We start from the raw sequence: 115,452 nt of genomic DNA, 5'->3' as shown, positions 1-115,452 counted from the left end.
AAAAAATTAATCTTGCAGTTGTATACAACCTCCAATATCATGTGAGTATTTTTGGATAACCCTAACAGAATAGAAATGAAATACAGTTTTATAGACCCAAATACTTCTGAATAGATGATTCACTTCTCAGCAAAAATCCTAGCTCTAGCTCTAATCCATCCATTATTTCATTATTCAGTATTACTCAAAGTTGCCATGGACCCTATATCACTGCAAGAGAGCAATATCACTAGGAGTCAATGCCTACCTGAGAATTTTTGGACAAGCTATTTCCAAGTGAAGAGAAACAGCAGAAAGAGTTACAGAAATCTCCGCCATGCTCAGAGGAAAAGGCTCAACTAGAGGCAAAATTAAAGCTAACTCTTAAGACTTCCAACAAGTACAGAGCACAGACATAATAATAACAATAATAATAAAATCTCTTGTCAAAAGTGGAAAGTAAGACTAAAAGTTCTAAGTTTCTTTAGAAATTATAACAGTCCTGAAAGCAGAAGACTATGCAAAAAAAAAAAAAACCCAAACCCAAAAAAACCCCAGCCCCAAAACCAAACAAAAAACCCCAACCCAAACAGGAAAGAGGACTTTCCAAGTTAACACGAAGATGCTCATGAACACACAAAAACATAACAGTCCCTACAGAGCCCAAATATGGAGACCTTAAGTTAAAAGCAACAAGAAGCATAAAGAAGCTCATGAGAAAGGTTACTAATGTGCTGAAAACACCAAAATATGGTCAAATACTCAGTAAGGCAAAAAATCCTCCCTCAGCCAGTACTAAACTGTAGAGACAACTAACTATTAACATGCTTATGAAGTTAAAGAACAGTTTTAATTACAGATTTTTGTCAAATCTCTCAGGCGACGTATTTCAATTTTGTTGCCTAGTTGTGTAATCATAACTTTAATTAATATTCTTTAGATGACTTCTTGTTAAACAAGAAATTGAATCACCACAAGTGAGAGCAGCTCTAAATGATACTATTAACTGTGCAGCAATTATGATAATAGGCATTGCAGCGCATGTATCAACACTGTAAATCTTCCCAAAGTTTGGGAAACAAAAGGAATGAAATAGAGTTGTTTGTGGTCACACCATCAGACACATGACAGTCATTTGGATTCTAGAAGGTAGGAGAGGGGAGAGAGCCTGGCTTGCATTCAGATCTGAGGGGGTTTTGTTGTTGTTTTTTAAAATTTTGGTTAAAATGCAAAAGTAAAATACTACACAAGTGAGATCAGATACTGCCAGTTTTTCTAGCCCCACACAACACTGAAGTTGAGCTGGACTACTCCATACAAAGCTAAATATAATTAGGCCTACTTCAAAGCCATCACTTTTCTGTCACCATTATTTTACTTCCAGTCTCAGATCAATGGTGCTGCAGGCAACAGGTGCTATATATACACACACAGAGAACCAGCAGTGAAATCAGTCATCAAAATCATGCTTTGTTAAAAAAAAAAAAAATTAAAAAAATCTCTGCCCATCATCAAAGGTACAGCTTCATCAAAACTGGTAACACACTGATTTTCACTGTAACCCACCCCCAAAATCAACACATGCAAAAGTCACATTAGTTTCAGTAGATTCCTTAAAGCAACGGAAACAATGTTTTAGAGCTTACCATTTCTATCTGTGTGCTCTTTAGAGTACTGTGAAGAGGACACTGAAGTTGTTCAAGTTACAGTGTAACCATCCTAGCAAAAGTAAGGGTCCGACAAAAGAAACAGCATTGAGTTAACATGTAACAAACATTTGTAAGCCTACTATGTTTTATGTCTATCTATCAAAAAACGAATGTCCAATAGTGACATGTGAAGACTATAAATCTTTCAAATTTTGCACAACCACAAACCAGTGAAAACTTGGTAACAGCAACACATCCACAGAGCATGCCAGACTCTGCTTGTGTCCAGTTTAAAACAAGCCCTTTGATCACTGAAGTTTACCTATGTAAAAAACCAACCTCTTATAGTGTCAACTGCTGATGCTTGGCACAGAAATCCTCAAAGAATGAAGATTCTGTGACAAGCAGCACAGAAGAAACGCAGAATAAATAAAATGCTTTTAGGTTTTATTTGCATGCTGCTTTGACTGAAATGGTTCAACCAGAATGCATTTTTTTAAAAAAAATACGTAAAAAACATTTTAATGTATAAAACACACACACACACACTTCATTACACACGCAGATCCTTCCCTTTTCAAAACTCCATATTTTCCTCCCTCTCAGTGGTCGGGTTCTCCCCTGACCCTGCTTGCTTGCACCCATGAAGCTCACTTCTCACCATGTGGCACAGCAACCAGAGTGAGACTATGAAAGCAGAGGCTCCCTTGCAAAGTCACTTCCTCCATCTGCTGGCACTGCAGTTAAGCCACCTGACTTCCTCCTGGTGCCGTCATTCTTAGAGCAAAAAAGGGATTTTGATTAGTTGAATATAAACCTGGATTTCACTGATAGATAGGGATAAATCAAAACCAGAATCTTCTTAAGCAAGACTTAATACTTTAACTTTTCTATTTAAACTACATCTGTAATTTTATCCATGAAAGTAAGCGTTCGAGTGGGATTCTACTTATACACAGGTATCTTATCTGCCCGTACACCCAACTCTGCTACAGCAAGGCCTCTGCCACAGCATTTTAATCTGATTTTCATGGTTTTCCTGCCTTTCTGTCCTGGTTTCAGTTGGGATAGAGCTAATTGTTTTGTTTTCTCCTTCCTTCTTAGTAGCTAGAATAGTGTTGTGTTTTGGATTCAATATGGGATTTGGTATGAGAAGAACGCTGATAACACACTGATGTTTTCAGTTGTTGCTAAGAGATCAAGGACTTGTCAACTTCCCATGTCCTGCTTCTGTGCAGGTGAACAAGAAGCTGGGAGGGAGCACAGCCAGAGAACCGGACCCAAACTGGCCAATGGAATATTCCATATTATGTAATGTCATGTTCAGTGTATATATATATAAGGGTGGATTAGGAAGCTCCACTCAGGTTTTGGGGATGGTGGTTTCAGGATCCTCTCTTCTCTGGGATCACTAGCTGGAAATGGGCTGGGCATTGGTCAGTGGGTGGTGAGCAATCACATTGTGCATTACTCGTGTATCTTCTATTATTCCTATTATTATTGACATTATTATTTTATTTCAATTATTGTTTTTATTTCAACCTACGAGTTTCCTTACCCCTCCAACTCTGTCTCCCATTCCCCGGGGCAGGGGAGGGTGAGCAAGCAGCTGTGTGGTGTTTGGCTGCTAGCCAGGTTTAAACCACAACACTTTCTTATCCTGCTTTGTTTCTTCTCAGTTGCCACCTGGGCCAATTTTCTCCATAGTGTTCGTTCAGGTATTTAAACAAATACTCATTAAAGATTTTGAAAAACACTTAGACACTTAACTCATATTGACAAATATCTGCCCCCTACTTTACTGTAACTATAGTATCAGAATAACTAGGACATATAGGGGCTTTCAATGCAGTTTTTACTGCAAAAAATGGTGTGCTCTTACGAGTGCTGTAGACTATGCTAGCTTTGTGTCACATCTATTTTCCAAGTCCTTGGTATCAGACATGAATACACATTTTGTGTGAGGCTATATTCACTTCTTTTGAGTTACTAGTTTGTATACATTATCTGAATTCCTTTCTGCATTAGTGATTGTGTATAACAGATTATTCGATATGTTAAAAAAAAAATCTTCTGCTCGCTCATGAAAAACACAGCAGCTATTATAAAAGTAATTCTTTTCCAAACCTCCTTCAATTAAACAGAATATTTGGGGGGAAAAAAAAAAAAACAAAACCAAACATCAGAAAGACATAGGAAAACAAAGTAAGACTTCACTGAAGAAAGTCTCAGGGAAACATAACAGCGTGTATTCAGAATGTCATAGAATAGTTTGGGTTGGAAGGGACCTTCAAGATCATGTAGTAATTATGATACAGGGGAGATAAAAACTGCTAAGAAAAAAGAAAAATCTGACAGACTGTGTGCCCAGAATGAAGAGTTTTAGAGAATTATCTGACCAGAAGGGAGTCCGGCAGGCAAAGGTATTTCAGCAGCCCTGAGCAGAAAGCCCCAGCCAACAGAACTGATGGTGTTCAGAAGGGAAGCTTTCTGAAGGAAGCAGAAAAGGTCTGCACAGCTGTGGTTTACCTGAAGATAGTCAGACCTATAAATAGAAGATACTAAATAAACAGTTGAAACCCAAGTTCTTTTTTGAGTGCTGAGTGGTTATTTTGAGGGTTTTTTCTGGTAGTTTGTTTTCTTGTGTTTGTTTTTTTTAAATAAAAACCCCAGAATTTAATCCCATTTACAGTAACTGCTTGTTTAATTTTAAGTTTCCATCTTTCTACACAACGCACCCATTAAAAGAAAACCTCAGGAAAGATCTTAGAACTATCAACTGGAAATTTATCCCTAAACTTTTATTCAAGTACACCTTGACAAAAAAAGGTTGAAACTACTAATGAATCTGTGTGGTCAGTCACACACCACAAAGTGTGTTATCACAGAACTAGGTCCAGAATAAGCTTGCACAAAAACATCTCACAGTTCAAGACGAGACCTGACCATAAATTAGCACCTATTCAGCTTCTTGCCTAAGGCTTCTGATGGGACTATATCCCAGGGCAGCTTGGATGGCTGGCTCGAGAAAGGGTGGCAGCCAACATTTTCTGACCCTTAGTCCCATACTTTAAAAGATGGCCCTCCTCCTGCTACACCAAATACAATGATACTCTACAAAAAACAGACACCACAGATACCACTACAAAAAAATGTGGGTGAACAATTAAATTCACAGAAAGATGCAGCACAGCCTGAAAAGGCTAGTACCCATGGTACTTGCATCCCAATCCTAAATTTTATCTTACTCCTTTACAAGGGGGAAACAAAACCACCACCCACCAGCCCTCTCCAAAACTAATTTTTTGCTTCAACTCCTTATAGTTTTTAAGTGCACCACTTTTCCAGAGCTCGTTGGTGACTCTCTGGCACTGGTCACACAATTTCTGTCCCCAATTCTAAGCTGAGCGCTGGAATCAGGGGTAGCTGCACTCCACAGCATACAAGGGGAAGGGAGCAAGGCAGATCAGAGGCTAAATCCTGCTCCTGGTTGGCTCCTTTTTTCTTCTTTTTAAAAAAGTTCTTTAAGAGTTAAGTTTATGCCATGCTCCCTCATATTGAGCTGTCAGTGAGGAGAGCTAATGGTAAAAATGTCTTCAGGATCACCGCTTCTTTCATTTATGCAAGAAAAAAAATAGTTAAAACACAAACAGTATTTTTAGAAGTTAGTTCCTAAACTTATATTTATATACCTGAGTATAAATGAGATTATTTTGAAAAAGTTCTTGGAACTTCCACTTACTTAAACAGGATACACTGGTGCTTTGAGTATTAAAGTCTGCTCCTCTGAATACAATGGATTTCCCAGGTAAAGGAAAAAAAATCCTTAAAAACCCCCACATTTCAATTAGTCTGCCTAGTTTACAAGTGTGTAAATCCACAGCACAAGTGCAAAGAAACAAGTAGTGATTCCTTCCTTTAAAGTATATTCCCTGAAAATAGCATAAAAATATGAAATCTTATATAAAGTCGGGTAGGAATTCAGGAAAAATAAGGCATGTTTATACTTTCCTCCTATTCTGGCCATCTGATTGAAAAAAAATGTAGTAAAGGCAACTTTCAGCTGCCCAGGTATATTTGCTCGCATTCTGTACCAATAATCAGCTTTCCAGGTATCAATGTATTTTCTGTAAACAGGGTTTTTAGAATAGAAATCTATACTTCACCTGTAGCTTTAAGTTGTTCCTTGGGCATCCAGTGGCACTGTTCAATTATACAGCTAGTCACTAGCTAGTTACAAGCTAGTTCAAGAACAGCTCAACTCTCCTGCAATGTCTACAGCTAAACGTGAATAAAATATTGAGATGCCCTACCGTGAGCCTTTTATTTTTCTAAATCAAAAGCATACTATTTCATACTTAAAAGCGCTCAGTTGATTCTAAAAGTAATACTAAAGCCGGTTCTCCTTTGTATGGCACCTTTTAAATACCTTCAGAAGACTGGATTGCCACACCCTCTCCCAAAGTGCATCAAGTCATCTGGGTACCCTGTGCAAGCCCCACATACACACACTAACACCAGCCAAAAAGAACCTCTAACAGCATTTAATCAAACCTTATTATAATAGTAGGATTGACCTTTTTCAAAATTGATGACACACATTTTCTTACTGTTTCATTGCAGATATAACTTACCAGGAAAAGACTCGGCAACAATGATGGATCTGTAAGAATCTTCAAGAGTAAGTCACAATGATTACCACAAATGCTGATTTTATAACTGCCAGAAAATTTTGAGAGCCTCCATTTTAACAACTTCGTATTTTATGTTCTAAACTGTATGAGATTTTTTTCTATTCCACTTTACCATAGTAAACTAAAATATTTCAAAATTAGTAAGTTCTTCTAACATTTACTTTTTGTTCTTACACGCAGAAGTAAAAGGCATCGATTGGCTCATGTCTTGTGGTTTAGAAACTGAAAAATAATTCTATTGGCTTACTAAATTTGGCATCACAGTGATGTACTTATTATGCAAGTTGGTTTTACCAAAATGTTTAGTGTTTCTTAAATTATGTGTGTACACTGCAGATTACACAACTGTACACTTCAGCTGACTTGTTTCTTATAAAAAAGTTGAAGCAAACATAGATCATCCCTTTCAAATAAAACATGGGAATTTTCTTTTAAAGACCATCTAAAAAGAAAACCACTGGCATCAGAACAGTCTAGCTCTAACAACGACATAGCAAAAGACTTTCAACTAGTCATGCATCCAATACCTGCTATTCTCCCACTTTTGTTACTGAAAATTAACATCAAGGATGCTGAACCATAAACCTCTACTGGGAAACTTTTAATGTCAAAGACATTGTTCTTAACCATCTCAAACACCTTTTTGTTTTGTTCCACTGTGCACCTCATCAGGTTAAGATCTGCACCCAAATTGCTTGTTCCTCACAACAAGGTATTTGGTTCACCTACACCCAATCAACACAAAAGTTTCTGTGGAACATTTATCACACTAATTGCTGGACAAGGATTTTTATTTTTTTGTGGTCACGGACCACATTGGTATTCCCATGTAATAAGACAAACAACAAGAAATGAACCTTAAGCAGTGGTGTTTGGTACAATACACAGAGGCCAAGAGCAGATGCAAGAAATATGGAGGATAATCTCCAAATTTAAATTTATTTGTGGATAGCGCTTAGCTTCTTAAGAGCTATAGGTGTAAAATATCCAAACAGATTAAGTGATATTATTGCTTTCTAAAATTGCACACTGATACCGTATGGCTATACCTTTTTCTTGAGCAAATCCTTAGGCTTTTCGTGACACAAACCTCTATAGTAAAGGAGGGAATGGAAGGTTCGTCCAGAGCAGTTTTGCAAGACTACTATACATATATATAATTGACTGCTGCAGTCTATTACTATAGCTGAGCTTAAATTTCACTGTGATAAAAATCTTGCTTAGCTCACAGTGCAATGCGAAAGCTATAGAGCTGCCCATCACTTCCTATTTAGCTACATGGAGCAAAGAATTCTGAATTACTTAAAGCAGCAAGATTGTAATTTGTCTGTACACCCTATGTGTGGCACTATGTCACAACTGCCATACGTGAATGGATTGTTAATTTATTTTTTTACGTAAATACAAATCTAAGTAAAAAAGACTGATGATCACATTTTTACTTTATCTTTTTCAGTGTCATTTTACAAATTTTTAGCAGAACAGCTGTGTTTGTACCTGCACTTCATGAGGTAATAGTGATTATGCCACAGTGTGTAAAAGTGTGACCATTAGTACTTACCAGAAAACACATTGTTCAGATTATAGCATGAAGTGATATTAAGTCATCTTTAGAGTCAATCTTAGTGCATGAGGCACTAAGTTTTTCTTTTGATTTTTGTGAGCAAAATTTTGTGTATTTCTAAAAGACCTATTACACATACATTATTTGCAGTTCAAAATGACTCTTGTTTACAACACATACAGCAATGAAAACTATATCCACAACTGGCAACGTGCTGTTTTAGTGAAACAAGAAAGAACTTACCTGTTCGAAAAAGAACACTTGACATATGCCACTCACAAACTACTTCTGCATCCGTGTCTACTGGAGTTTCCACCACCACCCATCCCTCTAACTAGAGCATCCTCACAAAGCTAGTAACTAAAAGATATACAAGGTTAACATCAGTTTAGCTTTCTTTCTACCACCTATAATTTTAGGATTCACATTTTCAGCTTAATATTCACATCCTTAGACAATCCAAGAGCTCAGACAGACCTGCAGCATGAAGTCTCACTCTAGCTTTATAGGTGAAAATGAGATGTATCATCCAGAGTTAGTATCACAGCTCTGATTCTGAACATACATATAAGTAGAGAAAATGTATTACTGGAATTAGGGAAAGAAAACTGCTTAGAAGTCTAATTAAAGAGAAATTTTAGACTATTACTTAGAAAGCATTACATTGTCTGTACAGGCTAGAACCTGCTGTTTTCCTTAACAGAAGTAGGGGAAAAAAACCTAGAAATTAAGAGTGGATTCTCAATCATAGTAACAATTAACATTGTGAATGCTGCCAAATTTAAAATGAAGAAAGAATAAGTGTTGTCTGAAAACCAAGGACTGATATCAGCAAATTTAGAGGAAAACCAGCTCATATCACTAGCTCAACAAGAGAGGCCAGCCTAGGATACCAGTTTATACTTCATTACCAGAGATGCTCACAACATCTGAAAAAAATAGTATAGATATCTAAATATAAGTATCACTGCTTGATTACAAAAACCCAAAGAATTTTAAAAATAATACATAGTTGTGTAGTTGGTAAATGTTTCAAGGACAGATAGGTTAAGGATAGGTAAAAGATGAGTAGCCCTTCCAAACCTTCTCCCTCAAATTCTCCCGTCTATTGAGAGAATATAGAAACACGAGTATGAAATATTCCAAGATCATCTTACTCCTTGGGTGCACACACGAGTACAGGAGGCCACAGCACAGATTCTTCTCCCCTATGGCAAGCACCAAAACAATTCTGTAGAATAAACAGCAGAGTGATTATCTAACCACATCTGTTAACGAATTACAGGCATCTCAGCAGTGGAGATGCACTGCTGTCACTGCACGGATAAAACGCTTAAAAGCCGGTGTCCTGAAACAAAACCATCATTACATTAGTCACCAAGTACTCGCCATGCCGATGGGTGCTTCAACTGTAGCGTCAGTGAAGAAGAGGTTATCACTGGATAGGAAGGCCGTCACAGCAGAGTTGAGCTATAGCTCCAGAATCTTTATGGATTTGAGCTACTTTTGATTGAGCCATCATGGTCCCCTGGCTCAAATCACTTCTGACTCCCAAAAGACTGGGAATTCAGATTATTTAGCTGCTTGGTGCAGAGATGCATTCTGAAAATTGTTTAGCTGTACATTTTTTTTGAGAGGTATTAATACAATTTTGAAAAAGTGTCGTTCGTATCTAGGCACCTTCATAGACGCATCAACATCGGTTTGCCGTTTCACAGGACTGAGTTTACACATCAAAACTGAACAACTTGATTTATTTAAAATTCACCTCAAAATGCATTGTGTTTAGTTTCTTTTTTTAAAATGAACATTCAAAGCATCAAAATATTACTAATTTAAAAAGAACCTTTGTTAAGAATAAGATAATTTACATACTGTAGGTTGTGGCTGTGAGGGGAGAGGAACAACCAATGGTAGATTAGGCACAGTACTAAGGCCAACATGCCAGAAAACAACACAGCTCTATGCACAACTTTTAAATGATCTGGACAAAATAAAACGATGGGGCGGGAAAATAAAACCAACCGCTTACTTGAGGGTGTTTGTGTAAAACAAAAAAAAGTGTTAGTAAGTTTTCTATCTAGACCTAACTCATTCACGTATTTAAAGAACTCTATCTTCTTCCAAATAACAAAAAACGTTTCTAAACCAAGGCAGATTATTATTTGGAACTGGCATAGTAAAATAAAGGATCACAGTATACAGAGCTTAAAATCCTGTACCAGGAAAGAGCAACAAGTGGTTTACAAGGGGATCATTTAAGTATATTATCTAATTTTTAAAAACAGAGATATAAAATATCAGTTGCATAGGGATTTAAACATAAGGCCAAGCAGGAGATTAAAGTAAAATAGAGATCATAAGAAGGGCACTATGGTGTCAAAACATAGTATTTCCATTTGAATTAATGTCTAATTCAAAAATCACAGTATTTTGCTAGTACTACAAACAGTGAATGTCAAACTGTCCCATTAATCTTGAACTGAAAACTGACATTAGAACTTCTAAACAGTAAAAAACTAAAGCTCATTGTCTAAACCTGATCAGTGTATTAGCACAATAGTGCTTGGTACGTACCTGATTTATATACTCTACCTTCTGTAAATAATATAAAGGTTATTTCTTGTTAATAAGTGTGAGATCACAATATTACTGCATGCCATCAGTGGTTTGCAGGCTTACTTGATATTTAATTATTCAGTCTTTAAAAGTGTAAGATCCCACCCTGCAGAATCTTCACCCATTGAACACAGAACACTGTCATTAATAAAATACAATAGAAGTTCCACCACTAACAACTAACATATAAGCCAGGATTGTAGGTCTAAACCCAGTACAGTTCATTATTATTAACTCACAGCAATTTTTGTTAGGAAGGTAACCTGTAGACTTCCAGATAATCTTGCGTGTATTAAATATAAACAAGTATGTAACTAACGGTCGTCTCTTGGCATTTCAAGTAGATTATTCAATTGTGAAAGTATTTCCGCAAAATCAATTTTAAGTTGTTAAAATGAAGTTCAAATATTAATTTCTGTATCTACATGTAGCTTAATTAACCTAAAATTGTAAGGAATAGTAGTGTAAGGAAAAAAAATTCTCCAGATGAATTAGGTGTTAAGGTACACTAACTGGGAATACCTGAACCAATGTTGTAACTGAAAAAGTGCATAAACATAGTAATACTACAAATGTGTTAACTACAGAACAAAAGGTTTTCTGAAAGCTAAGCGATACTATTTTACATGTTATTTACAGGTTGCAATTTTTCCAGAGACCACAGAGCCAATTTATGATCTTAAAATTCCTCTGATCTATTCAAAGTGTCCTTTGGCTTCCATCGTACTCAGTCAAGAACCTATTCACACACCAGTGAATCAGGTACTGTACGGACGAACAACACTGCCATTGTGGTTCTGTAATTCTTCAAAATTCACTCCTTTCTGTTCTTTGAAGAAAAAGCAGTATTTTCATTTCACGCTTTTTGTAGGTGTTTCAGATTCTGTAGACTGTCTCCCATCAGTCCATGCCTCTCGCGTGCTCTTCAGTGCTAGCGTTTTCTGCTGGTCGACTACAACGTAATCAACTCTTTCATCTGCCACGCTGCTGCCTGAACCACTGCTCTTTTTCTGGGCAAGGCAAGGGAGAGTGGAAAAAAAAAAAGTGAAAATAAATTAACAACAAAAAGTAAGTAGCTGTCACAGACAGATCTACAACAAGCACAGGTTTCTCTGAAAGGCCCAGCATAGGTGCTCCGATTGACCATTTGACAAGCTAGTTAAGATGATCTTGCTGGAGGCTCCCTCTTTCCCAGCAAGTATTTGTGAAGAAATTTTAAACTCTTGATGGCAGAAGTGCAAGAGTTGAAGATATGCTTACCTTACGAGGTGGGGTAGATTTTCCTGAATCTAGGTCCAGATCTAAATACTCTACTTGTTTATCTCCTTTAGGTTTTACCACAGGGCTGCTTCCTCCGTCAAGACTGTTGCTTCCAAATAAATTCTGAAAATATAATATAAATAACTTCAGCTACAAATGTACATGTTAATGGTCCACGCTATCAAATACACTTCATTATAAACTGCCAAAATATTAAACGTTAAAGAACTGTCTGAGAGCTCTTACAGTCAGTTAAACCATGCAAATTTCATTATATTGTATAACAATATTGTATAACCAACCCCCCAAACGTAAGGTTGCCACCAAGCCTTCCACCTAATGTCCCTTTTGTATCATGAGATAAGAATGGAGTGTGCTTTGCTCTTTTAAATGGTTACATCTCAAATTTAGCATTACTTAAGTACAAACTTTTTTATTTCCTTAAATTGCTCTTAAATACCTTACAAGAATTTCAGCCTTACAATAATGTCAAAACTTCAAATGAAACTTTCACATTTCATTCAAAAGCCATCATGATTAAGCTGAAAATCAAAAAGTATTATTCAATTGATAAGACCAAAAGATTAAAACTTTGGAAAATTTGTGTAGGGCTGCCTGAACTGAAGTTGCATTATATATACCTAAATTTCAATTAGCCCAGACTTTTACAACCTCACCTCCTCTGTCCTCTCCCAGCCTGATCCCTCCCTCTTAACAGGTGTTATAGGAACAGTACAATAGAAGGACTCTTCTCTAAAAGATAAAGAAAAAAAAGGAAGACAGAGGGCAGCAGTCAGCAAAAAATGAAGAGGAAGGCAGAAGGAAAGACAGAAGGGTAAGGCTGACAGCAACTTGAAAGAAAAAGCAGAATATTGCTGGTTTTATTAAATTAAACAGAAGTATGACATGTCCAAACAAGATGCTTCAAAGCTGATGACAGAAAAAGATGAAAAAGTATGGACTTCCTTCTAAGATGCAGTTGGAACAAATAAAAATTTCCAAAACATCCATGTAATTGGCACATTTTAAAACAAAGGCCTTCAGATATCTGGAAATGTTCAGGTTCTCTAGGAAATAAAATATTTTATGGGTTAAAGCTTCATGGGCTGGGCTTTTTAAATTGAAGTTATCCATTATATCTGTATCGTCCAACTCATTAAGTGATAACAAGGACAAACACAAACAACGCAGACAAAGTTCATTTTTGTTGCCCAAATTCTCTAAACAAATTTCTCCATATTTAACATACAAAAATCAGGTTCTGTATCAATGTTTCCAGCATAAATAAAAAGCTGTTACTCTTTAAACAGAAAATAATTGTTATTTCAAACAAACTAGACAGGCAGAACATATGCATTAGAAAACAGAAACTTTAAATATATGAAAGTGAAAGGAAATCTGTAGAACAACCTTAAAGAATGAACGGTGCAAGCAAACAGAAGATATTAATGACAGGCTGTCTGAGCTGTGATATTAATTATACCATCTTGGCACTGAAGTTAAGTCCCTGAAATGTCATTGTAAGAATCAACAGAAATCCCCAATTTCAACTTCAATTCTGCTGTGGGGAGGACTGTGGGCATAGGCGATTCTAAACCTTTGTGTAAAATGGGATGTTTCTTGCATCTGTAAAATGGGACATCACCGATTACTTACCAATGCCTCTTGCAAGAGAGGAGCTAAGTTTTTAGGTCATCAGCTCCTCACTGCTGAAGCACCCTTGACCTGGGAAGCGTGCCTGTGCTGCTGGCAGGTCAGAGCATGGGCCAGGATGCTCTGCGGGCTCCTGAGCTTGCACCCAGCCCGAGCTGCCGCAGAGAAGTTGGCGGGAGGGGCTTGCTCAGGGGGGACATAAGAGGCAGCATCCAGAGGCAGCAATGGTGAGCTGGAGGGGAGAGAGGCTAGAGGAGGTCGGGGAGAGTATCCAGAGCAGCAGGGGACGGGGAAGCAAGCAGCACTGCGAGAGGACGGGAGCCCAGGGCATAGTGAAATGGGCTAGCACATGCCATATAAAGAAGGCAGACAAACGAACAGAACAAAAAGGGTGCTAGACAGGCCCTCCCCAAAGGTCTTTCATCATGCTTTAAAGATGAAAAATGGTGCCGTACTCCCTACTAAGACGGGAAAATGTGGTGAATGCATTGAACCATACTGAAAAGCTGAGCTCAAGATACAGGTTTTCCTCCAGTGCTTCAGGGATATTCTGGACCACATTTCAGTTTAGGCCTAGGTCTACTGCTACTCTCTTACTTTAAAATACTATTATTGGTTCTTCTTCTCTCTCTCCTTCCCCCCAAACCAAACAAAAAATGGAGCATGCACCATTAACTGTTCCTAACTATCTCTTCATCTACTGCACTGCAAGCTGAATCTCTGAAACTTTAGTATCTGAGAAAATTCTCCCCCAAAGAGGAAAAAATACAGATACTCAATACACAAAGACTGCTTCTACCCTCTTCTTTGAAAAAAGTCTAATAAAAGTACACATAGCTCAGTTTTTATAGAATGTAAACAACAAATATAAATCCTTTTTTTCCCCTGTTCCCTCCAAATTTCTTAGAAGACATCCTTTTCATAAAGGTTTTTAAGCATGTCTCAGAGGTCCTAAGACAGTTGATTTCCCTTGATGTCATAATATTGAACTGGTGCATAACCCAGGACAAGCAACTACAAAGAAGAGGCAGTTTCTAGGGAAGAAGAAAAAAGGCACGTATTGAACTGTTCTGTACAATAGATACGGATACTAACAATTCTCTTTATGTACGATTATGCTCTTAACTTCGGCAGTGAAATCTTACCAAAATTACAGTTTTTCTATGGAGATTTTTATTATTATTTTGATCTAGAATTATAAAGGGAGTGATGTTGAGTGGAAGGATCTGTGTTTGCATGATTTAAAAGTAAGGACTGCACAGGAAGAGAGTAGTTAAGATGTAGATTTTACATACTGGGTCTTCAGTGGACTGATTTGGATTCATGGATACATAATTCTCTTCACTGTCGTGCGAGTCACTGCTGGAAGTTGTGCTATGAACTGAATCCGGTCTGGGAGACATGGGAAACCTGGAGGAGCTAATTACCAGGAATTATTTTACAAACAATACATCTCGAATATCTTAAACCTCCTGGTAAACAACAAAAATAAGCATATTAGAGCTGAAATTTTCACGGAAGTTTACTAGAGTGTCACATTTTTTGGTTATACACAGTCTCTTATATTTAATATTACAAAATAACAATTCATATGGACACATTTTGTTTCAATGCACAGGAGCATACATACGTGCACACACACATATACACATTCACTTCCAAAGGAAACCTCAATTTGTATTACACAGGCTAAAAATATAGTACAGATGTACACACATTTACTAACACTCTAGTCAACAAAATCAATTAAACCAAATGAGGAAAAGCTAAGAAACTTACTCTCGTGCAAAGCTTCTGGTGATAGGAGATCTCACTGGGGCTTGTAATTCTTCCCATTCAGGCAGAGGTTTTATTTCTAGTGGAGCTGGTTTTGCTATATAAGAAACAGACAATTTTAAAGCACAGAACATTCCTAAACAAATTTAATAGCTTTTCAAAGTCTAAATACCAAAAAAATACTGGTTTTAAAATTACAAATACTAGTTAGGAAAAGATGACACTGTTCAGTTATCGAAAGTCATGATGTAGTAACTTATATTTTTAATCTTTCCAGGTACTGAAAAGGAACATCAATTAGAAAAAAACCCCCACAATTTAAGAATTTTGCAATATATACTTGTATGTAGTAATTCTGTTTTGAAAAGAGACTCTGAAAATGGCAAGCATCATGTTCTGTCTTTACTCTTCCACAATGACTTGTTGAACTGACAAGCCCAGGACAGGGTTGATAGACTGTTTCAGCAGAGCCAACTCTGGGTACTTTTCTTGGCTCAGGGACAATTATTATTATGCAAACTCTGCCCTCACTGCATACATGCGCCCTTACTGATGAGGTTTCACTGCTCAAAGTGTGGGCAGAATCTGCAGCTAAGACTAAGTTTGCAAAAGTGAGAGATGAGCTAACACCCAGCTTCAATTCCAAGCGCTGCTCGGCTTGCTTCAGTGCTTACCAACAGACAAGCAGAGTAGCAGCGTGTCTGTGCCATTAATGACAGCTAACGTTGTTCTAGAAAAGGTGCCATTTTTAAATTCCATTTTCAGAACAGAATCACAAATAGCATATTAGTGAGAAACACATTATCCCTCCACCCCAGCTTGTAATAGTTCACCCCTCCTAAACGTTAGGAAAAAAAAAGTATAAAAGGACTTGTGAAAAAAAAAAAAAATCACATAGTCAAACTGCTGAATATCAACTTCACCCTCCCTAAAACTGATTTTAGAAAATAAAATGCAATGTCATTATCACAACACCCCTTCCTCTCCTCATCTTCCCCATCAGTTTGCTGCCTATTAGCAGATTTTCCAAGATCAAATGTCAGGCATGTAGCACTAGTTCATGTGGAGTAAGAACTGTCATAAGTGACCACATGAGGAACTGACAGAAATCAGTTGCTTAATCAGTGTAGTTGTCTCACAAGAAAAAAGCAGAACTGTATTCATTATACTTCCATTATATTCACTCTTCAGATTGAGTTTACTGAAAAGTCAGCTATCATATATTGAACATAAAGACTCCTGATTCAGATGTTCTGGGTAAGTATGTCTTTAGTATCCCAGTTTTCTCCTTTTCTCTGTTAAGAAGCCATAATTACACACTCTAAGCATATCAAGCCTACTCCACTAATTCTGCCACTTTAACTCATAAAAAGCTGTCACCACAGACTCAGAAGAGGAACTACAACTCATCTGTCTCAAGATATAAGGCATCATATGAGATAAGAGTGGCAGAACCAAACTTGACATAGGCAAGATGATACTAAAGCATGAGTGACAAAAATGATCAGCTTGGCTCAAGTCCTCTGTAAAGGCCTGAGACTACCTGGCAGGTATAAATGGTGGGCAAGGTACTGCTCCAGCAGAAATAGAGTCAGGACTTTGTCCAAAGCCCACTGAGAACAGCAGAAATATTTCACCCAGTTGCAATGGGCTTTAACAACCAAAGGTAATGATCAATGACGCTTCTGTAAGATTTTTAACATTGTAATCTCCTCTGCTTCTTGTGACTGTATAAGGCATGAACTCAGCACCTTCAACAAAGCCCATCAGACTAATTGCAATGCTCATTAAGATGCATAAATAAATCTCTATACTAGTAAATGATCATAGGATCAATATTTTGCTTTATTTCAGTGTTGCCAACAGCAGGAGATCCAAGTAAACAAAAGTTACTTCAACGAACTTACAGGTAAGTCATATATACTGGCTTCTAAATAAATAGACAAAAGTAAATCCAAAGTATGAACAGCTACAACTTAAGAGATCAGAACACCCATGTAAATGTCAAGGAAATGTTTCCATGAGCTGTTCAAGCCAGAAGGACCTTAATTCCTCATATAGGAAACTTTTCGCTTGGCAAGGAAAACACATCCATGATCTTAGATTATAATAGAAGACTATACAAGAGTTACAGTTATTCTAGAATAACAGTTGTCTTAATTTTGTTTTACTTATTTTTATAAAGCTCCATATACATACAGTGCTAAAGTACATACCCTTTCTTCTTGTAGTAAAGTCACCTATGGTTTGTGAATCAGTTCGCTCTAAACCATGTGGTTTAGGTCTTAAAATTTTAGGACTTTGACCTAATTGGTAAAAAGAAGACTCTCTTAATAATATTCTATTTGTAACTGGAAAATGGAATTTTGTAAATAAACAGCACAACCCCCTGCAGAAAGGTTAACGCCACAAGCATAAGCAAGCTGCTGAAGGAGAGTTTTACAGTCTAGCTAGGTCTCACACTAAGGGCTTAAGCACCAAACCAGAAACAAAGAAAACACTGCATGCAAGTAATTTGTTGAAGGCAAGCATAAAAGGTGTACAAAAAGGCTAAAAAGTGAATCAACAAATATTGTAACTGATCATTACTATTAACTGGTTTCAAATTGCATTACATAAAAAAATTCCATATTTGAGGAATAGCTAGTTTCAGATGCAAGTTAAGAAATTAAATCCTCTTTAGTCACAATATTATTCTGCAAATAGCGATACTCTTGGGACGTCTCCTACCCACCGTGCATCTCCCACTTGAGAAGCCCCAAGAATCTTTTTCCACACTGTATTTGTTAAACTTGTTCCCCAGAGGTCTTTAACTGTCTGTACCAAAACCACCTCTGACCTTGCAGACACAGGGGGACTTTCTTTCCAAGCTCCCAGCCTGCATACTGTCCCCCTCCATGACACAACCCAACCTTCAACACAAATGACCCTGTCATAAAATCACCTCCTCTAAGCCTTTTTAAAATCGTATATACCTATATACAAGCGCAGTAGATGCACTAATCATTCCCCAATATGTTATGCTATCATGCTATTAGCATAACATTCCCCTATGTTATGCTATCACACAACATTAACACTCTAGATGAATCTGGTAACAAGGTGGAGAGTACAAACTAAGAGAACAGTAGAGTCAATAAGCTCCCTACAGGCAATAATATAACCCCTCTCCCAAAAAGGAAGTCCTTGGCCAACTTGACCAAACTCGAGTGTTTCAGGTCACACCATCTATTTTAAATAAATATGATCAATAATGCATAACAACCCTAACCTTTCATGAAAGTCTATCTGACAAAGTGTTAATATTAGAAAAGGCGAGTGCCTTCAAGCGGTACACCAAGAAGCCATATGAGAGGTAGATCTTTACAATAAGCCAAATAAAAAGCTTAAGTCTGATTATGTTAGAAAGTTGCCCTACAGCACAAAATGGAACAGGTCTGGTACAGACTCACATGTAGGCTGGTACTACCAGCAACGAGTGAGAATGCTTTGTGAGAAATAAACTTGGCAACAAACACCAGAAGTTTGCAAATCTCTACCCCAAGGGTTTTGCATATGAAGTGCTCTATTACTGTTATCACTGAAGTATTGGGAATAATCAAGTAACAACAAGAAAGGTAAACAGAAAGGGTTTTTTTACTGTATCTTAACTTCTACACAGTGCTTCTGAGATACCATGCAGGTTCCTTAAAAAGAAAAGGTACATGAAATTATTTTCACACAGACAGTTCTTTTCACTCTTTCAAAAATCAGATGCTCCCTTAAATGGCTCAAAGGGCCAATGAAAAGGCCAAGCAGTTGGGCAATGGTGACCAAAGACCCAGACTGTAAAGTGGTACAGAAAGCATTTCTGTAAAGTATGCTGTTGACTGGAGCTAAGTCAAAAGCACGACCCAACATGTTGGCATAGCTCATTCTGAGCTGATTCAATATTAAGTACCTTGCCTACAACTCTATGATAAAAGCTTGCCTATATAAAAAGACCAAGATCTTAAAATCAATTGAACAAATGTAGAAGTTAAAATTAAAACACCTTTTATTAAGAACAACTTGATGCTTCATATAACTACCTCATCATATTAATTTTGTGTTCCACAGTTTTATAATCTGATTTAAAAGACATCTGTCCCAATACAACTCAATTTAAAATGCCGATCAACGCATTGACGTACAAGCACAGATAGAAAGTACGGTGAGAAATCTATCAGACGTAATAGGATTAATGAAATTATTTAACCAGTGTGTACTTTAAAACCTCTCTGCTCTTACAGCCAAACATAGGCTGAAGTGCCTGAAGCCCATAATACAGAAGATAAGCGCAAGGAACTCAGGGCTATGATTCATTATTTCTACTCCTGTTAATGATGCTACGTGGTCTTGCGCAGCTAACCTTCCTGAACTATGATTATCCCCATTTGAAAAATGTGGATATTATGTAACTGCCTGCCTCATACTTAATTTAGCACTTATAAACCATTCTGACACTTTCAGAGAAGCTATATAAATAAGGACAGTTCCCTACAATTTCTCTTCTGTATCAGACAAGAACATACAAAATGTTCCAGCATAAAATAAACTCACTGAGCTTTCATTTCTTCCTGCTGAATGACTGTTCAACCTAAATAAATTTGGTGGCAAAACAGCCAGCCACCGACCAGCCAGGATAATGCAATTCCTCTAGTTTAATATGTCACAGAGAATTAAAATGTTTGTACAGGGTTTATTTTTTCTGCCCTAAAAAACAAAAGGCCTAATCTCTGTTGAGGGGCTTATTCTGTGCAACAGAAAAGACCCTGACACCAGGCAAAGGAGAAGGAGAGGGGGGATCACAATCACAAAACTGAGGTTACTTATTTGTGTCTGTAGTGCAGAATTCCTCCAGCCTGTTTTTGCCCATTTAAGAAGATAAAGTAACACGAGCTAGGGCACAGAAAGTCCTTAATAATATCCCTCACTCCCTCAAGAGACATAATTTTAATAAATCCATCTGAAATTTCAGAAGTGCCATTCTTTATCTAAAAATTGACAGTTGTCACCATCTTAAGCCAAATCTGTGAAGAGAACTACATATTTTTTAGAACTTTACAACTTGAGTATTGTGACTGAAATTCCTGAGTAACCTCACTAATTTTCTCCAAGAGCACGTCCTAGTACTTCTGAGAAGCAGCAACCTGAATACAATGCAGAGAAGGAAGTGCCTCACACCTGTACAGCAGACTGGCCTCCAACATCTGTTCTATTCAGAAATAATCACTAAATGCAAGTGTCACAGGGTGTGAAGCTCAGTGAAGGTGGAAGGACAGTAGCAGGTCTCTACGGAAAGCCTGGCTCCATACAGCATTCCAATGTCAGCAGTACTGAGGAACACACTTCATGTGGTTTAGGCTCACAGGCCCAAATTTCATAGAACCACAGATTGGTTTGGGTTGGAAGGGACCCTAAAGACCATCTAGTCCCATGCCCTCTCCCATGGGCAGGGACACCTTCCACTAGACCAGGTTGCTCAAAGCCCTGTCCAACCTGGCCTTGAACCCTTCCAGGGAGGGGGCAGCCACAGCTTCTCTGGGCAACCTGTGCCAGGGCCTCACCGTCGTCACAGGAAAGAGTTTCTTCCTTATATCTCATCTAAATCTGCCCAAGCCATTACCCCTTGTCCTATCACTACACGCCCTGATAAAGAGTCCCTCCCCATCTTTCCTGTAGCCCCTTTCAGTACTGGAAGGCCACTCTAAGGTCTCTCTGGAGCCTTCTCTTCTCCAGGCTGAACACCCCCAACTCTCTCAGCCTGTCCTCACAGGGGAGGTGCTCCAACCCCCTGATCATCTTTGTGGCCTCCTCTGGACCCACTCAAGCAGGTCCGTGTCCTTCTGATGTTGGTGCTCCCAGAGCTGGACACAGCACTGCAGGGGGGGGTCTCACAAGAGCGGTGTAGAGGGGGAGAATCCCCTCCCTCAACCTGCTGCTCACACTTCTCTTGATGCAGCCCAGGACATGGTTGGCTTTCTGGTCTGTGAGCACACATTGCTGGCTCACAGTCAGTTTTCCATCCGCTAATACCCCCAAGTCCTTCTCCTCAGGGCTGCTCTCAATCCACTCTTTGCCCAGCCTGTATTTGTGCTTGGGATTGCCCCGACCCATGGGCAGGACCTTGCACGTGGCCTTGTTGAACTCCATGAGGTTTGCACGGGCCCACCTCTCGCGCCTGTCCAGGTCCCTCTGGATGGCACATCCCTTCCCTCCAGCAGGTCGACCGCACCACACAGCTTGGTGTCGTCGGCAAATTTGCTGAGGGTGCACTCGACAAAATTAGCTTATCTAGTGTTTAGGCACTCAGATAAGACAACACTTTTAACTTACAGGCCTATTCTTGGAAAGATAAATCTGGGTAAAAAAATATAGGGTTTATATATATATTTTTGAACTCTAAAGGAAGTAAGTTGTGTTGCAACACTACTGGATGCAAACCTACAAGGGAAAAAAACCCCAAATAAGTTATGGCAAGTGAAACCAACCAAACAAGAAGTGAAAATTAGATGTTTTCACTGTTCAGTCAAGTCACCACCTGTGAAATGCAAAGTGTTACAGCCAGGAGAGAGAAGCTCATCTTCTGCACGTTCTATCAGACAAATACTGTGCAAGAGCACTCTGAGCTGAAAAAATCACTAATGAAGTCTATTTTTCTAACAAATGGATGCTTGTAAAAACTGCCAAGCAGAACAAGTGATTATGGATCTAGCATTAGAGTGCACTCAAACGGCATGAATTCTGCTCCTGGCATTTCGGTGTGTGTCAATGCTGCCTTTGTCTGAGAAGACATCAGGAGAAGAGTCCATTTCACATGTTTGCTTTTGTTTCAAATAATGGTTTAAAGTGAAAAACCTTTTGGTTTTTCCATCGGCTAATGTATTCTTCTCTTTTTGTTTTCCATAAAACACTTGGAACATAATATTGGGGGGAAAAAGGGGGTCCCACTGCAGCAAATTCCTGCATCAGTGTAGGTGGGTCCTAACATTTTTGGCTTTGAGGATGTAAGCTACTCACTGAAGAGCCTCATTTGTTTTCAGGCTATCGCCTTGAAGCTCTAAGCACTAAACAAGATTTCTGTTAAGAACACTTCTTTTCTGACTGGCTGCTTGCTCCATGGCTTGCTGGCAAGGGATTTTACGTCAGGAAATTGCAAACATCCTCACGAAAGAGGCCAACGCTCTATTTAAATACCAGTTATTTAGGGCTTAAAATTTTAAGGTAAATCCACTAACGTGACATAAAATTTAAGAAATCCGTGATCTTTTAATGCCGTTTCCTGGCCAACAGGACTAATCCTCATGAGATGAGGAGATCAGCCGTAGGAATGCTAGAGCAGTGCTTTACTTAGAATAGGAGGGGGAGAGCAAAAGGCAGAAACAGCCACATAAGTGCCCTGCATCCACAAAAGTACTTTCAGAGAAACATAACAACAGTTTCTTGTTTCCATTTAAAAATACGCATCTTTCCACCTTTTCTCTGCAATTAAAGGAAACTGAAATTCGCACTGAGGTCCAAGAATTCCAGTGCTCAGAACCACTGTAAATTTTCCCTTAAAAAACAAGGCTGAAGCTCACAGTCTTACTCCCACAGGGTTTATTATTTGGTTTTCAATTCTGCAGAATAACCTCCCCCTTTCCTCATCCTCCTCTTCCTCACCCCAGTGAACTCTGATTCCCGAGTATACGGTCTTCAGCACAGAGCTCTACAAATATCCTGAATTTGCTTTTTCATCTCTGTTTTTATTAAGACTATTTCCTGCCAAGGTACTTCTAATTAGAAACATGTATTTAGTTATACAACATTCACATCCATTTCCATACTAGTATCCAGCAACAAATAGGAATATCAATTGTGTGCTTAGTTCTGGTCAGTGATACCACATGGATGGGGATAACTAGTCTCTTTAGGACAGTAAAAACAAGCTGAAATCAACTTATTATTTCAATATTAAGAAATATAAAAAGCAGTCATCTAAAGAGAGGCTCTCCAGTTTTCTTAGCCATCTTTATCTTCTCAAAGTAACTTCTCTCAGAGCACTGGTTCTTAGAATGCTCCAGAAATTAAGAATGAATTGGAAAAAAAATCTGATTATAAAGAAGTCCAACTGCATCTGACAGCTAAAGTTCACTGGTATTTATAAAATATTTGCCAAATGCCATAAAAACTATTCAGAGAATACCAAAGCTATTAATCATCCAAATACTACTTGACTGCTCTAATTTGCAAGTAACTCTACATGTCTGTATTTAAAAACCCCCCAAAGCACAATGAACTAAAAGCATTCAATAACTAAGACAGTGTTTTAAGACCAAAGTACAATGTTCTGGTGTGTTTATTGATTAGTAGTTTAAAGCTGCAGTAAGATTCATTAAGTCCAAGGGATACTACTTGAGATCACTTCCCCTTTTTTTTTTTTTTAAAAACAAAGCACAAAAAACTAACAGTCTAACTTGTTCAGTGGAAAAATCAAGCCTATCATTAAGTCTATAAAAAAAGTCAATGCAATAGCAATACGTATATCAAAAACTGTTTCCTTAAAAAGGCATTAAGCACACAGTAAAGAAAAGAAAAGTTGTATGGAGGGAATTAAAAATAGAGTATTATTACCTGGGTTGTCATCTTCCTGCTTTCCCTAGCATCTTTGATGTTCAACACTACCATCTCTACTGCTAGTATCAGAGCCAGTCTTGCAGTTTGTCTTTGGAAAACTCAGATGTTAAATTTTTTTAAAACCATTACGTTCAGTAGACCATAGCTTCCTTTGCAGCTGTGATACAGCCATCCAAATGAAATCTTTTACTTGAAGTTATTTGTTGTTTCAAGTTTTGTAAGGCAAATCACAGCTGCAAGTTAAGGACTGGTGTCTCGGAAAAAAGAGCTATATAAATTTCATTTAAAGCTAGTAAGTAAAAACTAGCCTTGTAGAAGTAATTTAGTACAGCCATGGAGGAAGTGTAATTTTCAGCTAAATAAAAGTCTTTGGAGCTTGTGGGGAAAAAAAGAAGGAAAAAACCCCAATAAATTTGTATTCAGCCTGCTTTAGGAACTCTGAAGAAGCACCAAAACATCCCCCAAAATCTTATTTTTTTTTTAATTCCTATATGGAATGAACAGGAGATGTAACTTCTGACAGTAAATGGAAGGATTAAACGCATTGATTTCTTAAAAGTAAAATGAACAGTACTTCTGCTCAGAAAAGTCATCATGAAAATTACAGTTTCCTTTCAGTTAAGTTCTTGTTGCTGATTAAAATCACCATTCACAATTTTTCAATGCCTACTTGTCCTAAAGCCTGAGAAAATGAGTGATTCTTTATTTAAGAATATGCAAGACAATCATGACAGTGTAGAACACTGCAGTGTTGCCAACTTCTAATTATTATTATTTTAAAATAAATGTCAGCTCCTGTTGTCACAAATGCCTTAACTGTTTCTCTGAAGTTTTATTTCAGGATCATGTGGTGCTCCTGCTATATCAGGATGTGCAATATGCTCACATTGTCCAACTCAGACGCTCAAACACGTAAATATTTAACAAGGGAACCGTTCACTAGGCTATTTATAACTAACTTCATGATTAATGAGGGTTCTTAATTTCCTTAACAACCACCTATTTTGCTTGGGATTTTTATAGCATCATACTACACTACAACAACGAGTGATTATGCCGGTCATCCAGAGCATCACAGTGGGTCCTATGGGGGCCAGAATGTGGCAGATGCTTCCTGCCACATGAAAGCTCTGTACACAATTACCTCTTCAAAGCAGGCCTATGCTCTTAAATAAAGAAAATTGGAATTTTCTATAAAGTTCATCTGTTTGGGAGATGCTCATGAGTAGTCATGGCAAAGATACAGCCATATTTTTATAAGCAATCCACATATTTGCAGCTTAACCACACAAATTATGTCTTGTAACATCTTAAATGAGAAAAATCCATGAGAAAAAACCACCAGATAAAATTTTTAACATTTTTAAAACAATCACAAGTCCCAACTCTATGAGAATTTTTTTCCTCTCCCTTGGTTTCTTTTGTTTGTTTGTTTTGTTGTTTTCAACGTGCAACTGGGTATTTTGTTGGCATGAAAAGAAATGGGTGCATCACCCGCTGTCTCTAAATCCTAGTTTACCACTTGCTGGGCTGAAAATTACCAGGGCCAAGCAGCAGTCTCTTTTAAAGGCAATCGTATGGACTCAACTTGCATGAAGCATCTCAGACTAAATGTGGATATACTTTTGTTGAAAGAGAAGTCTTCTGTAAAAAACATAAAGGTGAAAATGCACTACACTAGCTATTGGTTATTTTTGTCATTAGCAAAATAATCTGTGCAATCCAACCCAAAACTAGGACTGAAAATCTTGTTTAAAATTGTCTTGAATGCAATTAACTTCTAACAGTATTCGGGCAAATACAATTGCTATTCAAGACAAACAGAGCCAAGTCCAGTACCATGTTGCAGGCTGAGAATCCCAAGTTTTTTACTGTCTCTGTCAGCATTCTCCTTAGTGATCCTGAGTGCATTGTACTATCACAGCTCCCATGACCCTGGACTAGGATCTGTGCTAAACTGAACACTCTCGTAAAGTGTTTTTAAGTACTATGGACCCAGAACATTACCAAAAATGGTAGTGTTACACTGTATTTATATGAATGAGATTTAACTTTTTCATTCTATCATGGTTGTGAATTGTTAATTCAGACATATTCCCACGGTTCATATATTTCTTTTCAGAACCTTGAAAAACCTACTTTGGTACAGAGACATGCTGCCCCTCAGAAAAGAGAAGTTACCAAGTTACAGTATGTAGGGCATCAAACCAAGAGTTTGAAGAAATAAATTCCTCCATCACCAATTCCATCATTGACTTAGCTGTTTGATTCAGATATTGAAAAACTATGTTTTGTCACTCGAGATGGCAAGCACACATTTCTTACGAGCTTCAAACTTTACAGCTGAGATGTACACACACACTCTAAATGTTACACAGCTATAAGGAGTCCTTCTAGCGAGCTCCTAAATGAGTGCTTTAAAACCCCATAAATCTTACTTTGGAGTTGTTTGGTCTCAAAAGTCTTCCTTCCTATCCCTGGAAATAAATCATGGGGCAGTAGGGGGTCATTATCATGCGCAGAGGCTCAGACACCCCTCATCTCTCAAATGCTGCTGCCTGACCTATAAAAACCAGTTCACACCCTACCCCTTTTATTTTCAACAATGCACTTGCCTTGATCTGACTTACATCACGTTTGTACTGAAGATTAAGATCGTCTAGACTCACAGACCTCTGTCAGGCCTTAAAACATTCTTGTGGACTGCCAGCACAGCCACCCTGGACCTGCCTTGCTACAGAGCAGTTCCCTGTGGAGCAGCAAAATGTTCACTAGAGTCCTGCAAGCTGTCAACAGGATGGAGATCACAGGATCCATTGCCTCGTATCACAACCCTTTTCAGATATTTTGAAGAGCCCCAGGGAAAGCACGAAGTGGAACAGAAGAGAACTTGGCAGTTCTTTGCTGCCTTAGCTGTCTAGGGAGTCTTTGCTTCACTGCATTTGGGCACCTTTAATTCTACCACTCCTTCTTGGATAAATAGTATTTTGAGGAAGGAACATGCGACCATCAAAACAAATGTCACCTAATCGCTCTGTGGCAGAACCAGTCACAGTCTTCGAACAATTCGGGGAATAAGACCCAACTGCATGGATGAATGCAATATTTCTTCTGCTTGAAGCCTTTTGCTAGCAACAATGCTTCTAATTTAGCATCACAGCTACATGCAACTGTGGCAAGCTAAAGCAGCCAAAAAGCAGAAACAAAATCAATATAGATAATGGTTCTTTATAATCAAAGAAATAGCACCCTGAAAAATTAAAAAACAGATTATTTTTGTCATTCAATTACAGGTGAATGCAGAAAAGCACCTGGGCAAATGCTCTCCATTTTGTCCCAAGCAATATATCACTTACCTTTTGGTATGCTTCTCTAAAGAAATAGTAAAGCACTTTGATTCAAGTTATTGGGGCAGGAAGCCAACACCATGTTTTGATATTACTTTCAAGACTTCCAGAAAGTACTGGAAGCTCCCCGCACTTAAAGAAGCAGCTGTGAGCTAGAAAAATGAAACTACATGAAAATGTAGTGTAATCTCAAGGCTATATATTTACTTTTTTTAAAAAAAGTAGTTATTTTTTAACCCGTTTTCTAGAACGAAGCTCTTCTAGAAACCAGTGGAAGACAGACACAGTGTATCTCACAGCTCACCATGGCTCCTGGCCCAGGCTACTCCTTCAGGCAGGAAGACTGAAGAGCCTCAGGCTCTCACAGCAGGGCTGCGCAAATACCCTCCTCGGAAGAACATACACATACTTTAGTGAATTTTAGACCTATTTATTACCTACATTTAGTTTACCCATGTTATTGATTTTTCGTAACTCAGTCCTCTGTCACAGTTGCTACTTTTACGCATTCTATTCTTAAAAATTTGGAGGATTTTAACAATTTAGTAAGTTAACCGAACATCAGGTGCTTATATCAGAGCTGTGAAGACACAGACATTACAGTCACTGCTGCTGACAGACAGATTGCCAGATCCTTGCTGCCTGACACATTATTCTTCAAAGACAGCAGAATCAGAAGTAACTTGAGTATGTGCTTCATCTCAGGTTTACAAAACAGAAACAGCAGAGGGGAGAGCAGGCTATATGCAACAGAACGGCCACTGCCATCACCGAGCCCTCCATCTTCCACCCTTGTCAAACTATACTGCCTGTAAGCAGTAAGCCCTTAAACCAAAGAAAAATAGAGAAGATGCTAAGCGTACAGATTTGACAACAAAAGGCAGTGCATTCTTTATGGGCTAGTTTCACTGCATTATTTGTCAAATGCATTTTTAGCACTGAACATAACAAACTTGCCTGGCCCACACAGAAATTACCGAGCTAGAGCTAATGCTCACGTGAAAGGGGATGGTGATATTTCTCATAACAAGGATAGCTACCAAAAAGAAATTGTTACATGGAGGCAGTGCAAACACTATTGTTGCAGCCATCTGTAACCAATAAAAAAAGATAGAGCTGCTTCTTCAGAGAGAAGATGAGATGGGCACTCATATAACTGAAGGCCTTATCACCAACACGTCTGATCTCTGCAATAATACCATCTTTTAGAGAAGCAGCAGTGGTTTTCAACAGAAATTCTTGAACCAATGGCACACTAAAAAACCCACAACATTTAAAATAGTAATAACCAGAAGGTAACTATTTTATGTACCATTTCCTCCCTTTCTGTGTCTGTCAAATTTTATTGAACATACTGCCCAAACTGATACTTCCTATGCGCTAATTTGTAGCAGACCATTGTAGTACATTTATATTAGCAGAAATAACCTGATAATAGAAGTTGCTACAAGAACTTGAAAGCTCAAAAGGCAACATAGCAGAATATAAAGCACACACTTGTTTTAGTTAGGTAAGAGTCCGCTAAAGCAAGAGTTCTATCATATCTTAATTCAAAAACAACTGCAGTTTTGTTTTCCCAAAGGTATTTCTGGAAGGAGCTATTTGCATCGAGAGCTCAACTACTGAAATGGGAATATATTACCATCCTGATGTGTCATCGTATCTGCTCTTCACAACAATGGAAGACTCGCAGCAGTGCGCTTGATAAACTTTGTGAAGATCTTGAGCTACCAAGAATAGTAATGATTCTGATTTATCACTGAGGGCTTTATCTTAGTAACACACACACACTGGCTCACTCAAATGTTTTTTTGAACCATAAGCATTTACTATACAATATTTACTTTTGGGGACAGTTTTACTTCATAATTACTTTATCTTCTAAATTATATTAAATAATCATATTCTTTTACAGCTCCTAAAAGTCTACAAACAAAAAATACAGCCAGTCAATCTACACTCATTAAGAGGCATGCCAGTACATCTAAAAATCCTTTTCCTGATATTAGCTAGGTCTTTCTAGCTGTAAAGCATTTGAAGACAAGAGCAAAGCAGGAGTCTTACATGTCATTTCTAGAAGGCAAAACACTAATTCAGTCACAAGAGGAGATGCAAGAGCAACAATGCTGCCCCAGCAGACATCTGTGTGACTGATTTGCACTGCCAACAGCAAAAGTGAGAAGCTTTTCAACATCAAAACTTACTACTTTTGAAGGTCAAACACTTTATCAGTAAAATACACAAACTGGCCAGTCAGGGAAAATATTTTAAAGCAGTTCAGTGCTTATTTTGAGAATATTTTCCAGTATCAGCTTTCATCAATCTGTTACTGTCCAGTATTTCTTAAGAACTAAACAAAACTACTGTCTAGTAACACAGAAACAACTAGACATAGCAGAGAGCCAAGGTCTTGAAAAAGGCCATGCCTCGTTTTCTGAAGATGGACAGCCAGAATGAGACATGGTACTTCCCATTTCACACTGAGATCATCTAGATCAAAATGATATTATCTACTTCGCTTAATTACAGGCTGTTTTCACTTAGGGTAAAAATACTAATTTAAAGGTTTAGTTAGCAAATATTTTGGATCATCTGAATATTTGACATCGAGTTTTCCCCAGAATGAAGTCAGCCATTCTCAATGTAAACAAGTAATTTTTCAAGCACATAGTTTAAAAATAGCAATTACTCGAATACAAAATAGTGCAGACATTTCACCTAACATTCTTTAGTTCCCACTTCTACAAGAAAGTTAGTTATTTTGTCTAAAAAACTGCATAGTAGGGAAGTAAGTTCCTTAAGTATTTACCTCTATTTCTGATAGGCTGGCTGACAAAACATTTTAGATTAACTGGAAAATCTAAGCTATTTATTAGTGATTCTCTATACAAGTACCTCTTATAGACACCACAACAGTAGCATCTTCTTTGTTTCTTAAGAACACCGGTCACCCAAATAATCCTTATTTTAAGGAAGAATAAACCCAGTACACACCAGATTCAAGAGATTCATTTTTTCTGGATAGCTTTGAAGGGGCCCTCTAGAATTTCAGGGTTTTTTTTCAATTTTGTCCTCGAAGTTGTTGCAGTTTCCTCAGACTCCTAAAACAGACATCTTCCTCACATTCAGCAGTTTAAAATGTTTCCACATAAAGCTAGTTTTCCTTTTGCTTTATGACTGTTTATTCTACCACATATAAAGGTAAGGAAATTTTCACCTACTACAGTTTATACAAATTTCCATATAAGCATGGCACCCAGCTCCTGTGATAAAACAAACGTATCTTAAGAGCTGGCTTGAATTAGCAGTTTCCTCCTTCCATTTGGATCCCAAGGAAAATATATATGGTAGTTTCACAGCCCACATGTTAAACATCTTCCCATGACTGCCCCATGTGGCTCCTAACACTTAAGTATTAAGCAGCTCAAACATCAAATGGTTTTCATCGTTTTTACAGACTGAAATGAGGACTTAATGTTACCTACTTAGTAGTAAACACTGTTTCTTCTATCTAATTCTTCCTTCATTTGAACACATTTGTAAGCATTATTCTGTGTAGGAATTTGTAAGACCATTGTATACTTTTGGGAAGGACTAAAAAGCAGCACAATATACAACTCATTCTTGTAACAATTCATTTTCTCTAACAATGTTTATATCAAAAGTAAATACCTAAAATAGTTAAATAAGTTATTTTTAACTTTTATTTCATCCAATGAAAATGTGTACTGCTCCTCTACCAAGCACTGTTATGGCTATGAATTTGTATTCTCTCCAATGCCTTGTGTGCACTCTCTCCATCACAAGTCTGCTAGTTGCCTTCTATGTATAAGGATTCAAACTCACACTTCTGACTGTTAGCAATTCTGTGTCATTTTTTTCATGAATAACTACAGCAATAAAATTTAAACCTGTGCTTGTATTTGGCATTGTTATTGTGATGTTTTAATACGGTTAAAAATAATCCCAGGATTCCTTTTTGCTATCACTATCTCATAGGATAGTAAAATATTTTGTTAGAATTTCTAAAAATATAATTTTCCACTAATCAGAAGTTGGGAGAGCTAAGTTATTTTCTTAAATGGTAAAAATCAACTTCTATTGGACATTTTCCTCACCTTTTCTGTCTGGTTTGAGGTTCCGATCCACTGGCGGTGGCTCACATTCTGCAACAGGTACTGACCGTCTGGGAGGGGTCTTTGGACTGGACCTGAAACCCATGTGAGCAGGAGGAGGGACTTGCTTTCCAAATAATGGAAAATCAAACGTGCCTGGTGTCATTGGTACATAGTTTGTTTCCTGGATGGGTTCAGTGAAGCTGCTGGAATGCTGTCGTGGAGGAGAGTTGGGATTCATTGGGACATAATTTTCATCTAGTTCTTCACTTGAAACACTTCCCACTGTCAACATGCTTCTGTTTTTCTAGAATTAACATATATTTCCTTTAACAAAATAAGTTATGCAATCAGCTGTGAATCATATGAGTTTTTTTAACCTAATCTACTCAGATTAATATATTCTACTGAAAGAGAAAAATCACAAACACTGTACAGCTTGCTTTTTTACATGGGAACAAAGCATTCAAGCACAGTCACTGTCGTCTCTCATCAGATCAAGTCATACTTACAAAGTGGTTATGGAAGCCCTCCAATGAATTAGATCTGTCATTCGGAAACGTTCGTGGAATATCATAACAGTCTTGAGAACTAATTTCTAAAGAAACAAGAAGAGAAAGCAGCTATTTATCATCCCTGCTCCTGTCACTTGGCACCAAGCATCCAGAGTCTGTTGTTATTTATGTCTGCTTCTGAGAGCATACAAACACACCTCCCTGAAGCTGTGGCCCATAGATTTTATCTATATACTTGAGAGGACTATGTTCACAAACAAACTTAGCACTCATCAGTCACAACCTGAGGCTCTTATAGTGGCAGTTTTCCATGGTAAGAAAAAGAAATTTTTCCTTTTAAAGAGGCAGCAAAGTCTTCCTTTCAAATAGGCAGGTGTAAGAGTTTAGTGTAAGAGTGGGTTTTGAGATACGGGGCCCTCATGAAAAACCTATTCTAAAATAAACAAACAGCTGATGTAATTTAGAGTCTGGAGAAAGGTCTTCTGACTGAACACCCTTCCCTTGGGAAGTGCTGATTCAGCAGGATTCAATCTGTTGCTCTCAGCTCCCCAGTGCGATCTCTGGGGGCCTTCAGTTTGAACAAACTGCTACAGAACCAAAGAGCTCTCCATTTTTAGGGTCCTGGCTCTTGGTAGTCTGCAGTAAGAAGGTCCTCAGCTTCACGGATGCTTCTCTGGTGGACAGGGGTGTTTGTGAGACATCTGGCTCCCGTGACCCATGTCCTGCTCACCCATGCAGGCGACAGGCGTGCCCCCTCCTCCTGATGCCAAGACAGAAACTGCGGGCAAACTCTGGGTTTTATCCCCGCCTTGCCCTGAAAAAAAGCTCCGTAGTTTTTTTTGAGATTTCCACCTCAGAGGAAAAAAACCACTCCTGATATTAAACACCAAATTAAAACAGTATTTTCAGAAAGGCTACTTTTCCTGAGGCTGACAATCTCAGCTTTAGTGAAGGAGTACTCACTTATAAACTTAGCAAAATGAGAGAAGATAAGCAAAGTGAAGCAAACAAGAGTCTTGCAGAGCGTTACTTCATAATTTTAAAACACTAACAACCACCAATATTATTATGCTTAGCCTACAAAATGAAGGACAAACAGGGTAATATTATCTGAGCGCCTGTATGATCACACTCATTCTGTATATTGCCTCCCTTAAAAGTCCTGTTTCCATTCCCTTCCTTATTTCAGCCTCCCATCCTGTACCTAGCCCAACTCAAATAATTCTCTTTTAAAATCCTCTCTAACATTAGCATCAACTCTAACCAGTTTAAAATTTCACTTTAAACATAACACTGTAATGCCCGCCTGTCTCAGGATCCTGAAAAAAAAAAATGAAACTCTTAGCCCAAGAATGGTTAACAAGATTAGAACAACTGTTCTCTGTAACAATAAATATCAGCTTCTCAATCTCTACCTTGCGCTGCATTTCTTGATTTTAAATCTGAGAGAATAAGAACAGGAACAAAAAAACAGGCAGAAAAAACCCCAAGAAACACCAAATTCTTTGAGTAAAAGTAGCTCCACCAGATTTGCTAGGACTTGAAATAGACCCAAGCTGCTAAAGGAAAAAACAGTAAAAAAAATGCACTAGCACATCTGGAATACCAACATTTAGGTGACTATAAGGACAACTTTAATTTTACTTAAAAACTGCAGTATGCGTATCTATCATAAGGAGAGAAATAAAGGCTGGGGCAACAACGACCAGATCAGGGGTGACCTCAAAGCTCTGGGTATACACCAAGTCCCAATGACCTTCATGAAACACTTTCCAGCTTCTGCAGATTTGGACCACTATACGCTAAACATTACTTTGGTTGTTTGGACAGACTGGTAATGACAGTATTGAACTGTCATTTTTTTATATATATAAAAAATAAGCTATGTGAGCTTATTAGCAAAAAAACAGATGATTAGTTCTTCCCTGATGTTTTCTAAAGACGAGTAACTATCAATATTTTTAGCTAAGACTGAATGCTACAGTGCAATATGCATCCCTTATCGATGTTCTGTGCTTTGCTGTTTCAATGGTTTCCTTTAACAATCTTCACTTTTTCCTTTCTTACGTATTTTACGCATTGTGACCAGCCTGCTTTATGAAGGCCTACACGCTTGTTTTTAAAGGCTAGAAACGCCCCTCATATCATTCAGTCCATTCGTATCATTCATATCACATCATTCATCACAAGATTACATCATTCAACACAAAAGTTCTCGAAGAGCAGGATAAAACATGGAATACTAACCTTTACGAAAGATATTCAAATCTACAGTTGAAATGGTATTACTGCGTGAGGGTGGCATTCCTGCTGTAGGGATGCAATAACTAGTATCAGTGTCTGAAGCAGTGCGACTAATGCTACATGTTTCCACAGGTGATCGATCTGCAGCATGGTGAGGTTTCGGTGGACGAGGAGGAGGAATATCTGGAATAGTCTCCAGTTTTGAAGTCTGAGACAACGTTCCCTCTGGAAAAGTTCGTGGAATCTGGTAAGTACCTCCAGGTGTGGGGGGAATGTCATAGCTAATAGAGATGTGTCTCATCTGTGCGTCTAATGAAGATACTGCTGATGGGGTATTGAAAACATGTTGCTCTCCTTCTGCATCAGTCCCAGATGGAGATGCTGCCTTCGGTAAAACATCCTGCGAGTAACTCCGAGGCAAGTTATAAAGGCTGCAGTCTGCCAGTGTCAGTCCAGTACGAGAAGGCGGAGAGTCATAGACACCTTGCTGCTGAAAAAAGCCATTCACAGCATGCTTGCTCGCTGATGGAGCAGGATTTTTGTGGGAGGGCACGTTATCATTGCAGTCTGTTTCAGAAGAGCTGGATTTTGCCGAGTCAGCATGAGATCTACACATAAGATGATAAGATTGAAATGTTGATGAACATATACACAAGCATTACAAATAATAAACAAAATATTTAAAATGTAAACAACTAAAAAGTCTACCAGTCTCTTCCAATTTTTTTTTTTTTTAAATGAAATGCAGGAACTCAATTATTAAACAAATGGTAGTACATAAGAAATATCCTAAGTAACTACATACATACAAATCCATGCATGTCAAACAGATAACACAAAGGGGGAGCTTCAGCAGCAGCTAAACAACAAGTTGATGTTTCACAAAGCAAGTGATTTCCACCACATTGACTTGGAGCAGAGTTTGTTTGGGGACTGGAAATATTTTTATTTTTTTTTAAACCCATGCTGCAAACCAACAGCACTTTAACAGCACTGTTAAAGGTAAAAATAATACACTCAATCCTTGGGTTTACAAGTACTTGCTAGTTCTAATCAGTATGAAAAAAACATTAGAGGAAAAAAATGTGACTGATTGTAACACCCTTAAGTGCATGCCTAAAGTTATCTACTGACCATATAAAACTGGTTTGAAATACATAAGGAGAAAGAAATAACAGATAAGAACAGAAATAGGAGGAAGATAGCATGCTCTCTGGGGGAAAAAAAAAAAAAATCCATAGGATGTATCTGCAACAGAGTGCTTTTGTCTTGAATGCAAGTTAAGGCAGCGTTGTTAGATAAAACTGCACAGTATTTTAACTTTGATTTCTTTGGAACTTCCATCTTTTCTGAGAATAGCACTCATTAATACTAGTACTAACTGGTACCAGTAAACTTACATGAAAAGTAAACACATTGCAACCTTTTTTTTTTTTTTTGGGGGGGTAAGCCTCCCCAGTTACCTTGCTCCAGGCAGAGAAATTCTGTTATCAGTCTGACTCCTTGCTTACATGAAAGTCAAGACAGTGGCAAAATACTAACACAGGTGGAGTTAATGCCATCCACTCTTTGATCAATCATTCCATGATATCTCCTCTTACCACAGTACCATACCATTGTGTTAATTTATACATATGTATGTAAATATTTCAGCATGCATGTGTATCAATGAATAGCTGCTATACTACTCTTACTAATCTCTATTAAGCAACTGGATCATGCAGTTTACAAAACTTCTGAGGAATAAAATACATAAAAATCAACAGCATGACTACCACAAGAAGCATTTTAAGAGGCTTTCTACATCAAAGTGATCACAACCAGAAGTTATTGTTCAAATTTCAACTTGTCACTTAGATCACACAAAACTTTCTTTCTTAAGGGACAGCTGGATTTATCTCCTGGGGTTCTGGTAACCTGAGGAGAAAGGAATCCAGTTTAGCTATTCACTTAGGTTTCCTCCGCAGTCATTGGTGAAAGAGACTGTGTGAAACACAATCTGTTCTTCTTAGATATCCATCTAAACCCGATGAATCACTCCCGAAGTGCCTCTCTGCCAGCTATCAAGGGAACTGATGTGATTAGCTTAGACTGGACATCTGCAGTCAAGAAAAATGTTATTCACCTATCCAACTTGTTTTTGTTCTGTTCAATAGCAGAGATACAATCTTCCATCTGTCCGAGCAGCTTATGAGAGTTCTCCAGCCTTAATTATATCACCTTATTCTATTAGCTTGTTCTTAGTTTTTCTGGTGTGAGTTTTTTTCATTAGAAAAACTATATTAGCTCTGGCTAGTATTTTAAACGTAGATTTAAGTTCTGTCTCACTGGTTGGAATTGGTTTCTAGGTGACTCTGAACATTAACCTGCATTTAGTTTAATAGACCCAAAAAAAGAGAAGATAATGTTCTCATTAAGTATTTACCCTTGGCACAACCAAGGAAGTGAAACTTCCTATATTCCTTACGATGCTGACCATCAAAAATGTATCTCTTGTTTGCTAAGTTTACTTCCTTTGCCTCAGAGCTTCAGAAACCACTGGAAGTTTAACACACTCGCAAAAAACAAAGCACGCAGAACTGAAGGAACGACATGAGGTTACAGTGCATGTTAAATTGTGAACATACTGTGTGACTAGTAACACTCGAGCTTAGCCCCTGTTGCAGCCCTTGCTCTTTACTTGAAGGATTCATTTAGTTCCTCACTTTCTAAACGCACTCTTCTAGTCCTGTGGTATTCATTCAGATCAAGGTCCCAGCAAGTGTCACGTGTATTTTACATGAGCAAGTATGGCAAGGATTGTGATCTGTATTTTATATGCTATAAAAATAAAGTGGGCAGTCTAGAGAAGCTGGACGCTTATAATCAACTGTGGAACCAAAATTATTAGTTCCAATTCACTAGGATATACTTTAAAATGAAAAAAAGCTACAGAAATAAAATATAAACACTACATTTATCTTACAAAAACATGCAAGAGTATAGAACCAAAGCTCAAAATGCAACAACAGCACATGTACGATGCCAGTGCTTAACGATTACCCATCATATGCAAGCAACAAATGCTATCATTTTTAAATTTAGGAGTTTTTCCTGGGTCTAACTGAATGCTGTTTCCTCTTTCTTGACCACAAGCGCTTGTGAAAACAGAAAACCTTCAAAAACCATGACATAAGGCAGCCAGGCCTGTCATTTGCTCAGCTGATGGCAACAACTTACATTTCTTGTTATAAGAGGGCATTTCTGATTTACTTCACGTTTTTAAAAGCAATCTTTTGGAATCAACTTCCTAGTCTATTGAAATAGATTTCAAAATATGAATGGGTTATAACCAGTCTGATTTTGTAAGACCAAAAGTTTGAAGACAGTCTGAAACACAGGCCAAGAAAGCAGTTTATGCCAAAACGAAGACAGGGAATTCAGCCTCTGAAGTTTAACTAGTTTTCAAAAGTCAGTATCAACCACTGATCATGATAAGAACAACATGTACAATTTTCAAAATCTACAAGGCATAGCTGATTCATGTTACCTCAAGGAAATTTAGGTTAGGACTAGCGTTCAGGAACAGACTTTACTCCCTCCTTTTTTTTTTTAAAAAAAAAAAAAAAAAAAAAAGGATTTCAGATGCAGGATGCTTGATGACTTCTACACTTAAAAGTTACCTGAAAATTTTTTTTCCCCCATGCACTTCAGAACAGCTCAACAAAAAAAATCAGTTGGCTTAAGTATTTCATTAACAATGGATTAAGGTAAGTATTAATGGCTTTTTACACCTCGGTTTAAAATAATGGCAAAGTTGGATATAACACAATGAAAACTCCTCACTATTTATAAACAGAGGATGACTGTGACATGAATGCAGTGTTATCACATGTGGGCATCACATATCTGCAAATTACGCTAAGTGGCCAAACTATTCCTTACTCAGTGCTAGGACTGGACACATCTTTCCACATTTCAAGAAGAGATAACTGTACAGCCTGCTAATCTACAGAGACCGGACATTAAAATGCACAGAGAAGAGGTTGGGATATTGAGGCAGAGGGAGCCCAATAAAAAGCCTGCCTCCACATACTAAAAACTACTTGCTGACAGAGACCCAGAAAAAAGTTTTTAAATCATTTTAGTTGAAGGGTAATCACGCCAATTTTGAATATGCTGTATTCGGTCTGGCCTGACCACTCATCCTTTTGAGCTGATTCTTTTTCCAGCTTCAGGAATCGATATGACTGATTAACAGAATACTGTGAACAAAGTAGCAGCAAAACTGCTCTTGTGTGCCAGCAATCTGGGACAGAAAAAGCAAGCCTAGTAAAAATGTGGATAGGTAAATAAATAAATAATAAACCAGCTTTACTTCCAGAAAATGGAAGTCAAAATTACATAGTTTTTCTGTTAAAACTCACAGAACACCATGCAAGACGCATCTCAAACAAACAGTATTTTCAGGCAAGTTAATGACTCTGTGATTAATTTCTCACACATGTTCCAAGAATGGCTACTGTTCACTCACTGCAGTGGAATCTTTTTACTTTCAAAATCTTCTAATAGCAGGTATTCCTGCCCTTCTTCTGAGAGAAAGGGTGACCCTTGGCTGGTTCATAAACATAGAAAAGATGAGGAAGACAGCATTTAGTATTTCAATATCCCTACTGAATGAGCCAGAACAATAAGGGGTTTGGAAACAGTCTTGGGTTGCATTTTCTTATTTAGGAGTCAAATATGAACATTAAATTCTTACTAAACGCTACAGATGAACAATGCTCTTTCTCAAGTCAACAGTGATCAGAGCATGAAACTATTAGACAAAATACAGCTCAATAATTACAGCTCGAAGTGCTGCATCCAAGATATTCTCAAACAGTATGTGGTGCGTTGCATGACACCATAATGAAGCATTTCAAAATTATTTGTTAGTCTTGAAACACCACAGTTCTTAAAAATTTCGAAGAGGCACCTGGGATACTTCCTCTGTGTTTCACAGTTACCCGCCTCACCTGGCAAAGAACCCCAAATCCTTAAAATAAAATTCAGTAGTTCCCAGATTATCTATAAAGCACCATGCAAAATTAAAACAGAAAATGTTCCCTCTGCATATTGGCAACTTTAAAGTCTAAAGGGAAAACATCATAGAAACAAACCATTCAAGTAACAATACCTGCCGATTTAATTACATCGATTAAGCTTTGCACTTTACACTAAGGAAAAAGATTGCATGGAATACACAGGTAAATTGTTCCAAGTCTGGATATTAATAGGAAATTAATGCAGCCATTTAATTTTTTCTTCACCTGTAAGGATGTGGATTGGGGTAGTGCATGGAGTGCCCTCTAATTGATCATCTTATTAACATGCTACACGGAGACACAAAGCTCTAATTCCGCAGGAAAAGGTCTATATCCTTTACACTCGGGCCCAAATCCAGCAGAATACCTACTGCACCAGACATGTAACATAAGCAGTCCTTTTAGGTGGAACTAGAGCTCCAGCATAACTATTATTCTGAATTTTCATTATTACAGTCTTCTTAATAAAAGGCGATAGCTATTTAGTGAATTTAAATATAATACTCTAAGCCCATATAATTTCCAAGAATCACAATGCCAATGTTTCACTGTCTTCAAATACTCCTATAAAAATGTCATTCATTTAAACATTCTCTACACTCCCAAAGATTTTGCTGAGTTCTTTCTCAGTTCCCTCATCATTTTATCTCCACTGGACCTTCTGCCTTGCCTACCACCCAAATACCTTCTCTCCTGTGTCACCAGTGTCTTCCTCAAGAAATTCTGCAGGCTATTCATAGACTCTGTACCTTGATGCATTTCATGCCCCCTTTTATGGTCTCCTCAGACTTTACTCCCTTTACTTAACCCACACATCACACAATGGTGGAAGTCAGGTCAGAAAGTCATTATATCTCAGTCTCAACCGTGATCACTAGTAAAAACAGGATTCATATGGTGGTGTTAGACCCTGTGTCCACCCCTCGCAGAGGCCAACAGGCACTCACATTTCTGATGAGCCACAATGCTGAAAAGAGAAGTCAAGATTTCTCTGCCAAGCCGTTCTGGAAGCAGTACCAAATTTTTTGATAGTTTCTGGCAGGAAGGGTGGCATACCTCTTGGGCACCATCAACTTCTAAACATCACTAAACATTGAAATCTTTAACACTGAGAAAGCAGACAGTGCATTTCCCCTTCTCTTGCAGGAGGCTCTGGGCATGCCATGCTGACCGTAACCTGCACATTCCATACTCTGGGGGAACTGTAGGCTCATTCCTCCGTTTTATAAGAAAGATTGTAAAGGGTGGTTACTTTTCTACCATGTAATCATCAGTAAACGGAGCAGGAAACTCCTCAGGCACAACAGAGCAAGATAAAAATGCCAAGGGAGCGGAGAGCACATGGCACAGGTAAAACTGGCAGAGCATCAAGGGGTTGATGAAGAAGGCACCACCACTAAAAGGTATGGCCCTAAGGGAGTATGCAAAATACTCATGAAAACACTTTCAAAGGAAGCTTTTCTCAGCCTTCCATGTACTTGTCTGCAATCACAAAAAGAATATGACGTTTTGTTTATTTTTCTGGAAATACCCCTGCAGATTTTATTTTGAATTACCGCAGAAAAGAAGCTTGCCAGAGAGATTTATAAGATTCTCCCACAGAATACTCAAGGTTGGAAGGGACCTCTGGAGATTATCTGGTCCAGCTCTTCCAATAACTCTGAGCAAACCCAACTTCAAAGTCAGGGGAGGCTCCTTAGGAGCTTGTCCAGTCAAGTTCGGTTGTTTGTGGTTGTTTTTGTTGTGTTTTTTAATTTTTTTAAATCTCAGAGGACAGAGAATCCACTAAGTCCCTGGGCAGCCTGCTCCAAGGGATGGCCACTGTGATACATTCTGAAAAACCATAGTGATATTTCCCGAGGAGCTCCCATAAACATCATATCCTCCTATGCAGGAGGAGCTGTACATCTATTTAAGTTACAAGTAGCAGTTGGAGAAATCAATATACATTTAATTCGGTAGAAGTTCTCAATTATTTCCTTAAAATTTCCTATTGCACACTTCTCTGGAGAACTGATTGTGTGGGTACTCTTTATTCAGTAAGAATTAAGGCTTATTTGAGGTTGTTTTTAAACATCTGTTATTTGGAAAAAGTTAAAATTCAGGATACAGAAACTGAGTGATTTAAGTCTCCTGCACTCTTAGTTATCATAAAATAATTACCTTTTACTCTTGCTTGAGAGTCTGAACCATGATAGTAATAGTCAACAAATACCATTCAAGGATTCTATATTCAGTGATGTGGTAACCTGGCAGGTAATAATAAATATTAGCATGTTTTACTGAGTCCCTTCCATGCAAGCTTTATAACTGGCAAAACCGGAGCACCAAATAACCAGAGAGGAGAAAAGCTAAATTTCTCCATTTTTTTCTAGTCCTAGACAGGAATAAACACACGAAATTGTGGCTAAAGAAAGGGTATTTCTCTGCTCTGTGCCATGCATCACTCCAAGCTACAATGAAATGCTTGGATCACTGCATTTATCTGATACTTCACATTGGCAACTGCTGTCCATGCTTTTGAAGAACGCAATATGGGTGTAGCGCTGATCAAACAACTTACTATTGCTGCAAAAATTCAAGCATAGAAAGAAAATCAGATTACGTACATCCAAACGTTCAATGACTCTGCAATAAAAAAAAGTACTTTTAGCACAAACATTCTTGGCCTGTAATACAAATAAGCGTTATTAAGAAAAACTGTCACTTACCTCATAGGTTCAGGTTTTTTACTTTGACAGTTTATTAGCAGTAGGTAGTCTTGAGGATCTTCTTGACCAGAGGAAGACTCCAGTGGGGGGATGTTAATAAGCTGATAAGGAGGAGGTAGGGAAGATTCTGCTTGCATGGAAGGTGGTGAAGTGTTGATGGGCAAGGGTAACTCAGCAGATGGCTGTAAAGAACTGACTGGTGGCTTCACAGCATCTGCAAACATAGAAGCAAAGCATTCTTTTTACAAGGACAAAATAGTCTTACAATACTACCAAAAAATTTATTAACAGAGGATGAGAAGAGTCAGGGGTTTTAACTCAAAATTTTAAAATCAGTGGACATTAGAATATCTGGATATTAACACTTGTTTCAGAGTATTTCTATATGAAATTTTATAATGTCTTTGTATTTTTTCAAACTGTAATCAATTTCTTAAGCATGCCTTGGAAACAGAGGTTATGCCTTATTTAATGACTTATTTAACCTGTTTTCTGGTCACAGAAAGAACAAAGATGCTGACAGCTGCAGTAAGACAGCTAAGAACACAAATCTGTTGTTTTCATCAAGAGCAAAGGCCCATAGGTTATTACTTGAATATGGTAACCTGAGTCAGCACTTGCATGTATTCATCCCTTTTTAACCAAGGTCACTTCGACATTTGAGATTAGTCACCAGTCAAGAACTGGCCCCTCTCAATATCTGAAAAGCAACAGGAAAAACACTGCCTGTGCAATGGAAGATTCCTTAACGACCATAAAAATAATGCAGTGCTACAACAGGTACCATGTTCCACTAAGCCCCCTCATTACATACCCCAACTTCTTTTAGTGCAATAAATGAGGTAGGTGTGGCTTGTTGTTATTGTTCAGACGGGGTTTTTTGGAGGGGAAAGAGGTGGTGCTGTGGGGCGTTTTTTTAAATAACCTTGTCTTTATAATTCTTATCCACTTCCCATTCATGTATATTCTATACTAACTTTTTTCCTTTCAAATCCATGTATCCTGACTATTAAATTATCTGGGAGACTGGAAAATATTGACACTGTCAAACATTAAACGATCATTTAACTTTTTCATTGTTTTAATGACACATTGACTAAGAACAACATAATTAACCAAATTGTTCCTCAATTATCAAGGCTCCCTTGTACTTGCAACTCATCGGACATTCCAACTTGCACATCCCAGGAATGGACGCTGATTATTAGCATTGTTTAAATGAACATATTATTATCCAGTGCAGACTGCTCCTGTTAGGCTTACAGGCCAGTAAAAGTAACTTACTCGAGCTTCTACTTCCCAGCACTATCCTGGGAAGAACAGATGAGCAGACCAGAACGGAGCCCTCCTGCTTCCAGTTCTGTGTACACTAGGTACAAGTGATTTAGACGTGGAAATAGGAACAACAGTACTTGCTTTGAACTCCCATGGCACTTACACAGGCTCACAAATTAAATCCCACCACACCCATGTGGGTGGAAGAAGTCTAGGTGTATGAAAATTCCTCAACTCAACCTACCTGAAAAGGTAGGATAACCTAAAAAAAAAAGTTTTTATACAAGGTTGTGCCTGACTTATCCATCAAACTAGTTAGCAGAACAAAGGCAAAACCAGACTGCACCCAGTGATCACACACACACACACAAATAAAATGCCTTCTTTATTACACGCTTAAGTATTAAAATATGAACAATTTTCTATCATATAGGAATTTCAAGAGCTTGAAGGAGCCTATTTGAGGCTCCTACTGATATTTCTTCATTCCCCTGATGTTGGGGTTCAATAGCAGGAACAGAGAGGTGCCTGAATAGACCTACCAGGCATATATTTCTTGCTCCTGGAAAAGATGTAGTCAGAGAAAGGACAAGTAGCTCTCTGTCCTATCCCCTCCAGAACTGAGGAATGCAAATAAATTTATACATGAGTAAGAGCAGAGAAGAAAGGTTTCCTGCCAGATACACTATCATACTTCAGTCACACTTACAGACAAGATCCTCAAGGGCTTCAGTGTACCACAATCCCCACCCCTGTTCCTTGTCCCTGACTACACACGACCTTCATGTCATCAGATCTGCTTGGTGCCAAGTTTACACAAGGGGAAAAAAGAAATCAAACAGGACATCCCTGCAGCTTCCAGGGAAGATGGGTGTGTCCATTAGACGACAGGTAGTCAGGAGAGCTCAACAGGTATACAGTAAGATGCATGCCTACGTGAGGCTGATGCATCTAAACAAACCATGCACTAGCATTCCCAGGAAGAGTAACCAGACTCAAGGGTAACTTTCCAGAGAAAAATAGAATCAAGAAGCTTGGAAGAGGACCAGTGTATCCACCAAGTTTGGAGAAAGAGTTACTTCCCTGGTGGAGTAAGAAAAAAGTGCGTGTGCGTGTGAGAGAAAGAAAAAGAAGTTAAAGGCTGTCTATAAATTGTAACTGGTGAAAAGAGACAAGGTGGTGAAAAACATTGGGCTGAATATACTGGCTCAGACCTCTAGTCTCTGAAGCCCACAATGCCACCTCTGATGGTGGCCTGCTGCAGACAGACTGAGCACAAGCAGCAAGGCAAGCGTGCCATACTGCCCCAGCTTCTGAGGCCCTACAGCTTCAGGGCACCCCAGTCCAGAGGCTGCATCCACAGTCTATGCTGACCAGCCTCTGACAAACTTTTATCTGGATTTGTCCTACCTCTTTTGAGTACATTTTACCTTTTTGACTTCTACTACCATCCTGTGGCAGGCAGCTCCACACCTTACTATGTATGGCACGAAAAAAACCACTTCCTTTTATTTTAAACCTGCTGCCTGATAGTTCCACTTGATATTCTTCAGCTCCCATCTTCAGAGAAACAGTGAACAATTGCCTCCTATTCACAGCCCCCATTCCCAACTTTACACAACTCTGTCACAGCTTTAGAGTTGGTGCTGCTTAATTTTTCTTGGCACAGAAGCCATTTCAGTGCAGATCTGGTTTCCCTTCACCCTCACCTTTCCTAGCTCTACTAATTCCTTCCTGAGAAGGGAAACTAACTGTTGCATAAGATGCGTAAAAAAGTCTGGGACACACTGATTTACAAAGACATAACAATAATTCATTCTGTTCCTATCCTAAGCATTTACCTTGCGACTGAGTATTAAAGGTGACACTGTCCAACCTTCCATTAGGTTCATGATCTCTTCTCTGAGCAAGGATTTGGAGCCCATTAATGTCAATGGATTGTTAGGGATACCTTCCTTGTGATGAGCTGCCTTATTTATTTTGACACAGATACCACTTGACAAAACCTCTGCGTCCTCCTACAGATCTCTTGTGGGGGTTTTTTGTGTGGTTTGGTTGAGATTTTTTTTTTTTTTCCTAGTGGATAGAGCAATAAACTATTAAAATACCAACTTTCTGATCTGAAATTCATCCTCAATATAGGCATTCTGTATGTGTTAAATAGCATAGGCTAATGCCTGGAGCAACTGAACTTTGTCTAAAGCACTTCACTGCTGGGCTATGTCATATTTGCTTTACGCATTCAAGCTACTTCAAATATCACTACTAAGAAAACAGTAATGTTAACGACTTTCATCACTGAGCAAATGAATGCTGTTTGCCTATCTGTACCCTCTCAAACATTCTCTTTAGCCATGTACTTCAGAAGCTGATAATGAAGGAAAGAGTTTCTCCCAGCAGCCTGTTACGATTTCAAAGAGAACAATCATCAACTTGCTCCACTTTGGACTAGCAGATTTTTAGGGAAGGGGTCATCTGCACACCAAAGAGTGTTGTAAGTCATTTGATTTGTTCCCAGAGCTCAGACACTCGGACTGCTTTGAAATAACTGGGAGCTGGAAAAACATCCAGAATATTTAACATGCAAACGAACATAACAAGAATCCTGTTTTGTTTTTATAATTCCTGCATTCAGTACAGCTAGTACAAGCAGCTTTCTCAAAACAGGGCAAGAGTTTTATCATTTTTCAGTTGGTTTGTTAAGAGCAGTTACAGGCATCAGCTTTGCTAGAATTTATACTTTTTTCCTCATAAGCATTTCTGTGTTTGCCTCACTAATAAAACAATCATAAAACTAATGAGGTAAAAAGAACATTTACTGAACAAGAATAATAAAAGGCTCCCCTCTCTTCCTTCTTAACTACATAAAGCTTCTTTATTTCACATGTTCCTATATCTGTGCTTTATGAACAATCCAGAAGATTTGAGTGTGGGAGTTTGCATTTAGGATTGGTTTTGTGGTTTTCTGTGTTGTTTTTTTTTTTTTTTTTTAATGTGCAAAAATCAAATTGTTTTCTACATTATGATATATAGACTCTTAATATTCTAATTATGTAAATACTTGAAATGTTCTCATAGTGAACAAAACACACAAGCCTCATTACAGCAAGCATTTCTTTAAATGTCAAAATTGCAATCAAAGAAAATGCATTCTTTGCAGATCGTAGGTAGAAAGACTAAAATAGAAGCGGGCTTCTCCCATTGTAACAATGAATCAGCAACAGTAATATAATCGCACGACTCCACTACTCTTCTGAGATGTTTCATTCAATCCACTTACTATGAAGCAGATGTTATCATTAAAGCAACCAATGGCCAAAAGATATTGGAGTAATAGCCTCAAACAAAAATTTATAGATGCAGTGGGAGCCAAAATAAAAAAATTACTTCACTTTAATCCTTAAAATGACTTTTTTTTCTTTTTTTTTTTTATTAAATCAAGTCTGTTAAGTCATTATCTGTGCTGCTTAATGTAATGAGACACATTCTGAAATACGCTGCTGGAGTTTCCTCTAGTGTCAGCTTCTACACCATCTCAAGTGAAAGATCCTGTAATCAAAGGGCCGCATGTGTGCATGTGTACACTGATGCACACAAACAAGCACTTGCTCTGCTCATGTATTCAACTCAATAGACGTGAGGCAGATCCAGCCCAGAAGATGCATGGACATGTTATGCTGAAAACCAAACCCAGACTAAGTGATCTGCTTACAATCGATATCAAAACTATGCAGTGAGCCTCAATTCTGAACCTTTCTGCTATACCCAGAGAAAATCCTTTAACTTTAATAAAAAGTTCCTGCGCATTTGGTAAGTTCGTTTTCTTAGTTTAATATAATCTGAAAGTATCTCTCTTTTTCTGAAGATAGATGATATCCTATTTAAAGAACACTAACAAAGAATACATCAGTTGCTCAGGACAACGCTGCCTCCCACTTTCGAACTAGAAGCTTGACCTACTGTTCCTGGTTCCTATGACACACTGAAGTCTCTGGCTTTCACAGCTCATATCTAACATTTAGTACTTACTATCTGCAGTTCATATGTAATTTTAAGCTGCACTTTTGGTCACCCATTTAAAATTTGAAAACACCAAAAGTATGTCCACTCAGAATTTCTTCCCCCTCTCCACCTGCAATTTTCTTTTGAAGACTATTCATTCAAAAGGGGGAAAAAAAAAAACCCCAAACATCTGTAGCCTGTTCTCTCAGTCTTCAGATGGTACACAGGCTGGGTGCCGCAGGAAAAATAATCAAGGAGTCCTGTTATAGACTAACTTCTGTAGGTGCTTGTGAAGAGAAACAGTGCAGCCCACCACATTAAAATGTTTGGGGTTTTTTCTTCACTAAAAGGGCCAGAACTCTCCTGGGCTGCAGCACGCTGTCTGAAGCCGTAGGGCCCTCTGCGCTTCAGAGAGGTTTTCAGTGCTCCACGTACTGCCTCACAGCACCTCACAACTTCAGAACTAGCACTCTGCAGAAGTTTTCCAACCCACCCTCTCGCAGCCCCCTTCTCCTAGCAAGTCATCAGGTGACATTAATGCTACAGAAGGTGTCCAGCAGGAACCAGGGAAAATTAAAGTTAATTACCTAGGCGTATTAGATTCAGTTTGTCTTTCCTCAAGGAAGAGTAGAATCATCTTCCATATGAATTTTTGTCACATGCAGCTGGCAGCTTAAGATAACCCCAAACACTTAAGATTCTGATCACAGTCCTGACAGTAAGTTCTATCTTTTAATATATACATATATATATTTTTCCCCTCACATACTTGTAAGAGAAGACCTACTGTTGCAGATTTTGTGCTCTATTCATCATCTCAGTCACCCATCCCTTAATCACGTCATCTGAAGTTGAAGACATCTTTAGTCTTCTCTTTCTCCTTTGGATAATGGGCAACGATTATCTCAGCTTTGCCTCCCTTTACTCAACTCTTTAGTCACCAGCTACCACCTCTATCAAACCTGCTATAACAAATCTCAGGTCCTTCTCTGGTCCCACTTCTTCTAATTTTATTATTCCTCTGCAATTTTGCCAGATGCAATCTTGCAAGTCTGACAACTTCCTTCACACTCTATCCTCACCTTCCTCTCAGCAATTCCACCAGCAAAAAAACTCATGTTTGTACATCTCAGTAGCCTTTACCCCCCACCTTTACTTCCTCAAAGCAACCAACCAAAAAAGCCTCCACAAAAAGAGATGTCCTCCTGCCACTATTCCCTCTAAACCTACTGCCTCACTTCTAAGACAGGAGACCCACAATCCTTATCTGGAGAACCTCTCTCCTAGTGCTTAACTCAGTCCTTTCATGTTATTCTTTAGTGCACTCCAGGTCACCAGTTACTCATCCTCCTGGTATGTCATCTTTAACTAGAAAGTCAGCTCAATCGTATCCAAGAGACACAAAAAGTCTCAACTCGTCATTAAGTACATCATCTCTATGGTGCAACTTTCTTACAAAGACTTTTTTAAAGCTTATTACTCTGTCATTACACTTCTCTCTATGATCCTTCAGAGTCTTCCTTCCTTCATCTAAAAGCTCATGCTATTTCTCCTCACTTTTGAGCCCTTTCATGACCAAGGTCTCTAACATTCATCGCGTGTTACCGAGACGGTGATTTTGATTTGCCAAGTGTGCCAGTCTCTATCATCCACTTGTTAAAGCTGTCAAAGGAGAACATTTTTATTCCTTACAGGCAGACCCTTCATGCAGGAAGGGCACTCTAAACACCACTAATGTCCACTATTTATTTATCAAACACCCCCTGAAAAATTCTCCTCAAAAATCCCAGAGTTCAACAACAGTCCAACAGCTGAAGCACTAAGACCACTTATCTGTCATAATGGCCATAACCACCTTACTTGCTTTCACTTCTTCCCACGTCTCCCATCAACATGCTACGTTGATGTCTCTTACTGCAGATAGTAGTAAGTTCTTAGCGGCAGAGCATGTTTTCTGTTCCACGCTTGCGTTACAGGCAGCGCAGGGGTATCCTGATCTGACAGGGAGGTCTCCAACACAGTGTAGCAGCAGGGATGCCTCACCATGCAGCATTAAAGAGAATACAAGGAGTCAGGATGGGAAGGTGAAGTTACATTCATCCTGCCAGTCATTCATATGGCACCCAAGCTACGAGCAACCCGCAGTGCAGGTATTATCAGAACACAATTTTAAAAAATTGTTATCTGAATATAATTTTACTACTCAAAATGCAGAAAGCATGAGGGGCATACACCATATAGCAGCTGCCTGAACAGAAATACTGCAAACTTTGAAAGTCTGTGTATGAAGTAAAGTAAGCTGCAGCTCTTTTGAAGTACGGTCCTTATGACGATAGAAACTTTCTCTACTACTGTAATTATTTGTGTAAATGTAATTTCAGATGTCAATGTCTTGTTCTTCTCTTTTCTGTTTTTCTTCTGTTTTACTTTGTTATTTCTTTTGGTTTACTTTGTTATTGCTATCTTTATTCAAATGAATACATTCAAGTAACATGTTTGCATATAGTAATTATTTCCTCCTTCCCCTGCTCTGCCAAGCACACAATTGACTAAATTACAGAAACACGGAGCTGGATCACGTATAAAACATCCATCACAAATATCTAGTGAATTCTAGGGAAGGGCTTTCACAGCCTGCGCTTTAATATCCTTAGAAGGTGTTTCTCTATCATTACATCACTCACTGAAAGAAACAAGTTACTTCTCTCTTCAGGTAACAATTGATGCACCTCTTGCTTATAACAGCTTTTTACACTTTGAAAGTCAGCTCTTCCCTCAGTATTTTCTTCCTGGGAAAAACAAATCCTTTAACTTTTCTCATCAATCTTTTAAAAAAATCCATTTCCTTTATTTCTACCATTCTTTGAATGTTTATCCCCATCCTTCGGGAAGCTCAGGCCACAGTGCATCATCTGAGGTCTCCACAGCACCAGGCAGAGGAAAACAGTCACTTCCAACGTCCATTTAGTCTCTCCGTCCCAGAACATGTCTTTCTAGCATTCAAAGCACATGAAATACTGGCAACACATTTTTGCTTATAGTTACATTTCAACCCCTAAATGACCTATTATATTATGACTTTACAGAGAAAATATGAATGTTAAAAGTGCAGTATGAAACTCGGTGGTAAACTTTGCACATGCATTTTAAAAAGAAAGATGCTACAGAAACAAACGTTTCACAGCTTCCAGTAGAAAACATCAAGCATTAGCTGAAGAAAACATAAAAGGTACCCAGAAAATTCTTTACATAAGTGTAAAAATTATTTTAAAAAAAAAACTTCCTTCATGTTTCTGTCTTGTTGTAAGTTTAAAAGACCTAAATCACTGTAAACCGTTCCTTAAAAGAAAGTCCCTATAAAAAGCCACATAATGTAATTGTAATGTAATCATTACACATTACACTATACTATGATGCAATCAGAAAGCTGAAGACTCAATGGCTTGTAAATATGACTAAAGAACAGAAATTTATCTACTCAGTCCAAATACAAATGTAACATTGCCAGTCTCCAGAATGAACAGATTTCATCTGCATAAATCAATTTCTAGGTGGAAGGTCACAACAAAACACTAGTTAGAAATTACTGTGAATACTAATTTTTAAGAAAAGGAATAAAAGAAAATAAAAACTTCGCATCATAGCAATTTCTGAAGAAGCAGCTCAGAGCTAGTCTAAAGTTATTTATTTTTTTGGTCTCTCCACAGCTATGATTAACTCTTTCTCCCTCATTCCTCCCAATACCAAAACAACAGTTCCATATTCATTTTCTAATAGCACTAACCACCACCATCTCATCTTTTTCTTTGTAAATCCAAGGAGGCAACTGGACTGAGCTTCCAAAGGAGCAGCAGCAGGAGCAGCAGACCAGTGGTGCTGCCAGTCCTTGATTGAGCAAAGGATGGCAATGAGTCACGGAATTACAGAATGGTTTGGGTTGGAAAGACCATCTAGTTCCAGCCCCCCTGCCATGGCCTGGACCAGGTTGCTCAAAGCCCCGTCCAACCTGGCCTTGAACCCTTCCAGGGAGGGGGCAGCCACAGCTTCTCTGGGAAACCTGTGCCAGGGCCTCACCACCCTCACAGGAAAGAATTTCTTCCTTATACCTAATCTAAATCTACCCTCTTTCAGTCTAAAACCATTACCCCTCATCCTATCCCTACACTCCCTGATAAAGAGTCCCTCCCCATCTCTCCTGCAGCCCCCTTTAAGTACTAGAAGGCCGCTATAAGGTCTCCCCAGAGCCTTCTCTTCTCCAGGCTGAACACCCCCAACTCTCTCAGCCTGTCCTCACCAGGGAGGTGCTCCAGCCCCTCCATCATCTTTGTGGCCTCCTCTGGACCTGCTCAAGAAGGTCCATTTTGTCTCAAAAGACCCTTAACCAGTCTGGCAAGAGACATTTAGTCCAGCTTCAAAGAAAACTATCTTCTGCTTCTCTAGGCTAAAGAGAATTTTGGTTATGTCCCATACAATCTCTTTGTTTAGTTCCATAATAAAATAATAGTGCTTTTTTACTGTCTGCAGTGAACTTCATCTATTTAACTCCTTAAAATAAACTGTAGGTTAACACAGATTTTATAAAGTATGTTTATGACTTGCTCTTCCATTAGTAGGAAGATTTATCTTGTGAAAATAAGAACTTGGCAATAAACAGACACTCAGCAACTGATTTTCCCATTTTCCTTTTTTAATTCTTCCTCAGTGCATTGCAAGACATCACTAAACCCATAAAACAGACAGTACTATCAACTCTGTTATGTAAAGGTGTTGGAATAATTCAGACAAAGCTAAAATGCCAAAGATGAAACATGCAATGTGAGTATAGCGGGGATAAGTTACTGATACAATTGCCTGTAGCAAAAACCATCTTTGGTCCAAAATGCCAGTGAGGGCATAGTTAGTGCTCTCCACGTTCATAGCATTCTTCATCTTCAGTTCAACAGAAGATGTAACATCAACAGAAAATTAAGGACTAGCAATACACCAGCTCTCAGCAAGGAAAGGCCTCATGGTTTTGACCCTACCTCTCCGTTCCACACAATGGGCACATGCTCCTTTGCACTCTCACATACACAAGAGCTGCCAGGGAAACACATTTCCTCCTTAATTCCCAGATTCCAAGTTTGTCCCAGAACCAATGATTCCTGAGCACCTCCTGCCCGTGACTGCACTGGTACACTCGTGTATCACCCACTGAAAAGCAACCACCTGCCTATCTCTCGCCCGTACGTAACGGATGCCTGGCAGACTGAATACTGAATCACAATCGCTCTTAGAAGTGTGCTGTAGGTGGTCTCGGTTATATTCAGGATGTCATAAAAACATGCTGGAATTGTCAAAACAAGTACCCTTCACTGAATTTGCTATTAGTGTGGTAATTTGTAGACAAAGTTTTTGTGACAAAGTTTTAGTTCAAAACTGTAATAAGGAGAAAGAAAAGGGCCTCTCTTCAGAAAGCAACAATATTTTCCTATCATTTTTGAAGATCTGGCTGGAGTAGAAGAGATGCAAGCCTTCTTTTCCCCACCTTCCTGAATCCATAATCCTACAAAAAACAGGGATTTAACTCTAGCCCCTTCAGTCAGGCATGCTTTACTTATAACCCTCTTATGGCTCCTATTTAATCTTTTCGTGGGACTGTGCACAGAACTACAGCAAGTCATGCAACCCACTAATCTCCACAAGGAATGCAGAAATAATAAGTAAATAAATAAGGATGGATTCAGGACAAGCAATAGCCACAAGGTATTTGTAGGAATTAAACACACCATCCTATTTCCTACAAGCTGCCTTCACACAATGTCTATTTTGGTAGGATTAGAGCTGGATAGTGGAGAACTACAAGTTATTTTTTGTTTGTTTCGGCTGGTGAGGGGCGGATTTTTTTTTTTTTTCCAAGTTGCAAAGCAGACGGAGAAATGGTAATATTAGAAACCTGACATTTTGCACTCATTCCTGCTTGCATAACTGTATGTTTTTATACCAACTGGGATTCCTTTGATGATTGTGATGATCCTCTGTTTTGCATGATTTTACTTGAAGATTTTTCCTATACTCTCAAGACCTAACATCATGTAAAACAGGTGAGCACCATCCCAGTTCTATGGCACATTTAATTTGTAACAAATTCTTAATATCTCCTCTGTTCTGCTTACTGTTTTTCAGAGTAACGAGGAAACTTCATAGCCAATGCATACAAGTTTTAAAACATATGCCAAAGATAGTCATCTGATCTTTGAAGCATTATTCGCATGTAGGCATCGCACTTTCTCAGAAAAACCAACAGAACTTACCCTCATCTGTAGGGTTGAACCCACAGATATCACAGATACATCGAACCCACTTATTCATCTCCTCCTCGCTGTCTGCTACCAAATAGAAAACTCTGTCTATAGTGTTGATATCAAAAATATAACTGTTTTCAAACTCTTTTTTGTTGAATGTCAATCCAGCATCTACTTGTTGACACAAATTTAAGTCAATAATACGGATAGGCTTCTTGGCATGGTCATTTTTGTAGTATTCCAATACATCTGGGTCCCCTGTTAAACGGCCACTGCGAAGCACAAACCATCTCCTCTTCCATGCCTGAAAATCAGAGAGAGAAAAAAGGGAGAAAAATTAGAAGGAAGAAATCATACTTTAAGACTGTTACCTTTTGTGTATGGTTTCAACCTAGGCTGAACCGAGTAATAGTAAGTAGTTCAATTATAATTTTAAGAAATTACACACCAGTAACCTATATTTAACAAAATCTATTTATGTATTGTTACAGCAGTGGACTAGAGGATTAGTGAATTTGTATTTTAAAGTTTATTTCTTCTGTATTTATTTTTTAAGAAGGGGACATAATTAAATCACTGTTTACAAAATGAAAAAGGATGAATCCAATAAAGAAAAAGGAGGTGAGCGGACTAGGAGAGGGAAAAATGCACATAAAAAACTTCTGAAGAAAGCTGACATAGGCATGGTGAATACAAAATAAAAAATAAATATTTAAGGGCTCCACAGTGTCTTGTTTCCAATATGCTGCTTCGAGCTGATGCATTTTAACTCCGAATTTTTCACTGATACTCAACAATAGCGACCTGCATTTACAGAACAGACAATGCTCACGTCCCACATTCGCCTTGATATTAGGGGAACTCTGCACTCAGTGTCATAACATTTCTACAATAGTACTTCCCACAGAAAAAGAGCTACATTATTATTCTGGAAACAGAGAGATGGGGATGGAGGGAATGACCAAGCATTAGTTTTACTGCATAAAAAACAGTCTCTGTGGAAGGCACGTCCACAGAAGAAATACATTTCACTGTCTGACACCATGCTTGTTATACCAGCCTTCCCGCCACTGCAGAAATAAACTGGTCCAGGACTAAAATGCCTCATCTTTCAACTAATCCTCAGCTGTCTTTCTTCTCCATGGGCCTCCGTCACCTGGCGTAATTCTCACCAAAGATGCTTACTGAAACCAAGAAACAAAGTTGTTTGCATACAACTGTCCTGGTGTTACCAACAGCATCTTTATTGCCCCACTTAGCTGCATTTTGGTTCCTCAGCTCCACCAGCAATATGGCATTCTATACGATAAGCTTCCTTACACGCACAAATTCCAGAATAATGGGCACAGTAGAAGGAACTAGACATACTGCCATTGCCCACTAGAAGAGCTGCACTGCATTCACAGTTAGAAATCTGGAAGTAGAGACTAGACACAGCGGGGAGCCATCACTGTTTTGTCCATTTGTTTTTACACTTTTCAGCAAAGTTGGAGACCAAGGCCAATCAATGCAGTAGTCAGGACACTGCGCTTACACCTCAGACTCACACCATGCCCCAAGGCACCCCATTTAAAACTTCATTAGGATATTCCAACAAGGTTGCCAGCAAGTCCTTTGGAAGGTCAAAAAAACAACAGAAGAAATAAAAAAACCCGAAACAGGTGAGTTCTTTTCAGCCAGCCCTGGCTGCATGCTAACCAAGGAAAAGAATGAAATCAACAAGGATGGTCCCAGAAGAAGTCAAGACATGTGAAGTCCTTTACACACTGAGATGTAGCTTTGAAAAACAAGAGTTTCTTACTATGTATTAGGAACGGATTCAGACCCATTTTCTTGAGGCAGATGAGTGTTTCCATTTGATTTTTATGTAGCTGTTACCTTCAAACAAAACTAGTGGAGGGAGGACATAAAGGACAAAGAGCGAGAACTGCACTGCTATCCTCCAGCTCCGAACTAGCGCCGTCAGCTTTGCACTAGAGACTCACAAAACCCTTATTGTCAAGTGGACATGCCTTTTTTGGGTATCAAGCTTAGGAAGCTATTATGAAAAGATAATACAGAAAACAGGAGAAAGGGAAGAACGCCAGACAGCTTAATTAAGGCTTGTGATCCATCCCCCAACTACTAAGCCTCTAAAAGTTATTTGATTTTAAGATAACTTTTATAATTTATAAAAGAAGTATACGTATTGTAGTTGTGAACACAGCATCTGCTTTTAAATGCTGAACTGTGTGAATGAAGTCAAGGTCTTGGGCAACTGTTTCCACGGTAGCAGTAAGTTTAACTGGGTGAACAGTAAAACACAAGTCCATGTAACACAGATGAAACCCCTTCAATTTATATTTCAAATGTGAGCATCTTCTAGTAGCACAGCTGATAAGCCCTGTTTGACAGCAACCCAAAGGCACTGGCAAAGTTTGTTTTGTTTCCTGTTTCCAAATCAAGCAGCAACTTAGATGCTGGGATAACAGGAAACTTCAATATCAGCAGCTCTCTCTCCAGACAAGGTCGATCTCAGATAACTGTTACGAACCAAACTGCAAAACTCTGTTGCTTCAGCTTTATCTTTAACCTCAGCCTTCAGTCATTCAGATGAAATTTTCAAAGCTTAAGTCAGGAGGAAAGAGATTAGAGATAGGAGAGGGACAAGAGCAATTGAGAAGCATAATGCATTTTTGTCTCACAATTTGTGTAACCAAAAAAAACAAAACCTCAACTATATTAATGAAGCGTGAGTCTTCTAGAAGGTAATTTCTAGCACTGTGCTAAGGAGTGAAAGATTCTTAGCAATCCTGACAATCTCTGTTGAGCATTAATGAGTAAATAGGAGTCCTAAAAATTCAGAGAATCAACCAGCTAAATGGAATTTGCTTTCAGCCCCTCAGGCTACAAAATAGCAACTAGAAAGTACTTAAAACATTGAATTTAGCCTACCAGCACCTGCTACTATTTTTGAAGAGTGTTCACATAGTGCATATGTGAACATTTATTTCAGTCATATAATGAGTCACACTTACTGAAACTGGCACAGATTATGTTCAAAAACAAAAGCAATTCCATAAACTACACACTAATAAGGCAGATACAAAGGTTCTCTGGATTACAGTACAAAGCACAATTTAGCAGCAGAATAAAGCTTAAAGCTAGACAAGCGAACTGACATCAGCACCCTTGCTAATCATAGTACAAAAGCGCCTCTATATTTTGTCAAAGTGCAAAATGAGCCCACATAAATCACTCTTTGTTATTTGAAAATATCTGGGATTCTTAAAGCTTGATCTATTTTTAACATTTCAGTATTTGTCGTTGTAACGAAAGCTGAATGCTGCCTCACTAAGTACAGAATAGCGTGCTATATGTGTAAGGAAGAGAGCTTCTTCAGTAACGGCTTTCCAAAAAGAAATCTCTAAAAGAGAGCATGCACGCGTGCAAATACGTGTTTATGCAAATTTAATTTTTTTTTTACCCCCTTGGGCATTCTTATTTGCAAATTTTGCATCTTCTTTTACAGAGCATGTTACAGACTATTTCTTATAATCACCAAAAAAGATGCAACTGGATTGAGTCACAGAAAATTACAGGTACCAATCATCTGTCACTTTACTGATGTTATCAGCCATACATTATCAAACACTGGTTTTCTGTGCTAAAAGTCAACTGCATTAAGTTTAAGAAGTCAAAAAAACCAACCAGTATGGGATTTAAACATTTTCTCCCAATACCACTATCATTCAAATCTGGAAAGATAATTTGAGCAGATAGAGAAAAGGTGAGTTTTTAAAATGAAGGATTTTTTCATATATATAAAATGTGTGTTATTAATATAAATAGGGTTTTAGATATATATTTTATAAATATACTAACACCTAAGTACAAAACACCGCATGCAGATCAAATACCTAATTGTTCCTTTAAAAGTGTAGTATGGCAAACGTCATGGGAATCAAGTTCACCAAAAGCCTGTGTAGGCTTTGTAAATTATTACAAAACGAGGTTTAACGAGGTTTGCTGCTTTTGTTTCAGACTAAGAAAGGCCTTGTGTGCCTCTCAGCTTGTTTTCTCCTTTGAGCTGCAAAGCGTATCAGCTGGCCTAACATAGGACATCACCATTCTTGCCAAACATTGTCCTGTTTGTATCATGAGACCATCGTATCATGAGACCTTCATAACTATAGAAACAAGCTTGTTTGCTTGTTTTTGAAGTAGTCTAAAATGTGACAAGCTGCTCACCCACAGAGCATCAAATGATCAAAGGAATAGTGGAATTCTGTATTTTTCACACAGCATTTTGAGTAGGTTACAAAGCAAAACCAAGAAATTCCTACGATTAGTTTTTCCACTCACATATATGCAAGACTTCTGATTTAAAAGCCAGTGAATCAGCTAAGAAATTGGCAGAAAGAATCATTTAGCACTGTTAGGGTTTGTGGGTTTTTGGGGTTGTTTTCGTTGTTGTGTTGGGGTTTTTTTTTAATGAAAGACTGTAGCTAAACCTGTATGCAGTACACAGGATTTAGGATATAATCTCCTTACAAGAGGTATCTATTGAAGAATTTTTAGCTATACCTCCCTTAATATTTACATTTATGGATTATTTTTTTTTCCCCCCAGTCATATATATTGGAGATGTACCTCATTCAACTGCTGGCTGTAGTTCAAAGATGTAGGAAATAGGGGATGCATGTGTAAATGGAGAGGGAAAGGAAGGAGGAAGGGGCAGGAAAGAGTAGATAATTTACCTTTATATTTTTGAAAGAATTTAACTTTCCATTTGGATCCCTTCAAGCTTTTACTCAAGAGGCCAAAATAATTAAACAAAATGCTTAAAAAAAAAAGCTTAGAAATGTTAAGTCAAAGACAACTTTTTCTGGTCAATTTTTTTTACAGCATTTGCTCTCACATGGTCAAGTAACTGCTTACTGATAAACTGGTCAATTGTCCTTCTTTAGTTTGCTAAGTATTATTACCCATAATCCTCATGTCATTGAAAGCTGATTTTCCTCTTTTAGCATACTTACCACCTTTTTTCTCTTGGTTAGCATCCAGTCAAAAAACCTCCGCAACTGTTGAGCACTGGCTAAGCCAAAGAGGATATCACTTACAGCCCGCTTCAGTAATACCACTAATAAATCTTTCCCCCATGTATGACCAGTAGACCCAGGAATAAATTTACAAATCTCAGATCTTCCTTCTCATCTCTCAAGCGTGCAGACATTTGTGCTTACGCTTTCATCTCCGTATGCCACAGAGTACTTTAAAAGGGCAGTATTCAGCATCCTCCCTTCCCAGAGAAGTCAACTAAGAGTTGGAAGAAGTGACTTACCCAGGGACACAGGGAAGGATCCAAAAGAACACTTGATGTTTTACAAACACATAAGAAAACATTTCCTTGCTCCAAAAGAACTTATAAAGTTTGTAAGTAAAAGACATACAGAGCATTAACCAGAAAGAAGTAGAGGGAAAAAAAAAAAAAAAGACAGCTTAAGGTCACTTCAGAATGCTGTCCTGGACATTTAAGTCCTAAACACACTGTTGAGGTCTTTTCACTTCTCTGGTGAAATCAAGATTTCATTTTCTTTATGCTTTTTGCTCCCATCTATCCCTCCCCCTTTACATTTTTTCCAGTGCAAAGGTTAGACAATAGTGAAACTGCTACATGTCTGACAAACAACTGGAAGACAGATCACAAACAGAAGTTGAGTATTTCTTCTCCTTTTTGCCTCCACATTTCTAGTGTCCAGATGTTCTGTTCATCACAGGAGACAAACACACCTCCTGCACAGCTTCACTGAGCAGCAGACTTGTGCTCTGCATCCCATTAGAAGCTCAAATGAAATAAAAGTAAGTGTTCCTTCACACTATGCTTTTTTTTAAACCCTGTTTGAGGTAGGCATAGACTAGTGACAACTGTCACTGATGAGCTTCATCCCACAAGGCACATATCTGGGAGGACTGCCGGGAAGTAGACAAAAGAGGTCACATTAGGTAACGGTACTTCAAGTACAAAACTTTACTTTTTCCACTTGCTACCTTCTGGCTTGCAGAACTACCTCCAATGTGGTGAAATTTCAAAAATTCAGCTCATGTTTTCCCTGAAAAATTAACACTTGTATATGTCTACATGGAAATAAATTAAGGGGTGTTTTTCAGAAAGCACAGTCTGGAATCTTTTAATTTTTTTTTTTTTTTTTAAAAGGCCATATCATTAGCACCAGAACAAGAATATGTGATTACTAGCTACTTCTGAAAACCATTATCATAACACCTACTGGCAACTGCCATCCTCTTCCATAAAAATGATGCCCTTTTTTTTTTTTTTGAAATGTAAGACAGAACAACTAAACTGCACACAAAAAAGCATGTTTAGTGTCTTAATTCTAACAGCAGAAACAGCAGAATCTGCATTTCCAAGATCTGACAATAGTCCAAACATTCTACTTTTAGTAGCGTTAAATACTAAGAAGCGTAAACAGATTCCTGAAAAATAAACAAATGTGATAAGAGGAAAATACTGAATACATTACAACTTTCTTTAAATACTTAAGGCTTGTTTTCCAGGAAGCACCATCTTTTCTCACTGAGCAAAATAAGGAAAAAACAGTCTCAGTGGAAGTTTCCACTCTCCTGGCCATCATCCTGATCATCTGTTCCGAATACACACAAGGCCAAAATTTCCTGTTTTCAAACTATTGTCACCATTTTCTAGTCTTGTGCTGTCGATTCTAACTTTAGCTTGTTAAATAAACAAAAGAAAACACTGAAAATACAGCAGAACAATACTTCCACACAATTTACTGGGAGCACTGTTTCATAACTGACGTTTCAGCATGTGAATTGGTCTTCCAGCATTACACCGCTAACTAAAGCATCAAAAAGGCACAAAATATAATTCAGACAATGTAGCACTAACCGCTGCTTTGTGAATCTAAAACTAACTGAATATTTTCATAGTCCTTTTCATTTAGCATGGGGCTTCTTACTGTTTTCTTTTTCCCACCTTCTCTTCTTTAAAGCCTTATGTCTATTCCCAGTGTAAGTGTGCAGCCAGGTCTGTACCATCTAATTCATATTAAATTGATCCTTATTATGACTGATAGCATCAGTAACTTCAATAAATACTTAACTTTTACAACGTGTGTCAGAAGTTTTCTAATGTCAAGCACAAATTTCTCTCTGCCAGACTCCTGCATACCAGAGAATTATCATCATCTCTTCATCAAAGGAGAACTGATTCAGAGAGCTATATAGAGCAATAAAGCAGGAAATCTGCAGCAGAGCCAGGACCTGAGCCCTCATTTCACTGTCTCCAAGTTAGGACCAGTGACCAAATCATCCCTCTGTCTTCCTAGATCTTCTTATCCACTCCTTGTGCCTATAAATACTCTGCCACTTCTGATCACTTGCAAACTTACCTTTTCACTTCTAGTTGTTCTACTTCACACCACCCACCCTATGTGGCTAAAATATAAGTCCCTAACAGTCTTGCCAGCAACATGTTCCCTATCACAGCTATTAGCTTTGCCATCTCCTCTCACTGCTTTGTCAGCAACATAACACTTGTCGTGGCATGACGCTTGTCACGGCATAAGAAGTATATGTGTTGCAGGTTCCTTACCCACACATCTACGTGGTCTTCTGTATGCTACCCTGTTTCTCAGAGCATTTCCAAAATTTGATCTTTTTCTCTGTGATCATGAGCATCATGAGCAGCATCATCTCCCTCTCTAGTCTTTCTCATACCCATTCCATTTCAAATAATACTGTCAGGACAATCTCCCTCCTCCTCTCATTCTGCATCTCGATCTCATCATCACCTGTTTTAAAGTTCTCCATTTATTGACTTGCTTTATTGCAGTTTTGAGCTTCTTTTCCTATTTTTAGGCTTTTTCTTCTTTGGAAAGTCAATGCACTTACTTGACTCCCTCCCTCTTGCAAGTCACCTCCTACTCCTTTGCTCTACCAACAATACCAGATTCAGCTCATTTTTCCTCCTCTCCCGTGTCGCTCATCTTTCTTCAACTTCTGACGGCTCGCCGAATCAATAAGCAAGGGCACAACATCTCCTTCCTTCAGATTCCTCCTAAAGATCAACCACTGTGATAGTACATAGAATCAACCAGCGAGATTAAAATTTGGCTTCACATCAGATGGATGTATTTAAAAAGTAATGTTTTTGTGTATTCATCAGACAAAGGTTTGTTTGTTGTTTTTTTCTAAAGTTGCTTCAGCCTTTTCATCAGTTCTTAATTAAAAGTCACTTCCCCCCACAAGTCTTAATCTAAGAAAGCAAAACATTCAAGGTAGGTTCTGCCCTTTCTTTTAAAGTGTCTGTATGTTACTTATCACAAGGATTACTTCAGTGCTGACAAGACCCCCTTAACAAGGCAAGTCAGAGAAGACACCAGCCGCACTGTGTTTGACTTGAGTTCCACTATCCTGAGCTCATGAGTGTACGTTGTGACAAGTGGTGTGAGGACAATGCACAGAAAAATTAAAAAAAAACATAGCATTAATAAAGACACAATAAATCTAAAGCTGAAACGTCTCCATCGATATCAACAGTTGCTTTCTCACTAATGGGCAGGGCTTAAATATTTCACGATATATTTTGGGCTATTCACTTCTCATTTCCTAGCAGGACAGTCATTTTGAAGTGGTGTTTGTAACAAGGTGTGAAAAATCCCCATTCTTACAGATCAGAAGCCTGTGCTTTTTGTAGTATTTGGTACAGCTTTACAGTTTTCCTTTCCCTCCCCCCCCCCCCTTACTTGTCTGTGTAGACACCTATTGTCATCATCTTTGAAAGGCTTATATAAAAGGAAAATCAAGACACTAGAACTGTTTAAAAACATGTAATTCCTGACACTACTTTGGATCCTTTAAAGGACATTGCAGTTTCAACAAACATACAACACATGCTTCACTGCTTCATGCTTGGATCACTCAAGCATGCTCATGCTGCATACAAAATAGATTTCTACAGATGACAACAGAAGCCAGGTATGGTGCACATCAAGTCTTCAACAAAATATTCATAGGCTTAAATACTGTGTTTTGTACTCCCCATAAAAGAAAAGGGATTTGCACTACGAAAGAAGCGGTTTCTCCAATTTCAAGAGGGAATGATGAATTAAGGGGGATTTAGCAATGAATTAAGGAGGACAGTACAAAGATAACCCATAATTTCTACAAATTGCCTCCCAACTAAATAGCGTGGTTTAAACTACTAGTTGTGTGCATAATGAAAGAAGCTCCTACACATGCATTAACACACATGGAAAAGTCTCCAAAGGAAATTCCAGACAATGTTTTAAATAATCCCTACAAATTAAATTTAGGACATGTTGACACTCCATCCTTATCCATTCCTTGTGAGAGCAAGGCTGTACACTAGCTGGCATTTTTGCAAATCAAGTATCTGTAGACCAAAGCAGAAGTCTCTTTTGTAAATGAGTCAGCCACTATTACAGCAATGAAAGGACTGATACTTATTCAAGCCATTTTAGTCAGACACAGTAAAGGGAAAGCTAAGGGAAATCTATTGTTCTCCCAAGGTATTACAGGGAAAAACAACACAGTACTTCTTCAATACTGTGGGGCACTGCAAGGAATTCCTTATTCTAGGAAAGGGGAAGAATTAGGAAGGGCATGCTCAGTGCTTACATTTTAGGACCAAAATTATTAGCTTTTCCATTACAAATCATCAGATCTGCAATATGCATGAACCAACTGTGCATATATGGCAGGAAGAGCTGCTAAGAAAAGTAAAGGCTGAGGTAAAAGTCAGCATTGTGTCTCACTTGACTGAGACTATTTACCAACTAGCCTCAGCAGAGCTTTTTCTGAACAAAAACACTGACCTGAAGAACTCCAGAAAAAAAATAATTTTCAAAATAAACAAGCACAAAGTCATAATGTCTTGCAAAGAATTTTGATATATAAATTGCTTTTGCTATGCTAATTAAACAGAGTTTCTATTATAACAAAAATATTGTTTTTCCAATGCTACAAACGATATACTTTTAGATTCAAATAACTTACTGGTAGTAACAAAATGGTTAAGAAATTTAAAAACCAGCTACATCACATACCAACAGCAAATTTAACTACATACCAGCATACCTGAGAATTAAGATGCTTCAGTATAATTACTTTGATTAGCTTACAAAATGCTCCTCTTGCTCTCATCAACTCACATAAAAATGTTTGCTACTGTTTCCTAGACTGTAATAGTACCCTCATGCCATATATTATTAGGATCAACAACTTCGTAGAATTTAATCACCACAGCCAATTAATTTTTTTTTTTCCCCCCCCCAACCCCAGAGCAATCTTCTGCATCAAGATTTGTTCTGAAGGCAAATCCTTCGGACGGTGTTGCCGGGATTGCTTACCACGAAGGTGGCACTGCCCCGACGGAGGAACCTGAGCCGGCCAGCCAGCCTCTGCTCACCGCAACGCGCTGCAAGCCACCCTGTTGACAAAACTGAAGTACTTGCACTAGTGCTTTAACAGCCAAGAAATTACAGATGGTTCTTGAATAACGATACAAATATTAAGATAAACTGAGTGTTTTAGAGGGCTCTATTAACACACCTCCGTGCACCCATGTATGCCTGTAATGTAACAAAGTGATACGTGCCAAAGCTTTTACTAGCACTTCGTGACATAAAACTTACTTTTAAGTTAGTGATACAAGTGAATAAACAGGTAGAAGTTTAGGCTCGTGCTTCAGAATTTACCAAGCCAACTTGTAAATCAAAACAAAAGCTACACCTCTTTTTGAATAAAAAAAGATTTTTCAAGTAAAAGAGATAACATTCTTTAAGGAAATCCCTGTTTACTTACTCCAATTCTATCTCCATATACCTAAGTTACAAAGCAGAAAAGTAAACAACATTGAGATTAGGGGTTTTTTTTCTAATTTACCTCTTCAAGTCTTCAGAAAATTTAAGCAATCTCCTGTCCATTTCTGTAGTTGTGTCTACCCCAAAATAAGCAAAGCTTTCTTTTTCCTGCTGGCTTCCCACCTCACTCTACACCACCCTATCCTCATAACCTTTGACCAACAGGAAGCAGACACAATGGACTGAAAATAACAGCAATTGTAAGATTTCAAATGATTTAATATGTGAGGGGTGGGCTTACGATTTGAAAAAACTTCCCTTGCTTTGGTTTTTCAACAGTTGCTTAAAACATGTTATGTACACAGACTTGCAATACATGTTAGAGATCCTAGGTTGAACAAGGCTAAAAAAAAAAAATCCTATGAAACACTATTAAGAGCACAGAGGTACAAATTCTTGCATATGTTGAGATTCTGCATTTAAGTCACAGTCATAAGGCTATTATATACAATGAACTTAATTTTCTGACAGTGTAAACAAGAGCAGTAGAAGTTTCTTAATAGCATTATGTCTTTTCAGTCAAATATTTTTGTTTATCTGGCCTTTTAGATCAGTAACAGGTATAACTGTATGTCCCATAGAATAATATGGCATTCTGGTAAGAAACGTAACCCGCAGTCTATTTAAACACTGAAGTTAAAGCTATAAAAAAATGTGGTGATGAAAGTCACAGAACAACCTGCTAATATGAAAAGGACCTTTGCTAATTCTAAGTAGCTGAGGTGCACTTTGTGGTGTAGAAGGAATGATCTTTATCTTCTCCTCACGTGAAAGCCCAAGCAACAACCCCACAGATATCTTCACTACCAGTAAAAAATTCATGTGCTTTAAACTGTACTAACATCTTGGCATGAACACTTGAGAGTTACAGATTCCAAAGTCCAGATAGGCAATTAAAGCATTTCTTTTTATTAGTTTTAATGATTTTTGTCTTGCACCCCAAGTACAAGCTGATGATTATTTTGCAAACCCACAATCACATCCTGTCTCTGTCATCCCTCCCCAAAGCCCTCAGGTTCCTCCTTTGCGGTTACACCACAACACATATAGGTCACGATGAACTAACTCAGAGAGGGACTCACCTCTTATATAAGAGCTATACTCTTGTTTTCTGAAGAAGGGAATGGGGGGCGGGATAAAGAGTCAGTGTCATTTTTACCCAGGCTCCTTGTCCCGAACACAAGCCAACTAATTCAAAGGCTCTTCCACAATCACAAAAGCTGGTGACGTCCTCTGCCTTGTAAACACCAAGAAAAATTTAAAGCTAGGAGTATTATAGTCGAATAGTTACAAGCATGTCTAAATGAAAGGCCATAACAATGTTCCAACATAATTTTGAGTACGTTTACTACCCCATACACATACTTTATCAAGCATTCACTGCACCTCTATTGCACATTAAATGCTGCTTGGTTTTAGAGGCATTTTCATCAAGGAATTACACTAGAAACATTTTTTTCTTAGCAGGGGAAGCTCAGGCACTGCATTTCTGCAGGATAAGACTGGATCTAGCTTGTCAATGCAGTATTTCATTAAGGTCTGCAAGTGCTCAAAATAACTACAGAGAAGCCCCTCATGATATATTTCAGCACGGTATGCACAACATTTCCAAATATAAGACATCCATATTGCACACGAGCAAACTTTTGAGCATAGCAGCAGAAGCCACCGCTGATGCGTTATAATATTAGATTGAAGCACAAATGGTTCAACAAGGGGAATAAATACAAGGTTCTCTCCAAGCCTGCAGTTTAAGAGTCCCTTGAAACCACTTTGTCTGCTAGTAGGATCCTCCTTTTCCCTTCCCCCATTTTAAGACACAACCTGGTGCCATCACACCAAGGAATAACAGAGAAAGGATATCCTGCCTAGATTTTCCATTATACAGATCAAATCATCAATCCAGAGAGGTCTTTGCTTAGCCATAGGATAAAAAGAAGATGCTTCCAACTGATAAACCCTGAGAGGAAGCAAGGTTGGCTCCATGACTATTTTTAAGTAGTTAGCATTCACACAATGGCCTAAAATTAATGGCCAACCCCAAGGGTCCATGAAGCCTTCATTTTAAAAAAAAAAAAAAAATAAGGAGTTAGCATATTTTTGAGAGGGGGGAACAAAAGAACTAAAAGGTGGCAGATATAATCACACTTCTTCCCAGACTCACCTTGAACTAAGTTTGTATGCCTACTTTAAGTGAAAAGATAGAAAGCTTTACGCTGTTTTCTCTAAAAACGGAGCACTTCCTTCAACAACTGCTGTCAGAAATCTTACTTCACCGCTCTTCTCATTTTCACTAATACTCTTTTGCTGAAAGTATCATATGACAAAATGTAAGTAAACACAGAAAAAATAATATCTTTATGTAGCTGTATCATGAAAGAAGGAACTTGTTTCTCAGCCCTAATTTCCAAGGCCAGCTACCACAGCTGTGCTGCAGCTCCCAGCTGAACAGTTCCCATCTCGCCACCTAATAGACAAAGGGCATTTAGTTTACCAAATGGCCAGTGTTTCACATTTAGCTCAGTTAAAAGCATCCCACATCTAAGGCTTCATCTAAGCATGATAAGAAAAGTCATACTTTGTGCATCTGGACAGATGATGAATACAAATATCTTTGGTACCAGCTAAAGATAAATAATTTAAATGGCATAATTTCAACATTAAATGCACTGAAAATGAGATTCTCATGCCAGGCATTTCTTTGGATAAAGAATAAGATGAGGCAAACGGCCCTTTAAGATCACCTTAGTAATCTAGGAAATGTCCAGAAACTCGAGACATCTTAAATATTGCCATTCATCTCCACCTTTTAGTGCTAAGAAGGATTTCTTCCTATAAGCATTTATGCTTTTGGAGTTTTTGTTGTTGTTCTTTTTAGTAACAGCATCCTTCTGATGAGTAACTAAGAGAATCATGGAAAATAAAAATCGCCTAGAATTTCTGATCTCATCACAAACTATTCCCCTCCTCCTCTATGCACTAGATAGAGTGAACAATTAGCTGCTGTTTGCTCAGTATAGTGAGATTGTTCATTTCTCCATTTGTATCAGATCACATCACGGACTAGAGAAAAAACATTAAAAAGAGATTAAACAAAACAAAAATCTATCATTAAACCGCCAGCACTGCTATGACAACTTAAACCCTATCAGATTTATTGTTTATTTATTTTGTAATTTTGAGCAGATTCAAGCATTACAGTCCCTTTATCTTATCTGGCTTGCAAAGTACCTCACATTTTTAAGCTTTGCTCTTTGACATGAAAAGCAAGCACTGCAGTATCCAACAGCTTTTTACACCTTTTTTGTGAGAGTTTCATAACTAGTTTCACTTACTATAAAAATGTTTAATTTTTAACTTACAGGCAAAGGAACTCTAAAACTGGATGCCTCGTTACTTTATTTATTGGCTCCCTATACATCTAAATGGCATCTACTTTGTTTACTGACTGGAAGCTCTTACTACTGCCAGCACTTCAGGAACAATGTAACCGTGGAAAGGGGAAAACATGTTTTTCTACATTTTGTTTGTCATCTAACAGAATTATAAGGTACACATGTACCAGTTTGAAAATATTTTTAATAGCTGGTAACCTCAAATGGACAAAACAACCTACCTCAGCAGGTACTTTGTCTGAACTCATAACTTAACCCTTTTCATTCTGGAGCTATTTATGAGTAATAATGACCAGTCAGATTTGCTATAACACTAAGTATTTTTCAGTGTCTTTATCATGACACTGAAAAAGCATATTCTATTTCTAAAGATGATCGGTTTTTAATCCTTAAAATGGGAAGAGCTTTGGGGCAACAGCAAGAGGCATGAAATCAGAAATAAGATTTAATACCTTGTACAAAATTTTCCAACTCTTAAAAATACGTATCACAACACCATTTATATGAACCTGGTAAGATAGGCAACTGATTTAATCTGAGATATACCACTATAACAACATATCAAACTTCAAGTAAATAACGGAGTTTCTCATTTTTCCCACCACTTACAGTGGCATCCAGAGTCTCTCCTCCCCTAGGGAATTCTGGTGCCACCTGTACAAGGTTGTGTGACATGGATCCACTTGCAGTGGGATACAGCGAGGTGAAAGGGATGCTGCTAGCCACTCACCAGGTCCTCCAAGCATGCCTCCCTCCTGCTCACCAGCACTGCCAGCCATCCTGACATGAGAGTGGCCACAGTGTTCAGAGATTTGGCAAGAGGAGTGGACTTTTACATCCAATGTCAGGTCTCACAAGGTTTCCTAAGCTGTCGTTTACCCTCAACGCTAAACAGATGTAAGGCACATACTGAGGTCTCCAAGTGGATGGTTCCCCTACTTCCACAGACTATCGTCTACCCTCCCTCACAGACCTGAAAGGCTAACAAAAATACAGAAAAAAAATTAAATAGCTACTCTAAGCAATACTCAGCTGACCTTCACGTTTGATCACGTTGGTTTTGCCTCTGCTGCAAGCCTCTTCCTTCTAGAAAGCTGCAGAGCTGAAGCTGCTTATTCACCACATGAATCGTGACAGAAGGACTGGTAAGACCAACAACAACAATGTCAAACCATAATTTTAGAAACTGCTGATGTAGAATGATTATATCTTCACTGTCACCGACTGCAAAGACAAGACACCTACTAACATCACATTATTTGTACTGCTGCAGTCAGCTCCCTACCAGGCAGGTGCCACTTTACTGAAGCTACTACACAATTTGAGAACACTTGTTCTTCTTGATAGGCAGGGAGGCCAAAGACTGAGCGATATGGAAACAAATACTCTCACTTTTGATAACAGACTGACATGTCAGAGTGGCAGGAACGTCCATTCTTACTCTCCATTATAAAATTTTTCAGAGAAAATAAGACAAATTTCAGCAGATTGGGCAAGTCAACTCAGATTTTACTAAAGCAAAATTATCTCACTGCACAGTGAAGATTAGAACATCTTGAGGATGGTATAATAAAGTGAGAGTGTTTAAATTTTATTATCACTTCATTTTGATTCAACATGCATTACCTTTTTTTTTCTTTCCAGAAACTACAAACTTTAAAATACGAGTCCCCATGGTATTTGAAGAGTCTAAATACTGCTAGGACCACTCACATCAGCTACTGATGGACACCATCCAAATTGTTTCAATTCAGACGAATATTTGGCCATCAAAGTAACAATAAAGAGTACTTATACCAAAGTCTTGGCACCTTAACCAAAATATGCTGATCAATCAACTTGTTACTTACTTTGTGGCTAATATGTAAGTGTAATCAGTATTAACTGTGTGTTTTCCGCCTTTTACAACTATGCTCAAATACTGCAATAAAAACACAGGCGAACAGTTTGTTTGCTATACTATGACTGCCCTCCCCACAGCTGCAGGGATAGATGATTTTCTGCAATAACATGTGCTTGAAGTAGATATACAAATTAAACACCTTCTCCCTGAGCAAGGTGATGACAGCATGTGATGCTGCTTCAAGGAACAGCTATAGTTGAACTTCTCTGAGCATTTAGAAGAGGTATCACATCATACTGACAGAATTGATAAAATTCCCACAGAACGTCAGAGAAGTTTCAGTGATTTTATCAGACACAACAGAAATGAGCTGGCAGGGTAGAGAAGTGTATCCAAATGACTGCTTTCTCTTTGATTCACAATATTTAGTTTGTTATTTCCAGCCCAGGTTAAACAAATTGGTGTTATGATACTATTGTTAGGCTAGATGTATAAACACGCTCATGCACTTCTGGAGGCAGGCCAGCCAGCTCCACAAACAGGTTACAAAAGAAACAGCAAAGAGGTAGAACATGAGCTGCTGCCTGGGTTCACCCACCAGGCTGTTATGGAGACAGAGCAGGGGGTGGGAAGGAAGAAAACAGCTCAGAACAAAAGTGGAGCAAAATATGTTGTGAACACGCTATTTTAAGAAGTGTAGAAGGTTTCTTAAAAAACAAAAAAAACCAAAACAAAACTCAAGAGTTGGTTCATACTCAGCAAAATAACTCCTGAACATTTCATACAGAGACATACAGCAAGCAGTTTCAAACATCATGCTTAACTCAAGGCAAAAGAAACAAAGAAACACTGGATATAGATTTCCTACAGTGAAAGGAAAATTAGTGCTCAAAGCACAAATCACTGACAGCAAAATTTTACTCAGTAGAGAAGACTGTTGGTTTTCTTTATGAACAAAGGATAAGGCCAAAATATTCTTTCTGGGTAGTCCAGATCTCCCATTTAGTCTCTAATGAGAAGGGCTCAGCCTTATCCCCCCTCTCTTCCGCAACAGCTCACGCACTTGACCCCAATTCTTCATTCTACTCGACAGTTATGTAAAAATTGACATTAAAAAAACCCTTCTTTTTCCTCATTTCAATCAAAGAAGAGGTGTTTTGAGATGGGTTATTTACAGTTGTTTACCAGGGCACTCAGTTTACACATACAAAGTTGAAAGCAAGTATATATGAACCAACAGAGATTATGGATTTTTCAAATATTACAACCAGCCTATGTAAGCAGAAAAGGAGTTACATTTCGACATAGCGCTTAGGGATATGGTGTAGTTGGGAACTGTCAGGGCTAGATTAACGGTTGGACTAGATGATCTTCAAGGTCCTTTCCAACCTAGACGATTCTGTGATTTAAATAAGAAAGGCCAAGTAACAAACACAATCATGGATTAATCTCCCTAGTTTACACCCTGCTTGGGGAACCTTAAGTCACTTACCTGTTCCAACAGCCAACAGGGCCGAGATACCATCCCTGAGAGTTCATTTTCTAAGTGGACACAACGTGAAGAAGAAAATCGCATGAAGAAGTAAAGACAGTAACTTATCACTTTTGAAAAGGGCCTTGTGAAATTTCTCATTTATGATTTGCTCTCCTCTGTTCATAGCAGACACTATGAAAAGAGTGAGTTGGGTTGCAGTCATATCAAAAGAGATTTCTATTTTCATAATCAAAACACTTGTCTTGTTCCACTGGAAGTACTCCATAATTTTAAATTCTATTCAGAGGAACAGGTCCTTTGCCAGCAAAATACAACTGCGTACCAAGGCCTTTCTTTGCCCATAAAGTAAAAGGTAACTGCAAAGTAGTGCCATGAACTGAGTACCCTCAAACATCTCAGGCAATGTCAGGACTTGATCAAGGTCTCTGAATAAGAGATCTTGAGATACTTCAACTCAGCCAGCACACTTGGAGAGCAAGTTAAAGCTGAAATGGAAAAACATATCCATACCTATACATTACACACATTGTAATAGTCAAGTAATTCGCTTCAGTCTACTATAAAGATATACTTAACTACACAAAAACAACACTTTGTGACCAGTTTAAAAGAGGAAAAAGTGCAATATTTTTAATGCTTGCCAGTTCATTTACTTTCTTAAGTGTTTAGTATATGATGAAACTCAACTTGATTTTTGCATATAAATTACTGGCATATCACTGATATCCAGTATAAACTTGAATTTTGAAATCAGTCACACGAGATGATGTCTATCATCAAGTTATGCCATTTTTACTAAACTAGGAAAATTAAACCTGAAAACTTGCTGTGTGCTTGCTCTGCTGATCACATTTCACTGACTACTGTTGTCTATAACCTGTTAGTAAATACACATGAAACATCAAAAACACATGAAAGAACATTCTCCTCGCAGTGTGCATATTTCCCCACTTCTTCACATGCTGGAACAGGTTGTAGTTGTGGGTTTTGGTTTTCGGGTTGTTTTTTTGTTGGTGGTGTTTTGGGGTTTTTTTTTGACACCAGATCCTAAATAGCTCTTAGACAAAGATCACTTCCTTGCAGAACTGCTGAATAAATAGACCATATCTGACAACAGAGTGCAGAAGGTATTACATTACTGGGGTTCCTCCCTTGCCAAAACAATAGAGTACCTGTGTTTTTGTCTCGCTGGATGTGCACATGTGCTTATTAATGTCATACAGTACTTTCTCTAAGCAACAGAAATGGACCAACTGCTCACAACACGCAATAGAAGTTAGAAACGTTTCTTCTGTTTGTGTGTTGTCGTCCCCCAACAGATTAACTGGGCTATTCTTTAATACAGAAGAATCCAACTATACCGCAAGAGTGGTTACTCTGCCAGTCTCAGAACAGTAGTCTTGACCTTCCAAAATTCTGTTCTAGCAACCCTCGCGTTATAAATACTGTAACACTAGAGTCCCAGAATAGAAACATTTGTTTTTCATTTTAGCTTGCTACCAAAAACAAAGCTCAAGTATACCACTAGACAAGTATACTACTTTTCATTTGAAATTCCATGTTCTTCTATGAGCTCCTTAAGCAGCATACCGCCAGGTTCCAGTATGAGCATGTGCTGCCTGCCACACTATTTGTAAATGGGACAGACAAGAGGATAAGGAGTGTCGCTTATACTACACCTCATCCTAGGTCAAGACAAAGGCGACCTTCAGAAAAAACACACTTACTTTATAAAAACAGAGCTGTAATATGCACTGTAACATTCCCCTTTGCTGTAGGAACATAGGAAGTGACACAAAACAGAAACATATTCTTTTAACACTAATACTGCAGAATTTCACAAAGAACAGCAAAGCATGATAAAACCAAATCAGCACAAGCCTGACACTGACTTTAAAAGAAAATTACATCATCATCTGGAATCTTACTTTAAACCACAGAAAGATGGAACAGCCTTCATCAGCCTCCAGCTGCTGCGACTTTTATCCAGGAGAAAAACCCAGAAAAATCTCCATTTCAGCATCACTCCAAGGAGAGCAGTACACTTATTTAGCATCAGTTCCCAACAGCAATACAACTGAAAGCTCTGCAATCTGGTAGACTCAATGAAGGTTTTAATCATCTAATGAGATTACCTCATCCGTGTGTGGTTTCACAATGCAGTCTCAATGGTAGCCCATTATGCCAGTCCCCTGACATGCAGTATCAATCATGCTAATCGGCTTACCCTGCTATCACTCCTACAGCTAGATGACTGCCACGCACAGAAACCAAAACCGTAGAGTTTCTACCTCACAGGAGAAAAAGAAATTGTGAACTAAGTGCTGCCACAACAGTACAGAAAACACTGCTGGCTCCAATCCTAAAATTAATGTCATTTCTATCAAACAGGTTATGAGCCACGTTCCATTTTTAAATCTTATGGACGTTCTGTGCAAAGTACAACAGCTCCCTTATGGAGAACATGAAGTTTACATATAACAATTTGCATGTTTACAGTTAATAAATTTCACATTGGAAAAATCATAAAGCTTCACAGACCAGTAGCTGCCTTTTCTGAAATACAAGCTTCCCCAATTATCATCAAATGGAGCTCACAAAGCACAGCACAGTGGGTGTCTTACTGTTACCAATATAAAAATGTTATAGTAATTAATGCCATTCATTTACCAAAGCAAGAAGCATCCAACCTCAAAGTAACATAAGGCATGTACAAATAAAACTTGTTCTATTTGACAGATAAGGCTAATGAGAAAATCTAAATATTAAAACTAAACTTAGCCTATATTTTGTTCTCTGATTGCAATAGAAAAAAAACAGCCCCAGGTTCTGATTCTTCTTAGGTAACACAGGGATCCAGTTGTTGCACACAGTTAAAGAAAAAATTGGCCACAGTACACAGCTTGAAAAAAACAAAACAAGGCCCTCTAGTATCATCATTTTATACAAAAGAGATTAAGCAGCTTGCCAAAGAAGCACAAGAATCGTAGGCAAAAACCTAGGACAGACCTGTGAAATTAGTACTACCTTATCACAGCTGCCTTTACCTCTTACACTTTTCCCAAAGCACTTGAAAATATTAGTTCTAACAATTTCAAAACATCTTCATTCAATGCAAGAAAAAAAATACACACAAGCATAAGCACAGGTATTAACACATAGTTAATGTTTGGCTTTTTAAAGGCTACGCATATCTAGACTTGACTGGGGACTCTAAAACAGGTCTCCCTAACCCGAAACACCTTCTCTAGTGTATCCTTTCACCATTAGCTGCTTTCAATAACATGAAGGAAAGAGAAGGGAAATTAAAGGAGACCAGATGAGTACACAAGGCTATAATCCTGTCATATTTCATAAGGCTATAATCTTGTCATATTTAGATTGGAAATACAAAGAACCACTTAAAACTTAACACAACCTGTAAAAAGCAAGAATCTCAAAATAAAAAACCCAACCAAAAAGACAGAAAAACAAAACCCACAACTAGTACAGAGCAGCTTTAGGCCTTTACAACACTGTTGCTGATTATCAGCCCATTTTCTTAGACAAAGTATCCCCAAACTCTTCTGAAAGCATCTCAATCCACTGCCAGGATACTCATTTAAATGTAAAAAGGGAAAACCATCACGGCAGTGTGGGGGAAAAAAAGTCTTTTGATCTTGTTATCCAAAATTAACTGCCTTGTAAGCCACTGACTCAGTTGGCTCAACTGAAGCCGGGATCTGACTTGGGACTCTGGCCTTGCTGAACAATAACTTATCCCTGCTACCCAAATGCATACTAACCCTCCAGAATAGAATATACAAGTGGGTCATGCTGATTCTCTCACCCGGACTTGATTACTCTTATACTGAATTAACACTTTTGATTTCTCAAACTTCCAAACAAATGAAGGACAAGACTATGATCAAGAGTAGTCAGTATGGATTTATGAAAGGAAAATCACGCCTGACCAACCTGATTAAATGACTGGATTAGGGGATTATGGGCGAGCAGTGAATTTTAATTATCTTGACTTCAGGAAGGCTTTCAGCACTGTCTCCTATGACATCCTCATAGACAAACCCAGTGATATATGGGCTAGGTAAGTAGACAGAAAGGTGGACTGAAGAGTGGCTGAACTTCCAGGCTCAGAGGCTTGCAGTCAGCAGCATGAAGTCCAGGTGGAGGTCAGTTACTGGTGATGTACCCCAGGCATCAATACCAGACCCAATATTGTTGTATATCTTCACTAACGATGGGACAGCGTGCACCCTCAGCAAGTCTGCAGATGATACAAAACTAAGAGGAGCAATTGATACACCAGACAGCTGTTCCAGCACTCAGAGGGACCTCAACAGGGTAGAAAAATGGGCCAGCGAGAACTTCATGAAGTTCAACAATGGGAAATATAAAGTCCTACACCTGGGAGGAATAACAGCAGACATCAGTGCAGGCTAGGGAAGGCCATGGTAGACAAACCCTCACGGCCAACAGCTTCCTGGGCCAAGGCAGAGCATTGCCAGCACGTCAAGAGAGGCGATCCTTCCTCTCTACTCAGGCTGGTAAGACACAGCCTTCTAAAACCACTATGTTCCTTCCCACCCCCCATAAAAAGTTCCTGTTGAAAAATACTGAAATGTCTCTCAGGGTCTCTCAGCCTTGCTGCTGAAAGAATTTAACAGGGGGGAGAGAGCAGGGAAGGACATCTTCCTTAAACAAACCAATAATTACTTAATTTTCACTCCTTTTCTCACGCACAGTCAGCTTACGACAGATATCCAGGACAAAAAGTCATTAGCACAACCAGTTAAAACATGATTTAACTAAGACAATACTATAATGGGAGATATTAAGCAACCTAAAACTTTGGAATTCATTGGTTGGTCTATCTTTAATAAGATTCCTGATGTTATTACGTTAGTTTCCATAGGGATCCAAAATACTAACTAAATGAAGTCAAAAAAGTATGAGTACTCTCAGTGTGGAAGAAATACCAAAAAGAGACCAACTTAACATGAAGCTTATTTTACCATGCATCCCAAGTTTGCTTAATGCCTCTGATGTTCTATAAAATTGTCATTTAGATTAAAATAATTCTAAGCCCAGGTAGGAGAGTCACATAAAGCCTAGGGAAGCTGCATTAGGATGCAAGAATTCATTTCTAATAGTAGAGTGCAGACTTTATTGGGTTTCTGTCACTCATTTATCAGTAGTACCATTATTTTCGCACAATCGTTTTTGTTATTCACAGCAGAAAGGCACACACTCTCAAACAAGCACACTGCATTGCTGACTAAACCCAGTCTGAGCATCATACAGATATCCAAGTACTTGTTCATAATGGTAAAACACCAGTGAATCACCAAGGGTGCTCAGAGGACAAAGAAGGAAAAGAAAAATATGTTGCCCTGGAAAAAAAAAAAAAATGAACATATCAAGTCATTATTCACCTTCTGCCCATTTTTCTTGAGGATTTGGAATGGGGGGGCAGGATGGGGGAAGAGCAGTAGGTAAGAATTCATTCCGCAGGTGACCTACCATTCATATTAAACTAAGACTAAACCAAGAAATAGCCTTTTTGATAGAAAGTAAGTAACAGATCCATTCAATTCCTGAATTTGCTTATTTTTAATGATCTCCTAGTTCCTAAAATACTTTTCCTACTGCAAGGTATTCTATAAGTATGCTGAAATTGCACAAACACATAAGCAACCACCAAATGGGAAAGAGTGAAAGACAGAAACTGATTTGCAGCACAGGACAAGCAGGAAACAGGGATTTGTGAACTGCAGCTTTAAAAATAATTAAAAAGAGTTTTCCAGTTACTACCATATATCAAGAAATTATTATCTCAAGCTTGGTATGTAAGACCATAATAATGCTTGATGTTTGAAGTCATTTTGGGTCATAAAAACATGTTATTTCTGACACATTTCTTGTTGGTCAGAACATACAGATTGCTCCACACTTCTAACCAAGGCATTGCAATAGGCACAAATGTTGAAAGAAGGTTTTAAGAAATATCTTCCCACCTGACAGTAATTTCTTTCTGACTCCATTATGATGAAGCAGAGTGTGAAGCTGTACTGGAACTTACACCCACAGAAAACTTTAAAGATGAGAAAATGCTTCTGGAGATGGACATTTGACCACATTACGTATGGGATTGGGGTTGTTTGGGTGTTTTTGTAATTTTGCATATTTAAAAGAGTCTGTCCTGGGAAAGTGCAGGTGCTCCTTAGGCCAGCATGCTTTCAAACCTCACCTACAGGATTTACAATGGATGTAGTTCAGAACCACAAACCTCAACATATATGCTGTATGGCACCGCCAAGACCACGTCTGTAAAAAGGCGTATCTCAGCCTGCCCTTGCAGTTAGTTCCTGTCTAGTGTACTGAAAAACCTAAATGTTTTTCTAGACAAGATACACACGCACACATATATAGGGAGGCTGATAAATACACTGTATTCAAACAGCTCAGAGCAAGGAAGCCTGATCACTTCTACTGATATTATTCCCTGACCAACTCTCTCAGACAGCCTAGCAGTGAACAACCATTATCAGGGGACAGACCATCTGAAGAGTAACAAGCTCCAGGGTGTTTTACTAATAGTCAAAATAAAAAGCTGGCCTAGACAAGTCTTCAGAAGCAGCAGAGCTCTAGCAGAATGAACCCTACCTAGACCTAAGACACTGCTAATAAGCAACCTGTGATATCTTCTAATCTCTGTAGTGCAGATTCAGGTCTGAAAAAGAAGGATAACATCTCTTTTTGGACTCTGCCTCCTGCCCCTAATTTCTGCTATACATTATTACATACAGAGATACGGTATGCATACATCAGAAACAACATGACTTTACAATTATAAATTACCAACATTTGGTAAGACAGTGATTTCAACCATTGTTCCACGAATACCAAGTAGTCATTTATTAACATATGAATTGAAAGTACATAAGATTTTATGGTATAAGTTTATAATCAAAAAACAAAACAGAACAGTCTCACTAATTTAACTTGATTAAAAGCACACTTGAAATATTTCACAAAGTACAGTGGGTTTTGTGGAAGAGGGGGAAGTACTGAAGCACACACATGAAACAAGAGACAAGGCATATGTATTGGTAAGCTGTTCCAGGTGCAAAGTATTATGGAAGAAACAGACCTGCAAGAAGCAGGAAAACCAATTAATGAGCCCCAAGAAAGACCCGATGAAATAACTTAGCATTAGCAAGCAGTATTTTGCATTTGTGCAAAGCCCTGCCTACACAGGACCAGCTTTGTGCCCTCTCCTGCTCTGGTTGGAGATATGCTGCAGCACACACCCTGCCATTTACTTCTAGGGCCGCAGTTTTCAGAGGCCATCTGTCGGAAAGCTCTCTGTATAGATAGCACTAGGCTATACCTTTGATACTGTGTCTTCATGATTCTGTCTTTAAGGGAAAGCCAGTTGTATTTATTCATACTTGATCAGAGGCACCTCTTAAGATCACAAAGAAAACAACTCTTGTTCATCCGTCAAGAATCTCCCAGCAGCTGTGAATGGGTGCACACATGCTTGCAAACATGTATTTTGAAAGGAGAGGGAGAACAACAATTGGTTTCCTGCAAGTGTAACATCCTGTTGTTTTTCCGAGGTGATCTAGAGAATTATCACAATCCCAGATGTTTACAAGGGGAAAGAAAAACTATATTAACTTTGCACAGGATGAGACAGTTGACTGCCTAAGCACAATATTCTAAATGCAAATTCAAAGCTTCACTACTTTTTCTATAGGGGGTCTCTGATCCAAATCCTGGAATTGCAAGCTGTAGGACATTAACAAGCATACATTTGAGTTTCCAGCCTCTTCAACTGTGTATGAGGCAACGAACTTATACAAAGTATTTTTAGACTTCCTGCAATCAACTGTCCTCCCAGCATTGCTCAATATGACGCACAGTTGTCTGAATTATGCAGTTGTGCTAACATACACTCTAATTTTAAAGTTTCATTTCTGTGTTTTCCATAAAATAAGTACTGTCAAATTTGCTCATGCAAGAAGTTGAATCACAAGTGATTAAGGGTCATCTAAGCTAAACCATATTGTGTAAATGCTTATTACATTATACTTATAAAAAGTAATTTGTTTTATCTACATAATTGTGTAAACTGAACAAAACACTAGTAATGATTGGGTGTGTATAGAAAAAGAGGTGGCTAAATTCTGCACAGTAAGTTTTGCCATTACAGAGTCACACAAGCCTAAGGTTAGTCTTGCTTGGAGATAACATACATCTACTGTAAAGGAAAATAAAAAAGAAAATGTTGCTTCAACTTTACAGATCCTGCAAGATAGAATGGCCAAACTCTTTAAGAATCGTCCTATTTCCTGGCATAGTTTGGAAAATATTGAATTGTTTTGTGGAGTCGTCAGGAAACAGGGTGACTGTATCATCTATGCATCTCATGTATCCACGAAAGGATCAAGTTATAGCTACATCAGTGCATGTATGACAAGCCAGACAGCAGTATTCCAATACAAGATGTTCTTGCAAGAAATAACGATGGACAGGGTGATTACTGGAACAACCTAATTATTCAGCAGAATTGAGTAACAAATCACTATTTGATGCAGCTCCAGACTATACACTATTATAATAAATACTGTCATTAACTATGATTATGCATTATCTCTAATGAAGAAGCTTCAAATGAAGGAGCCTGCAAATTAGCTGCAACCTACATCTCAGAGCCAACAAAGGAATCTTAGAAGTCTTCTGCTACCAATTTGCAGAAATGGGTGAATAAGACTGGTCCAATAAGATGCTGATGACACTTCTTCCATTAAGGGAACAAAAGATGCCATCAAGATGTGGTGCTGTTATTTTAAACTGTTACTGATGTGTTTCTTTTGGACTATGACTGTTCTTGGTGTACTTTAACACCATGACTGTCATTTACAGAAGAAACTGATAGCTACTTTTGGCAACTGCCTCAATTCATCATCCCTCTCATTACTACCATTACTATTAGAATACTAAGTCATAGAAAAATTGATCACACTGTCCCAACTATTCAGAAAAAAATGAGAATAAGTTTCAGACTAAAGCTGATGCAGACTGAACTGCTTTTGCTTCAAGGCCCAGTGAAACTGCAATGCAAAAAAAAAAAAAGTACTTAAAGAGTAAGTTTTCACAGTCATGTCCTGTTAGAAGGAAATTTGAATTCTTTCTGAGGAATGAAATTACAATAATCTCAGTTTCATGTTAATAAGGATGACTGTTTTCCTCAGACTAAATGATAACAGACTAAGAATTTAGATGAAGGAAACTGTCTCTGGAGGGGTGTCCTCTAAAAATGGTGAAGAACTAATCAAAACAATCAGAATTACACTGACTGATTCAATCTGCTGAGGCTTACTACAGTATGTGCCAGTGACAGGAGATCTTCATATTCCTTTTTTCCAGTTACAATCTTGGTCTTGATAAAACCAAGAATAGTTCAAGGACCTAAAAATTAAACCACATAAAGTTAAGGATCCTCTTTTTAGTAAGCACAGAAAACATTTCTGGTTGAAATAAAAAGGCATTGGATTAACTGTGTAAGTAAAAAAAAGGCTTTTTTGCCATTTGAGTTTTTAGAACTGCTCTCCTCTTCTGTGCAGCACAACCAGCAGTTCCACAAATGGATTATCCAAAAAGAAGCTTTGCTCATTTGAACAAGTTTCAAACATTTGGTAAAGTGTAGATGGCTCTTCATTGGGCAACACATATGCAGAAACATTCAAAGAACTTTTTTTTTTTTTTTTTAAACACACTATTCTTTCCCTTTTGCGTCACACGCAAAGAATTTTCCTGAAATGTCCTCTGAATGCAAGACTATTCTTGCTATCACCTGCAGGTCCAAAAGTAGCTTGGTAATTTCAAAGAGCTCTTGCCCACACCTGTGAATTCCAAAATTTTGGTTATAGGCTACTGCTTTTACCACAGACTTGGTCCGTTTTTAGACATTCAGCAGCCCAAACAGCAGTAGCTCCAAGAACAAAGTTCTGAGCTTTTCAGAAGTCAAAAAAAAAAAAGGAGCAGAAAAAAAAGTCAACAGGCAAAAATTCAGCTGCCATATTGGCTTTGGGTTGGCACGTGTGGAATATCAACAGTGACAACAAAAGGTGACACACAGAGTCCAAACTGTAACACCTCGTGCATTTGGATAGATACTTCTCAGCTGTCATGGTATTAGCCAAGTGACTCACTTCAATCGCTAGGAAACACACATCTAATTTACTAGGGATGCATTAGGAAAGACGGAACCCATCTTGACACTGTAATGCTGTCAATGTGGAATAAAACCAAGTTTGTAGATCAAACAACTGAAAGGAGTCAATATGAGGAGAAAGTATTGGTTCCCGAAGAAAAAGCACCAAGTCCTGTCATGCATCACGTTTCCTTTGTCTTTAGATCATGAAAGAACGAGAAGAAATACCTCAATAGGAATTATGTAAGTGTTTTAACAGGAAATTATAATCTGAGAGCTACAAATAATTAATCTAAGAACTATGGATAAAAGCAGAGCATAAACAAATTTTTGTTGATGACAAATCCATATTGGGGTGAAGCAATGAGGTTGGTTTTTATGCCAAGAGTACATAGACTCTTTGTAATAAAGCACAAGAGATATTCCTGGTACTCCTAAGAACTATTATAAAAAAAAAAATATATATACACACAAGCAGAAGCATGCACACAGAAAATGTTTAAAAGCACAAGATAGCTCAAACATTCAGTTTTATGATATCTGGTCTGACAGATTGAGAAGGTGAAACGCCTTGCCATCTCCCCAGTCCCCTCTGCTTTGCCATTTAATACTCTGTATTTCTTTTTATTAAGCATACAGGAAGACTGAGTCACACTGAAATAAGTGACTGGAAACTATTTCACTTCTCTCTACAGATATTCCCATTTTATATTACTATCAGATCCTGACACCTGAATAAGAAAGCCTAGTTATATTTCATATGGCCTTCGAGAGACCTACTACTCAGAACATACTTTTTAAATTATTCACCTGTGCTTTTAACTGGATAATTAAATGCAGCCAGAGGGAAATGTTTGTTCAAGCCTTATAGGAAAAAAGGCAGTTACAGGTAAAAACTGTATGTATAAAATACAGAAGTTTACACAAATCAGGTAATATCTCAGATCCCAATCTTACAAGCACATATCCAAAAGTCTACAGTTAGAAAACAAGCAAATAAAAACCAAAACAAACACACACACCAAAATCCCACACAGCTTTTCACATGAGTGTTACTGATAGGCAATTTGTTGGGTGAATTTGAAGGCACAGTCAGAGCAAAGTTCCTCCTTCAAAGCAAAGTCAGTACAATTACTCCTAAAAGCAGAAATAGTGCAATAGTTAAGTTTATTTTTAGTATGAGAATACCAGTACCTGGAACATGACAGCAGCCAAGGTTAGTTTTACCTTTCCTCACTCAAGGAGTGAACACATGGTAACTCTGGACAATACATTATCTCACAGTGGTTTCTTTAACACAGGTGCTGAATAAGGGGAAAAAGTCTGTTCTTCACAGGGAGAGACACAAAGTGTGCAGGACATCTCCAAAACATATCTTCTTTCCTCTTTGTCTATCGCAGGGTTTTTCTTAAAAGCACAGAGTCACTTGACAGATACATCTATCTAATGCACTAGGAAGAAACAAAATGTTTTGCAATAGTCTTGGTAAACTAGTAGTCACAGATTTAAACACAAATCACTGCGGTATCATACAAGTTTAAAAAAGTTACTTTAAAAGCAAAGACTGTATTTTAATTATTAGGCTTTTTCAGATAGTTATGAGAATCTAGATGGTTACCAAACCCCCAATAGGATTTTTTTTCCCTCCAAGCTAAATGTTCTAAGGAAGCATAACCCATTGGGGTTTTTTCATTAGCTTTCTGTGGTATGTTTTCAAACATTCTTCCTTTTTACTATTATAGTTCTTGTGGAGAGCTCATAAAAAGATTATGAGGAACTGCTGCCTCTAAAAGTTGACCAACATTGTTTCAAGGAAAAGCATATTAAACACCATAGTAAATCCAGTTAGTGTTTCACCTCACATTTAAAGTCTCATTACATCCAAGTAAAAAGTCACTGAGATTACAAGCAAAGAGAAATACCAAGTTCTAGGCTTGTGAAATGGGTTTACTGAATTATGACACAAAATCCCTGTCAACATGACTTCAGTTTTCACATGATTGTTTCACCCGTTTAGTAACCTATACAATATTTTAGGCAGAAAGCTTGACTCTTTCCAAAAGAAAAAGTAAATAAAGAGACTTTCAAGATGAACCGAGTTGCTACTTCTATTTATTTTACCCGTAGCTGTAATGTGCAAAGGAACTCTTGCTACGATTTTAAAAGATTTGGCTTGTATGATATGCTTATAGCTGCACACCTGCCCTTTTGTTACACAGAGATACTCCACTGACCTTAAACGCCAAGTCTGTTGAACGAGACTTTCATCAATGAAACACAGTTGCTTAATGACTTAATGGAGACAGACCATTAGCTTACAAAACAGCGTCCGTTTGTCTAACCAGAAAGAAAGTAGAATTATCCCAGTGGGATGGAAAGGCAGGCTAGTAAGGAGAAGAAAGGAAATGTCAAGCGCATGAGCAGGATTTGGATACGCCAAAGACAACAGGACAGAAAGACAAGACATACCTTTCCCTCGGCGCTGCCCCTCTCTATCTCTGACTCACATCACCACTCTGCGCATTAGAGTGGTCTTCACAAGAAGCTGCACATACAGCACTGGCTGGCCCACAGCCAACTGAGTGACTTCAACTGCTCCATATTAATACAGCCACAGAAGCAATAGGCAGGGGACAGCGAGAGAAAATGGAGGGGGTCACACCCTCTGCTCAGCCCCCCCCCGCCGCCACTGCCAGAAGGCAGCTGAGCAAGGAACCCACTCACTCTCATGGGACCAGCACTGGAGTGTTATCAACACCAGCACCTGCTGTGCCACCTAACGCAGGCCAAAGTTTGGTTCAAATTAAGAAAAACAGACAGACAGACATCCTCCCTCCCTGCTGGGTAGCTGTCACTGTTCAAACACTAAGGTATTTACAAGGCAACCGGACCCAGCCTCCTCAGTCTCACCACAGTAAGCACGCTGAGGCACACCAGCCACATGATCGAGCACCTCGAACGGACACTTGACAAGCAGAACTTCATGGTAAACAGTAAGATTAAAGACATGGGTTTTAAAAACGGCCTTGGAAGTCTCAAGGAGTGATAAAATGCACTAAATTCCTGCAATAAATTATCTTGCACATTCTGAGCTATTTCCTGATACACGAGCTGTTCAGTCAAAAACTTAAAAGGTCAAATTTGCATCGATAGCCTCGCCAAGAAGTTTTCTACAGAGAAAAAGAGGGGAGGAGGAAAGACCAGAGAAGCAGACATGACATTAAGAAACCAATATCTATATTTTACACAAGTCACATTCAGTGCAGAATCAGCCTGAAGAGATGAGTTATTAGTCTTGTTTTAACCAATATTCTTTCTCTTATCCTTATGTCTTTCTAATTAGTGATATTTGTTCTTTTCTCCAGTGTTACTTGGAAAGCCTTATCTCTTTAAAAAGAGGGGAGGGGGGTTACTGTCTCAGTTTTAATCCTTCCTCACCCTCCCACACAGAACTTTTTTTCCTTAAGGACACTTCACAAGCACTTCATTATGTCAGAATTTTTTTTCTTTTTGCCCAGTATATATAAAACAGCTCTCACCATTTTTAACTCATTCAAGCTGCAGCCAAGCACCCTGTCACAGAAGTTTAAAACTGCATTGCTGTTACGAGAAAGATCTCTGAATGCTTAAGTTATTATAGGATGCTTAAGAAAGCACACACAGGTAAGAAATTACATTTGGCATTTTCATACGTCACTTGCAGATTTCTAATGAGCCCACATGGGTTTGGGTTTTTTGGTCTACACTTCCTTTTAATGCGGGAGAAATGCAAGCACCTGTATCTTCTAGGACCAAAAACACATACCAATAAGAAAACTTAAAATCTTAATTACTCAAACCTGTCTAGTTCACAACTAATCAAGAATGCATTACATTAAAAGGTCCCACACTCAACCAGCTGCTATTTTAGCGAGATCATATTCATATTAGAGCTGATATGCTACTACACTCAGATGGGGAAGGAAAAAAGCACAGCCACATGCATGCCTTATTTTCACACCTCATACTGTCAATAAAGCCTGTCAAGAACAAAACACTGAAAAAGGAAAACCCTGCCTCTTAATGCAACCTGGTACTGTGATTTGCAAAGTAAACAGAACAGCATTTAAAGCTGTTACAGCTTGGTACTAGTTTTGCAGTGATCAAACCATAGTGAGCCATGCACACCTAATACCCAAGAAGGAAGACTTCTCAGAGGCCCAGCTTCCAGGCTGCCAATCCATCCCCTTCAGCTTCTCCACCTGAGAAAAGCTGCAAGGTATGTACCCAGAATCACTTATGCCTGTCATACACCAGTGCAGCTGTGCTGTCTGGTACACGAGGCACAGAGAGCCTTAACTCCATCCAGCTCTTCCCTCGTCACTGCAGAAGTAAGGGAAGACCAAGAACCCAGCACCTCTTCCACAACTTGCTTCAGCTTTCCCCTGCAAGGTCACCATTTTAGCTCTGAAAAAAATCCTTGTTACCATCAGGTGCTGTGACCCACCAGAAAGTACTACTGAAATTCCCCAAGAGAACAGATTCAGCCCAGCTGACAGCAACTGTAGGTCTGAATGACATATTAAAAAGCAATCAAGCTGATTACATTATGCATGAAAACATTGTTAAGTGGTACAGTTTTGCTGCAACATTAAAAGAACATCTGATCTTCCTCTGAAGAAATACGGTTTAATTGTCAAGATACAGGCAAGAAAGAGAGATAAAGACTGCAAAGGAAGAAAGTGTTTCTCTTCAGTAGTTTCTGGATTATAATGCTAAGGCTTCCCATACCAAGTGAAAGCTTTATGGAAGCGAAGGGTGAATTTAGTGACCTTGACTTTGGCAGATGAAGAGACTGTAACCTTACTAAATTCTCCTATTCCTTTGGGGGGTTTTCTGTTTGTTTTCTTAGGTGCAAGTTATTCCTGCCACTCCCTTCTCACCAGGTGTAGGTTCACTTCTAAAGCTCCTTGTAAACCACCTCTCCTCTCAAGCACAGTCTTTTTGCTGTTGTAGGCCAGCTACTCTCCAAGTTTCTATACTGAGAGACCAAAATATGAACAAAAGCATCTGTCTGAAGGAGAAACATTCATCAAGTCAAGAGAAGAGGAACCCAGCAGAGATAAGCAACAAAGGAGAAAGAAGTCCCTCTGCATATCTTGTTCTACAAACCCATTTTTTCTTAAAATGTCATTCAACAAGATAGCAAAAAGCTCCACTGTGGATGTGCTATATTTCTGCTGCACACAAAAAAATACATACACACACTCCCCCACAGCAACTATAAAATCTGGGTGGGGACAGACTTGTAGAAGGACCCATTTGCTCCAGAAAAGTGAGGAGAAGCTTACGAAGAAATGACACTGTCAGAACTCCACCTGCCCTTCCGAATGCAAAGGCTGCACTAGACCAAGTAACAAATCTTTGAGCTCTGGTAAGTTCAACCTAATAGAGAAGCATCTGCTGGAGATTCCAGCCAGCCACCAACAAGATGTCCTGAGTTCCACAGCATGTTGTGGGTATTGTCACTGTTGCTGAGAAAGACCTTAGATAGCTCTTGCTTATCCAGTTTGACAGTATAGTGTAGTGATTTCAAAAGGGAGCTCTCCTGTTATTTTTAATTGAAGACTTTCCACTTCAAGTTTCCTCCAAGTTTTGGATGTTTGACTAAGGGAGACAGTATTCATTTAAGTCAAAACAGCTGCAGAGAGAGACACACACACTACAAGTTTGTACACACTTCTGCATACCTTTGCATTAGTACTTTTAACTTGGTATAGGTTTTTTTCTTTGAAGGCCTAGCAAAACTTACAGAGTAATATTGTGAATGTTAAATTTATGCTTGGATTCAATGCAGGGTAAAGATTAATTAGGAATATAAAAGTATGCTTTGCTGGACCACCACCAAGTCTATCTGGGAACCTCACAAAGCTCCAGAACTGTACTTCTGAGGCTCCACTACTGTAGCCCAAGGGACAAATGAAGTGGCCCTCAGGTGGTTGGCAGCCACACATTAAACAGTACATCCATCATTCACATGGCATTTTGACCAATGAGCATTCACCAGCCCACAGTCTACTTTTAGGACTACATTTTTTTTTTTTTGCCTGTTTTTAACCCAGAAGGGTTTTGCTGATTCCTCTTATGAAGAATGTCACAAGACAATTCCCAAGACTAAGGCACTCTCTCATAAGCACTGCAATTCCAAAATGCAGTTCATAGATAGCCAAAAAGATACAACAGCAATGAAACAGATGGAACAGTTAACATAAGACTTTTCTCCCAACATACTGTTATCACTGTGGGTCCTATCAGAGCCTTGCATCACATCTGTGGAATAAAAAGCAAAGAAGTAATTTTCCAAGGAAAAAAGATTATGTCCTGCAAAGCTCACTGCAGACAGTAGAGGAGTGGATGTCTCCTCTTCCTACACAAAGAGAAAGAGACTACCAAAGAAGCGGTTAAGTCAGTCAGCATGCCAACAGGAAAGGTTTCACGTTTCAGCATTGCAAAAAAAAAAAACCAAACAAACACAACAAAAAAGGAAATTCTGCTTCCATGCATCAGGCCCGAGCAGGAATATCCACTAATGAAGGCTTCTGAGTCAAGTAATAACTTCAACAGAAAACTTCTTCCAAGTGAGTTTTTGAGTTATTCAGTCAAAAGTCTTTGCATTTTATATCACGATCCAACTAATGAAATTCCTTCCAAAACCCCACCCTTCCCTCCATGCCAAAAGTTCACAAATTTGAAATTCTAGCCCCATCCTGGATTCACTGCTCTATCACCAAGTCATATTACGCAACCAGCCTTTAATGTACTTGTAGCAAGAACCGTCTATAAAATTCTAAACGGCCAAGACCTGCTCTGATGTTCGCACTCCACTTGCTCCCGCTCTCATTCAAGTCTCCAGTGCAGTCTGAAGGCAGAGACACTGGAAAGGGCATCTCTGCCAGGAGTCCCGGTATTTTTCTGCTATAGTTGCTGAGGTATCTATTGATTTAAATTGAAAGATTCACAATGTGTAAGTCTGAAACGGAATCAATAAAGTTATTTGTCTCATTTCATTCTTCCCTCATGAATTAAGGAAAAGGAACAACTATTAATCAGAGATCATTCCACCAGGATACTACTGTAAGATGCTGGAGATCATGTAACTTTTGGTGTATACACTGATAATAAATGAAGAAATCTTCCAGAGCATAGCACTCACGGTTAAAAAAAATACATAGTTTCTCTATTCTAAGCATGTGCTAGTGTCTATATGTTCTTAAATACTTCAAATTTTATTTCTGTAGATAAGTTTTTTCTGAAAAGGTTTGTCAATAGTAAAATTTATTTCTGAACATGAGGAGAGAAAGCTGTAAACAATCTGAAATGTAAAGACTAATAAAGAGCATTTGTTTTTAGGATTTCTAATTATTTTTTACATGATCGTATGAAATTCAAAGACAAAAAATTTTAAATAGCAAAGCTGTCTAGAAGCAAAGCTCTTAGGAAACAACATGACAAAGGAAGTGTATTTATAGGTCTGCAAATGGAGGGGGGAATCACTGAAGCAGCTGCACAGTTCTTGCACAGCAAACAAAAAAACAATTGAAAAGGAGGAAAAGGCAAGCAGGGAAGAAAGTAGTTTAAAACAAAGGCTCCAGTACTTAACTTATTTCTGTCTCAGGTTATTGTGAAAGTGGTGGTTTTGTTTTGTTTGGGGTTTTGGGTTTTTTTTTTGTTTGTTTTGTTTCGTTTTTTTTTTACTTTAAAACTAGTGCTTTTTTTTTTCCCCTACCTGATCCAGTTTTCATAAGTGCCTTTCCCAGTTTTCATAATTAAACCCATTAAATAAATAATTATACGGCTATGACGCATGTTGCTATGGCAAGGATTGCGATAGCAAAGATTCAAGCTTTTATGACTTCACTACAAGGTCACACAGAAGCCTGTGAGCAAGAAAAACGTGTGGCGAAAAAGGTTACTTCCATTAACATCAACTGCAAGGAAAGATACTAAGATGAAGTATGTGTCCGCATTCTGTAGAGTGGTCTGAAGCACAAGCGTTTCATTTTTCACTCCAGGCTCTGCAACAAGTCACAGAAGGAAGAGAAATGTGACTACTGACTATCTCATCCTTCTGGTTTTGTCTGAAAGGTATGTTAGCACAACCCTCAAACGGCGCACGAGGCCCCAGGGCCACATACATTTATTTGCCCGCTAACCCAGTTGAACGCTCTTTTGCCTTTCAAAGTGTCCATAAAAATACTACAAGACTATGATCTTGAAAGAGCGTGCATTCCTCGCCAGCTACCTTTAAAGTGGTGTTCAAGGAAGACAAACACCACAGCCTGCCTTCCCATAGGAACACGGGCATCTTCCACGCCCGCCGTTCCCACCAGCCAAGCGCAAGTCCAGCCCAGGTGGGAAAGACACAAAGTGCCTGAGCAAACCAGCGGTGCCAGCCCAAGGCGGGTGGGCAGGCACATCCAGGGGACTGGGGACAGCCGGCTGCACTCAGTAGCTGTGCGGCGGTCTCCTCGGAAGGTGACATCCAGGGTAAGACAGAGCCCCATCGAAACCTTAGCTGGGGAGGGAGGAGCAAGGAGCAGCCTTCAGCCCTACACTGGACAGGGTTTAGGGAGAAGAAGAAAACCAGCCCTCAGATTACCAACCTCATTTCCTTGCAGAACAGTTAGAAAACCCTGTGCTTCACTGCCAGTGAAGGCCGCAGCTTATATGACAAGAAAGTTGCCCGTTGGCCAGCGGCTATTCACAGCACGGTGCTGCTGGCCCAGCATCGGCCCTCTGGGCGACAAACGCTGCCACGCCTCACAGATGCACAAATGCCAGTTTCGAATGAAAAGCATAACTAAGCCAAAGCAAGGTGTCTCTATCTTGTTACTATTTTTACCAGTAAATCTTGCCCTAAAAATATTTACGTGGGGGAGGAGAAAAAAGGGAGGATTTAGTGGGGTGTCGACTAAAAAGTCTAATCAAATACATACATGTATTTGAAGGCAAATAAACCGCTTTGATGCTGCTCCATGGTGAAGTCTACAACTTAGCATAGAGGACGAGGCAAACAGACTTTTACATTAAGAGAAGAAGGTGGGAGATTTAAAATTACAGATGAAGAAAGCACACACTTGTACTGAACTTTCAAAACAAGTTATTCCAGTTTAACATTTTTCTTCCTGAACTGACGTAGCATAAATAAGAACCAATGAACTAATGAAATGCAAAGCTTATCCTGAAGCATGAAAGTATTATAATTGTGCTGTGCTTTGCTAATTTTAGAAGACGAAGAAGAATGACTATACTATAATAAGTCAAATGTAAATATACAAGGCCATCTAATCACCTGTAGTGCACTTGGCCCACATTATTCAGTTCTTCGCTGCGTCTTCTGAATTCAAGGCAGCAAGAGCAACAAGGAATTCCTCTACGACCTCCAGTTTGCTAAACAGATGTATTCTATCTCCAGAGAAAAGATCACCAGTCACAGTCTCCTTTACTTCAATGATGAACTTCTGCCTGTAGCTTTCTCCACCCAAGACACGCAGAAATGTCAGAGAGCACAATAAAGAAGTGTGAAGCATAGCATCTCCACAGTGCTCCAAGACTCTAGTTGGCTCCATCATCATCTCTGGATTCCAGGGGAAAGCCAAATTTTCATCACTATGGTACCCACACACTGGGCTAAAATCAGTGTAGTCTGAAAACTGCAGTTTCTTACATGACACTCGAAACAACTGGACTGAAAATGGAAATAATGAAAAAACCACGTTACTGGGAAGTTTCAAACAAGGGAACATCTTCCCTTCTAACCACTATTTCCAGATAAAAATCACTATGGTTCATGGCCTCTCCTGTTATAAAAGCCAGCGTTTTCCACAAACCTTCTTCCAGTAACACAGATTAAGGTGGCCAGATAACTACGCCGAAAAACTGAGTTTAAGCCACAGCATAAGCAATACATGAGCATGCTTACTATCTCTGTTTTAAGTTACCCTGAAAAACTGTGGACAGTCTAGCCTAAGCAAACCATGACATGCACATTAGGAAGGTATCAAAATAGGAAAAAATCAGGAATTCCCAGGATTATGAAGCTGCATTTCCTTCCAACATTCTGGGAGAGTGGGGAGAGCAGAAGGGAAAAACTAATCTGGAAATATTTTGTTTCAGTGGAGCTGTATTTCCAGTCTCATGAAGGAATATTATTGTTTTCATGTTAACATTAAAATATCTAGTTTTTCACTGTGACAGGAATAACAGTTAAATATTTCTATTTTATCAAAACAGTTTTCTACAAAGGTCACTAAATCAATGGGCTATAATGAAATACTTCATCTAGATAGCATTTCTGATATGACTCTTTTGTTGGAAACTTCAAGTTTCTTGTTTGAGAAACTTCAGGTTCTTAGAAACACACAGATGTTACCTTCTAGTGTTCAAAAGAGACAACAAAAAGCAATTTTAAGCATAAAACCAAACCTTTTACAACAACCCAGATTCTGTAGCTGAAGCAGTTTTCATTAACAAAACTGGCAAAAAAATGTTAACTGCAGAACTTGGTTCAAACAACAGACTTATTCCATGTTATTCTGTTTAACAGATCAATTTACAGTAGCTCTGATTAACTGGCTTACTTGAAAAATTCTTTACTAGTTTTTGCTTAGTATTAACTCATTAAGCTTAGTCCAAGAGGAAAAAAAATAAAACACAAAAACACATAACTGGAACAATTTTCCTTAGCATAGAAAGTGTTATGCTGAATGACTATTACATTCTTTTCACACTAGATCTTCTCAGTGAAAGAAGTTGTTCATAGTAGCTATATTATATGAAATACCAAAAATATTCCTATGACGAACTCCAACAGCTCACCAAAAGTTCAAGGCAGCAGTGAGCTTGGGGGCAGAGAGGGGAGAGTTTAAAAAAAAAAAATAAAATAAAATCACCTCACTTGATACAAAGTGTCCATCAATACAGACATTTTCAATTCATTTCAGAACAAGCCTAAAGACCACTGATAAGAAAAACGTCAACTTCCATTCACCTTCCTTGGGAACTCATGTTCCTGCCTCTCCATCACCTTTGGTTTTTTTTTTTAAATACATAAGGACGGTTACAATATTTTTTGAGTATGTCTGATTTCCCATAATCTGCAAAAAAGTGATATCACCATTATGAGGTGTGTCTCAAAAGCATATAGATTTCACATGCCATTAATGTGTCATACCACAGGGGCATATTTTGTTAGTGCTATGTAAGATATTACAGTACATTCACTTAGCTCTGCAGATTTTAACCACACTCACCCAACAAGACAGGCAAGTTTGGCTTATACAATACGTAAACAAGCCTTAGAGCAAACATGCAGTAGAACAAGTTGAAACATTGGTTACATTAGTTAAACCTCATTACACCTGAGTAGCCTCTTCATTTCCAGTTATTCCCATTAAGAACACTGCAGGTTAGCAAGATCAGAAAATAACAAGTCATCATCTCCTCCATCCCCCCGTTCCAGGAATGCCATGCACAGAGAGATGCAGAACAACTGTGAGAGTGCACAAACAGCTCTGGACCACTGCCAGGTTACTTTCACATCTATATGCAGACAGCTCTATCTTCTTCCCCCAAGCACTGTCATTGCAAAACTCAAACATACATGCTGATCAGTTTTAACTCCAGCAGCAGCAGCCGTTGGTACCTTGAACTATGTCAGTACGTGAGGGACCCTGGGGAGGTGGCTCATTTGAACTACTTTTGCTTGGACAGCAACAGGCTTGGATCACATTATGTCATTTGGGATACAGAAATTCCCTCCTGTGCAGTAATTAAGTCTATTTTGTCACACATCATCTTTAGAACATTTTTAAAGACTTGTGAAAACAGAAAGCAGTAGTCCCAGTGGTCATATCACCCCTCTAAAAGTATCTCCTAGCTCCAAATCACTTCAGACTTGCCTGACACAGGCTGGGAGAAGAGTATCTGACAGGGGCTGTGTCCAGGGAAGACGAGACTGGTGCTGTAGAAAGCACTCGAAGACTCCAAAGCTTTTTACCCGCTTCAGATGAGGGACTGCATGTGGTAGATTCTGCTGGCTTCAGGTTGGTTGGTTTGTTGTTGGTTTTTGCGTTTTGGGTTTGTTTGTTTGTTTTTGGTTTTTTTGGTTTTTTTTTGGGGGGGGGAATTATATATTTATTTTATTAGTAGAGCAGTGAGATCATCAAACAAGAAAATTTGGCTTTATAGTTAAAATTGCATTCTTTCAGGGGTCAGCTTTCATATTTGTGTTTGCTTTTGTATCTCAATGGAATTTGAGTCATGTACACTATTTGGGGCTTTACTGAAGGATGACCACAAAGAAACTTTACAGCTGATACAGAAGACAGCTTATCTTGGCAGTGCTCCTAACAGAGCACAGATAATTCCCATGCTCTCCACTATGTATTCTGTGAATTGTTTCTATGCACAAATTCAAGCCATTTCAGCCTTAATGGATATAGGCAAAGTCCTAGCTACAAAGGAATCTCTCACTCTACCCACATTAGACTAAAAATGAGCATTTAAAGCCTGCTATATGCTTTCCAAGCAAAGAGAGAGATGGGATCATTTCTCTGCATGAACTCTCCCAAAAACATCATCCACAGTTCCTTCCCTCCATGATGTACAATCTCAGAAAGACGGAAGACAGAAGAAAATGGGAAAAATAGTTATTTTGGTTATTTTGCTCTATAAGGCATTCATATCCATTGGGGGAGGGGGCAGGGAATTGTAATTTTTAAACATGACAAATAACACGTCAAAAAATAACATGCCCAGAGTAACAGGTATCTTCACCGCTAACATCCTCCTTGTCCAAAACCAAACCTTACTGCTCTAGACACGGGAGCATTTCACAAAAATAAACAGGTGAATAGAATAACCTACAAATCTTTTGTACACGTGATAGAAGAAATTAGCCTTAATTAAGAACTGAATGAAAAAAGCTCTGAAGTTCTAATATTTCAGAAAACAGTTTAATCAGTTCACAGCAAACTTAGCACAGAGTTTAAAAACAAAGAGATAAATCTGTTAAAGCAGACAGGATAAATAATGAGATATAAGTCTCCACAGAGCTACAGTGCAGTTATGAAAGGCTTTAAATACAACTAATCAAGTAGTCCGAATTCAGTGAATTTATGAAGAAAATAGCTGTTGCATTTAGGGACCTACAATACGGTTAGCAAGCCTGACCAACAGCTGCAGTTGGTTCTGTCTGGAAAAAGTCTACATGCCCACCCAATGGCGAACGTGGGCCATATCATCTGCATGTTCCTGGAATAGGCAACTCTAGTGGTCAAGAGACTTAATCGTTAGGAAAATGTGGGTGTATTTTAAAGGAATAGAGAACGCAAACTGCAAAGGCAACTTCCAAGAAAACAGAAGATATACCTCATTTGGTAGTGAAACATTAATCACAGCAGTATACAGAAGACAAGTCAGAGAGGAAGAGGCAGCAGCATTTAGGAGCAGAGAGGCTGAAGCATGTGCCACTGATGTAAAACTTACATAAAATGAGCGTGGGAAGTCATCCATGGACAGGTTGATGGCAAGAAAGAGCAAAGATGAAGGGATACAAGCTAACACAGAAGCTGCAGATCCCCAAGGGAAAGTGAGACCAAAAGGAAATGGGGGGGGGGGGGGGGGGGGGAGAGAGAGAAAGAAGAAAGTAGTAGAGACATGAATCAAGTTACCAGAGTAGCAGGGTATAGTGTCACAAGGCTAAATACAAGAGCTCAAGCATGGAGTTATTGATTGTTTCTAAAGTGAATAAAGATGAAAGGGGAAAAATTATAAAAAATGAATGAACTATTACCACAAGAATCAGCTTGGAAAAGGTCACTTGGAGGCCTCTGCAGACATCTCTACAAGTCATGAGGAAAGACTGAACCAGGCAGAAGCCAAGGCTTCCCAAACGTGGAGATGTACCAGTAGATAGTTTTCTGGGAAGGCTCTCAGCTCCAAGTTTTACACCTTCCTCCCCCTTACAGATGACCTTCCAGGTATACTGCAAGACTTATTTATTTACCCAGGTTTTTGCCTGAAGGATACAGGGATGGCTGTGAAAATTTTCCTACTAGGAAGGCAAAAAGATATCTTATGTTTCCACGTCACTAATTTCTAAGCTGTTTAAATTGTTTTAATTACTACATACACACCAAGAGGTTATGGTAAAAGCTGAAAAATATACATTGTGCTTTAGTATATGTAGAATGTATATTGTTGAGACATTGAGGTAAGTTTTACCACACTCAATGGAAGTTCAACATGTTCTTTCAAACCATTTCATTAACAATACTTTCATTTTAATCCTGAACTATAAAAAAAAAACTTAGGGGACTCTCTCATTTTGTCTTTTTGTGTTCAGAGATAATGCGTGACTAACAATAGCTAGGGTTCAAGCAATATGTCCTTGTTATCACATACAATAATTACGTGAAACAAAGTTTCTGAATTATGCTATTATAACCTTAAAGATTGGTTGGGTTCTGCCTAATCTTCACAATATGCCCTTGGGCAAACCTGTGAAATTATCCTTGTAAATCAAAAACTACAATCCTGCAATTACATCTGGGGACCTTCTGCAGATGAATAAGAAGTTGTTTGAATGCTACTGGGGGATAACTGCAGTTCAGAGGAACTACATCTAATGACCTCAATGAACCTTCTTTCAATGAGTCTCTTTTTACCTATGTAGATGGTAGTTTAGGGATATGTTAAAAAAAATAATTAATCAGTGTGGGATGCTGCACTTCTTCATGAAAAGCCAGGATTAACACATTGAGTCAACAACTTCTATTTTGAAATATTTTAATTCTCTAAGGAGATGACTGCTTTCCCAAAATGATGCAGACGTGTCTGCTGTTGTCTGGGCCAATTCAGAGGCTTGTTATTCACTACTCGGCTGATTTCAAAATCAGACTACCCCTTCAGAAAGTTACAAAGACTATGACATCACATTTATGATAATTTATTGCACAATTACAGTGGCTACATCCCTGTATTTTATTTCGTGGGAAAGCATGTTTCTACTACAGTCTCAACCATTTTCTTGGCTTACTCCTGCTCACAGAGTTACAAGTTTTGGTATAAAGCTCAGCGAGACTTTTTTCATAACTCTATAAAGGTGTTTTATAGCAACTTAAGGCTGTGTAGTCCAATTGCCTAGAGAAGTATTTGCACTTTAAATTGAGACTTACTGGCATTTCACAAGCAACTCACAAAAGCACTGCTTAACTATTTGCTAGAAATCATACAACTCTCCACCAGATTTGACTTTACTACTACTTATATCTTCTTAATGAAACAAAAAGCCTAACATCCTTTGAGGAGGCAAGACTGTCATCACCTTAGATGAATGACAATAATGCAATCACTGAAATTAAATGCAAGACTACAATTTAATAACCTCAAGTTCAAATGAAAAGATTTGCATACCAATGTGATATTTATTGACTAGAACCGATAAAATAATACTGTGAAACATCACAAAACAACTTAAAGTAATGCAAATGATTGAAAATTTGGGTTTCATTATACTTTGGTCAATGTTATCTTCATTCTAACCAGAAATACTTTATATTACAAGCTTAAATTAAAAGGCAATAGTAGACAGATCCTGTAATACTATAATTACAGGACCCAACCCTTAAATTTTTGCTTCTGATTCAGCAAAACTTTCACCATACAGTGTACAAAGGACACAAAAGTATTTTCTACATTATTTAACACAGCATTTATTTGAATGCACTATTTAGTTTCAAGAATTCCAAAATGCATGTAACAAACTGATAAAAGTATTTTCATATAGTTGTTTCCACATTCAGTTCCCACATGGTATACTGTTATTAAGAAACAGGTTGCCATCACTTTAGACTAGATTATATTATAAACAGGATACTGTCTTCTATCACACTTCTCCCCAATTCCCTAGCACTGATCATTACACAAATAGCGCCCCCAAGAAAATGACTTTCATACTCCAAATACAGAAAACTCATTTCAACCCCAACCATAGGAATCAGTAACTCCTCCCATATTGTGGAAAGAAATGTAAACTCTTTCCTTACACACAGGTAAATAGCGTAAGTAGGTGATGACGACAGAAAGGGTATCCAACCCATTCACAACTTCTAAGATCAGCGACCAGGTCCAAAATCTCTCAAACTTATCTTTCTGAGGAACTCCATCCTTTCCCTTACTGACCGAATGAGAATAAAGGCACAAAGGAAAACCCTGTTCCCCTGTGCATATGCAACCTCAGCCAGGAGAAACTGGAACATGAGGCATTCCTATGGCATGTAACAGCAGGGTTCTTTTGCACTTCAACTGTCTTTTCTGAAATTGGTATTAAACTAGGCTAGAGTAATATTCTGTTGCTTTGTTTTATTGGCACAACCTGCCAAATTTTTTTTTTTAATCATCTGCATGGAGAATATGCTTCCCATGCTATACGCAACACAGTCAAAAATCAAGGTAAGTTGTAACTGCTGAAATGAAGGCGCTCGCTCTCTCTCTTTTACAAGAAAGCACAATTAAGAAGTCGGTATGTTCAGGGTGTTCTTATCTCATCTAGCCTGTCCTAAATACATTTGATTTAGTCTCACCTTCTTCCCATCTTAGTAGGAGGAATCAGAGAGGGAAGTGAGGATGCACAGATGGATGGGAAGGTACAAACAAAAAGGTACCAGAACAAGGACCAGATCTTTCCTCTGCTGTCTCCATTTACCAAGTTAAGTCCACTTAAGCGTTCCACATGTAGTTGCAATGTAGGGGCTGTCGTGTTCAGCACACTGTGAGGCTGGTCTGTCACAGTTCAAGATGAATTTTCCCCATAAAGGACAGAAACCAGCAAAGAGAGACTGCAAGCAAGTCAGGAGAGGTGGGGAATCCCCATGGGTGTTAGCTGTGTCTTCTATGCATCATTCTGGAGTCACAGTCAATTCAAAAATAAAATGAAGAATTTTCAAAGCTTAGAAATAAGAGTAATAATAGCAACAGTGAGGATACAACATTCATATTTTGCAGGTTTTACAAATATGGCCTAAGAGGTCCAGCAGGCTGATGGAGGCAGACCACGTGCCCCAAAACGCCCTGTGTTATCTTCTTGCCTTGCAGTGAAAGAATCCAAAACATGAGCAAAGCCCTAACGTTAGGCCAGGCAGCGCTTATCACAAGCGACGACTGGTTAAATGGCAGACACTGCGTATCTCAGCAGCGTACATACATGCAAGGTATGAGAGAGAGGAGAGGCAACAACAGCAGGAAGACTTCAGGCAACCTTAGTTGCTGATGTCACCAACTTCAGAAGCTTGTAAACCACTGTTTATACTCTGTTTTTATCATTCGCTACCATTCACCTGCTTGTCCTGATCAGCCAAGCAGCTACATCAGTTCAGAAGATTGGAAAGACAAGGGAATCAGTTGGCCACAGAAGCGTGCAGTAAGCAGCTTATCCAAGCTGTACACAAGTGAATTAGCTTCCCAAGCACATTGCCAGAGGGACCCCCCCCACCTTCATAAATACGATTTCAACGTTTGTAAAGGTGCCAGGAATAAAATGTTTGTTTACTGCAGGCAGGAAGAGCTACCTATGATTCAGACATTAGGAAGTGACACGAAGGACTAAATTATGCAATTTAAAAGTAGGAAAATAAACACAAAATAGCTGCAACGAGAGGAAGGAGGAGCAGGAAAGGACATGAGACACAGAAGTTTTGGATCTTCTCTCTCACTTGTGCAGGGCTGAAGCGATCATCGTGGCAGGAAGCCCCCATAGGACTTCTTCCCCTTTTAACCCTCATCCTAGAGCCCCTAGCCAGGGACTTTCCTCCTTAGCACTGAGTAAGAAACATCTGTCCAGCTCAGTCTCCCATTTGGAAAGGACAGATCATGGTCTTCCTTATTCCCTATTTTGTTTAAGCAGAGATTTCAGAGAGAAGCACTCCATCTGCCCTCCCTTTAAACAACAGCTACCAGAAGTAAAGGATCGAAAGGCGCACAGAAAGAAGGCTCATTTTTCCAGCCAGCTAAGGGAGGTAGGAACATACTTCAGCTCTGTCAGATGCCGGTTGCAGAGATTGATAAGAAAACCTCTTCCCGTAAGCAGAAAGCAGGAGAAGCACCCCGATGGGAATAGCACTGCCTTCCCAACAGTTCTTGGAAGCAATCAGGCATCTCAGCAGTGTTGCTTAGGACTCTGCACCTCCCCTCCACAGTTCGTTAGATCAACCCTCAGCAGTACGTATCTAGCAAAAGTTGTAAGTTTCTTAAATCGCAGTAACAGTCTGCATAATTAACGTGCCCTTTCCAAGGCTAAAACAGCAAACAAGAAGATTTGAGTCACAGTCAGTTATGGCTGCACTGTAAAACACCACCAAAGAACACTATCAAATTTATGTAATGGTGATGGTGCCTCCCTTATACAATCAGTAGATATTCCTGCCACTCTCTTTATAAATCAGACAATAAATTCCTCTTTTTTTTTTTTTTTCCTGGAGCTGTAGAGATTCAAAGACAGAGCTGGCAGATCAAGGAAAAACGCAAAGGAGTGTGAATAGCACTGAAGTACACACCATAGCAGAAAACTCTGTAGTTACTTGTCTGAGGACAAAATTACCCTGGGATGAAACCAGGGTTAAGTTTCCCAATTTACACTAATGAGTCATTTGAATGCTACTCTTCACTTTACATCTTCCCCCTGCCCCATTTCTCCCTTCCCTCCCCAAAACTCCAGAGAGGCAAAAACCGGTTTTATCTTAGTACTGACTGACTCCTGAAAGAATATAACTGTGTTCTGCCTGCTGACAGACCTTTAGTAGTTAAGAGTAACAAGTTATTTTTCATAGTGCTGACAAGCTTATGCAATTTAACTTCATTTGTGCACAAAGACAACTGTATTAGATAGGTCATAACTACAAGCATGACATGACCTCAGCTTTGAGCTTTAAGGGCATTATTTCACACTGAGTAACAAGTCATTAGACTGCAAAACTTATCCACGTAGCATGATGCAAATAATTTCAGCAATAATTGTGTAGAAACAGTAAATGGGAATGCATTAGAACATGCAAGATACAGGAAGATACACTTACTGTTATACCTTATACCTACTCTCGCACTTCTTTACGTTATCTCCCTTAGCAACAGGATTTTGTAAACAAAAAGTTTATCTAATGCCACCACGTATAACACATAACTGGATGAAACATGTCTTAAACGAAGAGCACCACAAGAAATCATGGGATTGTATGACAAGTTATATATTCAACAGGGATAAGTTTTTGTCAGTTTGTGGCTTGTATCTCTGATCAAGTTCATATAGATCACTACCTTCTAGGAAAGCAGAATTGCCAGATTAGGTCACATCCATAGCCCACCTCTGACACTTCCCGCACATCAGCAGAACTAGGAAAAGACTGGATCGCATAGGCGAACCAAAGGAACCGGTTACAATGTGACATTTTAGAAGTCTCCTCTTATCACACCCCAGACCTCCAAGCACTCACGCTTACAGCTGGGGGATTCTCTCCAAGCCCCCTGGAATCTCCTGCATTCCCGACGTGGACACCACATGGCAGAGCGCTGCCTCATCTATCCTGGGAAACTCCAGCCACTCCTGTTTCAAACTGCACTCCATACCCTCCCCACTTTTTTAAAATAAAATTGAACTACACAAGGACAAATTGCCAATTGACCTCAAGTCCATGCGTTACTTTGACATCCTCCTTCTTAGCTGTTTCTTGATAAAAAGAACACAATGACAATCCTTACAATAACCACTATGAGCATCAGAGAAATTATCCCCACCACTTCTTTCTTAATTTTCAGTGTTTGCTGGGAAGGGGCAGGCTTTCTGTCAGTATTTCACCATATTTTTAAAGATCACAAATATTTATATGCTTTTTTTAAAAAAATCATAACTGTTTGCTAGATTCTGTGTATAGACTTCAGAGTTCATCAAGATTAACAATTGCTCACATGCTCTACACAAACTGGTTTCAAAAAGCAGTCCTTCCAAAGCATCAATCCTCCCCTGCAGCATCCCAAAGCCAGGCGCAGCTTCTTTACCACATCTGATCCTGCTTAAGAATCTACATGGAAACACAAACGTCAGAAAACTATAAAAGAAGCATGCATTAAGTGTGAATGGGAACATTTGTCTAGCACATTACGTGACTCAGTGCAGTTATTCTTCATACAAAAGGAAAACGACAAACTGATACATTTTCAGAATTGCTTTTTTTATATATATGGGTATCATTCCATTTTGATACTTAAAATCAATTTTTCATCTGATATCATGTGTATTTACCCTTTTAATAACTCTCCCAAATGGACTGTAATTCTTGTGTGTTGATTGCATCAAAGGTCTATTTGAAGGCAGGGGTATTAACTGTGTTTGAATAGCTTCCTGTATTCTTATTCCATACCCCAAATCTAATCCTGTGAACTCCTACTGTCAGCAATAAACACCTACAGAACGTTTATTTTGTTTTTAAATCCCAAGCCCCAGACAACATCGAAAAACAAACGTTGGTTTTCCTTTTTTTTTCCCCCCTTTTCTTTTGAGGCAGAAGTCCTGAAGAGCTTGGCGGTAACTCTAACCCAAGAGAGAGGAACGTGCTGGCCTGCACCACTGAAACCCATCGCATTCCTCCTGGGGTGGAGACAGGCTTACCCCGGAGGAAGGCAGGCAGCAGATCTGCCATCACCCTGCCCCAAGGCTGGCTGTGCTGGAAAGTGGGTGGGGAAGCAGATTTAGCGTGTGACAGCCACTATCTCCACTGTCACGAAGGGTTTATCTGGCCTTGTTTTCACTTATAAAGCAGCAGGACAACCCACACATGACCAGTTAGCTGGCTGGAAAACAAGCAAAGAGACAAGGTGGCTTTTCTCCTGCTCGGCAAGGTCACCCCAATACCGTGCCGCCAGCCACAGCCACGGGCCTTGCCTGCACATAGCCCAACGTGGAGGCTCCTCATCTGAGCTAGCCAGCATGTGGCAGAAGACAAAAATTACCTCCTTTTTAAAAGCAGAGAAGGCAAAGCTTTCTTCTGGCTTCCTAGAAATTCTCAGAGAAAAGAACAAGGACAGCTCCTGAAAAAAGCATCTTTTTTGAAAAAAAATCACTCCACCAATAAATTGCTGTACAAAATAAGAACAAACAAAACCTTTTCATTTAATTCAGTTCTTGACGTGAGACCTAAACTCAGCTGTCCAGAATTGACAAGCTGGTATACTAATTTGGCACAGTTTTACAGCAGAATTATCAACTCTTTTTCATGGTATGTTTTCACACAAAATTATTTGTATTATTATGTACAGTAATACACAAGTCATATGGACATAACTGCCTGACTTTTTTTAATTATATGTTGTTATAACAACAGTTTCAAGAAAGACAACTATCATGTTGTCACTTACCCCAAATAGCTGCCTGAAATAAAAAAGGAAAAATGTGTCACCATAGCCTCAGGGAGTTTAATCCTAAAGTTATAATTTTGGTGCATAAAATGCAATGAAATATATTCCTTCTCCTCAGTTAAAGAAAAAAAAAGAAAGATATGGCTAGAGAGGTCAACACTTAATTCAGTCTCATCTCACAGAAAGTTACCTTACAAACATTTCCCTACTAGATACTGCTAAGGAAAGAGTCAGATACTACATAACATGAGATTACTTTTTACAATTAAAAGCTGTGTGGCATGTTCCAAAGAGCCTCAAAAGTTGATAATGAGAAACAAAACTTTTGTCAACAGCTGGAAGCAAGACCAGGCACAAAAACCAGACTACGTAACCTTTTATTGGAAGCCAGTTTTGGGTGTTTTTTTTTAAAAAAAGATCAAAAATACAACTAGCATATTGCACTGTGCAATATTTACAAAGCTAACACTGTTTGTACAACTATGAACACTTTTCCTAAAGCAAACAAGACAGGGAATTCATAAAAGAGTAACTGCAATAGCCTAATCAAGAATTGATAAAGGGGGAATTGAGAATAAACAATACTTTATTTCAGTCTGGAGATGGCAGAATCCTCCCCCCAAAAAAAGAAAGAAAAATGTAGTACTGCCTTAGAAATACTTGTTTGTACATACAAGGAGCTAAAATCACATTGGAGTCACTAAACCAGCAGCAAATTACATCGGACTAACAATATTCACCTGTACACAACACGTACCTGCCTTGACAAGATTATCCCTTTCTGTCTGATCTTTCTGCCTGCCTTGCTCAAGTAATTTGCATGACATAAGGTCTGTCCCTCCTAATGAAATACTGCAATTAAATTGCAACAGTTGAAATTGCTTCTATTGGCAATAAAATGATTAGTCATTGAAGCACGGAAAATTTTAAGGTCATTTTGAAAAAGTCTGAAGAAGTGTGTTACTGCAACATTACAAAAGAAGTTGGAATGAAAAAAACTAAGGAGGAGCATCTTTGCTTTATGTTTACTTGCTCTATGTTGAAACAAAACTTGCACCTCATCAGCTGTATTCCCCTTCTTAATTTAAGAGAATATTTCACCCAATATAGTTTGGTGACATCTATTTTTAGACTAGAAAAAGGTGATAGCAAGGCTTAAGATGCATGAGATACCCAAACCAGAGCTACCTACAATACACAGAATTACTCTCTCCCTTAAAATTACTACATTTTGAATCACTAATGTTCCTTTCACTTTTTGCCAAGAGTTTTGTCAAAGTCGTGAGCTAAATGTAATGGGAAATAAACGTGTTCTAAATGTCCATATGAGATTACATTTGATTCTAATCATGCGATCCAAAAGTCATGTCCAAAAAAAAAAAAAACACAACCCCAACCCCATCCCTCAGAAGTGTCCAAACCATCATTCCAAGGACTTTTAAATTTTAAAGAGAAAGAAAATTACACTGGAAACAGTTTTATGTCTGACACTTTCCTCTCTCTAAATAAGGAACTGTTGAATAGAAAAAAAGATGAATGAAAATGAAAGGATTATCTCTCATTTGAAAGACCGATCTGGTCAACCAAAGGCCTCCAGAATTAATGCTCATTTTGACAGTCAAGGCCTATACGTTTGTTGGGTAGTTGGTTTTTTTAAGCTAAACCGTCCAATAAAAACATTCTTTTCTCAATATATTTTCAAACAGCTGCTTTGGGCTCACGATTAAGAGGCATGCCAAACAGGGTCATCTGCGTATAACTGGAAGTTAAATTCACGGTATTTCATTATTTCCTCTGGTTAGTACATATGTTGCTTATACTGAATGTTCAATGCTGCAAGACTTTGTGCATACATGGAGGAGTAGCCACTATGCAGCATCAAGGAAGTGGGAGACATTAATCTTTTTCCCACTTCCTCACCCTGCTCCCTGTTAGTTCTTCAATGAATTGTAATCCCTCATGATTAGCTGCACCAAATCTTATTAACGCACCTACTAAAAGACAGAAGCATAGTGAAAGGGTATCCACGAGCTGCTATACATCCAACTGAGAATGATCTTCACCATCACAAAAAGTCAAAATTTGACTATTTCCTCACCTCTCAGCTATTATGGTACCAAATGAAGGGTTGTTATTTTACAGCTGTTAAGAAAAATTGTTCACATCAAGAAACATCTTTAGAATACCTGGCTTATTTCGTACGTCCAGTACTTTACCTGCACTTCAAGAGGAATGGGACAATTTCTGTTACTTGAGTCTCCAACTCTCCTATGTACACTAAGAAAAAAAGAATTCAAGCAGTTCAGGCACTGTCTGACCATCCAAGCTCAGAAACATTTAAATTAACAGTGTACATCAGCATGGTATACTACATGAAAATTAGAATAACTAGCGGAAGATACTTCTCTTATTTAGTATATGCATATTAGACTTCTTAATCTGTTTTATATACTGTCATCTGCTCTTACCCTCTGAAACCATCCACTGGTAGTTAATTCAGAGCGTACACTATAGGTCAAGCACTAGGAATGCTGTAGCTTTTGCAGCAAAGTCAACACCAGCTCCTAATGTCCTGTCAAAGATGATAAATACTTGTACAATGAGTTCCATGCTCCCCAAGCAAGACTCACAAACAGCAAGCTTAGGAGGTAGGTATACACCCAAAGTCATACCCAAGATCGTTTGAGCATCTTCAGTCGGCACACAAAACAACGCAACTTCCTTCAACAAAAACATTAAGTTCAGTCATGCTTTCAAATTCATGGTTCAGGGTTTACTAACCCATGCTTAAAAATATCAAAATTCAAAATACTGGTTCCTGAACAGTGCATAGCAGGAGGGAAGGGACAGACTTCCTTCCAGAAGGAACGGTTTCTGCACAAACACCAACTCCTGCAAGGTCTTCAGCAACTCCTGGAGGAGCACAAGCACAACCAAGTTCAGAATATTAAGATGTCACATAATGTTACTTGATTACACTCATCTGTCTTGAGTTAACTTGACCCAGCTCTACAGGGACAGCACTGAATGATGTCAAACAAGCTCATCTTGGTTTTTTTCTGTAAACCAACTGGCTTCTTGAATTTGCTCACTACGCTGATGCAAGATCACAAAAAAGCTTTAACACAAACAGGTGCCTTCCAGAAAAAGGGCTTTTGTCAGGCACTGCAGCTTTTACCAGATTACAACTATTCTGCTGAATAAAACATTTCTTAACACCATTACATATCTTAGCACGTTTAAGTATTACTCAAGACAGAAGAGGCACCTATGTGATTAGTGCCAAAGAGCAACTGCCAAATAAAACCACAGTAAAATATTCCACTTCTATTACTTTTGTACCTATACCGCCTGAGCCTATAGTCCAAACATCAATAACTAGCTATTTAATAGTCTGGCACTTCTTTAGCACCATCTACAATTGGGAACATTAGAATAAGTAAGAGGATGCCATATGTAGCCTCGTCTGAATTTTATCAGTGACCCTTATGTCCTGGAGAGATCAAGCCTATTTCTCATTTTTAAACTCTTTGTTTTTAAATAATTAAACACACAATCAATAGGAACAGTCAAACAACCACGGGAATTTTAGTATTAATGACATCAAAGTGAAGGTTTCCTAAATTACTTTCAAAATCATCTTATGAACTCTCCTAAGTACAGGGAAGCCTAACAGATGCAGAAAAATCTGAACCAACTTACCCCAAAAAGTGTTTTCTCCTGTACCAATATCGTTTATGCAAGAAGGTTTTGATGAAGTCTTTTATCAAATAAAATGTATTTCACTCTAAGTGGGACATGTTAGAATACTGAGAATTACTATATTACATCAATAGACTTTCTACAGACCAGTTCCATAAACCAACCCTCAATGCTAAAATCCCGATTTTAAGCACATCCAGTTGTCATGCTGAGCCCTAGCCATCCCCCAGACAAAAGCGTAGTAGTTCTAGGAGGGAATTTAGAAGACTTATTCCCATTCCCTCAAGCTTTTCTCCGTTGCTTTACCAAGGACAGCTGTGTTTAAATATCTGGTGGTTTCTTAGTATAATGGCAGTAAAAAATCCTATATGCTGCTACCACAAAGAATCAGCTATTTTAACTGGCACGTGCACAGCAGAGCTGCAGCGTAGCAGAAAGCCATGAAGCCAAGGTTTACTACGACTTTTTAAAAGACAGATGGGGAGAAAGGGGCTTTCCAATCACATCTTTAAAAATAAGGGGACTAGAGCAGTCAAAGTACAGTAAGTTAAGGTAAGGGCATAAACATTTGCAGAGTTGAAGGCAACAGAACAAGTGAGGGAAAAAAACAATAGAGAGGGTAGCAGAAGCTGAGAAATTTAGCAGTCCTCCACCCCTATGCACAAGCGAGTTCTTTCATGTACTCGTGCAGCCACAGCATGGGCTGCGGAGTCCTGTGCAGGTTTTAGCCCCAGCTCCTTTCCCATTCTCCTCTACTAAATCCACATCCTCATCTTGGAACCCCAGCTGACACCAAAAGTTACTTGTATTTTCCTGAGACCTGCTGCTGGAAACGACCAGTCTATTCCAGCAAACAAACTGTTCTGAATACCAGCTCCAGGGAACCAACAGGTGCCAGTGGTTATCAGAAAGTTTCTTTCGTACCAAAACCACATGAACAAGACATGAAAACAGGATTCCTTTTAAGGGGGGGAAAAAAGACACCCATGGCAATAAGGCATATATTCAAGGAAATCTGATTTTTCCACCTGCAGGACAGGGTTATTGGGTTTTCTTCTTTTTTTAGCCTCAAAATGATTGTAAGATAGCTTTAATACCGCGTCCAACTGTTTCAAACTAAAAATTGAAGTCCCTGTGAAACACATGTCTATGTACTAGCTTCAAAGTGCTCCTTTTCACCCTTCCTAAGAACTGAAACCATATTTAACTGCAATTTCAGACTTTTTATCTCCCTTCCCAGATGGTAACCTGGGTTTGCCCCAACACTTGCATGCAAAAAGTAATAGAGCGTGAAGTTACAATTTTCCATATATATATGTGAAAAGTATGCGTTGCAGAAAAGCAGTTTCCTACTGAAATCACTTTCCCATCTTTTCGTCTGATGCAGCCTCTTGAAATATCACCAGTATAAAATACAGCTTTAAAAAACACAGCTCTTCTGCGCCTTCGCCTGAGTGTGGAATTACAGAGAGCATAAGCCAACACTTCAATCAGTGCACTCAGTTAAAGTTCACCGTCTTAAGTACGTCAACTTTTTGTTTGCTTGAAGATGGCGATCACGATGTCAAGGTCACTTTTAGGTCTTTGAAGTGAGCGCGAACCTTCAGCCTACAACTGATCAGGCACTACAGACAAGCAGGAGGAATTTTACTTTACGTCCTCCTTTTATACAAGCAGAAAACAGTCTAAAACAGCAGGCAAGACTTAAACTTACAGCCTTATGGCCTACAGTGCATGAAGATGCTAAACCAAGTCATGCTCATACAAGCTTGCTGGACTACCACTCCGATACTCTGCCTCCTCAAAAAGCAGATCCCCCTTTCAAGTAAAAATTAAGGAATTACTTCGTTAGGACGGGGAAACCACTTGATCAACGCTGCAGTCAGGGTTCTCCCCTCAACGATTCTGATGTTATTCCAATATGGAAGTAGAGCTATAAATACACTGACGGGGCAGTTACGTGGAAAAAAGCTAGCACATTTAGGGACTGCTTTATGGTATCGATTTAGGAGGGCAAACTCTTGATTACAACTCTGTCCATTAACAGACAGCGTCACTGCACGCAATTTAGAGTTTGAGCGGGAAACTTATTCAAACTTTAAAAATACTAATACTGCTCTTAATTCCTACACATGGGTAAAGCAGCATCCTGTGAATATACCCATACACACAGAGGATCAGACAAAGATACAGCCCACATCCAGTTCAGCAGGGAAGCACAGCCCTGCCATGACCCATCAGGACATTCTCTTTGCAAGTCTGATCCTGCGCTCTTCGCACGAACAGGATTTTTGCCATTGGGAACCAGAGAACGGGCTATCCCAAATATTATTTTTTCATTTAAGAAGAGTCTCATTTCACCGATTTCCTGGCATTTATAAAATTGTCTGTAACAGCAACAGCTCTTCGAGAAGCGGTTGTTAATCGCTAACAGATGAAAATAACACGGTCACATTAAGACACACTCACAGACTCTCAAACGAATCTGAAGGTTTGGCTGCTTAAAAGAAAAAAAAGAAAAAAACCACTGATAACTGCAAAGGCCGTTTCTATTTAAATACCACTTAACTGGCTAAATGAAGATTAAGGAAAAAAAAAAAAGAAAAATAAAAAACCAGCAGGCCCAACATTTTGTACCAATGACACAGATGCAGTGAAGCGGCCCCGGGTGCCAACGGGCAAGGGCTCAGCAGAGATGACTCCTGGCATCACCCCTTCCTCCTACGTGACCTGACAGCCTCTCCGCCAGCACCGCTGCGGCCCTGTCACGAAATCTGCCCTCTCAGCAAACGCGCTCCATTTTCCTGCGAACTCAGTGTCAGCCCCGCTACAGCCTCTGCTAACGTATTTACTTCTGAGCAACAGCAAGGCTGAACTTCACGTTGGAAAAAGGCACTTTTCGTGCAACTCCCTCCTCTATTTCCCCCCCCCCGGCCCTTTTTTTTTTTTTCCTCGGTGGAGAGGGCTCCGGTCCCAAGGGCAAAGCCCCCCCCCCATCCCCGGCCCCAGCGGGGAGGGCTGCCGGGGCATCCCCGGCTCCCGCCGTCTCCGGGCCAACAGCCCCGGCTGCTCTCCCGCCGGGAACCGCTTTCGGGCCGCCGCACCGAGCCCAGTTACCGGGCGCCCCCCGCCCTCCCCATCGGTCAGGCACCAGCACCGGGACGGCAAGTGTTTACGTTTAAAAATACATCTATACCGAGCCCGGATCCAAAGGGAAGACGGAAAACTCCGCCCCCCTCCCTCTCCCGACTCCCTCGGAAAGGCGATAAAAGCAGGGCTGAAACATCTGACCGCTCGGCGCTTCTTTTTTTTAAGGGAAAAAATAAAAAGAGGGGGGAAAGAAAAAAGAAGAAAAAAAAAAAGAGAGAAAACAAAGAGTCGGGAAGCCCCACGGGACGCACCGGGCAGCAGTCCCGGCCGAAACGGGGAGGCGGCCGCCGCCGGGCCCGGCCGGGAGGGACCGTGCGAGGAGGCCGGGCCGGGCCGGGCGGGCGCGGGGAGCCCCGCCGCGGGGGAAGCGGGGAGGGAGGGAGGGGGAGCGCGGACCGCGAGTGGGAGCGGGCACTCACGTAGCGTTTCAACTTCTTCTCCGGTGGGGACTTTCGGAGCCAGCCCGAGCAGACCACCTCCCCGCCGCTCATGGCTGGGCCGCCTGCCCGCCGGGGCAGTCCTCCTCCTCCTCCTCCTCCGGCGGCGGCAGCAGCGCCCGGGCCGGGCCGAGGGAGCCCCGAGCCGCAGCGGCAGCACCGCGCCCGCTCCGGCCTCCCGGGGCTGCGGGGCGAGAGGGAGCGGGGTGTGTGTGTGTGTGTGTGTGTGTGTGTGTGTGTCTCTCACGCACAACAACCAGCCGGAGCGGGGCTGAGGCGGGAGGTTCCCCCCTTCCTCCTCCTCCTCCTGCTCGCCGCCGAGTCACACGAACATCGGGAGAGACGACAGGGGCGGCCGCCGCCCCGCCGCAACTTCGGCTCCGGCGTCCCGGGGCAGGATCCAGCCACCGCCCCGCGTCGGTGGCACCGCCCCCCGCGCCGCCGGGACCCTCCCGCCGGGGAAGGGCCGCGGGGGGCTTCCCTTCCCCTCCCCTCGCCCCGACGCCGCCGGGCCGAGCTCAGCGCCGGCCGCCGCGGCTGCCCGGGCTCGCTCCTTCCCCTTCCTCCTCCCCCTGCGCCGGGAGGAGGGGATCGCCCAGCGCTCCTGCCTCCTTCGCCTTCACCTCCGCGGAGGACGGGGGGGGTAGCGGCTGGCTCCAACCCCGGGCCGGGTCCCCTCCCTCCCGGCGAGCGTGGGAGGGGTTTACCCCGGTATTCACGGCGTCGTGTGTTCCCCCCAGCCCCCCCAACCCACTTTTCCCCACGGCCACCCGAACGGCGGCGGCACCTCCCCGCCCCGTCCCGCCCCAGCGCCGCCCCGAGCGGAGGAGCCACGGCGCGGCGGCTCCCCCCGAAACTCCGCCGGAGCCTTTTCAAACAACAAGGGCCGGGAGGGAGAAGAGGGAGAGGAGGCGGGAGGGGGGGGGGGGGGGGGGGAACGGCGCTTCCCAGAGGGATCCTGGGAGCTGTAGTCGGCGGGGACTGCGGCGGCGCGGCCCTCGGAAGGGCGGGGAGGGGAGGGGAGGGGAGGGGAGGGGAGGGGAGGGGAGGGACGGGGCCGCCGTTAGCCGGCGGAAGAGAAAGAGGGTGAGGGACGGACCCCGACCCGCCGCCCCAAACCCGCCTTGGGGGGGGGGATTGGTTTCTTTTCAGGTCCGAAGGATAGGGCTGCGAAGCGGGTGGGGATATGAAAATCGCGGCCGAAATGGTGATTCTTTGAAACCCATTGCAGAATTGGAGATGGGGGGGGGGGACGGGGACACGGAAAAACAACGCCAAAAGCCCTATAAAAACTGCATGAAAAACAACTCGTCAAAAGTAAACTCCTCTTAGCGAGTCTGAAACTGCCTTAGCAAGAGTAAAGAAAAATAAATGATTAAAAAGTTTAAAATGCCAGCTGAGCTGCTGTCCCGTCCGGAGCCAGCCCCCGGCCCGGGGGGGCGATGGCGCTTCCCTACCGAGAAGCTGCAGCGAGGGACCGGCCCGGGGCAACCGGCATTGGGTGTGTTAGTGGGGGGAACCGTCGGAAGGATTTTAAATCCCCCCTGGAATAACCAGCGCCCACCCGCGTGGGTGCACCCCCCTGCAGGACCCCCCACCCCACCCCGAGCCCCTCAGCTCCGCCCTTCTCTAGGGAAAACCCACCAAAAAAAAAAAAAAAATATGAATCGAGTCTCGACTGCTCGTGCCTGCTTAGTGATCCGCGGCACTTGCGGTATTATTACTATTTAAGTGACGTGTCGGTGGGCTCGGAGGCTGCCCCCCTGGGAAAGGGCCGTAGCTCCCGGTGCCGGGGGGCGGCGGGGATCGCCTCCAGCCGGCACAACGCCGCGGGCACCGGGAGGGGGGCTCCCCTCACCCCCCTTTTCCTCCGAGCTGAGGGCCGGGCGGTGAGAACCTCGGGGCAAGGCTTTCTGGTCTGCGCACAGATAAAGACCCCCAAAATAAACAAACAAACAAACAAAAAGTGATATATATGCAGGGCGACCTAAAACACTATTCAATTAAAAAGGAAAGACCGTACTCATTCAGCATCTCCGCTGTTGGTGCTGTCTCTTCCACTCTGTCAGAAAAGATCTCCAAATAAAGATATTCTCTTTTTTTAAAAAAAAAAAATATTTTGTTTTTACAGATCACTTAACTGCAGGCCTGTGGCATGGGACCGCTGGGGTAGTTGTTAGCACCGGTGCTCTTCCACTGCAGAGAAATAGTCCCCCTAGTGTGCTGTTGTTGAAGGGAGCACTGCGATGCTGCGATGTATTGCGTTAAAAAGTTACAAAGCACAGGCTGTAGCGTTTTAACAGGGGCATTTGCAGAAATCACGGGAAAAATAAAGGTGAAAGCCTAGAGACATTAAAATCAGTGCATCAATTTCACCATAACTCTTTTCACAATAATTGTGACTATTCAGCACTAAGAGAAAGCTCATCAAAGAAGATATTTTGCCAAAAACATTTGAAAAAAAGAAAAACGGTGAATGTTGGCCTTTACTAATATCAAAAGTGCATAAATCCTAACATCCAAACCATCCTCACGTACATTTCTGCTCATCATTTCAGCTGCCTCAGTGGGGCTATTGGGAAGAGTTAAAAAAGTGATTTGATGCGTGCGGTTGGTAAGCATGAACTCAAATTGTACTGTTAGCTTTAGATTTCAAGCTGGATTTCAGTATAGCTCTTTTGTTTAAACCACTAATACCACTGTTTAAGAATCTCAATATTTGAGATTATCCAAGTGTGAGGTAAGACCGCGAAAGATTCCAGTTTCCCTTAGAAACCTGGAGACAATTTAATACCATCAGAGCAAGAACATGTAGAATCAGTGTGAAATTACTAAAAATGCCATTGGCATTAGGGTGTTGTAGCATGATCCAATGGTTCATTTAAATCTCATTAATTAACCCGTGTCTTGAGGGCTAATCAAAGAAAGCCAGAGTCTTTTGGCTTAAGCAGACTCTATGGAGGCACCGACCAAACAAGTTATCTGGCCCAAAGACACAAAATTGTCCCTCAGGTCAAATTTCAAAACATTACATTTGTATTTTAAAACACGCTGAAACCAGTGTCAGCCTGGAGTCCAGCATTAGTTTTCATATATTTGTCATATATTTGTTTGTCAATTCATTTTCTTGAAAATAGCTATCCAGAGACAGATTTTGTGTGTGGGTTTCAGCCCTGCCATATAATGATAAATCATAGGTTAGGGTAAAGGAGTTAATGTCAAGAATAGTGATAAATAATAAGGAATGAAAACTGCTTTTTAGACCATACCTTGTTGTTAAGGATAATGACAAGCTCCAACAATGGACATAAAAATGATTTATTGGATTGTTGAACTGAAGAAAACAGAATACATCAAAGAAAGATTTCCAAATGACTAGCTAAGATGTTGTCTGGTGGACTGCTCCCTTTCTAGTCCTGGCAGTAGTTTTCTTTTTCTGGTCTCAACCGTTTGAGTTGCCCATTCACAGTTCCACCGGTGCTTTCACTAATCATCTCAAGAGAGGCCTGCACGTAGCTGTACCTCTCTTCCCAAGTAAATGAACAGCTAGCAAACCCGAGAATATTAATACTGTGGATTTCTGCGTGTAACCAGCAATGCTCTGCAGTTCATAATTTAGATACCCTGTATTAGGGTAAACCGAAGCAATTAAGAACACTAATGAAATGCATAAACAGCACAATATTTAGGTCTGACTCTTAGCATCTGTGTATTTACAGCTGTAAAACTGTCTATGAAGAGAGGTTAGTGGGCACAACTGAAATAATTATGCCAGCCAGTTTCTCCATGTAGAAAAACTCTTATACTCAGCTAAATTAGGCTAGCACATAATTTCCTGAAATTAGGATAAAAGTCGCAAAGACCTCTGTCAATAATGAATGTTTCAGCTAGTTTGCCTGCTACAGTTTTGTTCTGAAAGTTTAAACAACATGAAGTGTGCTCCATTTTGAAATTCTCCTGCAATATGACTTGTGCTTGGAAATACCGAATACCCCCGGGTAGTCACTGCTTGCAGGACTGCTGTAACCCTACGTCAGGATACCACCACCCTCTCCCCTCACTTTGTCCCCGCAGGTTATTTCTGTACAAGCATACTGTTACTCAGGAAGCCCAGAGGATAAAGGTCCTTTGAGCTCAATTAATTGTACTACGGAGGTCTTTGTGTTTCTGTACAAGGCCAATCCTGGAGGAAAAAGGATTTTCTTTGCTTTTCCAGTGTCTCAGAGAAGGCCTAAAAAGCTGCAGAGCTCTCGTTGTGCCCACTAGGATCAGTTTTGCTCTGCAAACAGAGTTCGCAAGGAATTGCCATCTTATTCTTCACACGAGGTTCCCTTGCTTTAGACCCTCTTTTTGTTTTTATACTAGCAGCAAGAAAACAATCAACGGTCCTCAGCCATTTTGCAGCCGGTTGGGTTACTGAGGTGTTTTTTCCCCCATCTTTAAAAAGGAGCTTGCAATTGGCAGCTGCTGGTGGTCAAGAAGAGGATGTGTCCAGCAAGAGCAGCTGGAGAAGGGAGCTCAGAAGGGATCCATCCTCTCTGCCTACAGCGCTGCAACCCCTTCGGACCCCGCTACCGCACCATTGCGCGTGTTGCCATTTCCGAATCTTGCATAGCTCTTGCCATCCAAAACAGTACCTGTTTTGTGATCAGATACCGTGACCAACTACACAGTACACAAAAAACTGAATAAAATGCACTTCGACCAGCAAGGTGACGCCATGCCCTGGCGTGACGACTACGTGCACAGTCACGGTGCCTGTGCCACCTTCCAGCTCACTGTGCTGGAGTTCAGGCTCCTCTGACAGTGGTTTCGTCTCAGTTACCACCTCCCTTCCATGAACACATGCAAGACACCTTCATTCCTCCATTGACCTTGTGTTCTTTCACAAGTGCGTTCCAAAGTGTTTCAAAGGGGTTCTCTGAAATTTTGGAGCAGACCATTTATGTATCTCGCCAGATAAAGTAGGTCATGTGGAAATCCATTTGCCTCTGGTTTGCCTGCCAAGTCACCCTGACAAAGAAAACAGGAGCTGATAGAAGAGGAGATTAAATTCACATGGGTTTGTTTTTAAAAATAAAAATGATGCTAATTTCCCATGCAAATAGCTTAGAATTTCTGGACTCACATAATAAGACAGTGCTTGCTACAGCTCCCAGCTTTGTATTATAGTATGAAAACTTGTATGTTCCTCTGTGGTTTCACATTGCAATCAGTCAGCTGTGGATCCTGATAGTGATCCCTAGACTCTTCTAAGTGTGCCCTTTGCTTACATTTGAAAACCAAATTTGTGCTTTACTATGACACAAGAGACTTAACAGTCTAATAAAAAACCTGATAGAAATTAATTTAATAAAAAGTTTTGCATATCAAACCCAGAACATCTTTAGGTATTTACTCAACAATGAATCAGTACAAAAAGACGGGTTCTTTTAAGCTTGAAATAACCCTGCATTTAGACATCTCA

At 39.4% G+C, this 115,452-nt stretch overlaps 1 protein-coding gene across 5 annotated transcripts; it reads right to left on the bottom strand.

Moving 5' to 3' along the window:
• Positions 1-9,623: 9,623 nt before the first annotated feature.
• GAB1 (GRB2 associated binding protein 1) lies at positions 9,624-110,679 on the bottom strand. Of its 5 annotated transcripts, XM_074823730.1 has the most exons (12): positions 109,968-110,679; positions 53,400-53,694; positions 41,830-42,043; positions 38,566-38,646; positions 34,056-34,660; positions 31,806-31,891; positions 31,297-31,600; positions 17,411-17,500; positions 15,198-15,291; positions 14,714-14,837; positions 11,766-11,888; positions 9,624-11,515 (listed from the first exon to the last, which is right to left on the bottom strand). In XM_074823730.1, the coding sequence occupies exons 1-12, from the start codon at positions 110,037-110,039 to the stop codon at positions 11,357-11,359; spliced, it is 2,247 nt and encodes a 748-aa protein (XP_074679831.1). In that variant the 5' UTR covers positions 110,040-110,679; the 3' UTR covers positions 9,624-11,356. The 5 variants fall into 5 exon arrangements, with proteins under 5 accessions (XP_074679831.1, XP_074679835.1, XP_074679834.1 ...); XM_074823734.1 differs by lacking the exon at positions 17,411-17,500 and having other exon boundaries at positions 109,968-110,671; XM_074823733.1 differs by lacking the exon at positions 38,566-38,646 and having other exon boundaries at positions 109,968-110,667.
• Between the last annotated feature and the right edge of the window lie 4,773 nt (positions 110,680-115,452).

The sequence above is a fragment of the Strix aluco genome, chromosome 4 (assembly GCF_031877795.1).
Source record: "Strix aluco isolate bStrAlu1 chromosome 4, bStrAlu1.hap1, whole genome shotgun sequence".
Classification (NCBI taxonomy): Eukaryota; Metazoa; Chordata; class Aves; order Strigiformes; family Strigidae; genus Strix; species Strix aluco.
Note: the sequence above shows the minus strand (reverse complement) of the source record. Positions and strands in the feature narration are given on the sequence as shown.

Bases quoted from the DNA above. Each gene is read 5' to 3' on its own strand.
- GAB1 (XM_074823730.1), bottom strand. From the start codon at position 110,039: ATGAGCGGCGGGGAGGTGGTCTGCTCGGGCTGGCTCCGAAAGTCCCCA. The intron at 31,601-31,805 runs GTAAGTATGACT...TGTTAATTCTAG, and splicing joins AGGGCTTCCATAACCACTTT to AAAAACAGAAGCATGTTGAC. The intron at 15,292-17,410 runs GTATGTACTTTA...TTTCTTATATAG, and splicing joins CTTTACTACAAGAAGAAAGG to CAAAACCAGCTCCACTAGAA.